The sequence below is a fragment of the Neophocaena asiaeorientalis genome, unplaced genomic scaffold, assembly GCF_003031525.2.
Source record: "Neophocaena asiaeorientalis asiaeorientalis breed wild unplaced genomic scaffold, Neophocaena_asiaeorientalis_V1.1 scaffold723, whole genome shotgun sequence".
NCBI classification, from domain to species: domain Eukaryota; kingdom Metazoa; phylum Chordata; class Mammalia; order Artiodactyla; family Phocoenidae; genus Neophocaena; species Neophocaena asiaeorientalis.
In genome coordinates, this window is record NW_020171826.1 from 78,966 (window position 1) to 223,144 (window position 144,179).

Sequence of the window (144,179 nt, forward strand, 5' to 3'; positions counted from 1 at the left end):
GAATCACATGATTGGTCTCCTTCTATCATAAGGGTTTCCACTCTTGGGCTCCATTTTGGGCTTTATCAATTTTAGTTAGTTTTATCTCTGTAAATCAGTTTAGCTTAGCAGAATTTAGTTGGTCCCAGGTTAAAAAAACAAAACCAAAACCAACTCTTTACTCTTCTGTTTTAATGACTTCTTAGATATGCAAGTAAATTATAGTTACTAGTGTGTATTCTATGTGTGTAATTAATAATCATGATATGCTGTAATATCTCAGTATGTTCTAATTAATGATCTCTGATCACAAAAAATTACAATGAATTGAATTCTTAAGCACTTGCTATAAACAAGATATCTGTGCAATACTGCAGGTGATAAGAGGACGAGGAGGTGCCCTCCATGGCCTTATGAATCTCGCAGACACTATGTAAAGTGTGAAGTGGAGGGGTTTTGGGTCTAATCAATCTCAGTAACTACTGAGTCACCTAGGATAAGATATTTTACTGGAGCCTCAGTTTCCTCATCTGTTAATCCAAGGTAGCTTTCCAATTTTAACCATGGGTTTCCAATGACCTAGTAGAAAAAGGTATGGTGACAATGCAATGTGGAAGTCTATAGTGCATAGCGATATCAGGACCACCTTCCCTGTAGTCAGTCAGACCTGGGTTTGGATCCTGGCTCCATTATTTGCTAGTTGTGAAAACTGGGATAATTTACAATATCACCCTAATCATCTGTTTCCTTATCCATAAAGTATATGTTTATAATAGAACTACCTCTTATGATTGTTGGGAGAATGTAAAAAGATAACACTCAAAAATCAATTGGCTTAGTCCATAGCATGTAATAAGCCCTCAATAAATGTTATACAAGCTAAGAGTTAATATTGACTCAAAGGAGAGATTACATAAAAATAGGAGCCTTGCAATGCACTGAAACAATGATAACATTTGAGAAGATCCTGGAAGATGGAAGAGCATCTCAGCAGGTAGGTTTGGGAGACAAGAGTGAGAAGAGAAAAGAGTGGGAGGAGAAAGTTTTCCTGAAGGGGATTAGAACTTCACAGTGTTTATACACGTGCATAAAACAGGACATGAAGTACAATGGAGCTTTCCACCCTTCATGAGTGATGTCACTGCCTCCCTGAGGGCAGATTGGTTGAAACTATTTCACTGATAAATTCAAGCAAGTAAAATGACATGCTTCATAGTTTCAGCAGAGAGCTTTCGTCCTACCAGGATGGTAATGCAAATATCACGAGAGCCAGGTCCTGATTCTTTCCTATTCAGTGGTGGTTAGGACGGATCTTACATCTGACTCCTGCTTTAGGATTAAGGAGTCAGAATGTTGGACAGGTAACAGGTGGAGTGAAACTGTCCCTGAACACTTGCCAGGTTTAAGTGGGTCTGCTGTCCTCCGGAGGACTTCCATTTCCCTGACTTACCTCCATTGTCTTTTATAGTTTCCATTGGATGCTTGCCTCTGCTCCACTTAGGTTGCCTTGGATCCAAACCCTGATTTTGCCACCTTCCAGCTCCATCAGGTTGGGTAAGTAATTAAACAAATGATCCTTATTTTCCTCTTCTGTATATGTGATATGATGCCTCTCCAATTGTGTCTTTAATACAAAATGAAATAATACAAATGAAAATGCCTATAAACTCCAATTAAATATGATTAAAATTAGGAATGTTGATACAGAGTTTTTTCATAAATTCTTTAAACACTTGTATTTAGACCTTTTTGCTCATTTGATGCATAAATAGAGAAATATACTTGATTTTTTTGTTTTAAGCCTCAGTTCTATAGATTGGCTATGTAAAATGATCAAATTACTGGACAGTTGTTAAAGGACCTTTTTAACATTTATTTCATTATTTTATTTATTTTGTTTTACAATATTGTGTTAATTTCTGCTGTATAGCAAAGTGATTCTGTTTTACATATGTATACATTCTTTTTCATATTCTTTTCCATTATGGTTTATCACAGGATATTGAATATAGTTCCCTGTGCTATACAGTAGGATTAAAGGTCCTTTATTTTCATGTAATACAAGCTAAGAAAATCTAAAATGTAGCTTGGACTGAAACCAAGTATATGGAATTCCAGCCCAATGTTTTCTATTAAAATACCCTGCATCTAGAACATAAGATACATTCCAAATAAGCTATATTATAACTGGGCCACCTTTGAAGGACCTCTTTAGAATACTCACGCTAAATTTATAGCTTTATCTCACAGAAAAACATCAACTATCTATTAAGAGCATAAATACTATTGAATATCTTTCCTCCTCTAGAATATTTTGTTCTTTGATGTATTTCTAGTGCCTAGCATGATGCCTGGCACATGGAACTTATTCATTCATTTATTCATTCACTCAACATGTGTTTATTGAAACCTAGCATTCAATAAAGCTATTCACAGAGTTCCTATTTCTATGGGGCTTAAAATTTTAAACAAACAAATAAACATCCCCAGCACGTGAGCTCCTACAGTGATGCCATCACTGTACTCGATATTGTGGAGCATTTAAAGTACAGGCAAAAAATGAAATAAAATAAGAAAGGATCCCTGCTTGCTTATTGGTACTTGTCACAAACTCATTTCTCAATAATGTGATGCACATCCACACACCTCTCTCTTTGCTCAAGATGTTCCCCTTGTCTGTTCCCTTCCTTTATGTTTAACGAATTATTATCACTTAAGAACCAAATCAGCCATTTTCTTTTCCACAAAGCTTTTTGTAATGATTGCCTAGAGATATCAATCACTCCATCATTTATGCTCCTAAAACATTTTTCAAAAATATATATTTCAACATATATTTCAATACAAGATCTACCTGTCTATCTATCTATCTATCTATCTATCATCTATCTATCTATCTCTTCATCTCTTCTCCCAGTCAACTGCAAACTTCTTGAATGGTGTTTTATTAATATTTGGATATGAAGTAACTAACCCTGTGCCTGACACATACTTTCTACTTGGTGAATTTTGTTTGTTTGTTTCTTAAACATCATCTGGAGACATCAAAATAGTGTATAGAAAACTTGAAATGATGGCATGCTAAACTATGTGGTTATTGATTACATGTCAGACAGAGAGGTGAGTGAGCTAGAGATATCATATAAGGCTTTGTAAAGTTAATATTCATCCCTTGGTTGATGATTAGGATTATAATAAATGGTGAGAAAAATAAAAAGCATTCCATCCAGAAGAGATAGCATAAACATATGTTAAGAGACAGAAGTAACCAGAGGTTAAGAAAGAAACTTCATAATGTCTAGAAAGGAAACTCTGTTGAGAAGGACTGAATGAGCAAAGAGAGGTGATACATAATCTTCTTATTAGATGTGTATTAGGGTTCTCCAGAGAAATGAACACACACACACACACACACACACACACACACACACACACACACACACTAGATTATGGAGGTGGGCAAACCAAATCCCAAGATCTGCATGGTGAGTAGGCAAGACCCAGGTGACCCAGAAGAACTAGATACAAAGTGCACAGGTCTGAAAACCAGGAAGGCCAATTGTGTAGCTCTCATTTTAAGGTTGGCAGGCTCTAGACCCAAGTTCAGTTTCAATTCAAGGCTGAAGGGAGGAAAAAAGCCAAATGCCAGTTCTAAGGCAGTCCAGCAGGAAGAATTCTCTCTTAATCAGGGAAAGGTCAGAACTTTTGTTCTACTCAGGCCTTCAGTGGATTGGACGAGGCCCACTCACATTAGGGAGGGCAATCTGCTTAACTTAGAGTACTGATTTACATGTTAATCTCACCCAAAACACCCTCACAGAAATACCTGGTCATCTTGACCAAATATCTGGTCATGCTCCAGCTCAATCAGTTTGACACAGAAAGTTAACTATCACAAGATGTATAGAGGAAACATTAGAAAGATAATTTTCATCCAGCATTATTAGTAAGAGGTTTTATGAAAAAGACATCTTTAAGGATATATAGGTTTGGGATAAGTGGACTTTGGGTTTTATTGGGGGTCATTCCTGATGACAAAGCAGCATGAACAAAGGTATAATTCAGGAAAGGACAGGGTATTCGTGGTTCAGGCAATGGTCACCTATGTGGGGCATCAGTGAGGATACAGGGAGGGAGTGGCAAAATGACCCATCCTTGCCTCCTCTCCCCTCAATAGTCAAGACCTTTGAGTTTCTGTTCTCTTCTCATTCCCTCCTGCTTTTCCAGCTCAAAGTTGACTGTGAAAATATTGCTGGAAAAAATTATGAAGATTTACAAAAATTAGGCTGGTGGATTTTTTATAAATTAGTAAAATTTTAGCTCACCTGCCAAGGAATCAGAGGGACAATCAAGGCTTGGAGTTGCTTCCCCTTCGTGGGCAGAAGGAAATAGATCTTGCAAATTAGCTGATACAAAGTAGGGTCCCCAGGACCAGAGCTACAGAGGATGCAATGGAGGTTATTCAGATTGGCCAGGAGGGTGAGCATGAGCTATGCCCTAGGGAGCACCAAAGGTAAAAGCTAGGGAATACGTCAACTTCCCAAGTCCAAGGGGTCAGTGCTGGGATTTAAATGACAGATAAACTACAAAGGCTCTGGATTCAGGAAGACAGGGCAGTGGTACAGGGTGATGTGCAGCAAAGTGCACGGGACAGAGTGAAGAGGGAGGACCGGAAATAGTTTCCTAAAATATAATTAGTTGACTAGAACTTGTTTTTATTAGCTTCCCCACACCTGGTTGGTAGCAGATCTTCTGGTTTAAAGGCTAAGGATTAGGGCAGTTAGGAATTAATTTTATAAGTAGTAGTAAAAAGGGAGGCTACCTGACCTGTCTTCTACTTGACCACTCTCACTCTCTTGTCTAAAACTTTCAGTGGCTCTCAACAAATAGCACGTTAATCCACGCTCCTTAATCTAGGGTTGAGGATCTTCTGCAATGTGACTGTAACTTGCCACTCCAGCTTTCTTTTCCTCTACCATCCTAAACATATACTTAACTCTCTGCACAGCAGAGCACTCAGGGCTTATTCATCATATACTTTGTCCTTCTGCCTCTAGTCCCTTTATACCATTATTTTTATTACTGATGTCATCTAGCACCAGTGTATTGAATGAAACCCCAAATTAGTCATCTATTGTCTTAGATAGGGACTTTGTGCAATATTCATTCCAAAAAAGCTGAGTTAATAATACATCAATTAAGCCAACTGGATTGTAAAGGTGAGCACAAGGGCAATGATAAGGACACAACCTGATAGTTTATAAGAACATCTCCTACAATTTCCTGACAATTTCAATATTTTCCTGCTCAACATGGACTAAGTATACACTGAACATTCACCATTCATATAGCCTTCATAATTTACAAAGAAGAACTGAAACTGACTCCTTAAGTGAATGCTTAAATATGCAGAGAGAAAACAAGAAGGAAATGCAAAATGGTGAGGAAAAAAATCACAACTGTCAAGTGAATGAGCTTGAGTCAAATGAAGAAAGTTCAACTTGTGAAATAAACCCTGATTCTGATAGATTTAATTAACACCAATTTAACAATGAACATAAGGATATATGTGAAACGGTGCAGGCCATTGAAGAGAAAAGTTTCATGTTAGAATGGTTTCATGAGTTACCTGTTACCTCAAAGAGAATAAAATGCTAACCTTCGATACCAGGTTTATTACATTGCAGTTCCCCTAGAGCACCCTTGATAGCTTAATCATACTGTACCATGATGAAAATCTTGTTTTTCAAGGTGAAGTAAGTTACAGAATGAGTAATGATACATGCATTACTGCTGAAGTTGAGGTGTGATTTTTGACGAATGATTCACTGAGTCATCGTTAAGGTTTGCTTAAGAAAGACTCAAATTCTGTGTAAGGTAAGAGATAACTTAAGTGCACAAGTTTTCCTGGACCCCATGCCCTCCAAGCATTCTCCAAATCAGAGTACAATTATCCCATCATGAACTGATTCATGAACCCTCTGCCAATGATAATCCTTTCTCTGTTTGAATGTCTCCAGTATCAAGAAACCCATCAGACCAGATCACTTCCCTTTCAGTCAGTTCTGATTTTTGGAAATTCTTCCTGAATTGAACACAACTTTGCCTTTCTGCGCTTTTACAATATTTTCTAGTTATGTTTTCTGAAGCCTCCTAGCAAGATTATTATTAAGGATTATTATTCCTTTCCCATTTGACAACCCTTCCATTATTTAAAATCCACTGTTGTGTTTACTATCTCCTTTATTTAGATTTAAAATACCCTCTTCTTCCCAACTTCCTTCAGTTATACTTAATATGAGATAGCTGCCAATCTCCTCGCTGACTTCACTAACTGGAACCTTCTCCTCTAGGTGGGCTCCAGTCTTTCTTAAATGATGTACTCAGGAGTCAACTCAGTGACTCTAGGTGTGGTCTAGCCAGGATGAGCACTAGAGTTTCAGTCTAACACTAAATGAGTATGTGTAGAGGTTTTTCCATTGAAACCACTTTAGTCCCAGGTTTTTGGTTTTTTATTTTTATTTTATTTATTTTTATTTTTTTGTGCGGGCCTCTCACTGTTGTGGCCTCTCCCATTGCAGAGCACAGGCTCCGGAAGCACAGGCTCAACGGCCATGGCTCACGGGCCCAGCCGCTCTGCGGCATGTGGGATCTTCCCGGACCGGGGCACGAATCCGTGTCCCCTGCATCGGCAGGTGGACTCTCAACAACTGCGCCACCAGGGAAGCCCTATTTTTTATTTTTATTTTTTTTTAGTCCCAGTTTTGACTGAAGTCACTAGACAGTAAATACCACACTCCAAAATGAGATGAGGGATCCCAAGCTGGAGTTGCAAAAGAGGTGTCTTAGAACCAGTTTTGCAACTCTTAGTGGGCCAGCTATCTCCACTCTGCCCACTCTTCCCCATCGTTGACAGAAAAAGACAAAGTTATCTCCAAGAAAAGAGATGAGTATTAGGAGAGGCTTTTGGAGACCGACATGTATTGAGTCCCGCTTCCCTGGCACCATAGAGGAGAATCATAGTTCTAATACCTTACTTTAAGCCCAGAGAAAGGAGTTCCAACTCGTCTACACTGAAAGCCTGGTATTTGTTCCCTGGACCTGGAGAGACATAATGGACTGCTGTCTGTCTCGGGCCCAAGAAATCTAAAGGGCAGAGACCGTGGCAGGCACGTTGCTATGAGGGAGGCCTGCAAGAAGGAGGATTGGCTGCAAAGGGCTTCGCCTCTGTGCAGGAGTACAGATGTTTACATAACTGGAATGAGGCTGTGTCTTTGTGCCTTGAAATGACCAAAATAATTTATATTACCTAAGAATGACAGAAATGTCATGGGACCTACCCTAGATTTCATCCTAGAGGCAGGGGAAGAAATGGCCCAAAACGAATGGATTGAAAGGATCATGGGAGAGAAAAATGAAATTTCTTCACGGTTACACCTTTTGTTTCCTCTGTGTTCAGTTAAGTTGTTTTACTAAGTATCTATGATGTCTATGTGTACGTACATATATGCATACACCACGTATACATACCTGTACACACATGTATATATATATATTGATATAGATATATATATGGCACATATGTAGAAGAGCAAGATTGTAACATAAAAATAATAATAGCTATAATTTATTGATTGCTTATTATGTTCCAGGCACTGTATTAAGACCTCTACAAATGTTATTTGTTTTTCACAGCCATCTTAGACAGAATTTGTCATTTTCATTGTATTGAGCCAGCTATTAATTAAGTAGCAAGTAGTGTTCCCAAGAGCTCACGTATATTAAGTGGCTTAGTCTGAACTTGGGTCTGCCTGACTCTGAGGTCCAAACATTTTAACCACTGGTCTATTTTGCCCTTAGTTATAGGCAGTATGGCCTTTGACAACAACAAATGATTTTATTATGTTCTTTTTTCCAGTGAGCACTGGGCAATTAAAAAGGAGTGAGAAGATTATTCGTAAGATGTGGTATAAATCAGCTTATTCCTCCTAAGGACGTATAATGGACATAGAAGGAACAGTGTGTGACCCTAACAGAAACAACAGTTAGCACAAAAACAACTTGCTGTTTTTCTCAACTGAAAATGCAGAGCTACTTCCACCTGCAGGCCAAAGGGACAACTGCAGTATTTCCAGCTGAGCAGAGACTGACGCTTAGGGCGCTGGACCAAGGGCACCACTCACTTCATCACCAGGTGGCTCTAAATCTTCAGCCAGGAGTAATGCACATACTGGGTGAGTGGGAACACAGTGCTAATGAATCGACCACGATGTCTTAGGGATCCTGCAGAACGAAAAGCTCTGGAGCTGCAAAGATGATTGAGCCACTTCTGCCAGCACAGTATTTATCCTGGGGGACCCTGGATGATTCAGAAAGAGCAAGTTCACCTTTACTATCCCTTCTGTCGAACATGGGGGCTTTGAGGATTAAATGAAATTCATCACCTAGTTGTTGAGAGCCTACTATAGGCCAGGCAGAATTTTAAGCTTTTGGGGTGCATTGATGAATAAAATAAAGCTGTCTGTCTTCATGGAGCTTAGATGAGATAATGTATGTGAAAGTATTTTATAAACACTACTGGGTCACACGCAGAGGGATGATTGTCCTTTGTGTTTATACTATAATGGGAATCCCTGCATGTTTTTAGCCAATGTGCCTGTGTACTACTATTGGAAGTCGTACTATCACTTAAGACTGTACTCAGCGTTGCCTGAACGGAACTCTCACTTCCTTTCATGTGCCGGGCTCTGGTCCACTCACTGTAGCTTCTCAAGGACAGGGACCAGGTCTTCCATATTCTATTTTCTCCGTGTCTCCAGGACCTAGCATAGTGCCGGTCAGAGTAGGTTATATGTATATGTGTACTGAGTGGAATGGAACTAAACTAGGATTGAGTAGATAAAGCTAAGTATTGGAATCTAGAGCATGGGCAGAAAGAAGAATTGATTTAATTACATAGGCTCATGAATGTTTTTTTGTTTTTGTTTTATTGAAGTATAGTTAATTTACAATGTTTAGTTTCAAGTGTACAGCAAAGTGATTCAGTTTTATATATATATATATATACACATATATAATTTCTTTTTTCAGATTCTTTTCCATCATAGTTATTATAAGATACTGAGTATAGTTCCCTGTGCTATATAGTTGGTCCTTGTTGTTTACCTATTTTATATATAATAGTGTGTATTTTTTAATCCCAAATGCCTATTTGACCCATCCCCCATCCCACTCTCCCCTTTGGTAACCATAAGTTTGTTTCCTAGACTCGTGAATGGTTTACTCTGCATGTGCACCTCCGTGCTCACAGCTCCCAACACGTTTGTCTCCTCCTTTGAAGTGCACTCACACTCCACCCATGGAGTCCTTCTTACTCATCGGTTAGTCTGCATGTCTCTCCTTGATCCATGTCTCTTGGATCTCCTATCATATTATGACCTCACCCACAGAAATTGACCCTTAAGCATGCTTGTCTTACGTGATTCTCTAAAAGTACTATACTTTGATTCAGGAACAGCTCTATAGTCACATTAATGGTCTCCCAATCCTTAACCACATAAGACGTCCAGTACAATTTGGGGAATGAAATAAATTAAGGTACAGCCTATATATTTCCTGTGAAGGAATCTCTGATTTCCAGAGATATATGTGTACTGGTGTGTGTTCCCATGCATAGTGCCTGCATGGAGCCCAGTGTTTTTTTCCTTTACTTCACCTTTTTCATTAAGTCCTGATATTTGGATTTGGGACCTGTTATGGTACTAATTAGGGAAGACTTTGGTACCAAAGATGTAATTCTGGTGTCCCCCTCCCACAGCTTTGTCTATGAGCCATAGTGTATGAGTCTGTAAAGTAATATGCTGGTTTTAATGCTGATTTTTCTTCTCTTCTTCTTAGTCTCTCAAAGCATGGTCATCTGGTTCAGAATCAGAATTTTATACAAGACATTTACAAAATGTGAACTCTTGACTTCCGTTCCCAATTTCCCGAATCCAGATCTCTGAGGGTGGAGCTCCCAAGTCTGCATTTATAACAAGTGGCTTTGGAGATTCCATTGTGCACTCAAGTTTAAGAACCATTGCCCTGGGGTGCACTGTTAGCAGGAAAAGTACATTGTGGAAGGTCCCTGGGTGGCAAGCCAGCAGCCAAGTCCAGGACTTTTCCTGTAATGGGCATGTGCTTTTGGAATTGGTTTCCCTCCCAGATCAACAGAGCATGAGCATTTTAGATTTTAGGGCACGGGGACAGATTCACTTGTGACTCATCGAAGCAGCCTGTGTGCGTTGTAGCTGCCTTACACCATAGGTAATTCCGTTCTTTGAATGGGTACTTTAAAAACTAAGTGTTCTTTTCCCCAATTGTTAGGTGAAATAAGTCAAAAAATAAATAAATAAAACTAAAAGCAATTGTAATGCCGCTCACAAACTAATGATAACTACTGATAACATATATACTTTATTGATGGCAGTAAATAGACATATTCCACATATGGTTTTACAAATGATTTTATATTTACAGTTTATACTTTTGAACACAAATCAATTAGAAAATAGCAAATTTTAGTCACAAAAGTTTATTATGTTAATATAGACTTGAAGGATGTTTTATCAATACTGATTTTAGTCTTTTACCCTAAATATTATGACTGAATCATTATTAAGTGGAAAAAAGTAAACCCTTCCTGAGCTGTCACTAAAATAACTTTCTTAGGAGATGATTCTTCCCAGAGTAATGACCTATTTCTAATCCTTTTCCCTTGTTCCTCTGTCTCTTTCTCTCTCAATCTCTCTCTCCCCCCCACCTTTCTCATTCCCTCTCTTGCATTAAGAACCATGTAAAATATTTTTTATTATCACTTAAAAATCTGTATTTTAGTGTAGAGAGGTCTATCTGATAATGATTAAATGAGGGTATGTATGCTCTTTTAAGTATTTTTTTTAAATTCTACTGGTTATGGAATATTTATACTCAATAAGTCTACCCATTCGGGTGTAGGTAAAATTCTAGTTGCCCCTGCTATATCACAGACTTAAAAAAATCTTTCAAAAAAATTTTCAAGCATATTTTCAAACATTGGTTCATGGGGGAAAAGTAATCATATAGGGAATTCTTGGTCATGTTAATATTTACTATTTAGCTACTTTTGTCAGACACTGTCTAAGTGATTTACAGACACAGTATCGTTTAATTTTCCCAAACATTTCATGATGTCTGTTTGTATTAATATCCCCATTTTACAGAAACCACAGCCCAAGTGCCTTCAGCCTGTAAGCTTCAGAGCAAGGATTTATACCCAGAGCTCTTTGGGTTAAAATGCGCAACTCTTTCCCACTGAATGATGTCGAAAGGTTAGGAGCCATGGCTCTACCTGGGGCCCAGGTGCTTGGAAACCATTTATGGGCTGTTCTGTCCAGCACTTTGGAATGCAAACTCCCTTGAGCAAGCCCTTGTTAGCATAGTTTCACCAGTGGCCTGTCTGTCTAAGGTAGTCAGCGAATATTAAAATAGTCCTAATAATAAAAGCACTCAGTCAACCATATAGCCCCCTTACTGAGGGGAGGAGGAGAATAGCTCACTTTCTCTGGAGGGCCTGAGAAGGATCAGTTTACAGGCGTCAGCATGGGGTGTGACCCTTCTTCCTTCTCTCCATCTTGGCGCTGACACGTGCCTCTGGTGACCATCATCTCACATTAGCCCACGGTCTGGGCAGGAAACATTACCGGGGCTCCTTTTCTCCCCCACCCAAAACATTCTCAGTCCTTTCACTGACCTGGCTTCTGATTGGAGGCTCGTTGCTTCAGATAATGACCTCCAGGACCCCTCTGTGGGTTACAGCCTGTTTGTATTACTCTTACCGCAGCTTAAGACGCCTGCAGTGGGGAGTAAGGAAAAGGAAAAGACCAGCATTTTCAACATCCCCAGGTACCAGAAGCACAGAAGACTGACAGCATTCCAGCTACCTGCATGGGTCCAGGGCTGGCAGCTGCCCATGTGTCCCTTGCAGACAGGCTGTTCGTTAAGATGAGGGATCTTTTTCAGTATGTCGCCTGCTTCTTTGCATTTTTCTCTACTGGGTTCTTGGTTGTGGCCACCTGGACAGACTGTTGGATGGTGAATGCAGATGACTCCCTGGAGGTAAGAAGTCAGCAGCTTCTTTTACTGACCCAAGCCTGTCCGACTTTTCTCTAAGCCCCACTGGCCCATTACATTCACTAGGACTAAGATAGTAATAATAGCCAACATGGTTGGACTTGCTTCTTTCTTACTACTTACTGAGTCTTTACATTATTAGCTTATTTAATTCTCACAGCTCATCTATGAGGTAGGTATTGTTGTTATCCCATTTTACAGATGAGGTAACTGAATAAGCCCTTTTTCATAAAGGTAAATTTACACAAGCGTAATTATATAAGCTTTCTAGAAATTCACCTCTTCCATTGCTGCATATACCAAATTGAATGACATTCCATTAACATCCTTTCTCACAAGCAGAAATTTGTTAATCTTGAAGACAGCATTAAAAGTAGTATGATAGACTTTCTTAAGGAGTGATCATCTAAATGTTGATCAAGTGATCAAACTCAAGTCATATAAAACCTACCCAATTACTGTGCAATGGAAAAAATGTCATTGTAAGGAGTTTCCTAGTAGGAGAAAACATTCTCTGGGAAACCAAGTTTTTCTAGTGTGTCCCGAAGTACAGGAGACAGATATGGGTTTAAGAAACCCTCTTTTAAGACATATGGGAACATATGTATATGTATAGCTGATTCACTTTGTTATAAAGCAGAAACTAACACACCATTGTAAAGCAATTATACCCCAATAAAGATGTTTAAAAAAAAAAAAAAAAAGAAACCCTCTTTTAAAAATGAGTTGCTCTTGGGAACCTACTCTTCATGTACAAGATGAGTGAGTGGTTCATATTTGAAAATTTTATTTTTCTCACTGGAGAAGCTCTGAAAGAAGTAGTTTTCAAATTTAGAATTATTTTCTGTGGCTATAGGAATCTGAGAGAGGTCAAACTAAGTAAAAATCAATTCTTCAGACTCAGCAACTATTCATTTGTAAGGTTTCAAAAAGCATAGGTGAGAAAAAGAAACAATATATCAGGAACTCACTGAGAATATATAGCAACTCACTATGTTTTCCTATGTACATCCTGAATGGAACAATTTACTCTAGCAAATGCTATACGTTTATGAAGTTTAAGAAAGATACCTGAGGGCAAGTTTTTATATTTTTTCTTCTAATTTTATTTATTAAACTTCCAAGTTGGAGTTTCGAATGGAAAGTAATAATCTTTTGTTTCTCTGTGTATTATTTTTGCGTTTTATTTTTCCTTGCTTTTAAATTTCCTCTGACTCTTACATGGTATTTCAAAACCAAGAGAGTTTTAAGTGTTTCTTTAGCACTAGAAAATTATTTTTCTGAAAATTATGATAGAACTGAAATACTATAAAGGATGTCTGCTATATGTTAATCCAGTGGTGCATTATCTGGCCATGCACATAAGTGGTGAATGAAAAAAACAAACCAAAACTGTCCTTTGAACAGTACTCAGAAAAGTGCAGATAGAAATGTTCTTCTGCCATTAGCTTGCTAGAGTATGGGCTGCCAATAGTAGGTGATGAATACAGAAATATGTTGGACTTGAGCTCACTTAAAATTATGTTTTTAGAAACATGCAAAATCTCATCTAAAAGCATTCTTAAAATATTTTCCAAAACAATTTGAAAATCTTTCCCCTTAAGCTGATGAAACTGCTAACTTCACTTGATAAGAAATGAAAGTTTAGAAAGGGTCAGACCTTGCTGAGACGGATTAGGAGTTCTGGCATTTAAAGTGCCTTCTTGCTTTCATCTCAGTACATACAACCAATCTTCCCTCTGTTCTGTGCAAGAACACTTCTGGGTAAAGTGAGAGGAATGAGTAGTCTAGTTTATTCACCTTGAGTAAATCCTTGCTAACCTCGGACTATAGTTTAGTAGTTCTTAGCTTCTTTCATATTTCCCATACTTGAGATGTATTGCAATAAATCTTCCCCAATAATCCTCCCCATTAAAAGAAGAACCCTTTAGTCATTTGTAGAGACACGGATGGATCTAGAGACTGTCATACAGAGTGAAGTAAGTCAGAAAGAGAAAAACAAATATTGTATATTAATGCATATATGTGGAACCTAGAAAAATGGTACAGATGAACCGGTTTGCAGGGCAGAAATAGAGACACAGATGTAGAGAACAAATGTATGGACACCAAGGGGGGAAAGCGGCGGGGAGTGGGGGTGGGATGAATTGGGAGATTGGCATTGACATGTATACACTAATATGTATAAAATGGATAACTAATAAGAACCTGCTGTATAAAAAAATAAATAATGTTCTAAAATTAAAAAAAAAAGAAGAACCCTTTAACAAATGAGGCCCCCTTCTCTCCAACAGTCTTTTTATTTGTCAGTATTTTTAAAGGGACATGGAACTCGCATAACAATTACTCCTTCAGTTGGCTAGCATATAAAGTCATAATATTATCCATAAATGTCAAGGTTCTGATATTAACTGACTCAATTTTACTGTTTTGTCTCTTTGCTTCCTTCCTTGTGCATATATCGTTGTTGGTCCATGTTAACAACTCACTTTAAACAACTACTGGACAAAAATTGACACAATAAAAGGGCTTTTAAAAAAAAGCATACCCATAGAAAATTTAAACAAAAAGGAATATAATGAATTTTTTGCTTTGTTAATCTTTGACAGTGATGTAGGCATCAGTGTTGGAAAATAGATTCTGTAGTTCAGTTCAACATAACAAACATGAAATGTATGTCATTTCAAAGGTGCCGTGCAAATCCTCCAAGGGGAGTCAAAACTAAAGCAAGAACCATTCCTGCCTTTCATGAGCGCACGTTTAGGGAGGAACAAAGATGCACATGAAACTCTAATAAAGGGTGTAGGCCAATTCATATTTGAGAAAGAAATGAACAAAGCAAAGAAGAGAGACTGATTATTTCCTGTCAGGAGCATTGAGACAGGCCTCAGGGAGGAAAAGACATTTGAACAAAGCGTCAAAAAAGATGCCAAGGATTTCAAAAGTTAGAAATGGCAGCAGAGGTCTTCCAAGAGAGAGGACAAATAGCAAAACTACAGGCTAAAGGTGAGTAACAGGGAGCAAGAAGCAGAGCTCAGGTATCCTTTTGACTTACTAGAGGATACTCAAAATACTACAAAATAGTATGGGGCCTCATTTATACCTGTCCTGAAGAGGTTAAGTAAAGTTAAAACATTAGGAAAAAGAAATAGCACACGGAATCGTTCACAGCCCCAAGTCAGGGACCAGGGGTCCTGAGCTACCATGCTTCTCCTGTCATTCTTGATTCATGTGTGTCTTGGGGAAGACTGGTGTGTGAAGAGAACCTGGGTTTTGAAATTATTCCAGCCTGTGTTCGCATCTTAACTGTCTTCTGTGGAGCAGTCACAGCTTGTGTCTTCAGCTCAGTTTCCTCAATTATAAAATGAAGTTGAACTCAGTTGTTTTAAGGTCCTTTTTAGTCCTACATTCTTTATGAACTCCGTGACTATGACTTTCAGAACTCCTTGACTATGACTATGTCTAGAGACTTGACTATGTCTTCCAGAGGGATGGCCAGCCGCTGGAGGACTGATGGCATCTAGAACCTCCCTAGAAATTTCCACTAGGAAATCTACTGTGAATAGTCTTCATTTTTCTGTTAACTTTATATGCTCTTTCTTCCTATTTCCCACTCTACTTCTCTCCTTACTTTTTTTCTCCCTTCCTCCCTGCCTCCTTCCTCTTTCTTCTTCTTCCTCTTCTCCCTTCCTTCTCCCCCCCACTCCTTTTTCCTCCTTTTTAAAAAACCTTTCATGCCCTACTTCTCTTTTATTCTTCTTTTTCTACTCCCACCCTTCTCCTTCATCTCCTTTATCTCCTTTTTGTGCTCCCCCTTTTTTTCTTTTCTTTCTATAATCTTTCATTCCACAAATGCTCTTTGATACCTACTGTCTACTTGGTACTGTGGTGGGTACAGGTTATGAAGGAGGATGAAACTTGGATCTTCCTTAGGTTTCTCCCAGCATATTGGCAGAGACAGACAGGTAAACTGATAGACAGTATGATATGACCAGTGCTATGATTACAGATAACTGTGAGTGGCCAGCTCACTTAGTCGTGTATAATGAGTGAAGGCTACCCAGAAGAAATATCTAAACTAGGCTTTAAGAACAAGTTAAGGGGGAAGAAAAAGTAGAGAGTATTGCATGCACAGGACATGATATAGGCAGAGATCTAGGTATGAGAGTGCTGTATGTTTATCACTTTGGACATATTGGAAAAAGTTTCCAACATAAGGAGGAGAATATAAGGGCTGGATCATCGAGGGCTTGTGTTCATGTAAAATATAGATCTTATACCATAGACAAGGGTGGTTCACTGTAAGAAAACATATATGTGTGTTTTAGAACGAACAATCATTCTGGCTAATGTGGGGAATGATTAGAAAGGGTAAAATGAATTATAGGGAGATCAACTAGGCAGCTTTCCCCATAAAACAGGAGGAAAACATTGATGGTCTGAACTAGTGTGGCAGCAAGCATAAAAAGGGTACAAATGAACTTGTTTACAAACAGAAGTAGAGTCACAGATGTAGAGAACAAACTTATGGTTACCAGGGGATAAGCAGGAAGGGATAAATTGGGAGACTGGGATTGACATATACACACTACTATATATAAAATAAATAACTAATAGGAACCTACTGTATAGCACAGGGAACTCTATCTACTCAATACTCTGTAATGGTCTATATGGGAAAACCATCTGAAAAGAGTAGATATATGTATATGTATAACTGATTCACTTTGCTGTACATCTGAAACTAACACAACATTGTAAATCAACTATAATTCAATAAAAAATTTTTAAAAAGACATGAAGATATGGGAAACTAAAGAACTCACATTGATGGGATTAATAATTGATTGCATGTGGGGAAAGAAGGCTGATGGAGAAGGAGAAGTAAAATTTGAAATCCACTTTACTGTTTTGGGGTAATTGGAGGAAGGATGGAACCACTCACCTAGAGCTGAAATGGAGGAAAGTTAGTCTCTATACAGAAGTCATTAAGCAGCAACATCCCTGGACCATGACACTATTTTTTTCTTACTTAGATGGTTGCACAGCACCTTGAGGGGGCCAGGAAGGGAATGCTTTTCAGTGTGGATGTTTACAGGTTGGACTTGATGTTACAGGGACCTAAGATTAAATCCCACCCTGCCAGGCAGTAGCTGTGTGAATTTAGACAGATGTTTAAGTTGTGTAAAACTGCATTTCCTCTTCTATAATGGGAGAGTAACAATATGCACATGGTGTCTTGTAAGGGTTAAATGAGCCTGTGGATCTAGTTGACCGCAGTACCAGGCAAATACAAATCAGTCAATAAATGTTAGATATATTACCATCTATTTGCAGTTTATTGTTTTGTTTTTGTTCTGGAGGAGGAGATGACATTTTGTACAATGTTCACTGAAGGGAGAAATATGCGATTTAAGTTTTGTTCCTATTTTCTCTATTGATTCTCTTGGACACATTTTGTTTACTTCTCTGAGCTGTGGTTTTTTCCATTTTTACACTTATGACTGTTCCCTTTTTGTCTAACCAGGGGAATAAGGCAGAGAATAGAGACAAAATAGCATAAGTTATATACTAAATATATTTTAAAAGAAAATAAATTATGAATTAATAACAAAAATATGTTAATTACATCATAAAATGTGTAATTCTTCATTATCCACAGTAAAATAGGAAAGTAGCTTCTTCACAGAGTTACTGGTCTCTCAATTGTCAGAAAGAAAAAATGTTTTCACAAGTTTATTTCATTTTTCAGTTCAACTTTTGTTAATTATTTACTGAGAATTTGTCATGGACCAAGCACTGTTATGATTAAAATTTTATGACCCCAAATGAAAGGTAATCCACATTTGGATTTATTTTATCTTCATTACCAGGTTCTCCCCTGGGATTTCTATTTTAATTAATGATGCTACAATTCTTTCATACATAAATATTGAAATTATTAGAGCTAGCATGTACTCTGATTATATATACTTGTTTTGCTTTCCAACTGATTTTAAACTCCTTTAGCAGACATTTGAGCCTAGGAATATTCTTTAATTTGCCTCATGTTCTCCTACAGCTCCTAGCACCCCCTTCCACATAATGGGAACTCAGGATGCATTTGTTAATATGAAGTGAATGGGTACCTATTATGATACTTGACATACTTACTAAAAGAGTGAATAAATGAGTGAAATATAATGTGAAGTGATATTTGGAAATCTCATGTTGAACACTAAATAAGAAGTATCTCTGTAGAAATACCATCACTTTTTCTTAGGTAAGAGATTCTCTCTGGAGAGAATCTGGACGATGCTCCATGGTTGGGTAGAGCAATTAAAGTTGATAGCGATCAAATCGAGACATTAATTGAGAACAATCAACGTTGTATCACATGGGAGATAGCAAATGTACTCAAAATATCCAAATCAAGCACTGAAAACCATTTGCACCAACCTGGTTATGTGAATCGCTTTGATGTTTGGTTTTCACATAAGGTAAGCGAGAAAAACCTTCTTGACCATATTTCCGCATGCGATTCTCTACTTAAACATAATGAAAACGTTCCGTTTTTAAAACAAATTGTGACGGGTGATGAAAAGCGGATACTGTACAATAATGTGGAACAGAAGACATCATGGGGCACGCGAAATTAACCACCACCAACCACACCAAAGGCCGGTCTTTATCCGAAGAAGGTGATGTTGTGTATATGGTGGGATTGGAAGGGAGTCCTCTATTATGAGCTGCTTCTGGAAAACCAAATGATTAATTCCAACAAGTACTGCTCCCAATTAGACCAAATGAAAGCAGCACTCGATGAAAAGCATCCGGAATTCGTCAACAGAAAACGCATCATCTTCCATCAGGATAACACAAGACCGCATGTTTGTTTGATGACCAGGCAAAAACTGTTATAGGTTGGCTGGGAAGTTCTTCATTCATCCACCGTATTCAACAGACATTGCAACTTCGGATTTCCATTTATTTTGGTCTTTACAGAATTCTCTTAATGAAAAAATTTCAACTGCCTGGAAGATTGTAAAAGGCATTTGGAACAGTTCTTTGCTCAGAAAGATAAAAAGTTTGGGGAAGATTGAATTAAATTAAAGTATTTTTAAGTTTCTCTCTTCTCAAAAGATATATAAAATATATGGAGGCATGACAGGCACACTCAAAACTGCAGAAGATAAGACAATGCAGGCAAAATTGTGTGTTGCCACTTGTAAATATTTTCAGAGGGATAAGAAAAGGGAAACTGGCAAAGGCTAGGATATAGAAAAGAGAAACCTTAATTGGAAACTGCTAAAGAGGTTAGAATAAGAAATTCCAGGATTAAGGAATTAATTTATGCCATTATAAACTCAACTAGGAAGAGGGACCATCAGTCCCTCTTCCGAAAAGTTTCCTGAAACTATTTTTCTATGTGGTATCCTGCTCATCCTTAGTATTGTGGTAAACACTTTCCAGAGCCAGTTGAGTAGATAGGGTCCAGGCTGACACCAAATCAGCATAAACTCTCTGGTCTCAATAATATTTCTTTAACTCCTGGATTTAGACATTCTAGCCTGTTCAGTCAAGTCAAAAGGACATATTAAGCCTCAACTGTGTGTACAGTATATCAGTAACCATTTTCTATGCCAAGTGAGAAATGAGAGTTAATGTGTATGAATTAGAAAAATTGACAAATATTTTCCCTCAGTAAACATCTTTTGAGCATCTATTATATACTGAGAAGGTGGATTTGTAAGCTCCTTGAAGCAAGGTGCCATACCTTTCTTGATCATTGCTGTATCCCCAGCACTTAGCCGGTTGACTGACACGTGACAGACATTTAGTGAACATAGTTTGAAAGGCAGACTTGGGAGACAGATGCACATAAATGCACATAAAAAGATAATGCAATATTATAAATGCTATAGAAATATGGACTAGTTACTGTGGGATCCAAGAAGAGATTAACTCCAGCTGGAGAGACTGGGAGAATCTCATGGAAGAAGGGATATCTTTGAGGTGAGATTTAAATGACAGGGAGAAATTTGAAGATCCACTCAGCTCCTGCTAATTGCTGCTATGTGCAGCCAGGGAGTCCAGGTGGCCAGACTGACCAAGTTTCCAAGGGAAGCCAGAAATCTGTACTCTTCTGTAAAATCTCACTGTTTCACTGTTGGCAGGTAATTAATATTAAGACATTTAGGTTGGCCTCATGTTTGTGACTTGCACTTTTATTGCCACACATTGGATAAACTGACTTCTTCCCACTTCAGCACCAACAGATATTTATTGAAATGATATAAAAATTCCCTGAGTATTATTTTATATGTTATTTATTAATATATGAATCACATGTTAAGAGCACAAAGATTGAATTTGTAATCGTCTATTTTGGACAACGCTGTGAGATGAAATTATTAGTTAATATTGTTTTTACCCGTTAAGTAAGGTTAACCGTAAGATTTTAAGCGTGAGTCTGCTTTGTAAGAACCTTGTCTTAAAACTTTAAAGAATGTAGATTTGTTTGTTTTAGAGAGTTCTTAATAAACCATTGTATAACAGGAGGATAAGTGAAGATTCTAAATTATAGGCAAGGAGGGCTTTCCTAAATGTGATAAATAACGAACAGTCTTTTAACCTTGTATTTTGTGCACAAAGGCACCTTTAAGGGTGTCTCCAGTAAGTGCTATATTAACACAGAAGTTTAGTTAATTACAGCCGCTATTCTCACGTACCTTAACTGAGTGTGAATACCAAGCAATCTAATATTGTGCCCCTAAGCATTAATACCTAATGAAATTGGATTCCTTGTTTCCTTTAATGAGCTCATTGCTTTTCTAAATATGGTCATTGCAGGTAAATGATCAATAGCCTTGAAAATGACACCATTACTGGATTATTTTGGCAAGAAAAAAATACTCTTTTTAGTTTAAATATCCTCACATATATAGCTCAGCTCATTTCCTAAATAACCTCACATATAATGAGAATGACTATAGTAGGATTTGTTTGTTTCAGTGGCTGAGTTAGACAGCAGGAAATTGGGGACAGTTACTCTCTGATTATAGAATAGGACTTCAGGTCCATATAACCTAGCTCAAATTGGAATGAACTGGATCCAGTGTGTTCCTGTTAATTGACAGACTGAAGGGTAATAGGCTATGAGAAGGCTTGTCTTCTGTTGTGGTAAAATAGTTCAGTACAAATTGTCTCTACTATCCATTTCTTAGGGCTGCCATAACACATTGCCACAATTTGGTGGCTTAACACAAGTGACATTTTTCTCTTACAGTTCTGAAGGCCAGGATTTTGAAATCAAAGTTTTGGCAGGGCTACACCGCCTCTGAAGGCTCTAAAGGAGAATGCATTCCTCGCCTCTTCCAGCTTCTGGTGACATAAGCATTCCTTGACGTGGGCCCACGTCACTCCAGTGTCTGTGTCTGTGGGCACATTGCCTCCTTCTCTTCTGTCTGTCTCTCCTCTCTGTGTCTCTTCTTATAAGGACACTTGTCATTGGATTTAGGGCCCACCCTGGTAATCCAAGAGGATCTACTTTTCTCAAAACCCTTAATTTAACTACATATGCAAAGTCCCTTTTTCCAAATAAGGTCACATTCACAGGTTCTGGGGATTAGAACATGGGTACATCTTTTGGGGGGCTGCCATTCTACCCATTACATCTACCTTTCTCCACTTTCATATGGTTAGTTAGTAATGCTGAACTCAGTCACTACTCAGGTTACTATGCTGTTGAAGTATTTTACTAGTATTATCATTTATTGAGCAAATCATCTATGTTGTGTGTGTTTGTAATTTTTAATTCTTATAGTCACCCTAGCATTAGCTCCTTTATAAAGATAAGGAGATTGAGGCTCAAGAAAGGTAAGGCCTTGCCAGGGATGCAACACAGCTGATAAGAGTGTCAATTTAAAGTCTGTGTTTCTTCAGTTATAGCTTAAATTTCATGTGCACGTAAGTTTAGATAGTCACATCCTTCTTTAGAAATTGATATATTAGTTTTCGCAAGATGGATTTTCTTTATCAATATTTTGGTCTCTGTGGTGCCTCAGGTCAGATGATATTCCAACATTCTAAAACATCACTACTAGATTTAATCTTAGGAAGAGCAAGCCAAAGTGAGGTTTCATAGAATGATCGCCATAGGATGAGATTAAAGTTAGGGCTTACTACTTCATCCAAAACTATCTTCCAGTTTCCAATTCTGGAGTACTTTCACCTGAAGTAAAATTGGAATTAAAAAAAATAGGTTTTAAGTATACTGCAGTGCTTAAGAGCGTACACACAGACTGCTGTGTTTGAATCCTATCTCCTCTATTTAACTACACTTTCTGGGGTTATCACTTAACTTTCCTGTGCCTCCTTTTCCTTATTTGTAAAATGGACAGTAATAATGATAGATCACAGGATCCTCTAATTAATAAGTGAGGTGATAATACACTTAAACAGTAACTGCTTCAGAGTATAGATTCGATATAGAGTTATTAATTATTACCAATTATAAGCATTTTACATACAAAGTGAAAACAGAAGTACAACATTCAAAATTGTGATGGAGTAGCCAGCAGTAGAGTTTTATTTGGTGCAAAACACAACTTCAACGCAGAACATGGGTCAGAGTTTCATAGCGCAAATATTCTCTGATATAATTTTCTTTTGCAAATCAAATGTTTCATGTTCCTTCCTTTCTTCTCCGCACCCATTATAATCTCCCTGCCTTTGCATTTCTCTTCCTACTCTGCTCTGTCGTTTCTTCTTTCTTTAAGGAAAACTTTAAGCTTTCTTTTTCCAAGATAATTTGTGGTTAAATCTTACTAAACTATTCCCAGATTGCCAAGGTAATGGGAATCTGTAATCAAATCAGAATAAACAATCATATTAGTTCTGATCCACATGTATGAGCTCTGTCAAGAATACTTGAACACATTTTCTGTTGGCATGTTTACAATTCTAGGAAATCTATTTTGACTTGCAGCTTATAAGTAAAATATGAGAAGGCTCAGGACACTTGGACCTTTTAGCTCTAAGTGGATACTTAGAATCATCTGTACAGCATTTCTAAGTAAAAGTGATTTATGACTGCAAGGTTGTATGAAATTAATGTTCAGTTTGTTTACATCCATCTCATAGCTTAAACATTGGTAGTCCGTCAGTGGAGCGAGGAAGAAGTAGTATGGTCTTTATGTATAACTTTCTTTGACCATTATTTTAAATTTATGAACTTCATATATAATAACATGTTTCTTCATGGGACTCATTGTTCATGATGAAGAAAAATTAATGTACATTCCTAATAGACTCAAGATGTGAGCAGTTATCACCTATTGTTATATTGATTTTTTTTTTTGGATAAGTAAATGTCAGCATATGGTAGTGAAATGAATTGTCGCCCTATTAAACTGACTCGATGATAGAACCAGCCATAGGCATTTGCATATGTTTAATTCTGATTTTATCCATTTTAGGCATGACTTCTTACCGCCCCCACCCCCAAATCAGGAAGTGATTTTACTTCCTGGTGGGGAAAGCCTTGAATTGTTAGTGCTTAAGGGAAAATACTGTAAAATGCATTGTGTTTGTTGTAAATGAAATTCTGATCATGCTTGTAACCACTGTACTTTGCTATCAAACTCACAACAGCCAAGTTCTTCCTTTGATCAAGGTGAATTGAAGTGTGTCTGCCTGAGTTGTTTCACATGGTGTCTTCTCCAACATCTAGGTGAGCACAAAATGCCGAGGCCTCTGGTGGGAGTGTGTCACAAATGCTTTTGATGGGATTCGCACCTGTGATGAGTACGATTCTATACTTGCTGAACACCCCTGTACGTATGCCTTAGACCTCACCCTTGTCAGGGAGGGAAGACCAAAGGAAATTGAACTCAGGTTTCCATTATGTGTTTTTGTTTTTTACGATTCAATATTAAGGTTCTGTCCAGTTTTAAATGTTTCAATTAGAAATTTAGTTTATTTCTAAAATGTGAATTGAAACATTTTTAGCATATTTTATCTTTTCCCATGTATTTATAAATTCCTTTAGGGTAAAAATATTATCTTGTTCAGTTCTGCTATCCCACAAAGGGTCTGGTATAGTGTCTTATACACAGCAGGCTTATAGTAAACACTTTTTAAATTGAAATGAAATCTTCAGGGTGCAGTGATTTTATGATTAGAATTGACCGGTTAGATGAAAAGCATTTCGGAGATGTCTTTTAGCTATGACTTAGGTCAGATAGAAAGTTTACAGTATTTCAATAGATGACTTGCTAAGAAAGAGAGATAGTGGATATAGAGGGGCAGAGACAGAGACAGAAAAACAGATAGGGAGACAGATAGGCAAAGAGAGACACAGACTGTGGGATCAGGGAATGAAAACATTAAAATATGTGACACATTCTTAGCAGAAATAAAAAGCCATCTCCTAGATCTTCCCTACCTTTAGCTTTAAATTATAATTAGGTGTTAACAAGGCCCATGTTTCTATGAATAAAAGATTTCATAGATCGAAAAACCTTATTACTGATTCTCTCAACTCTTCTCCATACCATTTATTTATTTATTTGTGTGTTTGTTTGTTTATTTACTTATTAGAACATCCAATCGTGCCAAGAAATACTGGTGCTGTTATTAAAGCAAATTGGTTTTAGTCTCTTTCAAATCAAATGATGGGTGGTGGTACAATATCACAACTTCTTTTCTTAAGATAAATGAAAAGTAAACCCTTAGAATGTGACTTTTCCCCTGAACAGCTATTTCGGTGCAGGGAAAAGCACTTAAAAGGAGCTGTGCTCTACAAATATCTTTCTCTGCCATTTAGGATTTGAGTGCCTGAAGCATTTTTTAATTCATAAAGCTTTTATTTCATTTTTTAGAAAAAGGCCTTTTATGTTTTCCTCTTTTTTTCCCTTCTTGCACTAACCTAGTTCTATCTACAAAGAAGCACGATTTGGTCAATAGGAATGGGCATTCATGTTCATGTGAACCCTAGGCTATTCCAGAAATGCAGTGCTATGGCTAGAGTTGAGAAGAAAATAGAAAGATGAAATATTTCAAACTTTTAAATATTTGTTATATACATTTATGTAAGAAGAAAATAAAATTATTCACAAGCCTACTACACAGAGAAAACCACTGTTTATATTTTTAAATGGTCCTTTATCTTTTGCCTATACTATCTCACATTTGTCTTTTGATATATTTTTACCTATTACTTTCAAATAATATGCTAAAAATCCATTAATTTTCTTTAAAAAATTCTATCATATGCTTAAAGACTAGAGAGATGAAAATGTGTTCTAAGAAAATAACATAACTATACCCTCTAAGTTAGGATGTTACCTGTAAGAAAGTAGATTTTATTTTTGGTCTTTGTTATCTTTTATACAATCACAATTAGATCACCTTTCTCATTACCTTGTATACTTAGAGTATTTAGACCCAGATGCATTTTTATTTATTTATTTATTTATTTTTTGTGGTACTCGGGCCTTTCACTGTTGTGGCCTCTCCCGTTGCGGAGCACAGGCTCCGGACGCGCAGGCTCAGCGACCATGGCTCACGGGCCCAGCTGCTCCGTGGCATGTGGGATCTTCCCAGACCGGGACATGAACCCGTGTCCCCTGCATTGGCAGGCGGACTCTCAACCACTGTGCCACCAGGGAAGCCCCGAGATGCATTTTTTTAGGGCTCCTGTTGATACTGTTAATTTGAGCCCTTCTCCACCCCCCAAATCAGAATATTTAACATTATTCTGGCAGCCAAATCTCAGATAATCTCCAAAAGGAAATTACTGGCTGGCCAGCATTAGCAATCTCTTGCAGAGCTGCCCTCTCAGAACTGGGCTAGCCATGTGGCCCCTGGATGACACCATAGGCATGAGTCCTGTAGTTCCACAGAGCATCTGAGACACACTTATGGGAGCAAGGGTCAGAGAGGGGAAAACCAGGGCCAACAATAATTTCAGGGCACCCCATCCAGATAGCAACCCTGGCCCTGTTGATCCCAGGTTCCAGAAGAGGACTTAGAAAATTTCAAGGGAGGCACTCCAAAATGTGGGACCACTTAGTTTGGGGTGCTGAATAGGAAGCCCACACTTATATATAACATTTGAGGATCAAGGAGATCTGCTAAAATATAAAAACTCATATCACCTAATGAGTTACATAGTTTTCTCTTTCCTTAATTTTGAAGAAAACAAAATGAACTTTAGATTTGGCCTAAATTTTAAAAAATAATGTCACATTTTGAGATCTTAAATATTCACCTATTAATAAGGTAGGAACGGATTTTATGTATTGATTTCCTCTCTTTGATGGATTATAAAAAGATTTTATATTTGAAATGAGGAAAATTGGCCACATTTTCACAAGCCATCTATAACTAAATAGCCCCTAAAGTTGTCTCATCATTGAGGAAAAATTATTTCAATACAAGGAAACTCTAGGCCACTATGAAAATAAAACATAATTATGATACCATCAAAGGAATAAATTTTATTACTCCTCTCCAGTAGCCAGCTAAAGTAACAATAGTTCTGACTTCAGATAATTAACCCTCCATTTGTGACAACATTATTCTAGTTTTAATTTAGTGTCACTGAGACTCACAGGTGAGGAGGCTTTCACAGTTGATGATGCTCCCATTGCAGATGACTGCTACTATTCTACTTCTATTTACCTGATCTTCTCTTTCCTGGACTTTCTACCACATCTTCTCATTGGCCATAGCTTTAAAATATGCTTCGTTGACAATGCAAGGTTGAAGGGTTAATGCAGAGTGTTGGCCAAGAAGGGTCACCACCTGAAGGAATAAAAGAAAATAAATAGTCTTCTGTTTAATAATGGAAGCTCCTTCTCCTTCTAAAGATCTGCTGATGGCTCCTACCTGAACTGGCAAGAGAGGTCTTGAAGTATTTTATTCTGCTCCCCTATTTTAACCAATTTGTTACATTTTTTCAATGAAACTTCAAACAAATGTAGTGATTATTTATTTATTGAATACTGATTGGTTGTCTTCAGAAGAAGAGATACTCTACTTTCAATTCAGCATTAAGCTAATACTTGTGAATGAGACTCATTCCAAAACAGGAGGCAAAAAGGAAATAGTTACCTAGTCCCCACCATATGCCAGGCATTTTACTAGATGGCCAAAAAGACTATAATAAGCAGTCCTTAACCAAATAATACTGTTGATAGTCTCGTACTATTTCTGCATTTTATGAAAAATTAAGGGTATTTATTTTCAAGTTCATGCATCTTTAAAGTCTGCTTTTACCGGTGGGCATGTGTTAATGTGCGTGGTTGTCTGTTCTTTGGTGTACCTCTGTGTATTAACATGTCTCCTTCCTCTGACTATGCTGAAACCGTATGCTCCGATCTTCTAGTGAAGCTGGTGGTAACTCGGGCGCTGATGATTACTGCAGATGTTTTAGCTGGATTTGGATTTATTATCCTGCTCCTTGGTCTTGACTGTGTGAAATTCCTCCCTGACGAGCCATACATCAAAGTCCGCATCTGCTTTGTTGCTGGAGCCACATTACTTATAGCAGGTATTGGTCTGGACTAGTGATGGGGATAAAGATACCCAACTAAGGTCTTGGGATGAAGAAGGGTGCTGTTCTGAAGTAGTTCATTTCAGGATAATATCTGACTTGCTTTTCTAGATTGAAGGAATAAGGAGCACATCCACCAACACTGCTTTCCTTAGTTTTGGAATCAGATAATTAATCTTTTGTTAATATCCCTGGTCAGGGTTTATTGAAGTCCTCAAACTATTTTCTAACTATTTAAAAAGTTATATAAAGCTTTAAATTAAAAAAAAATTGTGATTATTCCTGAAGTTAAATCCTAAAATAAGCCTCCAGTCGCCACCTTCTTGCCTGTACACGCACTTACCAGTTCTTCTTGGCAATGAACTAAACTGTACCAAGTCCTGTGTTAGGCTTTTCTCATGTGCCAACTCATATGATCATAACTGTAACAATAAACAGATTATGCTATTATCTCTACTTAAGAAGCTGGTGAATAAATGGAGTTCTGAAGACATAAATCAAGCATCACTTTATATGGTGTTTATTAGTGAAACAGCAAAATTGATATTTTACTGAGGTCTGTCATCAAATTCAATTTAGTCTTCCTTTATCATCATGTCTTTTTTGGATTGTAACATAAGTTGGGAGGAAGTACACTGTGAAAGAAATCAAAGTGTAGGAAGATTGAAAACCAATGAGTCCACTCTCCAGAGAGAAAACCATCTTCTTTTATGGTAGCAGCAAAAAGTTAGCAAATGCTTGCAGGTATATATATATATACATATATAAAATGTGTGACCTTAGGTCAGTTAATCCATCTCCTTTTCTTGGTCTACAAATTAGCATGAAGCCTCAGCAATAATATCTACTCCTAATTGTTGTTGTAAAGATCCCAATGTGGGCAGAGTAAGCCCATAGCTGAAAGTCTCACCCATCACATAGTCAAGAGTGGGGCCTCCCTGATATTTTCACACAAGGCCCTAAGGATCCTTAGGTTGTACTAAAAAATCACAAGAATTTAGCACTTTGTTTTCCTTTTAAAGATATTCATTCCCATGTCCAGCCTAGTTTTAACATAAAGCTTTTGTATGTAACAACGTGTTCATGTAACAAATTTAAACATCATTTAATGCTTTGCAGTTTTATTCTAGAATGCTTTTTGAGATATCACTAATCTACTCCATTTTTTATAAAATAGCAAAATGAACTAAATTTAAAGAAAAATAAGTCACTGAAGAAAATCCCTGCAGGAACGGCTAAAGAGATACTAAATTAAATCGCCAGAGATGGCCAAAGCCTTGGAATCCTCATTTGAAATTAGTATGCCATGTATATATTTATATATATATACACACACACACACACATATATACATGCACACACATAGATATATACACATAACTAAAAGTGGGGTCTTTTTGCTCGCCGCTCAAAAGCCAATAAAGAGGTAAAGATGGTGGAAAGGAAAGTTTGCTTTATTTTGGATGCAGGCAACCAGTGGGGAGGGCAGACACCTGTCCAAAGGCTGACCCCCGCCCCCCACGCCCCGACAATCAGGGAGCAAGAGCTTTCATAGGTGGAGGGAAGGGGCTACATGTAGAAACAATACAGTCAGCTCTGACAGCCATCTTGAAATCGGTCATCGGTGGTCTGACCAGCGTCACCTTGATTGTTTTAAGTACAGTTAATCTTCAGTTCCATGGTCAGTTTGTTCCCATTTCTTTAAGGCCAGTTCTCAGAATTGTGGCAGCTTATGTCATGGCTACAGTCTGCTCATCATATAGTTAACTTCTTCCACCTGGTAGGGGTTTCAGTATCTATAAAACAGCCCACAGGATATGGCTCAGAGTACTATCCATAGCCCTTGAGAAGGAACTAAAGGTCCTTGACTTTGCTTACTGACTAAACTATCATTGTTTTGTCCTGACTGCTTTTTTTTCTTCTGCATTTTCTCACATCTCTGATTAAACTTATTCTTTGGCTAAAGTTTTTCCACAGACAAAAGGCAGGCGGAGGACGTGGGGGAGAAAAGACCATAAGGTCCTGCTCCGTTTCACACACACACACATATATGTGTGTATATATATACGTGTGTGTGTGTATATATATATATGCGCATATGTATATATATGCACACATATATATGTATATGTATATATACCAAAATCTGTTTCTAAGTTTCGAAAAAAAGTTTTCATCCTAAACCTATGAGTTACAGTATTATGGGAAAGGTGTGGTAATTTACACCCTGTATTTTAATGGTTACTATGTGTTCATGATCTGGTCCTTCTTAAACTTCTTGCATTAAACAATTGGGAAAAGAATGCAATTAAATTGTGACTTCAATAGATATCACAGACAGACTTACTAGAGAAAAAATGTGAGAGTTTCTTGGGGGTTACAGATTCCAGAAGCACCATTTTCATATAGCCTTTTGTCTGACAACTCGCCACTCTTTTTTCTTACCTCTGAGCCCTGGCATGCAATTTATACCTTAAAAGCAAGAGGACTCTAGTGGCATTGTTTCAAGACAATCAATTTTCAGAAAGACTAATCTGTGAGAATTAAATTTTATTTAAGATGGACAAAATTTCTTAGTCTATCCTAATATAGTGTGGGAGTGTTAGATAAATTTTCAATTTCTACTTTAGTTATTTGTTTTTAACCTCAAAGTACTAAAATGAAGGACTTTAAAAACATAGTTTCCATATGGGTGCTGATTATGTAGCTGACATAACTTCAGTCATGGGGCTGGGGAGCCATAGAATACTCTTAAATACAATACAGTAGAATACTCTTAAATCTCCTTGGATTTAAATTTTTAAAAGGCCTGCATTATTTTTAGCAATTTTCATCTCCTTCAGGTGCCCCGGGAATCATTGGCTCTGTGTGGTATGCTGTTGATGTTTATGTGGAACGTTCTTCTCTGGTTTTGCACAATATATTTCTTGGCATCCAATATAAATTTGGTTGGTCCTGTTGGCTTGGAATGGCTGGGTCTCTGGGTTGCTTCTTGGCTGGTGCTGTCCTCACATGCTGCTTATACCTCTTCAAAGGTAAGAACAAAATAAAATAGCACACTTCCTTGCCTCCAGTATCATTCCTCCCAACCCAATGGAAACACAACTCACCAGCTCAAACTAATGTTGATAACTTGATCCCTACCTATTACCATTAGAAATTTCAGTTGTTCAAGGACAACTGATTTGCAGTACTAAAACCTTTCTATCCTGTTAGTGGTATAGTTGTTGAAAAGAAAAAAAAGAATACTACAGCTACAACTGTATCTAACATTCAAATATATAATGGTTATTTTGATGTGTCATAATCTTATATATCTCACTTCACCCAATCAACTAAATTTACATCTACAATTTATATCTACAGAGAAGTAAACAGAGAGCCAAGTCAAATGCATACTTGTTGTTGAAAAGTGTGATGTGTTACTATTGGGTTTCTCAAAATGTCACTGAAAAAAAATAAGGAAATCCCTCTTCTCATAAGAAAGAAAAGAAAAGGAAATTACTTGATTGAATTTTAAATCTAAAAATAACTTTCAAGTTGAAAATCTTAGAGTTTCTTCTAGGTTCTTAGATGATTCCTTCTTATAATATTTATATTATTGCCTCTTTTGGGTAAGAGTATATAAAATTACATTTTCCCCCAAACTTTACTGAGCCATAATTATTTTTATATCGCCATGTTTATCTCTTCCAAACAGATGTTGGACCTGAGAGGAACTATCCTTATTCCAGGAGGAAAGGCTATTCAACTACAGCTGTTTCCACGGCCCAGTCATATGCAGCCCCTCGGACACAGACTGCCAAAATGTATGCTGTAGACACTAGGGTGTGAAGTGACACATATCAGTCAGTGTGTATATGTTGTTTAACTAACCAATCAATATGTTCAAGTTAATAAAATAGCTGGCCAATCCAGGAACAGTTATCTAGACTTCCTGTTCAACTAAATTAATTGCTTAGCTTAATCAAAAAGTTTGATTCTCCTATCACTTCTCCTTCTCAATTATTCTTATATTCTTCCACATTCTTTTACCATCTCTCTCTCACACATATACACACGTACACTTTCCCTGTATTTTAAGATAAGGTTGCTGGGATATAAAACTGTTTGTTGTGATATGGCTGCTAGAGATAGTGACATGGTGATGTTAAAATTAAATGACGCTTTAAGAATAGAAAACAACTTTCAAAAGAGGTCAGAGATTCTAATCTTTGAAAGGATTGACAAATTCTTAGCTCTCTCCCTGGTTTTTGGCTCACTTTTTGTATTCTCAATTGAGTGAGTTATTTGATAACTTTGAAGAAGATGATTCTTCCGAATTCAAACGAGTATATCAAGACTTACCATTGCTCTGATTCTGTTAAAATAGAAAAAGAAAATAACAGCTTCATGTACCAGTCACTGGTGGGAGTTAAAGATAAAAAGGTCCCCCTCCAAACTCTAAATGTGAAAAGCAAATGCTAAATTAATACCAGAGTCAGTGCTGACCTTCTTCCTCATTAACCACATTAAAGATCTGTGTATTTTTTAATCACTACTCCAAGTTTGCCTATAGATTGTCAAATATTAAACTACAGCAGTTAATAGCTAAACTGGGGAGTTCACTTAGCATTGATTGGGCATCCAAATGTATCTCAAGAATGTAACATATTAGAATTCACCAATTCAGGTGTCCTCTCACCACTGGATCCTCAGCACCCAGCAAAATAGCTGACATATGATAAAATGTAAAAACTATTTGTTGCTTGAAAGCAATAAAGGCTCAACAATTCTCTTTGAAAAAAAACAATTTTCCTCACAAAATATGTGCTTTTTGAAAAAATAGAATTATATACACACTTAAAGAAATCAATGAATAATTGCTAAAGGGATTTTGTTCATATCCATAATATAACCATATTTCAATTTTTTTAATTGTAGAGTTTTTTTAAAGTTATAAAATTTAACCTCAGGTTTTCTGGTTCCTTGAAACTCACATGAATAGCATTAATAGCCATACAGTACCTTAACAGACTATCAACTGAACTACAGATTAGTTCTTTGGAAAATGGAAATTTAGTTGTGAACATCTGAAGCTCCCAAAAGAAGTGTTTCCAATTTAAAAAGCTAAAAATAATGTGAAAACGAGATGATGGAAACTGGTACATACATTGTTGAGAATGATGTCTATGACTTCATACGACATCTCTTTACTAGTATCTCAGGAGAATTTATAATATAATCTTAGAATTAAGAGCAACTGATTCACTTTTATTTCATGGATGTTATTAACTGTAACTGACATTTAACAAAAGTAATTGTAGATTATGTTTACTAGTTATATGGGTATTATTCTAAGCATTTTAAAGCTTATTTTGCGTTGTTCTTTTTTCTCAACCTTAACTTTTAAATTTTTTATTCCCATATTTATTTTATGATATATTGTCTGTCATGTTTTATATATTCTAATAAGTCTCTTGAAATACTTCTGGGGAAACGCAGGGTAAAATTAATTAAATAATTAATGAGATTTTAGAGATACAAATTTTTCCCTCCTTAAAGGTTTCATTTCATTTAATTATGGTGATAATCGAAATCTGTTAATGTTTTGAATATTTTTCTCAATAAAAACATTTTGCATATCCTGGGAAGAATATTAGTATTTTTTAAAAAAATCCCCTTGGGAATGTTCATTCCTAATCCACTGTAATCTAATGAAGCTTTCCAAAATAAAGCATAACAAAGAATATATTTTGTATAGCAACTACAAAATATATTTGTTGTACAGTGAACAGCAAAATAAATATCAAATTGTGAAGAAGCAATAATTGACATAGAGGTAGCTCAACATGCTCAGAAAGAAAAAAATAACATAAGCCCAAAGTATACTCATATCTGGTTATTAGGTTGAATCGTTAAAATAACCCACAAAATTCTGAGTACTATAATTTAGTCATGTCCTGTTAATTGCAATAGGAAAAACTAAAAATGTATAAAATGGAATAATCTTATTTACCTATCCCTTGATTAATCATGACTTTCTAATATCAAATCTTGAACTGAAATTAGCCTTTTGTTATTATAAAAGTTATATATGTGCATTGTAGAAAGTTGGAAAGCAAAAACAACCAAAAATGTATCTTGTTTAAATACCATGGGACCATATTCTCTCCACCTATACCACTACTTCTAAAACCCTATTGAACATCTGCACATCCTTCCAGATATTCTGTTTATACACATACACGCAAAGACTATATATTCTTCTTTAAGAGACCATTCCATATCTGTGGCTTTGTAACCTAATTTCCCTCCATTAATTATCATTGTCTTTTCATAGCAATAAATTTTCATCTTATTGATAACCAATCCATGTTTAAATTTACCCATTTCTCAAAATGCACCATACTACTGGTTTGTTTAAACCAGTATTTTCATTTCCTCTGATTATTATGCTCCTTAAGTCTCTTTTAATCAAGCTACATTTTTTTCAACATCCCTGATTTATTAAAAAAAAAAAGACAAAACAAAACCGAACCAGTTTTCCTACAGCTTATTCCACCTTCTGGATTTGTCTGGTGATGTCACTTAGCTTGTTTCTCTATACCTTGTATTTTCAGTAAATTGAAATTTAAATCAAAAGTCTATGATGGAATCAAGTTAAGTAGCATCTAAAATAAACCGTAGGTGATGTGAAGCATATCTGGAGACCTAATATCTTGTTGATTTAGCCTTAATTATGATAAAGTTGTTTGCTGGATTAGGGTGATGCTAATCTGATCTCTCCACTCTTCAGTTGTACATACTTTTCCTTTAGTGACAAAAACAAGTGATTATTGTGGTGTTATTTTGGAAACCATAGGAATATCCTATTCTCCATCAACCATAATAATAGTTTTAAAATAATACTTTTAACAATTGATAATCTTTATTGGAGTCAGTACATTTGTTATAGTTTGTAGAAAGATGGTTTTCTAATTCTATTTTATCTTCATCTGTAGCAAAAACCCTTCTGTAAAATAAGCCTTGGTCTCTTCATTTGAGTCTATTTAGTTACCCTGAAAAGGCAGGATAAATGCTTAAAGTTCTTCCCTTTCATTTATCAATCCACAATACAAAATAAGGAGCTGACTTATTAGTGAGATAATATGTAATTTATCAGCCAAACAGGGACAATTTGAGAGTAAAAGTGTGGCCCAGTAATAATTAAATCCTGGGAAAGTAAAGAGGTACTGTCTTTCTTTTAGCTCAAAGAGTGATGCATATTATTTTTCAATATTTCCTTATATTTGAGTGTCATTATGAACCTACAGATTACCATTGATTCAATGTGCTTTAATCCATAATAACTATTATTATTATGATACTTAAATTGTTCATCTTTGGTCTGCCTGGACTTTTTTAAACCGGCTGCTGTGTTTTCTTGATACAGTATTTTAAAAAACTTTTCTTCCGTAATCATAATTTTGAGGTACATCCAGAAAAGTACATGTTTACAGCTAGATGAATTTTCACAGAGTGAATATACCTGCATAATCTGTATTCATGTCAATAAATAGATTATCCGTTCCCAGAAGCTCCCTCTGCCCCACCTTCTTGTCCTTACCCTCACCGTTCTGTGGGTAACCACTATCCTGACTTCCAAAACTATAGATGAGTTTTGTCTGTTTTCAAACTACTGTACATTTAATTCTTTGAATCTAACTTCTTACCCAACATTATGTCCTAAGATTCAGAATTCATCTATATGGTTTCATGTAGTTTAGTTCACTTATTTTCATTGCAGTACAGTATTCTATTGCAGAATATACCACAACAAAATGTTTAATCCATTTTACTGGTAATGGACATTTGGTACATTTCCAGTTTTTAGCTATTACAAAGAGTGCTGCTGTGAACTTCCTTTGTTTCTGTTTTTTATTGAAGTGTAGTTGATTTACAATATCATGTTAGTTTAAGGTATACAGCATAGTGATTCAGTATTTTTGCAGATTATATTCCATTATAGGTTATTACAAGATATTGGGTATAATTTCCTGTGCTATACAGTAAATCATTACGCTTAAACATTCTTGTATATGATTTGGGGAGAGCTATACCTTCCCTTCTCTGATACCTCGGAGTGGAATTGCTCCATCACAGGTGCGCTTGGGTTCAGGGGTAGTGGATGTTGCCAAAACATGTTCCAAAGTGCTTGTACCAATTTACACACTCACAGCAGTACATGATGTTCCACATCCTTGTCAATGCCTAATATTATCTATCTTCTTTCATTTTAGCCATTCTAGTAGGTATGTAGGGGGTCAAAAAATAAAAATTTGTAGTTTTTAACTCATCTTCCTAATAACTAATGAAGCCATACACATTTTACTATGGTTATTATCTATTTGAATATTCGATTTAGTGAATTATATGTTCAATTTCTTTGCCAATCATTCTATTTTCTTTAAGGAGTTCTTTATATATTCTTGATCTGAGTCCTTTATCAGATATATGTGTTACGAATATCTTCTCCTAGCCTGTGGGTTGCTTTCCCACTTTATTAATGAAATTTTCTAATGACAAGTTATTTTTAATGTAGTCCAGTTCATCATTTTTTCCCTATATAATGATAATTTCTTTGTATCCTGGTTAAGAAATTTTTGTATGCCCCAAATCGTGACGATATTCTTTTCTGTTTTCTTCTAAACTATTTTAGTGATCCCTTGTATATTCTTTTATGTATTTTCTTTCTTGTATTTAAGTATAACATATATACAGAAAAGTACACAGAGAATAAGTGTATAATTTGATAAAGTTTTACAAAGTGAACATACTATGTAATCATCACCCAGATCAAAAATAATACTATGCTGGAATTTCAGATTTATTTTTACTATACTTCCTAGATGATTCCTCTGCAGCTTGCATCATCCCACTTAACCGACCCAAGGGTGAAAACCAGTTTTAGAAAAATATCTGGGTAAAGATAATTTCCATAAAAGGAGATAGGATAATACAACTGTACAGATTTCCAATTATGCCCTTCACCATATAATTTCCTTGTTCATAGTACCATAAACTTTACAGTTTTCAGATATACTGATATCAGAATGATCAATATATAATTCACAATTGATTGTGCATGCACACGTGCACGCACACGCACACACACACACACACACACCCCTACATACACAATACTTACCAGGAGTAAAATCAAGTAGAGCAATTGAAGTACAATGTTGAAGAGTTTTTCTTTGGTCTCCAGAGTTTAAGTCCTCTAAACGTAGTTATATTTCATGGGTGCCTGGGATTCATAAAGATTCAATCTCCCATTTTGTTTGAAAGCATGAACAACTGTTTCTTTTTTAGTACAATAGGAATCTCTGTCACTTATTCACCTTGGGGATCAAGTTTGCTACTTAATTTAAACATGAATCCAAGTGTTTCTGAATAAATTTAAAGAACAAGATAAATAGTATCCATAGCCAACATTTTATTGGAAGATTAAAGAGTCCAGGAAAAACATCTTATACAAAACTCCAATGAGAAGGTCAATTGGCTTTAACAAATTACTTATAAAAATATTAATACATTTGGTTAGAATTTGTTTCCAGACAACTGAAATGAGGTCCTGAAAATATAGTTCTAAGATTTATTTTTAATTTGACAATTACTCAAACTAATAATTTTAAAATCACTGATTCTTTTCAGTTTTTCTTCATAAAAATGTATATAAAAATATAAAATATAAAAAAATAAGGAAAAGGTGAGGGTATTCCAGAAAACTTTACAATAATGCAAAATATGTAAAAAATAATAGGATGTCATCTAGATTATTATTCTATTTGAAAATTAGCCTTCCATAGTGACACCTATCGGTTTAATTATTCATATCACCCTACCCTCATTTAACTCTCATGTTAGAGAGAAGTAATCATAGGAATGGAAATTAAGTATTACAGGGTATCTTAACTAATTTTCTGCATAGAACTAGAAATTCACACACACACACACACACACACATGCACAGAGTGATCATTGGGACTATGGCTATTTTCCTTCAAATTGTTTTTTAAAACATAAAAGAAAAAGTTTAATGTTAGAAAGGAATCACTACAATAATGATTTAGAAGTAGAGATTTAGTCCTAGAATGAATTTTTGAGGTCATCTTGTTTAACCCCCTCATTCTATAAATGTGCTTACTGTTTCAATTACTTTTGAGAATAACATGATAGAAGTAAAATAGAGAAGTGGCATGGTGGTGGTGGGTTGAATTGGGAGATTGGGATTGGCATATATACACTAATATGTATAAAATGGATAACTAATAAGAACCTGCTGTATAAAAAAATAAAATAAAATTCAAAAATTCAGAAAAAAAAGAAGAAAAATGGTCTCATTTTTTAATGTAAGTGGTGTCATACAACACTAGACACAGTATTATTCATTAAACACTGTGTTACTATTACTATATAATATTCTGTAAAAATATTCTTAATATTCTATGAGAATCTGTTGTTAATTCATTCAAAAACATTTATGTTGTCCTGTGGGCTAGATACCAGGTAATTTATGCTTAATAGAAAAATAAGAAAGTTGTCTTTGTCTCTCTTATTACCTTCATTTCTACAGCCAGATGAACATTAAATGTCCTTAAAAGCCCTGTAAATCATTGTTTTGGTTCAGGTCATTATCTCCATCCTAGTCCAAATTGTTATCTTTTCTCTCTTTGATGATGGTGGCAGCTTCTTCTTTTCCTTCTTCCAATCCATGTTTACACTACAGCCAGATAGAGCTTTTAAAAATACATATCCAGTTATGTTACCCCTTTGCTTAAATGTCTTCCTATTGTTTCTAGGATAAAGTAACAAAAATTTTAACATGATTTTTTATTTTTTTATTTTTTATTTTTTTTGCGGTACGCGGGCCTCTCGCTGCTGTGGCCTCTCCCATTGCGGAGCACAGGCTCCGGACGCGCAGGCTCAGCGGCCATGGCTCACGGGCCCAGCCACTCCGCGGCATGTGGGATCTTCCCGGACCGGGGCACGAACCCGTGTCCCCTGCATCGGCGGGAGGACTCTCAACCACTGCGCCACCAGGGAAGCCCTTTAACATCATTTTTTTTTTTTTAAACATGATTTTTAAAGGTCAATCATGACTTGGTCCTTGGGTACCTCTCCTACTTTTTTTAGCACTCTCTCCTTTGTTCCACCCTCCAACCAGACTGCATTTCTTTCTCTGCCTCAGAAGCCCCATGCTTCTCTTGCCTCTGGCTCTGGAACAGCTTCTTCCTTTTCCAGTTCTTATCCCTATCATCCTTCCTATCTCTAGTAACACATCACTTCTTCAAGGGAGGCCTCCCTGACTTCCACTAGACTAGGTTCCCTAACACCTGAGGGCTCTGCTTTCATTACCCCCATTGCACTTCACTTACGAGTGCGTGATCTCCTGCAAGTTTGCAAGCTCTAAAAGGGTAAAACATTTTATACTTTGTGTACTGCTCTGTTCCCAGCAACTGGCACAGTGCCTGATGCATAGTAGACCTTAAATACATATTTTTGAATAAATGAGTGAGTGAATGATGATAATACCTTAGCCTGGAGAAACTAAGCATTTTATTTGTATCCATTGTATGCAGTTATTTGTTCATTGGATTATTCCTTCCATTATTAATGCATACATTTGTGCAGTTTAATTGAAAGACCATCTCTATGTTTTCAAGCAACCAAAGATGCAGAGAGGACAGAGGCATAAAAAAAGAAGAAACTTAGAGTACAATAAAATAATTGCTATAATGTGGGTATGTATGGAATGTCATGGGAAAAGCAATCTCTGCATCTGCCTGTGGAGTCAGGGAAGGCTTCATAGAGGAGGGAAATTTCAGTTGCATGAAGAAAGATGACAGGCATTTTCAAAGAAAACAAATTAAGGGAAAGAATTCTGTGTAAAGAGGAAAACATGCACAAAGAAATAGAATCAAGAGAGGGCAAGTAATGTGCTGAAAATTACATGTAGTTCAATGTCCTCAGAGCATAATTGGGATAAGGAGGTTTCGATACATTCACAAGTTTAACTTTAAAATGAAAACCCTAGGAAGATAGTATTTCCTTCTTTCCAAGTAGGAAAATGGAGATGAAGATGTTTGCTAAAAAGCCCTCAATGCCACCATTAGAAATGCAAGCCAAGGTCATAAGGTGCTAGTTTTATTCTGTAGGATAACTATCCTGGTTTCCCTCCTACAGTCAGCCACTTTGAGGCATCACCCAAGGAACAAAGTCTTATTGAAGACAGGCTTCACTATCACAGAGATAAGTTTCATTCCCAAATTAATATTCCTACCATATCTTCTCCTTTACACTTTCATCTTCTTTCAAATCAATTCTTTTACCTTTTTGGTTTTGTTTCTTTATGTCAACATCCTCATGCTGAAGAGAATAGTTCCACTTTCATTTTAAGGAGATAAACTGGGGATTATGTGGAAAAAGCATTCCCAGAGCAGGTTCTGCAGCTTTTGAGCTACGAAGTAGTTGCTCTCCAGTGAATAATGTTGGCCCTTGATATGCTGTAATTAATTGGAAAACAATATAATACACAGTCCTGTATTGGTTACTCTATGTTTCCATTCAAAAAAGCTGGTGATTTGTCATTTAAAATTTTATTGAAGTAATCTTTACTTTTTTAAAACAGAAAAGAATAAAGAATAAAACAAACAAACAAAAACACCATTTATCCCTGCACCCAGAGAATGTTTGTTAACATAGAGGAAAATTATACGTGCATAAGATTTTTCACAAATTAACAGTACAGAAATGTAAATAGTAAACAATGTCTTTCTTACCCACCTCCATGGTTTCCCCCACCACCTCTCTCCCAAGAGATGTACCTATCACGTATTTCTTATGTCTTTACAAAGAAAATAAATTTTGTGGCATATATGGATCCTTTGAAAATGTACACACCATACTCTTTATCTTCCCTTTAAAAATAAAATGAATAGTTAACTATACTTATCGGCATTTTCCATATCACCTTATTCTTTTTAATGGCTGCATAGCTCTTTGTTCATATGTACCATTACTTGTCTAATTTGTCCCCTTACACATCTCCATTGCTTCCTCCGTTTTTTGTATCATAAGCGCTGTGGCAATGAATATTCTTTTAAAAGCATCTTTGCCTTCTTATAGGATTACAACCATAGAATTACTTTCCAACTGTGTCTAAAAGTAGAAATGCTATATCTATGAGAATATGTATTAACATTTTTGATACACATAGCCAAATTGGGTTCCAAAAAATGTTATGCTAATTCACACTTCTCCCAGTGGTATAGAAAAAGGCTTGTTTCTTCATATCCTTGCCAACATAAGATATTAGCAACATTTAATATTGTTACCACTTTTACGGGTTAAAAAAATGATATCATATTATTGTTTTGATTTGCATTTATTTAACTAAATTGAGTACAGTTGATAAACTTTAAAAAATAATCACTAATTGTTTGAATATTTATTTCTGCAGATGGAATTTATTTTTTATTGTTTTTACTACCCTGCTATGATCTATTCCCAATTTCAAAACATGTATTTATTTTCTCAAAGTGTGTTATACTTCCTACCCATGACATTTGAAATATTTTTAGGTGGTACATTGAATATTTTTACTTTACAGCCGTCTATTCATTTTTATGTAGATATGAAAAAACATGCTTTCCACTTAGAATACAATAAGAACTTTTCATTTAAATGCATTTAAGTTTGAAACTGAGTTGATTTTAAAATACATTAAATAAAAATAAGTAAAAATGCTTTTTGGGTTATCAAAAACAGGTAAGTCCATATTTGGCTGACTGAATTTTGGTATACAAGGGGCTAATCAATGTAATATCCTTAAAATAAAATATATGTTAAGCAAAAGGTTCAGTAGTTTATTAAGTTTCATTGCTCAGGCAGAGTAGAGCCACAGGCTAGAATTAGAGTTAGCAAGTGAAAAATGGGTACATGCTCAAATTCAACCTATAGGCTTTCTCCAGAGCCAAAAACTAAGAAAATAAGAGTATTTATTTATTTGGTTATTTAAAATAGATCTCAGAAATCAAATCATTTCACTCATAAATACCTTATTTTATATATATATATATATAAAACAGATAAAGACTTTTTAACAATGTAACTACAATACCATTATCACAGTCAACAACATAAACAACAAATCCTTAATATCATTCTTCCCAATGTCTATTTTGTTCCAATTGTCTGAAAAATGTCTTTTCCTTTTACTAAATTTAAACTATATTATACAGTGCCTTTGTTTTCTAAAACTATGGAGCAAGAAGTATTGATTAGAGGAGGAAATCAGAGGGAGGCTTTATTTTACTGGTGAAGGGAAAAGCTTCAAGTTTAGTAAATGAAAACAAAATAAGCTAATTTGGTTAATGTAGCAGCAACTGAAGCAGTTAGCAAACCTTGTCTAAAACAGAGAAAATAAAGGTGAAGGAAACTAAGAATAAAATGCATTATTGGAAAATAAAAATTGGAGGCTAAAAACACAGTGGAGGCTTAATCACATGGAGTTAATGTTCCAGTACTGGTTGTTCTGAGCATATGTCAATTCTTGTTTTCTTCTTAGTGGAATCCTCTCCTTATGCTAATAAATTTATAGTAAAACTGTATTTATAAAGTAGAAAAACTCTCCTCTGAAGCCTTACACAGTTTAGTTTTGGTCCCAAACACTTAAACCTTAAACAGCAAAGCAGAGTTCCTGGGGTTACACAGACTTACCCTTTTTAGTGACCATCTATTGTTACTTGAGTGTGTCCTTTGACTGGCTTACACAGCTTATCAAAGCATTCCTTTCAACCACAAACTCTCCTTAAAAAAAACCCTTATCTCCAGAAAGACCTTAGAACCTCAGTAATGATTTGGTATCCTTGAGAGATTGGCCTCCCAACCCTTCATCCAACTCTCCTCATATAACATCAATCTATTTTGTTGGCCATGTCACAGGTGACAAACATTCCACATGGTATCAGGTAAGCATGCAATCGTCCACTGATTGTTTAAAATCAGTCCCTAGGCTTTCTTATTTTGTGTCTCTCAATACTCTTCATGAAAAAATAATAGCTCCAGACCTTCTAAATCTAAAAGGCAATTAGTCAGTGGTACCTAAGGCTCTTTAACAGTATAAATGTATCCAGATTTAGGTACATAAATGAGAGAATAATCTGAATTGACAGATGAATTCAGGTTTCATATTCGATGAAAAAAGTTAAAGTTGACAATTTATTAAATATAAAGAGATACAAAATTATATTAATTACTAGTGAAAGGGAAATCCTCTAAGTTTTGCTTACTGCATTCCATAAACAGATTTTCCAAAGAGGAAACTTTTCCTCAATAAACATGAAAATGAAACTAAGACACCTGAATTCTTTGATAATTTCAGTGCTTCTGAGCAATACCATTTTTCATCGTACTAATATAAAAATCTGACATCTTGATTGATATACATTACTTGCTTCATGAATCAGATAGATCTAGGCTGACATAATTTTAGAAGGGGAAAAATAACTATTTCCAAATGCACAAATATAAATTACATTTTGTTTATCACCAAATTATATCATTTTGTAAAAGGACATTACTTTCATTTCATTTTCCCAGAACTACATTTAGTAATATAACAAAAAAATATATACTATTTTTCCAAGACCTAGTATTAAGCAGGAAGAAAAAAGCTTGTATTGTTATTTTGTACAAAATCACAAAGCAAAATGGATTTAAAAGTGAAAGATTCCTTTGGAATGTATACTCTATTTCCTTTCTTTGTTCTGATTTAAAAAATCTTTCTCTATTGAAAGTGGAGCCTTATAGCCAACACAGTTTCATGGTGTCATTTTCTCTTATTCAAACCTGAAGTATTTCACATTTTGCCTTAAATATAATATTCTGGTTGAGTTTCATTTCATTGTCCAGCTGAATGCTATTCAGTCTTATCCTAGCTCTACTTCATTTCCATGAAAGATACTGAATTTTATAGTTGTCTTTTATAAAAGTTGTGCTCCTAACACAAATGAAACAAATTGGAACTACAAAACTGAAAATTAAAGGCGAACTCATGGTCAGGTAGAAAAATAATAGACTAGACCTATAGGGTCAGTGCTGTAGGTGTCACAGACCACATAAGGAGCATATACACAAATTACCTTGCCTTTTTAGGCAACTCAAACTTACAAGTGTCACCCTCAGAAGTACAAGTATATTTCAAATTTTCTAGACTCTCTGATGGCAGGCGTCTCACCTGGCGCTCAGCTTCATTGTGAGCAACAAGAGCTAAAGTACTAAATGGCTCTTTGCAAATGTGAACCTCATTATTATTCCATTCTGCTAGAGTGTGTCAAAAACCTAGCTTCATGGTTTCCCTTTAGCCATTAAATCAAATCTAGCCATTGGGCTAGAATCATGGACAGGCTTTCATGCCCTCTGCTGGACATTCAAAGAAAAAGCTACACCCTTCAGCAGTAAGACAAACCTCCTTTTAAAAAATGAATGCTCTTTAACATGGGAAGAAAAAGAAAATCTAGTCCTATCAAAATTAAAATCTGAGATGCCAGGTTAAATTGAATTTTAATGACTTACTGATGAACTAAGATGCAGGTAAAGATTTTCAGAAATGAGATGACAGAAAGGAACACAGTTTTCTTTTTTTTTTAATTTCTATTTTAAATATCATGATAATCTTATAACCCAAATTAGTTTTATCATTTTGTTATTTGCAGTAGTTTTCAGTGGACCATAAGGGCACTTGCTATGGAACTTTCAAGTCTCTGTCTGGAGGTCAGATTAAAGTAGTGGAAACTCTAGTATCATGAAAAATAATACTAACAAAGTTTATCAGAGAAATACATCCAGAACCTTGTACAATATTTGACACACAGCAGTCATTCAGTAAGTATTTCTAAGACATTAAATTAAAATGTGACCTGTGATATTCGACAAAAAATCTTTGTCAGAAAATTTATCTGAAAACAAACTATTTTCTGTCAACCCTACCCACCTGCTTACAGCCTATTCTCCACACTTCTTCCCCAGCCCCCAAAGGTAAACCAACCAACCACACACCAAGCATGAACTTTGGTTAGACTTGCACTGGCACATAAAATGCAAGTCACTTAAAAATGAATTCTGACGGCTTCAACCCTGACTTTCACTAATGTCTTCATCAAACTCCAGCTGCTGAATCACTAACCCTGTTTCCAGATGTGCTTATACTTTTCTATGTGTTAATTATAACCGCTGCCTGTTCTGTAACTGGAATGGATTTTAACATACGTAGCTTATAGGATATGACCAAAATCTCTTTCGTTAGAGTTACTTATTTGAAATAAATGTAATTATAACCCACATTCTCTGATGTTTATTTCTATAACCATTTTTGAAGATAAAAGATCATAGTGAAAAAATACTTGCGACAGGAATTAAAAGATCAAATAGTCTCTAATTTTGTCTCACACTACTTAGCTATGTACCTTGCGTGGTCAGTTATGTTTCCAAAGCCCATTTTTCTCATCTATTAAAGGAAGGCAGTGTTTTGTGCTTTTTTAAAACAGAATTTTGCTGAGATTTTCAATTATAAAAGTAATGTACACGTTACTGAGCAATTAGAAAAATCTAAAAAAGTGAATCAAAAATAAAATCACCTGTAGCCCCACCACCTAAAGACATTTATGTTTAACAGTTTTCCTTGTGATATGATTTCCTCTGTTTGTTTGCAACTGCAAAGTATAAATCTGCCAAACCTTTATTTGTTTAACCTCATTTTTATTAAAGTAACACTTGCATTTAGTTTTAAAAGTCAAATAGTACTATAGGTTCATGATGAAAATCCACACATCTCTGCTCTACCTGTTCCCACACAGCATTATCTCCAAATACTATTTCTTGAGGAAATAATTTTCAACTCTTGGGCATTTTGTTTCAGATATTTATGATCTTTCCACATGATGTACTTTATTACTATTTCTTGATTTTTAAAAAAAATTTAGATATTATTCATTGATTCCACACAATCTGAGATTAGGATTTACTTTCTAACCCTAACCCTCATCCAAACTTTCCTCCTCTGCCTACACTGTCAATATGAATAACCCTCATTTTATAATTCAACATCAATTATTTACATTATTCACAACTTAACCATTTGGGCGGTTAATCCAACTTTTGTTTTTCATAGATTTATAATCACCTTGTTTTTTCAGTTTCTTCACTTTCCATTTACCAATCGTTAGTTTATCACCACATTTTCATTACAGATTTTTTCCTTAATCTTACCTCTTACTCTCTTACAGCTATTCACTGTCATGTTCTGATTGGAACTGGCTTTTCTCTGGGCTGCTTCAATGCTATCTTCCTGTAGATGAAGTTCATCATCATTCCCAAAATTCTCTTCACCTCTCTTGCCTCTAACTCTTGGGCATTTCTGCATTGGTTCAGCAGGAATTTGCTTGATTATTCTCAGTTTCTTTCCATAGGTCCTTTAGCATAGCGGAGAAACTTGAAACCCCAGTCAGTTATGATTTATCTATCTTTATCTATCTTAGACATCTTTCCATGTACTAAAACTTGTTGCTAATTTTCTTCATCATCTTCTTGCCACTCTCTTTGTTCTTGTGAATTAAAAAGCCCTTTTACTCCTTTACTATAATCTTCGTGGGTTTAAGAAGAGAATGGACATGTTCAATCTACCATGTATAACTTAAAGTTATACAGCACTGTCAGCTGTCCCTGGCTCTTAGTCACAGTCACTTTTGTAAGGCTTCATTCTCATCAAATTCCCATCCAGTTATTTTTGGAACTTTTGAGAACTAGTGAGCTTTACTTATAAAATTGTTTGAATACATAATAAGCGCCAGGCTGTTTTAGGGGCTTGGGATATAAATTAGTGTATAATACAAAGATCCCTCCTTCATGGATTTATGTTCTAGCAAGGGAAGGCTGACAGCAGATTATAAATCGAATTTTACTATGCAGTATAGTAGAAGATGATAAGTAGAAGACAATAGATGTTATGCGAAAAGGAGTAGTGTACCTGAGACAAGGAGGTGAAAGTGCTAGGGTTGGGAGAAATTGCAATTTAAAGTAGGGTAATCAGGGCAGACCTCACTGAAAAAGTGACTTTCAAACAAAGACTTACAGGAGGTGAAGGCGTGAAGCAATGTTGATATCCGGGAGAAGAGTTTTGCAGGCAAAAGGAACAGAAAGCGCTAAGGCTGGAAAGGTCAAATGGGGGTTGGGTACAGCCTGGCAGGTTTGAGGGCAGGGTTCCTGGAGCAAATGAGTAAGGGTGAGAGTCACTAGAAAGGAGAACTGAGAGGCATATGGATCCTCTAGGGCCATGTGTCAAGGACTTTTGTCATTTTCTGAGTGAGATATGTTGTCATTGGAGTTTAGTTAAGGAACATGATCCTCCTTATGCTATAAGAATCCTACTCTAGTTACTGTGTTGGAAATAGAATATAGGAGGGCAAAGCTGAGAGTAAACAGACCCATTTAGATGCTATTACAGTAATTCAGGGAAGAACTGACAGTACATGGCTCACACCAGAGATGGCATAAGAAATGTTTAGAATCTAGAACTATTCTGAAGGTAGAGCCAAGCTAAGGCATTTCCTGATGTAGGAAGTCACATAAACGGAAAACTCAAGGCTCAGGTTATTTGGTCTGAGCACCTGGAAGCTTGCTATTACCATCAATTAAGATAGGAAAGGTTTGGATAAACATGTTTGCGAAGATATTAGGAGATAAGCTTGGTCAAAGTTAAATTTGAAAGGTATATTAGACTAACAAGTGAAGATGTCAACCATTCTGTTCAACAAAGACCATATGGCGTCTGCCACGGATGTCTTTTCCTGGACCCCTTGCTCGTGGCCACTGCAAAAATGTCACTTGATGATATCTCACTGCTACTTCTGTAGTTAGAGTCCTCAATGGGAATACTGATATCTATGCCAAGGGTTCTTACCATGGTTTGCTAAGAAATGCCAAGTCTTGAGGCACCGGTCTTGGGCTCTGGAGTCTGCACTCACTCATATAAAATGGGAGCCTCTGCTTCTCCACACTGTGGGATTACATGTGCCTCACAGCTTAAGTAGTCTCCTTCAGCTTCAATCAACACTTTCTCCCTTCTCAGGCTGTGACATACAACTCCTTGAACTTTTAATCTTCCTCTTCATTCATCCTTCACCCTTCAACTCCAAATGGTCCTTCTTCCTACTCTCTCCCCTCACCCTAATTCAAATATTCTCTTTCTGGTTCTGGGTCTGGACATGTATGCATCTCTATTTGGGTCACTGTTAAATTATGATAATTTTATTGACTCCATACTAGGGAAGAGGTCAAATTAAAATAGAGATTGAGGCAGAAAAATTTGTGATGTGTACGACAGCAAAATCCTAAACTTAATGGAAGCCACTCCTTGAGTTAAGTACTGCCTATTTGAGTACATGGAGAAACTTGATTAGGAGCATAAAAGTATAAAGCAGCAGTGACATACCAAGAGTCCACTAATTTACTACGGTGACATCTCCATGCTCCAAATTCTTTTCCTACATTTATGCTTTTGTCTATTTGTCCTTTTTTAGACTACATTAATTGATCTCTAGGAATTCCCACTAAATGAAAGAACTGTTCTTAAATTTTATGTTTTGGAATTAAAAATATTTCTAAGAGTTTCAATTAATCATCCAGATCTAAAATCAGCTTGATTTTAGAATTTTTTTCATATGGAGGTGGGGGGCCTAAAGCACCAAAACATGGAACATGATACAATTCAGGATTTTGAGTTTGAAGGTGCATTCCAATTCCAGTTGGATTCACAGCTGCTTCTGTCCCTGGAAAGAGAAAGGTGGAGGCATAATCTTTCTAGTCAGCATAAAACAGAAGCACATGAACGGCCTAATAAAATCTGGCATTTCTTGGATCACTGGAGCAACAGAAAATTGTTTGTTCCCTTGAGAAAAAATTTACAACCATATCACTCTCTGCCACGGTAGTTTAGTCATTACAGCAAGAAAATTTGCTCTCATGAACCGATTAGACCATCATTGACTAAGCCATAAAGAAGCACCTACAACTTAACAGCTGAAACTAGAAGAAATATCCCTTTTGGAAGATCAGAAGACAAGATTCCTGTAAACACTAATGGCATTTTAGCTAATGCTTCCATCATGAGATATGCAAATATCACTAGAAACGTTCAAGTATTACCTCTGAACTTCATTATTTTATATGTATGCTCTGTAAACTGCAACTCACGCAATTAATTAATTTCAACATCTCTATGATGAATAGTAAAAATATCAAGCTGTGAAAAGTTTTCAATTTTTAAATTCTCAAATTGAAAATTTTGAAATCAAAGCTCTTGACTTTAGATTATGCATACTACAAGCCATTATATATCAAAAAGCAAACATTTTCTTCCTGAAACTGATCACCTTGAGAGATCATGCACTTATTCCAACAGTTCTTTGGGAAGTCTTCTATTAGTATTGGCTTGAAAGACTGTTTTTGAATCACACAGGAAATTAACAGTAATATTTTATAACCATTTCTCTCTTTATACTTTTTCTTTTATTCACAAGGGTCTTTACCTTTCTGGGAATGATTTGGCTTCTTCTTCCCAAAACAATAATAACAGCCATAAATTCACCTTTAAAAAAAAACTACACCCTTAAACTAAATCTGGCTCTTTGACTGTTTTTGTATATTAAATTGAAATAGCACAGACATGTCCATTCATTTGCATATTGTCTCTGGCTGCTTTTTCTACTATAATTGCAGAAGTGAGTCATCCCCACACACTTGCAAAGTCAAACATTTTGGCCTTTAATATAAAAAATGTGCTGATCTCTTTCTTAAAGGATTAAGATTCAATACCATTGAGAAGATTCCAAAGAACATGGCACAATTATCAAAATGATTCCAAGAGTAGTTACATATCAGGCAATAGCTGCTTCACTGGAATCCATATGTAGATTACTCAAAATTATTACTTTGGAGTGCATTCTATTTATTTAGAATCATGAATTTCCATAATATAATAATTCAAATATTATTATAATATGTGAAGGGTGGGACCATATTTAGAATATAAATCTCACCTCCTGGTTCAACACTTTTCTTAAGGGGTTATTTATTTAATTGAATAATCTACTCCTAGGTTATTACACAATTTTTTTACACCTCAGTTTGCTGTTGTGCCATAAAAATCTAGTGATGGTATCTACATTTATAAAAACAAGGCTAAATGAATGTAAAGTGCTTAAAACAAAGCCTGACGCACATTAAAATTGATTGTCACTATTATTAGTAGCGATAATAGTATTAGCATTATTACTATATAGCAAGAGCTGTATTATGCTAATAGTATGATGCATTTTCTTTTATTTACAATAGTATTTCCCAAACTATCCTATCTTAATGGTTAAGTAATGATTTAATCATTATCCTTACTAATGTTACAACACAGATGGGCTTCCCTGGTGGCGCAGTGGTTGAGAGTCCGCCTGCCCATGCAGGGGACACGGGTTCGTGCCCCGGTCTGGGAAGATCCCACATGCCGCGGAGCGGCTGGGCCCGTGAGCCATGGCTGCTGAGCCTGCGCGTCCGGAGCCTGTGCTCCTCAATGGGAGAGGCCACAGCAGTGAGAGGCCCGTGTACCGTAAAAAAAAAAAAAAAAAAAAAAAAAGTACTGAATTTTGATATTAAAACATTTTAGTTTATTTTTACCCCACTTCCTATTTAGCTGTTAGTTTGTCCAGGACATCTCCTGCTCTGTTGAAAATCTTATGCTGATCCAAGTTTCTGAAGGGCAGCTGTTAATCTCTACCAAGCACTCTTGAGGCAACTGTAGTATACAATGCAGTGCCTTAACAGGAAAGTTTCATAACAGACGGTCTCTGGATGAGGACACTGCTTAACATGAAGAAATAAACTAGCAATTGTCACTTCCCAGAAATCAGAAAATTGTCATTTTTCTATTTACAGCAGAGGCTAGCAATTACACATAACTCAAGACCATACTTTCCTCCATTTCATACCTCTTAACGGAGAGTGGAAAATAATAGGAAAGGCATGGTTTGGGGGGTGGGGTTTGGGAGCAGACAAGATCAGGATGCTGCCAATATGTCTGGGGAGAAAGGACATGAGTATTGACACTCGCCTGTCCAATTCCAGTATTTCAGGCTCTGCAGTGGCAGCAGACAATCTGTAAATTGTTGTTCAATATTACTGCAGGTAAGTGAGACATGGAGAGCTTTGTAAATGAGACTATGAACACGGGGTAGGATAGATGGATATTAAAATCCCGGAGATGCTCTTCTGTACCCTAAGCCTTACCATTTACTTGGAGTGTCCAGCCCTGTGTATCTTTTCCCTTCTGCTTGTTGACTGAATGACATGTTTAGGTTCTATCCCCATACTCAACTCTGAGTCACTTCCCCAGGACACTTTTTTTTTTTTCTTTTGGGGTCTTTTTCTTCAGAAGTTTTCTCATTTAGACTCTCTCCCCAGTGCATGCCTTTGAGTCTTCAATAAACCATGTCTTGTTCTATGTTTATAAATCTGCTTTTCATAGATTAGATTTTCAACCCACACAAAACTATAAGGTTTCTAAAGAGGAAGTCTAGAAGTGTGTAGACAGCTTACCATAAACAGGGTCCAAGTCTCCAACAGCAAAAACAGCCATGGTGCATCTTCGGGGACCATTTTGGAGTTTCCTCAGCCAGCACTGGAGGCAGGAGAGCACTGCTCCACAGAGAAGAGCCACCAGGAAAATCAGCAGCAAGAACCTTATGCCAGAAGAAGAAAGGGAGGAGTGAGGTAGAGCATTCTGGGAAGTTAAAGAGCTCCTGCTACTTCCCGGAAAGGGGCAAAAATGCAACAAGACCGGTTACAAGCAATCTGGGAGGCCAAATTCCTTAAGCAATCTCCCACCACCACTCATACATTTTTACTGACTCTGGAATGTTCTCTGAGCTTAGAGGGGGTCAGTCTTGCAAGGTAATCTTAACTGTTTTCTCTTTAGAAATTGGAGAGCTGTTCAAAAGAGCAGCATCTTGATTCCTTAACTCATTCATCCATTATTCCTTCCATTCAGCCATCCATTCATTCATTCAACTAGTACGTAAGTGACCAAATAGATTTTAGATGTTGGAGCTGGGGATTCACAGGTTGACAAGACAGGGTCTCTGTCTTTGAGGAGCTAACCATCTAATTGAGAGAACTGGTAATGTTTAGTTTTGAAAATACAGAAGCCAAGGTTTAGGAAGTTATAACAATCCTTTTTTGTCATATTCTGAATGGCTTTTAGGGTCAGAACTGAAATCAGTGGAGGAGTCATTTTGGGAGATTTCAAGATAAAGAACAATGATTTTACCTTTAAAAATATCCAACTTGGGAATAAACTATTATTCTTAAAAATAGTAAGTTCCCGGGCTTCCCTGGTGGCACAGTGGTTGAGAGTCCGCCTGCCGATGCAGGGGACACGGGTTCGTGCCCCGGTCCGGGGAGATCCCACATGCTGCGAAGCGGCTGGGCCCGTGAGCCATGGCCGCTGAGCCTGCGCGTCCAGAGCCTGTGCTCCGCAACGGGAGAGGCCACAACAGTGCGAGGCCCGCTTACCGCAAAAAAAAAAAAAAAAAAAAGTAAGTTCCCTGTCATAGGAAGTGTTTAAGTAAACACTGGCCAACAACCTGAAAGTGATGTTTCTGTTGATCCACATGGTCCCTAAAGTTTTCTTATGCTCTATGATTTCATATTCCATCTCAATTATTTAGGAAAAGGAGTGTCATATACCACTAAAGGTTTTATAACACAAATTGAGGGTGTCCTTACCAGATATACCAGCCATTTGTGTACTGATCTTTATAGTTTGTGCACCTGGTAATAAAGGAAGAGCAGTTAGTGCTGGACCTCTAGAGGGACAAGGATTATTCTTCTGGACTGTAGTATTTGTTCTGACCACACTTATTTCCTCAACAATCACCTACCCACTGCACCCCCCATAATTACACAAATGTTTACTGAATGTCCACTTCATTTAAGGCACTGAGAATACAGGTAAATGTGAGACTGTCGTATATGTAAGCAGATAATTGCACTGTAATAGGCTTGATTCTAGAGTTACGAATACTGTTGTGCATTGAGAAGGTAGTGACTAACTTTTCGGGGCTAACATGTCATGGGTGTTAGGCATTAGGCAGATAACCATTGCAGTATTCTGTTTATTCAGAGACCTAGAGTTTTTCAAAATGTAAATTCTCCAGGGAAATTTCATAATCTCTATTATCCTTTAATATCTTGGTAAGGAAGATATTACTAAACCAGGCCTGTAGACTGGTTGGAGAAAAAAATTAGAATAAAAGTAAAATGGGTGTGTGTGGTCACACATACCATTTACCAAGGAGTTAGAAGTTGATCTTCCATTAGGATGGTTAAACCATATTTGTATCTAGGCACAACTCAGTCATTCCTGGGTTTAGGTTAAAAAGATGATGCAAAAACAAAGTTCACAGTGTAATTTTCAGGAGGTTTAACTCCCCAGGGATAGACACTCAAGTGTTATTCATTCCAGAGTCCCTCACTATATCAGACACGGGCACTAAATGTACGCTTGCTGATGGACTTTTTTCACACCTTAGTGTATGGGCCGCTGTTCAAGTATTCTAGCATTAAATAGTGGAAAACCGTTCATCACAGCCTGATAAACTTCTGAGATAGAGCTGTACTTAATCATGTTTTCTTCGGTCATTGTTAAAATAATACTTAGCACTTTTCAGCTTGAAAGCATTTTTAAATGTCAGCTAATTTATTGCTCTCAGCATCTCTAAGGAAGCAGTGTGTCATGTTTATTACTATACTAGTCAGAAATGACTTTTTAACATATGTGAAGTATCAACTTAAAAATTTTACCACAAACATTTAAGACAAACGTCAGTCACCCAGATGACAAGATTTTTTTGTGTGTGTGCACCTAGAGGGTTTAGCCAAGTATATAGGTATAAACGGCAGGGGGGAAAATGGCAACTGAAGTATAAATTTCAAAAACATCCTAAAACAAGTGATCATCAATAAAGGATTATAAAGATAATTAATGGAACATCCTTATAAAGGAATATTATCCATTCATCAAAGAGAACATAGATTGATATTTATAATTAAACAAAATAATACAGAGAGCTCAATTCTACTTTGTATATTTTCTTTTATGTAAATACAATGATTTCACTACATAGGTATTATACAGTTAGTATGTATACATATATACCAAATTACTAACAATGCTTGCTTCTTTTGAAGGTGGTATTGTGAGGCACTTTATATTTTCAGTATTTCTATATTCTTTGAATTTTTATAATGTACATACATCACTTTTGTAGTCATACAATTTTTACATAGTATATTATAAATACAAAAAATCTTTAAAATGTATTATCCCACTTTAAAGATGTATGTAGAGAAATACTCCTGGTGTCCTGGCTCAATAAAACAGCTCAAGGTTCTTGGTTTTGAGTCTTGAAATCTAAGCTTATGATCAGAAAAAAGTATGGATTGCTTTATCTTCCTCCATATATAAATCTCTGCTTCTCTCCTTTACATTTCAAAATAGACCATATACTTATTAAAATGTCAATTCTAAATATTAACTACCTTATGTCATTTCTTTTTGACACTCAATAAGTGTCAATTATTGAGTGGCTCTTATTGAGCCACTCAATATTTTTTTCAAGTGCTAACAATTATCCAAACTTATTTACTTTACTTCCTTTTTCTGACCCTGTGGCTGGAAGTGGCAGAGGCAGGCTTTAAACCCAAATGGTCTGGCTGTGGAGTTCATGTCTCTTACCACCATGCAGCATTGTAACTGGGGAGAGTAAAATTCATCTCTAGCCTCATATTACTATGTGGACTACTGCCTGAATGGATTAAATATTCTGTGTTCCAAAATGCTTTAAGAAAATATTAAAAATACAAAAAAAATTAGAAATGAGAGCACAGAGCGTAGCAGACAAAGAGAATAAGCCAAAAGTGAGATCAGTTTGTAAACTGAATGTAGTAAATCTAAGCTTTCTAGCAATTAATAGGATGAAAGAGAGAATTGGTTATATAGTATCCTCTAAAATGAATAAAAACAGGCAGCATTATTCACCAAATGCACAACTATTCCAGCTATAGAAATGAGAGACAAATTCAAACTATGGGGCTTCATAAAGAGGTTGTCTTTAACAACAGGAACAATGTTTCTCACAGTACTCTTAGAATAAATGCAATAATAAATTTCATGGGTCCTTTCTGTAAAAATTACTCTTAACAGAAGCCGGAATGCAATTTAGCTACAATAATTTGGGAAAGGGACAGGTGTCAAATCATATCATCCAGAGACCAGTGGCCTGACCTAATTAATCTGGGGTGGGTAAATTGTACAGTACCCAAAAGGATGGTTGGATTGTGTACCCCTAGGTATTTCACCAGGTGTGTAATTTTATCTAAATATTGGACGTGCAGTGTGGATTTGTAGTGAAAATCCCCGGCTCAGGAATCAGTCATAGGCCCAGATGAAAGCTCTGCCTTTTACTTGTTTAATCTTGAACAAAATACTTAACTTCCCCAAGCCAGGTAATATGGTAGACTATCATCAGCAATGTATTAATGCAATTCATTTACAGAATCCCATATGCTTATGATTTTATTTATGTTTTGTAAAATATCCTATTTATGTACATACATGTACATCAGTGTACGTGGTTATTTCTGGGAAAGGGAAAAGATTAAAGGTGTAATTTTTCAGAGGGACTCTGACGTGTTTGATTTCATACACTAAATTACTTATAGTATCTAAATTATACACAAAAAGTCTAGCAATGCATTGTTTATACTAAACATGCAGTTATAAAAATAAATTGATTGGCAGCCGCATAGCACAGGGAGATCAGCTCGGTGCTTTGTGACCACTTAGAGGGGTGGGATAGGGAGGGTGGGAGGGAGACGCAAGAGGGAGGAGATATGGGGATATATGTATATGAATAGCTGATTCACTTTGTTATACAGCAGAAACACACACACCATTGTAAAGCAATTATACTCCAATAAAGATGTTAAAATAAATAAATAAATAAATTGATCGGGTTAGAGCAGAAAAAAATTAGTCTTGTGCTGGGAAAAAAATGTAAATAGAACTAATAATAGATCCCACAAACACCTTCCTGTGTTGGCAAAATATTTGAAATATTGTGTCTACCTTCAATACATTTCCTTACCTTATATGACCTCTCCACAAAATCAGCCACTTTCTTGCCTTCTCTGTCTTAATTTTCTGTTAATTTGCATTATATTTGAGGTGGTTTCTTGTTTTTATTCAAAAGCAATGATATTAAATAATGACTAATATAACAGACATTTTACATGCAAAATGATGTAGCCAAAAAGTTTGTACCTAAGTACTAATTTAAGTCCTGCAGTTAATTTGTTCCTCTCTTTGGGCCTCAATTTCTTCACCCAAAAAAAAGGCCAGTAGCCTCAGTGACTCTAAAGTTAGCTTATAAAGTTCCTCAATACCATGTTCTCCTGTCATGTTGATTAGGGAATTAGATTCAACATTTCTGATCCTTTCCAATTATGAATTTCTTTATTCTATTATTCTGGGTCAAAGGCAGAAGATGAAAGGGCAAGATGAGACAGCCATGAGGTCCAAAGTTAGGTAAGCACACCAATAGTCAAAAGTCCATTATGTCACCAACACCAGAAGACAGAGAAAAAAGCAAGTCCAAAATCAAGGTAAAGAAACAGCAATGGAGAGCCATGCAGTAGCTGAAAGAGTGGCACACATTTAATAAGCAGATGATCAATAATGGGATGATCCATCAGAAATTGGTGAAGGATTCCAGGGCCAAGGAAAGCACCCCACCCAGCATGGCCTCATAATCTGGAGACAATGCCCAGAGACCCCGGCCTTGAGGGTAACAGTCAATGATAAAAACAGCTAGCTGGCAGTGAGGGCTGCTCCCAGGAGAAGATAGGGCTTGGCAGAAGTGCTTTCTGACACTTGCACGAAGTCTCAGTACATTACAGTTATCGTTAATCATCAGCAGCTTTATTAATGGCACCTTCTCCCCATCTCCCGAATAGAATTCTGAGAAGAATTAAGCCTACAGTACGAAAAGTGAGAAAATAGTGTCAATTATTCACATAACATATCAAAAGCACTTTGAAAGGTACACATAATACAGGTTAGATCTTTGGTAGTTTGCTTATATTTGAAACCAAATTACCCAGAAAACTGTCTCCCATCATCCCTGTGAGTTATACATGTGGATGGAGTCATAGAGGAAGTCATGATTCTTTCATGAACTTAAAGGACACCTAAAACTTCAAGTGTGGAGAATTCAGTGAGCAAAAATACCTAGAAATCAACTAGGCCCCTTATTTATTTAACAAAGCTGATCACAATGAAAGTGCATATTTTCTGCTTTTAGAAAAATTGAGCCATTTGCATTTAAAAGCAATTTACTTTTTATTTTTCTTGCATGATTATAATGATCATTTGAAACTCAGTTGGGGCTTCTCAAATGACTTGAGACATTTTTATCCTTTGAATTTTGAAAATGCTGAATAGAACCATGGAGCCTCTTGCTATTTACTTACATTTCATTTTCTTCACATGGTGAGTCCGATAGCACCAACTGAAACACATGTTTAGAACAATGAAATCAAAACATTTCATGTCTAACCCTTTAATACAGTGCCTAGAGACAATGTGTGTTTATATCATTTTGCTTGTTTTTCTGTTTTAATTAAAAGCTCCGCAGCAGAGTCTATTGGTGCAAAGAACTGTAATTGAAAAAAGTCTCTGGGTAGATTCTCCAGCTCAGCAGTGACAGGAGATATATACTGGGAGCCAGATTCCTATCCTACACACCGCCATAGGTGGGTGTGAAAACATTTTGTTTTTTCTATAGGCAGATTTTGCTTTATCTAAAGAGCTTTTGTGCACCTTGCATTTTTCTTTGTTTTCACATTTTAGCTAGAGGAACGAGTTTCATTACTTGTGAATATTATTTTCACGCAAAGGAATCAAGTTCCCTACATGAAAACTGAAGTCCATTCCCTTAGCATTAGTGGATATTAAATACATGAACGAAGGAGGGAGTGATTTTAACCTGCTCTAAGGCTAAGGTCAACCTAAAATCCATTGACATTCCTGTTGAGATTTACATTTTTCTCTTTATCAAAGAAGAGGGGAAAACTAATAACCTTGATTGCTTTGTTTTAAAAGACCCAAACCATAAGTATTCTAACACAATTTTCTTATCCTCTGTGTCGAGCCTTATAGGTTACAATAACTCACGTCACAGAGGAAAGAAAGTACTCCTATCTAGAGTACTTGCTTATAGGTTTGTCTTTCTCTTGAACTAAGACCATTTTCATGTACAATGAGAAAACTTGTTGAATATTATTTATATGTAGCCCTAAACATTGTGTTGATGAGGTCTGTGAAGTATTTATTTTCCTGGACCCTACATACAAATATCAATACAAGTAAGAAGTTACAAAATTTAAAATCATAGACTTGGAAATTTTGCGTGAGATACGTTTTTTCCCCCCTTAATCCCAAACTCATCTTCTTCAGCACCTCATATTTATTCCACCAAGTTTGTCTGGGTAAAGAGATTTGTGGAGTTACAGATGGAGTCATGAATTGGCCATCAGAGAGCGTGGTAATGAACAATTTATAAGCACAGAAAATGAGTTGCACTCTCTTTTGCTAGAATGCTGCAAATAGACTTGCATACTAACTGAGAGGAAAATGAACGTTCAAATTTTGTCCATAAAGAAAGTTTATTTATGAGCAGATGAAATCATTTAGGATCCAGCTTCACAGATAAACAAATAAAGCCAGCATTTCACTTTCAAGTCACTTCCTTGAAACCCTAGCAAGAAGTACACAGTGTTACATTATTACTACCTCACTTCCAATGTCACAGTTTGCAGTTATCAAGAAATGGGGAGTGAAGTCTTAATATATTTCATACCTAAATATTTCAGATACGTTGCATTCAAGAAACACAGACACAGAAATGCAGGGATTAGTCAGAATGAGATACTAGAGCAGAGGAATCAAAATAGACTCTAAGATGGTTCTGTCTGCACTGTTCAGCACTGAAAAACTGTTGAGCCTCAAGTATGGCTTTGGGCAACAGTAAACATACCTTAAATTAATCCTGCCACAGCATTTTATGTCAATAACACTTCTGATTTTTAAAAATTTTACAGCATAACAAAGTTAAAAAAATATTGATCACATCATATTTCAATAGCAATAGAACTAAATAAAGAAGACATAGGACTAAGGTCATAAACCATTTTGTTATCTGTATGCTTAACCAATATATATAATGCCCTAAGATTCTGGTAACACATTCTTAAACGAAATCTTCTAACTGTCAGAGTCATTGTTGCCCAAACCACAAATCTATAACAAATCAGATCCTTAGAGTAGTAGCTTTGAAAATCTTTTCCCAGAAAGAGAGATGGTTACCTGGAATAGTGGCAAACACAAGATTCCTGTTTTTGAGACCATCGAAGTGACACTTAGAAGTCTGGATCTCGACATAACTTAAAGGACAAGAGGTTCAAGGATAGTGGTTTGCTGTCTGTGTTTATCTCCGTCTTTCTCAGAACGTGTTAGCTTCTCTATAAGTTCTGCTTCATGCCAGGGAACTCATTAATGCTGGCTCCTTGTGACTGGTAAAGTGCCTGCCAGGAGCTGGAATTTTAGGTGCAAGCTCACAGGTACTGAAAGTTCAAGGATTTCAGTTTAAGCTCAGAACACTGATAATGTTTCTCAAACCCTTAAAAGCCAGGGTAATACATGCTGACCTGCAAAACTAGCTGGCTGCTGAAATAACTTACAACATTCAAGTGCATGCTTTTATTCCAGGGTACTTCTGGGTTGTTTGTTTGTTTGTTTTGTAGATTTTTTTTTGGAAAATTTATGTTTCCTTCCTTTTGTTGGTCCTCTTTGCTCTTCTTTTCCAAAACATCATTTTCAGTCCCAGGTGTAACCCAACCTTGGACATAAAGTTTTCCCCTGTCTCATAATAATTGCAGCTTACTTTTAAACAGAGTATATTTCAATATATATATAAATGAAAGAACTCCAACACAACTGCCAACAAAAAAGCTACCAAAAATGTCAAAGGAAGTTCTGAAAAAGAACAACTAAAGAGGCACGAAACTACTATATATTAAGACAATATAAAAGCATAAAAATTGGTACTGACACATGTAAACAAAAAGATAGATGGAACAGAATAGAGTTCAGAAATAAATTAAAATACACATAGAGATTTATTTCAACTACCATTTTATTTTATTTTTTTTTTAACATCTTTATTGGAGTATAATTGCTTTACAATGGTGTGTTAGTTTCTGCTGTAAAACAAAATGAATCAGCTATATGTATACATATATCCTCATATCCCCTCCCTCTTGTGTTTCCATCCCACCCTTACTATCCCACCCCTCTAGGTGGTCACAAAGCACTAAGCTGATTTCCCTGTGCTATGTGCTGCTTCCCACTAGCTATCTACTTTACATTTGGTACGGTATATATGTCAATTCCACTCTCTTACTTCATCCCAGCTTACCCTTCCCCCTCCCCACGTCCTCAAGTCCATTCTCTACATCTGTGTCTTTATTCCTGTCCTACCCCTAGGTTCTTCAGACCATTTTTGTTTTTTTAGATTCCATGTATATGTGTTCGCATATGGTATTTGTTTTTCTCTTTCTGACTTGCTTCACTCTGAATGACAGTCTCTAGGTCCATCCACCTCAATACAGATAAATCAACTTCATTTCTTTTTATGGCTGAGTAATATTCCATTTTATATATGTGCCATGTCTTCTTTATCCATTCATCTGTTGATGGATACTTATGTTGCTTCCATGTCCTGGCTATTTTATATAGAGCTGCAATTAACATTGTGGTACATGTATTTTTTGAATTATGGTTTTCTCAGGTACATATACCCAGTAGTGGGATTGCTGGGTCATATGGTAGTTCTATTTTTAGTTTTTAAGGAACCTCCATACTGTTCTCCATAGTGGCTCTATCAATTTACATTCCCACCAACAGTGCAAGAGGGTTCCCTTTTCTCCACACCTTCTCCAGCATCTACTGTTTGTAGATTTTTTGATGATGGGCATTCCGATGGTGTGAGGTGATATCTCATTGTAGTTTTGATTTGCATTTCTCTAATGATTAACGATGTTGAGCATCCTTTCATTTGTTTGCTGGAAATCTGCATAGCTTCTTTGGAGAAATGTCTATTTAGGTCTTCTGCCCATTTTTGGATTGGGTTGTTTGCTTTCTGATTTTGAGCTGCATTAGCTGATTGTATATTTTGGAGATTAATCCTTTGTCAGTTGCTTCATTTGCAAATATTTTCTCCCATTCTGAGAGTTGCCTTTTTGTCTTATTTATGGTTTCCTTTGCTGTGCAAAAGCTTTTAAGTTTCATTAGGTCCCATTTGTTTATTTTTGTTTTTATTTCTATTGCTCTGTGAGGTGGGTAAAAAGGATCTTGTGATTTATGTCACAGAGTGTTCTGCCTATGTTTTCCTGTAAGAGTTTCATAGTGTCTGGTCTTACATTTAGGTCTTTAATCCATTTTGAGTTTATTTTTGTGTATGGTGCTAGGGAGTGTTCTAATTTCATTCTTTTACATGCAGCTGTCCAGTTTTCCCAGCAACACTTATTGAAGAGCGTGTCTTTTCTCCATTGTACATTGTTGCCTCCTTTATCAAAGATAAGGTGACCATATGTGTGTGGGTTTGTCTCTGGGCTTTCCATCCTCTTCCATTGATCTATATTTCTGTTTTTGTGCCAGTACCATACTGTCTTGATTACTATAGCTTTGTAGTATATTCTAAAGCCAGGGCGCCTGATTCCTCCAGCTCTGTTTTTCTTTCTCAAGATTGCTTTGGCTATTTGAGGTCTTTTGTTTTCCATACAAATTGTGAAATTTTTTGTTCTAGTTCTGTGAAAAATGCCATTGGTAGTTTGATAGGGATTGAGTTGAATCTGTAGATTGCTTTGGGTAGTAGAGTCATTTTCACAATGTTGATTCTTCCAATCTGAGAACATGGTATATCTCTCCATCTGTTTGTGTCATCTATAATATCTTTCATCAGTGTCATAGTTTTCTGTATACAGGTCTTTTGCCTCCTTAGGTAGGTTTATTCCTAAGTATTTTATTCTTTTTGTTGCAGTGGTAAATGGGAGTGTTTCCTTAATTTCTCTTTTAGATTTGTCATCATTAGTGTATAGGAATGCAAGTGATTTCTGTGCATTAATTTTGTATACTGCTACTGTACCAAATTCATGGACTAGCTCTACTAGTTTTCTCATACATTCTTTAGGATTCTCTATGTATAGTATCATGTCATCTGCAGACAGTCACAGTTTTACTTCTTCTTTTCCAATTTGGATTCCTTTTATTTCTTTTTCTTCTCTGATTCCTATGGCTAAAACTTCCAAAACTATGTTGAATAATAGTGGTGAGAGTGGACAACCTTGTCTCTTTCCTGATCTTAGTGGAAATGGTTTCAGTTTGTCACCATTGAGAATGATGTTGGCTGTGGGTTTTTCATATATGGCCTTTACTATGTTGAGGTAGATTCCCTCTATAACTACTTTCTGGAGGGTTTTTATCATAAATGTGTGCTGAATTTTGTCGAAAGCTTTTTCTGCATCTATTGAGATTATCATATGTTTTTTATCCTTCGATTTGTTAATATGGTTTATCACATTGATTGATTTGCATATATTGAAGAACCCTTGCATTCCTGGGATAAACCTCACTTGATCACGGTGTATGATCCTTTCAATGTGCTGTTGTATTCTGTTTGCTAGTATTTTGTTGAGGATTTTTGCATCTATGTTCATCAGTGATATTGACCTGTAGTTTTCTTTTTTTGTGACATCTTTGTCCGGTTTTGATATCAGGGTGATGGTGGCCTTGTAGAGTGAGTTTGGGAGGGTTCCTTCCTCTGTAATTTTTGGAAGAGTTTGAGAAGGATAGGTGTTAGCTCTTCTCTAAATGCTTGCTAGAATTCACCTGTGAAGCTATCTGGTCCTGGGTTTTGTTTGTTGGAAGATTTTTAATCACAGTTTCAATTTCATTGCTTGTGATTGGTCTGTTTATATTTTCTATTTCCTCCTGGTTCAGTCTCAGAAGGTTGTGCTTTTCTAAGAATTTGTCCATTTCTTCCAGGTTGTCCATTTTATTGGCATATAGTTGCTTATAGTAATCTCTCATGACCCTTTATATTTCTGCAGTGTCAGTTGTTACTTCCCCTTTTTCATTTCTAATTCTATTGCTTTGAGTGTTCTCCCTTTTTTCCTTGATGAGTCTGGCTAATGGTTTATCGATTTTGTTATCTTCTCAAAGAACCAGCTTTTAGTTTTACTGATGTTTACTATTGTTTCCTTAAGTTATTTTTCATTTATTTCTGATATGATCTTTAAGATTTGTTTCTTTCTGCTAACTTTGGGTTTTTTCTGTTCTTCTTTCTCTAATTGCTTTCGGTGTAAAGTTAGGTTGTTTATTTGAGATTTTTCTTGTTTCTTGAGGTAGGATTGTATTGCTATAAACTTCTCTCTTGGAACTGCTTTTGCTGCATCCCCTATGTTTTGGGTCTTCATGTTTTCATGGTCATTTGTTTCTAGGTATTTTTTAATTTCCTTTTTGATTTCTTCAGTGATCTCTTGGTTATGTAGTAGCATATTGTTTAACCTCCATGTGTTTGTATTTTTTACATATTTTTTCCTGTAATTGATATCTAGTCTCATAGTGGTGTGGTTGGAAAAAATACTTGCTACTATTTCAATTTTCTTAAATTTACCAGGGCTTGATTTGTGACACATGATATGATCTATCCTGGACAATATTCCATGAGCACTTGAGAAGAAGTGCATTCTGTTGTTTTTGGATGGAATGTCCTATAAATATCAATTAAGTCAATCTTGTTTAATGTGTCATTTAAAGCTTGTGTTTCCTTATTTATTTTCATTTTGGATGATCTGTCCATTGGTGAAAGTGGGATGTTAAAGTCCCCTACTATGATTGTGTTACTGTCAATTTCCCCTTTTTTGGCTGTTAGCATTTGTCTTTTGTACTGAGGTGGTCCTATGTTGTGTGCATAAATGGTAACAATTTTTATATCTTCTTCTTGGATTGATCCCTTGATCATTATGTAGTGTCCTTCTTTGTCTCTTGTAATACTCTGTTTAAAAGTCTATTTTGTCTGATATGAGAATTGCTACTTCAGCTTCCTTTTGATTTCCATTTGCATGGAATATCTGTTTTCCATCCCCTCACTTTCAGTCTGTATGTGTCCCTAGGTCTTGTTTTTTGTTTTTTGTTTTTGTTTTTTCAGGTCAAACAAAACAGGTCTTGTTTTTTGTTTTTTTTTTTGTTTTTTCAGGTCAAACAAAACAGGTCTTGTTTTTTGTTTTTTGTTTTTGTTTTTTCAGGTCAAACAAAACAGGTCTTGTTTTTTGTTTTTTGTTTTTGTTTTTTCAGGTCAAACAAAACAGGTCTTGTTTTTTGTTTTTTGTTTTTGTTTTTTCAGGTCAAACAAAACAGGTCTTGTTTTTTGTTTTTTGTTTTTGTTTTTTCAGGTCAAACAAAACAGGTCTTGTTTTTTGTTTTTTGTTTTTGTTTTTTCAGGTCAAACAAAACAGGTCTTGTTTTTTGTTTTTTGTTTTTGTTTTTTCAGGTCAAACAAAACAGGTCTTGTTTTTTGTTTTTTGTTTTTGTTTTTTCAGGTCAAACAAAACAGGTCTTGTTTTTTGTTTTTTGTTTTTGTTTTTTCAGGTCAAACAAAACAGGTCTTGTTTTTTGTTTTTTGTTTTTGTTTTTTCAGGTCAAACAAAACAGGTCTTGTTTTTTGTTTTTTGTTTTTGTTTTTTCAGGTCAAACAAAACAGGTCTTGTTTTTTGTTTTTTTTTTGTTTTTTCATTAGCCAGTCTATGTCTTTTGGTTGGAGCATTTAATCCATTTACATTTAAGGTAGTTATCAATATGTATGTTCTTATTTCCATTTTCTTAATTGTTTTGAGTTTGTTATTGTGGATCTTTTCCTTCTCTTGTGTTTCTGCCTAGAGAAGTTCCTTTAACATCTGTTTTAAAGCTGGTTTCATGGTGCTGAATTCTCTTAGCTTTTACTTGTCGGCAAAGATTTTAATTTCTCCATCGAATCTGCATGAGATCCTTGGTGGGTAGAGTAATCTTGGTTGTAGGTTTTTCCCTTTCATCACTTTAAATATGTCCTGCCACACCCTTCTGGCCTGCAGAGTTTCTGCTGAAAGATCAGCTGTTAACCTTATGGGGATTCCCTTGTATGTTATTTGTTGCTTTTCCCTTGATGCTTTTAATATTTTTTCTTTGTATTTAATTTCTGTTAGTTTGATTAATACATGTCCTGGTGTGTTTCTCCTTGGATTTATCCTGTATGGGACTCTCTGTGCTTCCTGGACTTGATTGACTATTTCCTTTCCCATATTAGGGAAGTTTACAACTATAATCTCTCCAAATATTTTCTCAGTTCCTTTCTTTTTCTCTTCTTCTTCTGGGACCCCTATAATTTGAATGCTGGTGTGTTTAATGTTGTCCCAGAGGTTCTTAGACTGTGCTCAGTTCTTTTCATTCTTTTTTCTTTATTCGGTTCTGCAGTAGTTGTTTCCACTATTTTATCTTCCAGGTCACTTATCCGTTCTTCTCCCTCAGTTATTCTGCTATTAATTCCTTCTAGAGAATTTTTCTTTTCTCTTATTGTGTTGTTCATCATTGTTTGTTTGCTCTTTAGTTCTTCTCGGTCCTTGTTAAATATTTCTTGTATTTTCTCCATTATATCTCCAAGATTTTGGATCATCTTTACTATCATTACTCTGAATTCTTTTTCAAGTAGACTGCCTATTTCCTCTTCATTTGTCTGGTCTGGTGGGTTTTTACCTTGCTCCTTCATCTGCTGTGTGTTTCTCTGTCTTCTCATTTTGTTTAACTTACTCTATTTGGGGTGTCCTTTTTGCAGGCTGCATGTTCATTGTTCCCGTTGTTTTTGTTGTCTGCCCCCAGTGGTTAAGGTTGGTTCTGTGGGTTGTGTAGGCTTCCTGTTGGAGGGGACTAGTGCCTGTGTTATGGTGGATGAGGCTGGATCTTGTCTTTCTTGTGAGCAGGACCATGTCTTGTGGTGTGTTTTGGGGTGTCTGTGAACTTATTATGATTTTAGGCATCCTCTCTTATAATGGGTGGGGTTGTGTTCCTGTCTTGCTAGTTGTTTGGCTTGGGGTGTGCAGCACTGGAGCTTGCTGTTGATTGAGTGGAGCTGGGTCTTAGCATTGAGACAGAGGTTCCTGGGAGAGCTCTTGCTGATTGATATTATGTGGAGCCAGGAGGTCTCTGGTAGTCCAGTGTCCTGAACTTGGCTCTCCCATCTCCAAGGCTCAGGCCTGACACCTGGCTGGAACACTAAGACCCTGTCAGCGACACGGCTCAGAAGAAAAGGGAGAAAAAGTAAAAAGAAAGAGTGAAAAAAAAATATAATAAAATGCAGTTATTAAAATAAAAAATATTAATTATTAAAGTTAAAGAAAAAAGAGAGCAACCAACCAATAAACAAATCCAGCAATGGTAACAAGCACTAAAAACTCTACTAAAAAAAAAAAAAATGGACAGACAGAATCCTAGGACAAATGTTAAAAGCAAAGCTATACAGACAAAATTACACAAAGAAGCATACATATACGCACTCACAAAAAGAGAAAAAGGAAAAAATATATATACAAAAAATAAAGCAAGAAAGCAAACCCCAAGTGTACAGTTGCTCCCAAAGTCCACCACCTTAATTTTGGGATGATTTATTTTCTATTCAGGTATTCCACAGATGCAAGGTACATGAGATTAATTGTGGAGATTTAATCAACTGCTCCTGAGGCTGCTGGGAGAAATTTCCATTTCTCTTCTTTGTTTGCACAACTCCTGGGGTTCAGCTTTGGATTTGGCCCCATCTCTGCATGTAGGTCATCCTCTGGCGTCTGTTCTTCACCCAGACAGGAGTGGGTTAAAGGACTGGCTGATTAGGGGCTGTGGCTCACTCAGGCACAGGGGAGGGAGGGGTACGTTAGTCATAATTGGAACGTGGGATGAGTCAATGGCAGCAGAGGCCAGTGTGATGTTGCACCAGCCTGAGGCACGCCATGTGTTCTCCTAGGGAAGTTGTCCCTGGTTCACAGGACCCTGGCAGTGGCAGGCTGCACAGGCTCCCAGGAGTGGAGGTGTGGATAGTGACCTGTGCTTGCACACAGGTTTCTTGGTGGCTGCAGCAGCAGCCTTAGTGTTTCATGCCCATATCTGGTGTCCGTGCTGATAGCTGCGGCTTGCGCCCGCCTCTGGAGCTCGTTTAGGCAGTGCTCTGAATCCCCTCTCCTCGCACACTGTGAAACAATGTTCTCTTGACTCTTAGGCAGGTCCAGACCTTTTCCCGAACTACCTCCAGGCTAGCTGTGGCGCAGTAGCCCCCTTCAGGCTGTGTTCACGCTGCCAACCCCAGTCCTCTCCCTGCGCTCCACCAAAGCCCGAGCCTCAGCTCCCAGCCCCCGCCCACTCCGGTGGGTGAGCAGACAAGCCTCTCGGGCTGGTGAGTGCTTGGCGGCACCGATCCTCCGTGCGGGAATCTCTGCACTTTGCCCTCCGCACCTCTGTTGCTGGGCTCTCCTCCATGGCTCCAAAGCTCCCCCCTGCTGCACACCTCCTGTCTCCACCAGTGAAGGGTTTTCCTAATGTGTGGAAACTTTTCCTTCTTCACAGATTTCTCACTGAGGTGCTGGTCCCGTCCCTATTCTTTTGCCTCTGTTTTTTCTTTTGCCCTACCCAGGGACATGGGTAGTTTCTTGCCTTTTGGGAAGTCTGAGGTCTTCTGCCAGCGTTCCGTAGGTGTTCTGTAGGAGTTGTTCCACATGTAGATGTATTTTTGATATATTTGTGGGGAGGAAGGTGATCTCCACGTCTTACTCCTCAGCCATCTTGAAGGTCCCCCCTCAGCTGCCATTTTAAACCAGTAAGGAATAGATACTCTTCAGGGAATAATGAAGAGCTGAGTGCTTAGGTGGAAAAAATGCAACAAATGACTTTTAAGATGCTTAAACATGTTCATAATTAGATAAATACAACTTACTATTATAATCAGATCTGCAAGTTCAAAAAATCAATAGTACATTAAGGAGAGATAGATATGGGAAGTCAAATCCTCTCTTATATGGTTGGGAAAACTGCTGAGCCTCTTTGGAAAATACTTAGGCAATATCTATTAACCTAAATACTGAGTATACCCTTTGGCCAAGAATTTGCCTTTCAGGAAAGTATCTTACAGATACTACTTACACATGGCACAAATCATTACATGCAGTGATGTTCACCGAAGCGTTGCTGGTAATAACAAAATATTGCAAACAGCAAATGTCCATCAAAATGTGACTGATTAAATACAAAATGATTACATCTACTCAACAGAATACTGTGCAGTTTAAAAACTTGTTTAAAAAGGTGGAGGCAGATCACAGATGTTGAGGTATTGTAGAAAAGCTTCTAAGATTTATCATTAAGTAAAAGGAACCAGTTTAGAGCACCGTGTATATCTCCTATCTTCTATGAAACAAATAGGGAAGTATAGCTTACAGTGTTTTCTCTCTATATAAAATCTGCATATATATGCTTGTACATGGATAGAATGTCTTTGCCTAAAACTGTTAACAGTAATATATCTGTATGAAGGAAATGAGAATCTGAGGAAACAAGAGTATGAGGGATTTACTTTTCACTGTTAGTGTCTAGTATGTTTGATTTTAGTTTTATTTCTTTCATCTAAACATTTTGTACACACAATGCATTTCTAAGGGCCAATTTTGAAGCCAATCATCTAGAATTCAGAACAAGATATTGTAGTTCAAGCCCCAGCCAGCATAATTCATGAAATCCAATTCAAAGGATAATACATGGATTCATTTATGATCACATACATACACTGGAAACAAACGAGCCATGTTAGTTATCTAACCTACTGTTCTGAATTGGCCATTAAGGTATATGGATTAGTTGAGCTGCATCTGGACGGGCTGAGGAGGCTGTGTGCGGACCTCAGTCTGTTTAGTATGCTGCCACAGACACAGCCATGAATTTCAAAGCAGAGGAAGGGCTTGGTGCCACTGCCAATGAGGGATAAGTAAACCAAGACTACAGTATTATTTGTCTCTAAGACACCCTCCATTTTGAGTGTCTCTGAAGCCTGTAATTAAACAGAATGAAAAATAGGCTTTTCACTGGTGAACTTATTTATTAGGCGGTCAGAAGCCTGACTTCCGTCAGTGGAGTCAGTGATCTTAAGAATTCCTGGGAAAGGAAGGGAAAGCCAGATAACTAGAAAAGAGGTGAAATAGAAACACGGGCAGGATATTTGGTTTAGCCTTAGAAACTGGAACTATGACTAACCAGATACATAGATTAAATAATTCTCATGAAACACACACACACACACACACACACACACACACACGATCCCACAGCAGGTGGCTGACTGGGAGTATGACAGCTAATTGGAGGTGGAGTCTATCTTCACAATAATGCCACAAGTGCTATTACTATATCTGATGCTAAAATAAGGTTCATACTCATCACTACCTTTCTCTTCACAGATTGCTAATTATCTGTTTAATTCTGGACTTTCTCATAGCACTCTCAAAGGCCAGCATGGTAGATTTTCCTAAGACAGTAGTTTTCCTAGAGCATTCCCTTCCCAGCTTCATGCCAGTTTGACGGTCTTGGAAAAGGAAGTCTGCCCGTGAATGTCTTTTTACATGCATATTTAAGCTTTTTATTTTGAATTAATTGTAGATTCACATGCAGTTTTAAGAAATAATACAAGACCTACTAGAGAACGGACTTGAGGATGTGGGGAGGGGGATGGATGAGCTGTGACAAAGCGAGAGCGAGGCATGGACATATATACACTACCAAACGTAAGGTAGATAGCTAGTGGGAAGCAGCCGCATAGCACAGGGAGATCAGCTCGGTGCTTTGTGACCTCTTGGAGGGGTGAAGAATACAGAGGTCTCATGTAACATTTACCCAGTTTTCCCAATGGTAACATCTTGCTTAACTACTGTACAATATCACAAGCAGGAAATTGATACAATCTACCATCTGCATGATCTTTGTACTTTATGTTTTAACATTTAAAAGTTGTGATTAATCTAATGATTTTGTTCAACTATGTGCTTATGTGCATGGACTTGTGGTAGTGAGTGAACATCCCTAGGAATTCAAGCTGAAGATGGATGACTGCTATCCATAACAATACGATCTCTTATGTTGCTAAGATTCTATGGACTCCTTATGTTTGGATGTAAGGGTGGAAAGAAGCAAAACTCTTGGAAAGAATCAAGAAGAAAAAGAAGAAGAAGAAAGAGAATATATGAGATTACACTTGCAAGATTTATTGAATATTTAGATATTAGACCTATAATTCTTATCTTTGTAACAAGAGAATGGGCAGATATATGTTCAATAATACAGTACTGGTCATTTACCCAGCCTTTTGCCCATGCTAAAAGGAAGTAAATCCTACAGGGAAGGAGGGACATGAGAGCAAGAGCATATGAAACTATTCTCTGGATTCGGAGCCTGGCAGAAGTTCAAATTCCCTGAAGCTCTAAAGTCATATTGCTGTTTGTCCTTAAAGGTCATGGAATGCACCTGTTCAAAAAAAAAAAAAATCTAAGGACCAAAATTCAAGGGATTAATAAGAATAAATAGAAGGTATGAATAGAAGTGGGCAATGCATAAAGGAAGGTCCAAAGAATAAGCAAGACAGCATCAGTCACTCTCTTTATGGAAGTTAAAGGAGCAGGATCAGAAGGCCTGGGCTGAGTCATCACTTTGCCACTAACCAGAAGAGTGACAATGAAATGTTTATCTTCTCTAAAAACTGTGTTTTCTGCAAAACTGTGAGAGTAATATTGACTTATCTCCTTCACATAATTTTTTTTTTAAAGAATATGTTGGGGGTAGGAGTTTATTAATTAATTAATTAATTTTTGCTGTGTTGGGTCTTCGTTTCTGTGTGAGGGCTTTCTCTAGTTGCGGCAAGGGGGGGCCACTCTTCATCGCAGTGCGCGGGCCTCTCACTATCGTGGCCTCTCTTGTTGCGGAGCACAGGCTCCAGACGTGGAGGCTCAGTAGTTGTGGCTCACGGGCCTAGTTGCTCCGCGACATGTGAGATCCTCCCAGACCAGGGCTCGAACCCGTGTCCCCTGCACTGGCAGGCAGATTCTCAACCACTGCCCCATCAGGGAAGCCCCAGTTCATGTAATTTTTTTAAAAAGATCAACTTGAAAATATCAACATGGAATCAGATAAGGCACAGAGATAAGGAACTAATTACTGGAGCATAATAAAATAAAATAAAGAATTCCAAAATTAGTTCAGTTCATGGAAGCTATGGGAGTCAGGGTTATACAAGGAGGACATTAAATGAGGAAGCATATCTGGTTGACCAGTTTCATCATTTGCTTCTTCTTCCCAGTGAAGAGAAATAGATCACATTGCTAAATCAATGGTTGATTTTCAGTCTTCATCCTACTTGACCTAATTGGTAGCATTTCACTTAGGTAATCAATTCTTCCTCCTTTAAACACTTCTTCACCTTGCTTCCAAAACAATACATTTCCTGATTTGCCTCGCACTCCAGTGACTGCTTCTCTCTGTCTTATTTGCTGATTTCCCCTCATTTCCCCAGACTTGACATGTTAGGGGTGTCCTAAGGCTGAACCTCAGACCTTTTACTTTTCTATACACATTCACACATTTGAAAATCTCATTCAATCTCATACACTATCATTCATAAACTGACAACTCCAAAACTCACATGTCCAATCCAGATCTCTTCCCTGAACCCATAACCAACTGCCTACTCGATGTCACCATTTGGTGTTTACTAGACTTCTGCAAATAAACTTGCTACAAATCTATCTTCTCATTTCCCCCATCTCCCCTTACCCTTATTCCCACAGATCTTCCCTGGATCAGTGCATTGTAACTCTTTCCTTTTGGTTGTTCAGTCCAAAGAGGCTGGTAAATATTTTTGAGTTCTCTCTTTCATATACAATCTCCAATCAATCAGCAAATATTGTAGTCTCTACTCTCAAGGTACATACAGAACACAACACTTTTCATTACCCCCACCAGCAACTTTTTTTTTCGGTACGCGGGCCTCTTACTGTTGTGGCCTCTTCCGTTGCGGAGCACAGGCTCCGGACGCGCAGGCTCAGCGGCCATGGCCCACAGGCCCACCGCTCCGCTGCACGTGGAATCTTTCCAGACCAGGGCACGAACCTGCGTCCCCTGCATCGGCAGGCAGACTCTCAACCCCTGAGCCACCAGGGGAGCCCCCACCAGCAACTTTTCATCTGAATTAATTGCCAATCCTCATCATTTGTTGCCTAAATTATTTCAATAGCTTCCCGTCAGTCCTTCTGTTTTTACACTTGCCTGCCCACAGTCAACTCTCAATACAGGAACCACAGGTTGTTCTTAACTATAAGTTAGATCCTATCACTCCTACTCACAAAACTCTCAAGTGGCTTCTAATTTCCCTCAGAGTGAAGAAAGGAAGTCCTTACAAAGGGTTACAAAGCCTCGCAAGGTCTGTTCTCTCTTCCCTTTCTGGCCTCACGTTCTACTGGTCTCCTTTGACTCACTCTGTTCCCAGCACTCTGAAGCCCGTGCTTTTCCTTGAAATTCCCAAGCATTCTCCTACCTCTGGGCCTTTGCATTTACTCTTCCGTCAGCCTGTGTGGCACCTCCCTCATTTATCCATGTGACTTACTCCTTCACCTCCTTAAGCTCTTTGCTCAAATGCCACACTCTCAGTGAGGTTTTTTTCTGACCTCTATATTTGGTATTACAACCTCCTTCCTGGCCAACACTCCCTATTCTCTTTGTGTGATTTATGTTTTCAAAAATTTTTGTGAAATGCTTATTTGTCATACTACATTTATGACATTTATTTATTATTTTCTCCCTTTTCTGGAATAAAAACATTATGAGGAAAGGAAGTTTTGTCTATTTGGTTCACTGTGTATCTCCAGTACCTAAAACAGTGCCTTTCACATACTAAGTACTCAATAAAGATTTGTTGAATAGAAGAACTAATTGATTAGTTGAGGTATGAGTGAATGAGCTAGCTTAGAGTCTGGCTAAAGAACATCTCAGACAGCTGGCTGACTCTATAGAGAACAAGTTCCTTGTGGGAGCAGGGGTCCAGGATTCTTCTACAGTGAAGGTATCTTCCAGATTGTATGAGAGGGAAAAAATAAGCACAAATTTAAGGTCACTTTTGCTCGGATTTTACTGACCACGCTACTCTTACATGAGTATAAGAAGGTGTCGACCAGGAAAAAAAATGCAGCGGGAGGAAGAGAATCAGAATTGATAAAAAGGCACAGTAGTCGGATGAATCTAGGATCACCTTGGAGAGATAGAGTCTCTACAGCTCTTTGAATGGAAAAACTTGACATTGGTTTGTTCTACACTCATTACTAGATTGTACCAACAACTAAGAGGCCATGTCTGAAATGGACCATTAAGTGTAGTCCTTTGCAGATTTAACACAAGTTATATCACTCTGAAGAGTGCTTTGACATAACTTAGAGTTAAACATTTGCCGTAAATGCCACTGTTTATGGTAATAATTGACAAACCTTGCTTAGGTTAGATGTGAGTAAGAGTAAGAGTTGTTTTGTTAACTGGTAACATTACTGAATTCCTGAAAATTGCAAATTCTGTTTGTGTTTTAAAAAACCATTGGATTAACATTGCAGTTGCTAAATAGCTGAGTTTATTGCTCTGTTAAATATAATGTGACATATTAAACTCTACCTCTTGGTGCCTTTCACAAATTTCAGTGGAATTTTTTTTGTCAAATATTAAAAATTTAGGATTCTAACTTCCAAGTTTGATTTTATAAAACATTCCTCAAACCTTTGTGAATGTGAGGGATAAATATTCTTAACTTTTTTTTCTATCTCACATTCCTTCCCTCCCTACTTTCATTTTGGAGTGCCTGATTTTCTTCCTTTCACATAAAAATAGAGTCAATGTTTCTTTCAAAAGAATAATCAAAAAAGACTTTTGAACTTTTTATTGTCTTAAACCCAGAATAGGTAGTGGGAGAATTCAGAGTTTACCAATTTTGCTAACTGTGTTGTCATGACAGTAAAAGGCAAATGTGTCTTGCTTGGACCAACTATCTATATGGAAATTGGTTCAATTTGGTTTGTAGAAGGAATACATGCTGCAGGAGGTTTAGTTTATTTCCATACTTTGTACTGACAAAATAGCCATGACTTTCTGTTCCAAAGGGATTGTACTAACTGTAGCTACTAATTATCAAGTGTCTGTCGCTGTGCTAAGCAATTTTAAACATTGATTCACTTAAGACTAGCCATGCTTTATTTTCACGTAAAGTCATTCCATTTACAGTTGGAAAAACTAAAGCTATGGAACTTCCTTTACTTGCCAAAGTTCACACAGCTAGGAAGTAACAGAGGTGGAATTTAAATAGACGACTGTGACTGCCCTATGTATATACAAATGCTCTTCTTCTCCCTTTAACTTCCACTTATTGCCTTGTAGACATGAGTACAGAGTCACCATTCTGTTATTGTAAGATAGCAGTGATGGTCACTCAATGAGCTTTGCTTCCACAGGACTTTCTTGGTACCCAATGTGAGCCAGATACTGGGATAAATAGGTGGAATCTCAAGGATGTTCCTCATGTCTATTAAAGACTGACTGGAATAGGTTTTCTCTGATAACTGTGTAAAGAAAATTCAATTGGAATTTACAGAGATAGCAATTATTTTTGCATTGGAAAGAGCTGAAAACAATGATGACTATCCAAAATCTACTCTACCTTCCTTATAATACTGATTTTACTGAACCATTTTTTCTTCTCTCAACCCCATGCATGGCTCAAACATTTGTGTTGTCCATTCATTCACCTTGTTAATAATTAGTGTAGGCATGGTATGTGACCCAGTTATAGACAATGAGATATGAGAGGAAATATGCTGTAAGAGACATGGATTATAGGAAACGTTCCTCCACACTAATGAAATATTAACCAGAGAATGATTAAAAAAAACTTTCTGACTTTGGATATTTTGTGTTTAAAATATTATGTCTATTTCATAGCAGGTTTCATGGGAGATGATACTGAAGATAGATCCAAGGTGCATTGTAAAAGATGCATAGAGGTAAACTGAAGTGCGAGGGCATCTCAGGTAGAAATAACAGAGTTAGCTAAGGTACAGAGAGTCAAAATTGTGTAAGATACAGTTGGGAATGGCAACCAGGGACTCCAATGGAGCTAGGACCAGGAATGTAGGCCCAGATCATAGAGGATTTTCAATATCAGAATAAAGAGACCAGAAAAGTCTTTCCCTTCAGGAAATGAAAATGGTTAGAAGATTTTGGTGTAAGATGACACAATAATCAGTATCTAATCTAAAGATGACTCTGGCTGGAGAAAACGGCAGGTGAAGTATTTGCAGTGATTAACATCTAAATTTGTAAAAATTACTACATGTACTTCAGCGTATTATTAATAATTAATCATGTGTTTACTTACTTTTTATTCAGATGTTAGACATACTAATAATTAACCAGATTTCTAACAGAATGATGAAAATAATTGACTATAAATGTACCAAAATGTCAAAGAAGCAAAATATTTATTTTCCTTTCACATAAATTTGCCAGAAATTCTCTTCAATGAGGAATGTGAAAGAAAATAAAAGATTGACTACTGCATGCCCTGGGGAAAAATTTATGCTCCATGGAGTCTGCATTCCACTGTGGCTGAGGAAAGGAGCACTTTGTATTTGTAATTTAGACTATAATTTGGGTTGTGATAGGGTGACACTAAGTGGCTGAAAAGGGAAAGGCTTAGTCAATAGAAATCAAAATAAGAACAAAAAATTGCACTTGTGGTGACATTTATGACTCCCAGGTGACAGCATTAGGAAATTATACTCATAGTAGTTCGGAATCATTAAAAAAAATCAACATTAACAATTTCTCTCCTTCTGAGTAGCTCAGCTCTCATCCATTCTTATAAATGGATGATAAAAGCCAATGGAAATTGAATCAGATAAGATAAATCAGTAAATAAGAGTTTTCCCTTTTAAATTAAAAAGTATATACATTTTTCTATTGTATTTCCTGACTCAAATGTATATTTATTAGATAACATTTTTTTCCTTTTGTGGTGTTATTAATACCAATAGTAAAATAATAATAATTTTACTTTTCAGCTTATAAAACTTACAGTGTTTTTTCAACTCAATATCTCTGAGTAAATTTATTCAAATAAATAAATATATACATAATATTTAGCTGAGATATTGCTTTTGGACCCCTTCAAAAATTTCTACCTGAAGGTGGAAGAAAACATGACATTCTGGCAAAATTTATAATCAATTTGTGTTGTTATTTCCCTTAATGCTTTGAGAACTCTCTTTTTAAAAGCAACTATATTTTTATTCACTGAAAATCAAAAGAACTTCCTAGTCCAATATTAAATCGTTCATTATTTATTTATTCATTTCTTTTTTCATTCAATAAATATTAGATTGAACCATATAAAATGATTATTTTTTATTGGTTAAAAATAGCTAGGACTTCCCTGGTGGTCCAGTGGTTAAGATTCCACACTTCCCCTGAAGGGGACATGGGTTGGATCCCTGGTTGAGGAAGTTCTGCATGCTGCACGATGCGGCCAAAAAAAAAAAAAAGGCTAAATATTGGCAATTACATATTATTCAACCTGCTATTTATTAAGTTCTTTTGATGATGGTGGTAGATATATGGTATCTCTAATCATGGACCTCTGACCTCTGACATGTGACCCATCAGTCTAGTAGGAACAACCTCCACTGGGACAGCCCATTTTATCTTTTAGATAATTCTCATAAAATGTAGAAATTTTCTTCCTTCAGTTGAGCTAAAATCTTGCTTTCTGCACCTTCTAATATTGGTTCTAGTTCTGGCTTTTGAAGCCACAAAAAAGAAATCTACTCCATTTAATAAATGATTAGTCTCTGAATATCAGAAAATCAACTGCACTTATTTCTGCTTCTATTTTGTGGTTTTACCTCTCTCGATTAAACATTTTAGTTGCCTCATCTGAAACGTGGTAATCCCAAATGGGTATTTGAAAATGTTGGCCACTGCATCTTCCAGATATTTTACCTCTCTGAGCTTCTGTTACATCTCTTTTCTGGCTTTCTTCCTGCCTCTCAGATTCTCCTTCATTTTCTCTGGATTATTTTTCTTTTACTCACTCCTTCAATATTATTGTTCCCATGCTTAGCCCTTTACCTTGTTCACTAAAGGGACCCTAGATGACTTCATCCTGTCCCTTGGCTTCAACTGTCATCCACTTGCTAAATGTTTCCAGCTCTAGCTGAAAACTCTCTTAACCACAGACCTGTATATTCAACTGCCCCATAGATATCTCTACTTGGAAGTTTCATCTGTATCTGTACTAAACATATCCACTACTCATGTATCCACAATACATCATCTTATATTCATCAGTTAATCTGTATTCTCTGTGTGTTATTTTTCCACTCACCCTGTCACTCAAGGCAGAAGCATAGATGTTGTCTGATACCATCAATCTTATCCCCTGCTCACCCCTCACTCCACACATATAAAAAGTAATTAATCAGTAATAAGCACAAATTCTATTTCCTTAATTGCTCTCACAACAATCTCTTCCTATTTTCACTGGTTCAGGAATGAATCTCTGTAATATGTTTGGTTTTGTATTGTTGTGCTGTCTTTAATATTTTTATCTCTGTCTTACCTCTCTCACCCTCTCCCAATATAATTTCTCAGGTAGACTGATTTTTCAAAGCTGTAAAGTTGATCAAGTAATTCTGTTTCTTAAAAAATATACATTGGTTTCTAACAGCTTTTAGGATAAAATTCAAACTCCCTAATTTAGTACAAAAAAGGAGAGAAATAAGAGAAGGAGATGAAGCATTTCAATGTCTTAATGGATCAGTTTAATTATTCTTCAATGAAGATGAGAAGAGAATGTGTTAGAAAAAGAGGAAGACAGGGAGAGAGGAAAAGAGGGAAAAAGAGAAGGAAAGAAGAAGGAGGAAGAGGGAGGGAGAGGGATGGGGGAGGGAGAAGGGGAGAGAAGAAAAGATGGGCCAAAGTTAGGAAGATAACCAAGTGAACTTATTTCCTGAGCTGCCTGAAAGTGGGAGGTAAAAGAGAGAGTTCAACACAACTACGTCTATACAGAAGTGGCAGCCTGAGTCAACTCACCTGTCTAAATACTTAGAAAAAAATTATAGTAACAGGGGTAAATGGATATTTTTACCCTTAACCTGTCCAGTGATCTCCTTCCCATAGAACCATTATTGCCTTGAAATCTGACCAATCTGAATAAATTTCCATTTTGCCTGGGTAAGGGTAAAGGGACAAAGTATTTGCTAGATAGAGGGAGTATGCTTTTTCCTCCTATTAATTCTTTCACTTTCCCATTCATCATAATCTTATAAAATTAAGCAAGTGATATATTACACACCCTCTATTTAATGAATCCACTAACTATATGTTTTACATTTTCCTATCTTATCTAAAAGATTATGAGAAATTTGTGTCAAAATTCACTAATACTGTAGTATTGCCAGATCTAACAGTCATACAAAGTTGTCTGAAAAATTAAATGAGATAATTTGGAAGGAACTTGTTCTTTAATGAACAATTTACCTCATTTCACTTTTTAGTTTTTGTTTTATTTTACAGAATTATTGCAATATAATAAATGTGACATAAACTACAAATTATTTAAAGTCTATACTTCAGTGAATTTGACATATGTATACACCCATGAACCTGTTACCGTAATCAAGATGTTGAACAATTCCACCAACCCTAAAATTTCCTCAAGCCTCTTTGTGTACCATCCCTTCCTCCAACCAGTCCCCAAGCAATCACTATCTGATTTCTGATTCTACAGATTACTAGCAGGCTTTAGAATTTTATATAAATAGAATCATACAGTATGAGCTCTTCTATGTCTGGCTTCTTCCACTCAAATTCAACCGTGTTGCTGCCTGTTCACTTATTGGTATTGCTGCATAATATCCCATTGGTCACAATTTATTTAATTAACCTATTGATGAATATTTGATTGTTTGCAGGTTTTATCAATTACAAATAAAACTTCTATGAACATTCATGTACAAGTTTTTATTGGGGCACAGGTTTTCCTTCCTCTCGGAAGTGTCTAGGAATGGAATGGCTACGTCACCTGGAAGATGTATGTTTAACTATTTAGGAAAATTTCAAACTGTTTTCCAACGCAGTTGTAACACGTCACTTTCCCATCAGCAGTGTATGATAGTTACAGTTGCTCCACATTTTTTGTCAACATCCGATACAGTCATTTTAAGGTATGTAGTGATATATCATGGCGTTTTTTAGTTGAATCCTCTGATGACCAAAGATGTTTAAGCATATTTTCATTTGTTATTGACATTTGTACACCTTTTATGAAATGTGTGTTCAAATCTTGCCAATGTTTTTAACTGAGTTGTATTGTGATTGACTTGTAAGAGTTTTTTTATTTTTAATGGTTCAAGTGTTTTTCTTTTTTAAAAAAGTTTTTTAAAAATTTTATTTAGTTTTTTTATACAGCAGGCTCTTATTAGTTATCTATTTTATACATATTAGTGTATATACATCAATCCCAATCTCTCAGTTCATCCCACCACCATCCCCCGCCCCCATTTTCCCCCCTTGGTGTTCATACGTTTAAGAGTTTTTAATATATTCTGGATACAAGTCCCTTTGTCTCATATATGTGTTGCAAATATTTCCTCTCAATCAGTCATTTGTATATTTATGTTATTACAAGTAAAAGTCTTTATTTTGATGAAGTCCAATGTATAATTTTTAAAAATTTTATATCTCACATTATGCAAGATAAATAATGTGGGGATCTACCATAAAGTGTCTACAGCTAACAATGCTGTATGATATACTTAAAATTTGCTAAGAGGGTAGATCTTATGTTAAGTGTTCTTACCACACTTAAGTAATAATAATAATAATAATAATAATGGAGGTGGAGGGAAACCTTATGAGGTAATGGATGTGTCTTTGGCTTTGATGGTGGTAGTGGTTTCACAGGTGTATATGTATCCTCAAACTCATTGAGTTGTATCCATTAAATATGTACAGCTTTTTACATGTCAATCTCGCCTCAATAAAGTGGTTTAAAAAACAAACATAATTTACTCTATAGCAGAATAAAGGAGAAAAACCGTATGAGCATTTCAGTAGTTAGATGTAGAAAAAGCTTTTGACAAAATTTAACATTGATCTTCAACAAAAGTACTAACGTTACAACTAAAAGTACTAAAAGTACAACTCAATGGGGAAAGGAAAATCCTTTCAACAGATTGTACTGAAAAACCAAATATCTCTATAGAAAAAAACAAACATCAATTTCTACCTTGCCACATACCCAGAAATTATTCAAAGTGGATTATGGACCTAAATAAAAGAACCCAAAGTATAAATTACCTAGAATAAAAAATAAGAATACGGGCTTCCCTGGCGGCGCAGTGGTTGAGAGTCTGCCTGCTGATGCAGGGGACACAGGTTCGTGCCCCGGTCCGGGAAGATCCCACATGCCGCGGAGCAGCTGGGCCCGTGAGCCATGGCCGCTGAGCCTGCGCGTCCGTAGCCTGTGCTCCGCAACGGGAGAGGCCACAGCAGTGAGAGGAACACGTACTGCAAAAAAATAAATAAATAAAAATTAAAAAATAAGAATATGTCTTTGTGAAATTGAGGCAAAGATTGATTACAAACACATAAAACATCTGTGTGTGCCATCTGTCGGGGCTCATGTATTTTGTCTGTGGGGTGTGTGCAGCACCAGCCAGAAGGGAGAAGCCAAAAGCAGTCTGTTGGGAGCACGTGTCAGCTAGCTGTGTGGGTCTGCAGATGAGCTGTTCCTCAGGGTTGGTGGTCTGGGCTCTTGGTGGAGTCCACGAGCAGTCGATAGGATCTTTGGCCAGTTGTTGAGATCAGCATGCTATTTGCGGTGAGTCCCTGCCCCTTTTTTTTCTGCTCTTACCTATCCCCAGACTACAGCCATGGCAGTCCTCTCAGCGTTCAGGTGGGGTGAGCCAGACGTGGGCCTCCTGGGCAGTGTCCTGCAAAGCTGGGGAAGCATAGTGTAATAGCTTCTTTAAAGTACTATCTGATCATTTAAACAACATATATCATCTTGGTTTGGCATCTTCTGACTGTCTTTACTCTTAGAATGGATTACCTTTCCTGATTCCTTGTATGTCAATTAATTTTGGATTATGTCAGTGAAATTGTGAATTCTTTTTTTGTTTATACTATGTATATATTATTCTGCTATAATTCTATGGAAAACATTCTTATTTTTCTTTCAGCAGTCAATCAATTTGGTTCTATTTAGAGTGTAATTTCCAGCTCACTTTCTGAGGATGGTGTCTCAAGTCTCAGTTTCGTTTCTTAAAACTTCACGCCATTGTTTGAGTCAGTCCTGTCCATGCAGTTAGGCTAAGACTTGTGTGAGATTCATTCCCAGAATTAAGGCTTCTTTCCCTAGCTCTTTTCCATCTTCCTACACCTCCCAGTCCACTTATGATCCTTTCCTTGTTTCCTATGGCCAGAAAAAATGTTGAGATGTTGGTATTTCTGTTGCCCACACTGCATCACTCTGCAGCTGAGGTTCACTTTCAAATATGGCCAAAGGTGGGAAAAGTTCTGAAAATCCACTCCCATACTTTTCCATATTTTGACTCCTCTTCATAGCTACTTACATTTGTTAACTCTCCTTAGCAAACAAAATGTAGTTGTCTTTTTTGTATTTTGTAGAGTTTGTAGCTCTTGTCAGCAGGAGGGTTGGGTTATTGGGGCTTCACACAACCAAACAAGAACTGGAACTCACACTGTTTCCTTTGTAAAGTGTTCTCTTCCATTATTTTATCATATATTCCAGAGGGAATTATACTTTAGATTATAGGGGAGGAGAAGGGGTTTGACAAAAGGAGTCGTATTCAATTACTTATCCTACACCTTCAGTGTATGATGTAGCTCATGCTAGAGAGGAAAGAAAACCTGTGTTTTTTCCTATTTGAAATTAATTGGCTGTTCCTGCTTGAGAAAGTAGCTTTGCTTCTTAGAGCCTCAGTTTACTTAGGAACATATTACCAGACCTTGGTGTAGAAATTCTTTAAAAACTCCATATTTCTACAGAAAATAGGAGTTGTTATAATCAAAATTCTGACACAGCTATTTTAGTAGATAACTTTGTTTATTATTTTTGGTTATTAAGAAGCATTTTAGCATTAATGCACCTATTTTGTCAAAGTAAAAGAGAAATCTAAGAAGCCTGCAGAGATTGGGTTTTGATCTGTGACTTAATCTACATTATTGCTGCCCTTGTTAGTTGAGGCTGAAATAATCATAATCTGCTGATCCTAAGCATATTTTTCTTTGCCTAGTTTTCAGGCAGTCTTGGAATTAGGGACCTAAATTAGAAATTATCCTATCTGCTTACTAACACATATTGGTTTCATTTTTTAGAGAAAGCAATTAAGAATATGATGAGGGCTTCCCTGGTGGCGCAGTGGTTGAGAGTCCGCCTGCCGATGCAGGGGACGCGGGTTCGTGCCCTGGTCTGGGAAGATCCCACATGCCACGGAGCGGCTGGGCCCGTGAGCCAGGGCCACTGAGCCTGCGCGTCCGGAGCCTGAGCTCCGCAACGGGAGAGGCCACAACAGTGAGAGGCCCGCGTACTGCAAAAAAAATAAAAAATAAAAGAATATGATGAGCCCACAGTAAGAGAGGCTATCTGAAAGCTCTTTACAGTCCTCATCACTTAGAAGAATAGCTATGCAATAAAATACATCTGAAATTTATGGATTTAAGACTTAAACCACTGTGACTATAATTTTTTATTTTAATAAGCTTTTTACTCTTCAGGAAATGAATGAGGAGTAATTTTTAAATTACATTTGGTCCTTCATGCAGTTACTTTTATTTCTGCCTCCTCACAACATACCCATTTGTTCATTAGAATTTGTATCCAGATATTACTTATAACTGGCATATAGGTAAAAAGCTATGACAAAAATAATTTCTTTGTGATTTCAAGTCTTAAATTTTACTTAATCCTGGGAAGGAAATGACAGAATGGAAATAATGATTTTTTAAAATATAAAAGTTATATTTTTTATTCCACTTTTGAAATACTGACACTATTTGAGGCTGGACTTTGAAATTACATGATAATAGCTGACACTTTTCATGAAGCATTATCAAGTCAATTTCCTTGGCAAAATCATTTAGCCATGAATACTGAAATATATTCTGCTTTAAGGTATTTTATCAGCTAATTCATGCATACCATATTTGAAATTTCATATTTGGGTGGCATATATGAATGCAGCATGAGAAATACCAAAAATAATTGCTGAGAACCTTTGAATTCCAATGGCTGTGAATAATTTATTTTATTATTTATTTCAGATTTTAAAAGAACTTGTTCAAAATTCTCACTTTAATATAATTCCACCACTTTATTTTTCACTCATAATTCTTGTCCTAGTAACATCTCTAGATCTACAATGCATGATTTTTGTATTATTATGACCTCGATAATCATTTCTGCTCTTTGAAATTGTGTGACATATAAGAAGATCCTATAAGTGAAATCAGAAGAAGTTTCTGGGTGGTTCTGAATTTTGCTAAATGATTTTTGATAAACCGAGTAACCTTCTGGCTTCCTACCACTTGTAAATGGAGAAATCCTGTTACCATCACCACAGAGGTTTGAATTAAAAGCTCTTTGTAAAGTGTTGTTTTATTCTCCTAAGATGTCCTGTGCCTGGGAAACTTTCAATACATAAAGTATTGAAATTGACAGTGCTAACCCATCTGATTCTGGTAAAATGGTATATTAAAATGGTATAAAATTCCTCCCATTATGAACAACTTGAGATGCTAGATATAATCAAACAATATATAAAATGTGTAGTTGAATTAACAAAATGAAATGAGAATACCCAGGTGATAGAAATTAAAGCTGAAAAGTTCATGTGATAAAAACCATAGGTTACAGTAGATAGAAATATTGAGTATAAGACTTAGTATGTCTAGTGCTTGGATTTTTTTTTTCTTCCATTTTTAAAGTCTTTATTGAATTTGTTACAATATTGCTTCTGTTTCATGTTTTGGTTTTTTGGCCACGAGGCATGTGGTATCTTAGCTCCCCAACCAGGGATTGAACCGGCACCCCCTGCATTTGTCTTAACCACTGGACCACCAGGCAAGTCTCCTAGTGCTTGGATTTTAATAATCTTACTTTGGTAAGAAGTTGGAAAGAGACTGATGCATGTTGCTGGGGCCCTAAAAGAATTGAAACCTCAGTCAAAGGATAAACTAGAATAAAATCTATTTGCTGGCATAGGAAGCAGAGAGACAACAATGAATCTTCTCATCTTCTCTCTGCCTGGCGTTTGAATGGAAAAAAAAAAAAAGGCAGGGGGGAACTTGTAAACTTGGACCCAAGTCTTTGAAAATTGGAATCTAAATTACCAATGACTGCAAGATGTAGGAGCCTCCATTTCAATAATTAAGATAAATGTTAGTCTCAAACCAGTGTGTTCCTAACAAAGGCAAATATAAAACCAACCTAAAGAGATATTCCACAGTCCCAGTCACAAGAAAATCTCACAGAGGAAGGCCTCTTGAAATGATATCACAATAAAAGTAGTTTACAGGAAGTTATAAGAACTGAAAAGTGAATTAGAGAGTTGAAAGATAAATTGGAGAATATTGTTTGTAATGCAGCACAAAGACAATGAGATAGAAACATGGAAGACACGTTTAGAGACAAGGAAAATAGAATAAGAATGTCCAATTATGTTTGATAGGTGTTCCAGAAAAAGAAAATACAGAAAAGAAGGACATCTATATTTGAAGAAAGCACAGTTGAAGAGTTTTTGAATTAAAATTCTTCATTTTCAAGAAGCATAAGTTCTATAAAAAACAAATAATTCCACAGTTAGACATATTTTAGTGAAACTTCAGAACATGAAATCAAAGAGAATATGTAAAATCCAACTAAATAGAAAAGACAAATTACACACAAAAGAACTATAATTAGAATGACTATAGATAGCTCAACAAAAACAATAGCAATCACGATTATGGTGTAACATCTTCATAACATGGAACAAAAATAACTGTCAACCTATAATACGCTGCCCAGATAATCTATCAAGAATGAGTGTTATATGAATCAAATTTCAAATAAACAAAGACTGAGAGCCCCTGACAGACTCCTCCTTCAGGAAGAAGAATTTTAAATCCTGGAAGAATTGGGATACAAGAGCAATGGTGAGCAAAATATTGGGAAATATGTTAAAGTATTCTTATAGACTTTGCATTGTTTGTGTGGAAGGTAAAGATTTTAATTAAACTTTAAGTCAAATCTGAAGTTAAAAGTAACCACAAAAAGAATACAAATGAAAATGTAAAACCTTGAAGCTAGTAGTGACCAAAAAAAAGGAAATAAATTATATAACACTAAGATTAATCCAGTAGAAGAATAGAAAAGAGAAAAAGAGCAAAGAAGAAAGCGTGATATGGAAAGCCTAAATTGTATACACAAATAAAATTTTGAGTGCATATGGTAAAATTAGGTAGCATTATAAGTGTGTCAGATGTGTTTTCTCATTTAATCCTTACACTGATGTCAGGCAATAAGTGTATGAAGCATGTCATTTTAAAGATTATGAAGTTGGCATGCACATGATTTAAATAGTTTTTTCAAACTTGCATAGCTAATAAATAGTAGAACTTAGAGAGTCGGGCTCTGGAGTCCATTCTCTCACCACTATAATTATTTTATATACAAAAATTAAGATGGTGAAATAATTCTAAATTTATCAATAATGATAGTAAATGTAAAAGATCTATACTTTCCAGTTAAATATAAATGGTATAATATTGCCTATTAAAAGACTCCCAGAATGGATTAAAAGAACAGTGACAACAAAGAGCTTGACATAATAAATAATAAAATGATTAATAATGAAAGTATCAGAGTGAGAAAAATACCAAAAAATGTCTAATGAAAGGAATATTTAGATTATCTATATTAATGACAGAAAAAATAGACACGAATGCAAAAATGTCTCATTAGGAATTAAGAGGCTCATTATATGAGTAAACAGGAATAATTCATCAAGAAAATAGATAATACTATTAAATTGCATTTTCAAGATGAAAGCAAAACAATGTGCAATTCTAAAGATTTTTTGGAAAATATACAAAAAATCAGCTAAAGAATAGTAATCTCTCCTTGATATTTACATATTAGAAAATATTCACAGTATAATTTTTCTCTAGTTTCACAAATGCCCTTTACTGACACTCAACAAATCAAACTTGTTGAGAGCTCAAGAGATGAATATTTTAGCCAAAATTTCAAACATGTTTTGGACATAGTGTTAATAATTGCTCATCTTAACTTTTCCATGAAAACTTTCCTGATTTTCCCCACTAGGTATTTCTCTCCCTATTTTGAATCTCCAAAGGACTGTGTTTATATTGCTTTATGGTACCTGTCTTAATTTAACTCGGTGGTCCTCACCAGGGGCAACTTTGCCCACCGGGGACATTTGACAGTGTCTGGAGACATTTTTGGTTGTCACAACTCAGAGAGTATTATTGTGGGTAAAGGCCAGAAATGAGGCTAAACATCCTACAGTGCACAGAACAGTTCCCCACGATAGGAATTATTTGGCCCAAACTATCAACAGTGCTGAGGTTGACAATAAGAAACCTGGTTTTAATTTGTAGTATATTCATTTGATTTTCCACCTTCTCTGCTTTCAGTTACATTATAAGCATGATGGGTGGTGTATTACTCACTTGGATTCCATATAACATGTAGTTTTTGTGTCTGTTACATGGTAAGTGGACATTTGTTAAATGGAATTTTCATTCAACAACAATCCCTAGTGTCCCTTATGTCTCAGGCTCTCCTCAGAGTTTGTTTAAAAGAGTCTTAAGTAGGTAGTCTTTATCATCTAGGAATTCTGAACTTAATACTGAAAGAGAAATAGAAATCGATAATTTATAATACAATACAGTATGTACTTCAACAAAAAATATGAGGGAAAATATGCAGTGGGAAACGATAATAAGCTGAGGGTAACTCTGCTTAGAGGAGAAAACTTTAGCTATAAAACCGCAGCGAGTTGGAGTTTGATTAAGGGAAAGAATTTGAAAAAAAATAGAGAAGTGAATGAGACAACTTGTGATGGGTAGATGAGCAAATGATTCTATTCTAGCACTTCTATAACCAATCTACGGAGAAAAACAATGGATGATTGGGAGATTGGGATCTACATATACACACTACTATACATAAAATAGATAACTAATAAGGACCTACTCTAAAGCACTGGGAACTCTACTCAGTACTCTGTAATGACCTATATGGGGAAAGAAGCTAAAAAAAGAGTTGACATATGTATATCTATAATTGACTCATTTTTCTGTACAGCAGAAACTAATACAACATTCTAAATCAAGTATACACCAATAAAAATTAAAATAAAAAAAACAATGGATGGAGTAATTGTTTAAAAAAGTCATAGAATTGCAAAGCTGGAAATGATCGTAGAGTTCATCTACTCAAACCCCCAATTTTATAGATATTGGAAACTGAATTCTAGATAGGTGAAGTGATTAATAGTGTCTCAGAGAGTTTCTAGCAGAGACTGACCCAGGCCTCAGGTCTCCTGATTTCTATCTGTTCATTCTTTCTATTATAACCCATTGCTATCCTTCACCTAATGTCCAAGGAACAGCATATTTTCACCAAATTATGGAGATGTGAGATGGCTATTTTGCCATGGTAATTTAGCCAGTGTATTAGTCAGGGTTCTACACAGAAACAGAAACAGAGCAAATAAGGTTCTGTTACACACACACACACACACACACACACACACACACACACACACACAGTAAAGTATTTGACTCACACAATTATGGAGGTTAGACAAGGTCTGAGCTCTGCAGTTGGCAGGCTGGAGATCCAGAAAGAGCAGATGTGTTATTTCTGAGTCTGAAGGAAGGAAAAGAACCAAAAAACTGATGCCCCAGCTAAGCAGTCAGGTAGAGGAAGTCCTTCTTATTCAGAATTTTGTTCTATTCAGGTTCAATTGACTGGAGGGCCATTTTCATTAAGGAGGGCAATTTGCTTTACTCAGTCTCTGAATTCAAATGTTAATTTCATCCAGAAACATCCGCACAGAGACACCCAGAATAATGTTTAATCCAATGTCTGGATACCATGTGGCCCAGTCAGGTTATCATATAAAATTAAATATCACAGTGAGTAACAAAACCAAATAACTGATACCCTCTGTTTACATACTGCACAGTGCTTTAGAGGACTATTTTTATTTGGCTTGGAAGAACTAAGGAGATTTCATACAGTAAATCAAAACAAACTAGAGCCTATTTGGTCTATAACAATACTGGACAGTTGTGTGGACTATTTTGGTTAGGTAAACTAGAATTAGAAAACAAAAGGCAAGATTTAAAAACGTAACATTGGGGCTTCCCTGGTGGCGCAGTGGTTGGGAGTCCGCCTGCCGAGGCAGCGGACGCGGGTTCGTGCCCCGGTCCGGGAGGATCCCACATGCCGTGGATAGGCTGGGCCCGTGGGCCCGTGGGCCGTGGCCGCTGAACCTGCGTGTCCAGAGCCTGTGCTCCGCGGCAGCAGAGGCCATAGCAGTGAAAGGCCCGCGTACCGAAAAAAAAAAAAGAAAGTAACATTAACAGGATTATTTTCTACCAAAATAGAGAATTTTATTAGGTTTGCATAAAAGTGAGAGATTTCCTTGAACTCATCTTTCAGCATTTCTCTTGAATTGTTTACCTGAGTAATTATTCTAAATTCCAAGAACTGTTCCTTGTATTCACTTTTACCTTTTCCATGGCAATATATTTTTGCTTTATTTATGAAATATTTTCTATAATCTCTCTGAAGCCTGATTGGAGTGTTGTTTTTGTTGGAAGATGGAGGGAATGAAAGTTGCCCACCAAACAGAGAAGACATCTTTTTTTAAAAAAAAATAAACATTTATTTTGGCTGCGTTGGGTCTTTGTTGCTGTGCGCGGGCTTTTCTCTAGTTGTGGAGAGCGGGGGCTACTCTTTGTTGCGGCGCGAGGGCTTCTCATTCAGGTGGCTTCCCTTGTTGCGGAGCACGGGCTCTAGGAGCGCGGGCTTCAGTGGTTGCAGCACGTGGGCTCAGTAGTTGTGGCTCACGGGCTCTAGAGCACAGGTTCGGTAGTTGTGGCACACGGGCTTAGTGGCTCCACGGCATGTGGGATCTTCCTGGACCAGGACCCGAACCCGTGTCCCCTGTGTTGGCAGGCGGATTCTTAACCACTGTGCCACCAGGAAGCCCCAGAAAAGACATCTTGAGACTGAAAAACGAGGTGGACAGCTCCATATAATAAATGGATCAGTTTATAATTAATGGATCAGTTTATTACTGGGTAATTTACTCAAAGGGTGAGATCATGATTGGGCAGACAACAATCTGGAAGCATTTGCAGCCACACTTCTCACCACCAAGGGGTCACTGGGACAATTTTACAGTTAACCTAGGGTCTGAGGGTAGAGGCTTGGAAATGGAACCTGCATTCCTAAGTCAAAATTCATGAATGGGTAACTGGCCTCCTGGGCACCTGGAATAAGTCAGGGAAGGTTTTCATCATTGTTTGGGGACTAACGGAGCATAGACTCCACCTGATCCTAACAATTATTAAACAATATCCATTAACTACAAAGCCCTTGATGACAAAGAAGTGATTCGCTGCATAGTACAGTCGTGGGTAGGGTCAGCAAAAGGACAGGAGAACCTGTAAATGTCCAAAATGGAGTCAGTTATGCTAACAGTTATACATTTTTATATGGAGCTTAGTTTTTTTGAATTCTCTGTATTAGCCTCAGTGGTATATTTTCTCTGCTTATTTATTTTGTTCTATTCTTTCATTTTGAAAGATTTATTTTATGTCTGATCACTATTTGTGTATTTATATTTAAGGTTGTGACACTAGAATTCAGTAAGTTTCCTTTGTACAAAATTATATATAAAAATAAATATTTCCTATATTCAAACAAGTTCCATGTGAATACAAGTTTAAAACTATCCAACAACTCAAATAAGACTTGAAAGAGTGACAAAAAATGTCAGTTTTTCAAGGGAACTATTATAAAAAAATTATATCTATATAAATTACAATAATATAGAAATTAATAATATGAATGGAATTTTGGTTTTATAATTATATTAACTGTTTCTAATATTCACATGGAAAACTAGACAAGCAAAATACCCAGGATATTTTTGAAAGAGTAGAGAAATGAGAGGTAACACTACCATACATGAAGTGTATTATGACAATATAATCATTCAAAATGTATATTAAAATGTAAAAATAAAGGTGACATCTTACCTCACCTTCTATACTAAAATAAATGACATAAATGTAATTCATGGAGTAAAATGTGAAAATTAAGCCATAAAAGAACCAAGAAGAGATTCTGAGAGTTAAACACACATGTAAAAAAACACACCCATAAATGGCATGAAGCTGTCCTTTCTTAGTATGAAAGAAAATTCAAAAGCCATGAAAAAAATAAAAGATTATTGAATTAATTTTAAAATAGGTTTTAATCTGCATTGCAAAGTAGTATAAACATAGTGAAAAGAAGAGGAAAGCTATTTGGAACATATATGATGGATAATTGATCCAATTTCCTTAATACAGGGCTCCCATAAATCAGTAAGCAAAAATCGAACAGTGCAACTGAAAAGGGGCAACAATTATAAACAGAAGTGCAAGTACATATGCATTAGTCAAAGTTCTCCAGAGAAACAGAATCAGTTGGAGATAGATAGATGGTAGGTAGATGATAGATAGATGATAGATAGATAGATAGATAGGTAGATAGATAGGTGATAGAGATTAGAGGAGACTTATAGGAAATGGCTCACATAGTTTTGGGGGCCAAAAAGGCCCACGGTTGGCTGTCTGCAAACCGGGGACCAAGAAAGCTGTTGGTGTAATTCAGTCTGAGTGTGAAGCCCTGAGAATCATTGGGCCAGTGGTGTAAGTTCTGGCCTGAATTTCAAAGCCTGAGAATCAGGAACACTGCTATCTGAGGGCAGAAGATGAATGTGTCAGCTTAAGCAGAGAGCGAATTCACCCTTCCTCCTCCTTTTGTCCTATTCAGGCCCTCTGTGGATTGGATGGTGATCTCTGCTGACTCAAATGGTAATCACTTCAAGAGATACTCTCACAGACACACCCAAGAATAATGTTTTACCAACTATCTGGGCATCCCTCAGCCCAGTCAATTCGACACATAAAGTTAACTATCACTACATACGACTCAAACACCTGAAAATATTCTTAACTACCATCAGAAGAGGAGCAATAGAAATACGTTGAAATACAATTTTTCACCTGTCAGAATGGCAATTATTTCCTTGAAAAAGATTGATAGTATTCAGCATGGGTAAGAATATAGGGGAATAGATAATCTGATGCATTTTCGGTTAGAGAATATTGGTTCAACTGTATAAATAGGTATTTGGCAATATCTATCAACATAACAATTCACATACATTTTACTTGCAATTATAATTCTAGGAATTTATCCTTTAGTAATCTTCCACATCTCTCAAAGAGAGATGTTATATGCAATGATTAAGAGCACAGATGCTGGAGCCACACTGTTTGGGTTTGAATCCTGATTTTGCATTTACTAATTGTGTGGCCTTGGGCAAATTATTTAATACCTCTTATGTCAGAGTTCTCTGATTTGTAGAATGGGGATAATAATAGCAGGTACCTCATAGGGTTTCCATGATTGTTAAACATGGTAATATATGTAAAATGCTCAGCACATAACAGGCGCAATATAAGTGGAGTGATCACGCATCTCAGTTTGCCTGGCATATAGTCCTGGTTTACACCTGTCCTGTCCTAGTATAAACAGAAATACCCCTGCCCTTGTAGTCTCAAAGATGCCCTGATTTGGATGTTATATAGGCACCTTATAGTTACGTGTGAAAGTAATTATACATAAGGATATTAACTGTGGGTCTGTTTATAATAACAAAGATTGGAAATAATGTCCATCAATTGATTACTTGTTAAATATGTATGTATACATAATATTATATATTAAATATCTAGTCCATCTTTTCAGAGGAATACTCTGCATCTACAAAAAAGAAAATTAAACCCAGCAATTATTAAGAACAGTGGTTTTCAGACTTTTTGGTCTCAGGGTTCTGTAAACAATTAAGATTCATTGAAGATCTCAACCTTTATTTTTTATTTTTCTGGGTTATATCTAGTGATATTTACCATATTAGAATTTAGAATGGGAACAATTTTAAATATGCATTTAAGGCTCATTTAAAAATGATAAACATATTCCATGTTATTCCATTTTTCATAAAAAAAAACTACACTAAAATTAACATGAAAGTACATTGTTTTACGTTTTAGCTAATGTAAAACACTCCTATTTGCTTCAGCATCCAATGTGCTGTACTATCACATTACGGCTTCGGGAAACATCATTGCACACTCGAAAGAATACGAGAGAAAAAGAACAAGTAAACTTTTAGTTTTATTATGAAAATAGTTTTGACCTCATGGCCTCCCTGAAAGGATCTCTAGTATTCCCAGAGGTTTATACTTTGAGAACCACTGGTTTAGAACTTGGACCAAAAAAGAATTTTTTCAAGGAGGATTATTTTATTATTGACATTTCTTAGAAGTGCCTGCATATGCTGATAATAAAAATAAGACTGACTTTTTGTCAGTTTTATTATGGTTTATAAATTCTCTATCAACAATGCACCCTCTTATTGCCTATGCCTGGGGTAGACCCCTCTCATCACCCCATCATTTGTATACCACCGTGTGACTGAGACCAAATTAGACCCAAATCCATCTGATGGACAAAAGCTGACATGTCACAGCATGTTAAAGAATTATGTTGGTACTAAGGTCTAAAACTTGGTATACTCACTCATGGTTATTTAAATTGGAGAAAAACCAAAAAACAAAAAACTGGTTACACAAAGGAAATTCCCATCATAGACTATGAGACCAAGTGGGGAATGAGGTCAAAAATCCTAGGAAAAAAAGTAAACAACGGTTTTCCATCATTCTATGGAATCTAAACAGAAGATCCAAACACACTCATACTAAAACAGACACAGTTACAGCAAAGTAGAAGGCATTTACATCTCCAAAAACTTGAAGATAGTTAATTATCATTCTGAGACAACTACTGCTGTAAATTCAGTCATTCAGCCTCTGTTTTTACAACCTGGCATTTTCCACCAAGAATAATCTGCCCTCCTCAAGAATTTTATTTTCTGGATCTTTCAAGGGTTCTGCCTGCTCAGCCCTGACTCACCAGCTGAGGCTCCCTAAGGAGGGGCAGGAGGGGAGAGAATTCCCAGTGCATGTGCTCCAACAAACTTCCTGGAAGTCCTTGCACATTTTGTTGTGACAGTTAGTCTGTGTACCCGCACAAAATAGTCTCATTATCTTAATTAAGTTAGTCTGAAGGAAACTAAACTAAAAAGGATCTGAGGTATGGAGCATTTCTTCCAATGCAGCTTGAAATGAGAGAGAAGAGGGTCCATGTGAAAGACTCGTTATAAACCTAAGGAAGGTGGAGAGCAAGTAGCATTTGACTAATGAAAATGCAATGAATTTGGAAGCATAAATTATATCTTTAGTGATGAGGAAGAAGAAATGGTGCAAAAAAAAAAATAAACCCACAATTCAATGGCTGAAGAAATAAAAGGAATGATGGGGAATGTGAGTGGTATTGGTAATGACACATGAAGTGCCTTAGATTATCGGATGTCAGAACTAGATTACTGGATGTCAGAACTGGAAGGTATTTTACAGACTATCCAGACCACTCAAACCAATGACTTTATTTTTTATATGGAGGAAATAATGCCCAGAGTAGATAAAATAAAAGGACTTGATGTTTATAATGTTATTAATTTATTTATCATCAAACTACAAGATACATAATACCTCTCAGAATCTCCACTTTTTTTAAAGGAGGACATATTATAGTTATTGCTTTGTTATACTTTCTTTTTCACATAACAGTGTTTAAATATTTTAACATTTTATAAACTGATAGAACAATAGTAAGTGAATGCAACACCACCCTAAGTCAAAACCAAAGCCTAACATAATGATTCGAACTTATAATTTTGCATTAGCCACATAATTAAATAAAATTCAAAAACACTGTTTTGACGTTTAATGCTTACAGGTACTATTCTTCACTCTGCAGAGAAACCATAAATTAATTCAACAAGGTTCCTGACCTCCAGTGGTTTACAGTTATCCAAATGAGATTAATTATAGGCAAAAAATACAAAATTTATAGGCCAAAAAATTTTTTTAAAGGAGTTTTGAGAGAATAGGTCATGGAGAGTTTAATTCTATTTAGAATTTGGGAAGCCTTTGTGAAATTAAATTGAGAACAAACCTTGAAGGAATAATAAGACTTCAGTGAACATAGATTGAGAAAGAAGGTCATTTCAGATCAAAAGGAATATACCCACAAAGGCAGAGAGGTAAGAATGTCTAGTGTGCTTTTTAGCAAAGACAAGTATACTGGCTGTGTGTATTTAGGGTAGGGGAAAGAGAGTACTGTTGGCTTACTGACTGCAATGATTGCCCATACACAGCCTGTTCTTTGAGGCCACCCGTGTATCCAAACATCACTCAGGACTTTCTCTTAGGTGGCCATGAACTTTACCATGTGACCTTGTCTCCAAATGCCCCTCATTGGATTAGAGGTAAGATACTCCATCCACAGGCTCATCAAAAATATATATGTTGACCTGACCAAAAAGATGAATGAGGCCAATCACGTGCCATATTTGATTATTTGAATTTAAAAACACAAAGTTTCAATGGAAGATAAAGATAGAGAAGATATTCTGGATATCTTCTGGAAGAAAAGATACAGAAAGAAAAACTGTAAGATAGAATCAGGGCTATGACGAATTGTAATTGTGAGGGGTTAGAAGCTCCGTGAAGAGAACCCATGGGGTTCTTGAGAGTCAGAAAGCAGTTTGTCCCCAGAGTTCCCTCTTTTTGATAAGTCCTTCTTATAAACCGAAACTGGAAGGAGTCTGTTTCTCAAACCAAAAGAACCTGGCTAATCCAGAGACAAAGAACACCAGTGAGGAATTGGGCCACATTTTAGAGTACTTCTTGTGGCAAGCTGAGTATTTTAGACTGTACTTTGTATATTAATAGCTGCTGGTTTAAGAATTACCAAAAAGTTTCATTAGAAAAGTACACAAGTTCTGACTCACTAGATTGAGGATGATACTAGGAATCTACCTTTTTCCCTAAATTCCCCTGGGGATTCTGAATCAGTGTTTATGGACCATACCTTGAAAAACTCTGATGTAGATTTTTTTTTAAAGTAGGGAACTCCCATAATAATTTATATTTTATTTTGTGGGACTCAGGCCAAGGAGTGAGACCAGGAAGTAAGCTACTGAATATTCTAGATGGGAGATAAGCAGTTGTGGGGAAAAGTGGCTGTTGATACAATAAATAATCTTTCATAAGTTTTCTCTATACTATCTCAGTCTCTCATATGCTCCTTTTATCTCACTCCATTATTTTCTATCTGTGACTTATCTATTCCAGGGGTATTGAGCATAATTCTATAGACGGATGTGAGGATTAGTACATCTGATTCCCAGGATCTAGTGATCTAACCAAAACTAGCTCAGCCTCATAGTATAAAAGGCTAAATCTTAATGCTGAGAAAACATTTATACAATTAAGGGATTCAAGTTTTTTAAGGTAGGGAATGGAAAAAAAGAGGTGAAAATTTATGTGGTTAAAAAAATATTTTTTAAAGTAGGAAACATAAAATCTAGGCACAGGTAATTGCATAGTACAGATTTACTTAGAGTAGAGAGAGATCCTTTCAGTTTTATGTAACAGTAAACTAAAGCATGATTTTGGTGATTGACCGATAAGAGGGAGTTGAAAATGGTCATCCACGAAATGCAAAGCTCAGACTCCAGTATTTATGCTATATCCCTACTTATTAAATGGACTTTCAAATTGGGGTCTTTAATACAAGAAATTGATTTTACTGATGAGTCACTGACAGAAAGTGATCTTTGAATTATCATTATGATTTACTTTGGGGATTCAATTTTTAAGAACTAGAGTAGTTCTTCTGTATCTCTGAATGTGCCCAAAGTCACATAAACTACCAGGTTGTGAATCATTTCTAATCCAAAAGGGCAGAAAGGGAACTAGAGAAGTAGGAAGACCTGATAAATTTGAAAAGACTTTTAGTTCTGCAATTAGGACTTTAATGATAAAATAGAAGACAATGATAAAATAGAAGACACAGAGGAATCCCCCAAAGCATTTTTGGCTCAAATTAGCAACATAATTTCCTGAGTTCCTCACTCTTCTTTACATCCTTCTACATTATCTGTGTTGCATATAAGAAGCTGAGTAACTAGGCTCAGATGTGCTTTTGAAGGTTCCATGTAATAGCCAATCTACACAGACTTCTAATTGCCTTAACTTAAAAAGGAAATATACTTTTTTTTAAACATCTTTATTGGAGTGTAATTGCTTTACAATGGTGTGTGAGTTTCTGCTGTATAACAAAGTGAATCAGCTCTACGTATACATATATCTCCATATCTCCTCCCTCTTGTGTCTCCCTCCCACCCTCCCTATCTCACCCCTCTAGGTGGACACAAAACACTGAGCCGATCTCCCCGTGCTATGCGGCTGCTTCCCACTAGCTAGCTATTTTATATTTGGTAGTGTATATATGTCCATGCCACTCTTTCATTTTGTCCCAGTTTACCCTTTCCCCTCCCATGTCCTCAAGTCCATTCTCTACGTCTGCATCTTTATTCCTGTCTTGCCCCTAGGTTCATCAGAACTATTTTTTTTTTTTTTTAGATTTCATATATATGTGTTAGCATACGGTATTTATTTTTCTCTTTTAAAAAGACAGTATACTTTTTTAAAGAACATAACTCCCTGCAAAACCAAATTGACAGCAATGCAGAATAATTACAGCTTCTTCTGGTTGCTATAACACCTCTTATACCTACGTCATCCTTTATCACAAGTGTTTTTGAGTGTTAGTAGAAGAGAGGATAGTGACATAAGATGAAAGGAATAAGAGAAAAAAGATCTACTCACTAAAGAAGTAATTTAATGTCAGTATTCTATCTAATGGAAACCTAATTATCTTCATAGCAAATAATAGCACATATGTCTTATGATGCGATGACTTTAAGAGCTGGTACTTGAGGAACTGATCATGAAAGAGTTTAAAAGTTTCTCACAAATGTAAAAAGTAAAATACAATAAATCTATCTATAATAAAACTGGGGAATGTTTGAGCTTTTCTTTATCCCCTAAGTGGTCTGGAACAACTTAATGATCATATAAAACAGCCGTGCTTTAGGAGAAAGACTCAATAGCAGAGTTCTTAGCGATGAAGATTTTTTATCCTCTGGCAACCACCTTTGTGTGGTTGTGTGGCTTCACCCATTTGGTGGGAAAAGGCAGGATGACTCTTGAGTAGGGAAAGAGAAAGGAAGAGATCCGGAAGAGGAAGGCAGTAGACTGAATGAATGGTAATGAGTTCAGAGGAGCCCCTTAATCGTTTTTCTACCATGGGCTTCTATCTGGATAGGATCAAAAGGGCTTCATTTAATGAGAAGATTTATCTTTGGTGTCTATGAAGCAAGAGTTGATCTGACATTGTTTAAACAGACAACATCAGAATGGAAGGGTTTAAAGCTAGTGTATTACTAAAATGTTCAAATAATCTCATAACAAATACATTCAAAATACACAATCTAAATCCTTTTCAAAGGGCAACTCACATTAATCCCTCAGCTGGGGTTCCTCATTTTTATAGCATCATTTATCACTTTAATGTAACATTAGTTTAGTGACTAAAAGCCATGGCAGAAAACCTGCACTGAATGTTGGAACATTAATGACTTAAGCAAAAAGGAAACACTTGAAAGACCAGCCAGTGCTCTAGTTCTTTCCCCTAAGGTTATAATCACAGATGCAGGAAGCAATTGCTGCTATATAAATAATACTGCAGTGTGGTTCATGTTGGCAAGACCAGACTTATTTGTGACCCTAAAGGGTAAATAACAAAAGGCTTGACAAACTGACTCAAGGGAGAAATGTGTGTTTATGCGTGTAGGGGAGGAGTGGTAAGGGGGAGAGGAATGAGCTCAAACAGTTCTTTGCTTCTGGTACAGATTTTCCTAAAGAAGAAATACAGGGTGGAGATGAGACATAGGGGTGGAGCGTGGAAATACCAGGGCATCCTAGCAGCGCAGATGGCATGGGGAGTCACTGCCTCCTGCTACTCCTGAGGCTACAGATGCTGCAGAAAAGCGGGTATGGGTGTGGCTGGGGAGAGGGTTGGGAAGGCATTGCAAACTCCATTTAGGAGGGAAAATCCCACTCTTTGTGTAATTAAATTCCCCTCATTGCTTCAGCAACTTCCTTTCTTGCTTTCCCAAAACATGTATCTGACATATATCAGATTCTTTCCCTAACTTTTCCTAACATGATCTTAAGAAAGACAGTTACCTTTTCTTGAATTATTTTGTGCACATTTATGAAATGGATCTGAGATGGGGATGGTAAAGATGGGGCTGTCTAGATGAACTCTTTAAGCCCTTCTTGAACTTATCTTTTATAGAGTTCCTTTGTTATTCAACACTATTAATATAGCTGGTAATTTTTTAAATGATTGCCTTAGTGCTGTGATTGCATCATATCAAAAGCCTGAATCCATGGGCACAGTTTTCAGCCTCCAGAATTTCCTAAAGGTGAAGCAACCTGGGAAATTCCAAGCACCTTCAATGTCACACTTCATCACTGAGTGACAAAGACTTCCTTCTCTGTGCTTCTTCTGGACTAGACCTTACCCTTGGCCTATAAAGACCTGAACAGAACACTAACTTTATTTCTAACAGCTTAAGGCTGCATCCCTAGGATGACTCTGAAAACACATGCCTGAGAAAACTCAGGGCCGCCAAAAGAATTTTTTGTTTGTTCCAGTCCACACCTAAGGATAGGGCCCCTGTCTCCCAGCCTCTGTGGGAGACCAGGAGCCTGACTTTGATAAGTGCCAGTTAACAAACACAGATGGGACCCCCCTTTCCTGCTTTTTGTAATTTTTCACTTCCCTGACTCTACTGAGCCCTCGTTCTCTCCCTTCCTTATTTCCCCATTCTCCCTTTAAATGCCCAGTCACCTCTGTACAAATCTAAGCTGAATTCAGTTCATGCTGGACTCTTTTCCCTATTGCGATAATATACTACTGATTAAAATCCGTCCTGACCACTTTAACTAGTGTCCAGTTTTATCTTTGACATTAGACAGCTGCCCTCCATACTTCCCTAACATCCTTTAGGTTCAAAAGAGTAAAATACAAGCAAGTTTCTCATCCTGTGTTTTATATAGCCCGTGGTGGGCATTTTCCAACTGCCCCACCTCTTCCGCTGTCTTTGGGGCCCATCTGGCTTTTGTTTTAATCTCAAACACAGCAGATGACATTCTCTGCCAATGAGTCCTATTTTCAGCTCCCTTGAGCAAGCTACGGAAGCTGAGCCATGCTCCCAATTTACTGCCAGTTTTAAAACAATAAAAATCTAGTACTGGGCTTCCCTGGTGGCTCAGTGGTTGAGAGTCCGCCTGCCGATGCAGGGGACGCGGGTTCGTGCCCCGGTCCGGGAAGATACCACATGCCGCAGAGCGGCTGGACCCGTGAGCCATGGCCGCTGAGCCTGCGCGTCCGGAGCCTGTGTTCCGCAACGGGAGAGGCCACAACAGTGAGAGGCCCGTGTACCACAAACAAACAAACAAAACAAACAAACAAACAAAATCTAGTACTTATTATTTCCCACTGACTGAAGGCAGGGTCTAAAAGCACTGACTCTGATTCTTCTGCAAAGATTTGAAAGCCCATTTTTTAAAAGTATTTATATATCATTTGATTGCTTCACATGGCCCTCTATGGCTTGTGGGTCTTGGAGGATTTCTTACTTGCTGAATTGAGAGTCTTCTCCATCCCACCTGTCATCAACCAGTGCCTGGAGAAGTAGGTCAAGCTTAGCTTGTATTGAGCTCTTTCACCCTCTCATTCTACACTGTAAATGTTGAGTGATCCCCACCTGCTAGTTCAGACTTGTTGTCTTCAGGATGGCTCCTTACCTAAGGTAGCTCTGTGGCCCCTGGCAGCTAATTTGTCCTGACTCATTGCTTTGCTGTAGAGCTTTGCTCCTCAGGAGAGGACCACCAGCATCCACACACCTGAGAGCTTGTTAGAGATGTAGAATCTAAGGTCCTACCCCAGACCTACTCAATCAGAATCTGCATTTTTGAGAAGACCCCCAGGTGATTCAAATGCACCTGAAAGCTTGAGAAGCATTGCCATTTATAATGCTCTGACTCTGGCTTTCTCCTGGAAGCCTCATTATAATTCCAGAATCCTGTCTTCCTAACAGGCCTAGGAGGCTGTGGATGAAGACTTTTCCTTATCCTTTACACACTCTTCCTACATAGACTGTAGTTCCACTCCTTAACCTGGAACCCACCACAGAGTTACCTCTCTGCCTGCCTGCCGGCACTCAAGCATCTCATGCATGTTCCATTTTCCCCTCCTAAAATACAGGGTTTACACCTGCAGACTGGTCACTCTTTAGCTTCGCTACCCTGCTCACCACCTGCTTCATCTTGGTTAACATACCTGGCTCTAGGTCAGCCTGTCCTCATCAGCCCCATACTGTAAAGTATATCCTTTTGTGCCCATAGGGTCCAGAGCACCAAGACCAAGTGAACTGTAGTGATAGTTGGGGGATATTGTACATAGCAGGGACCTGAGGACACAAAACATGGGATTTAGCTTCATGTAGTAGAAAATATAATTTCATCTGTCTCAGAGATTGTTGTAAGGTTTGAATAATGATATGTACAGAAGCACTTGGTAAAGTCAAGCACTAAAATGCTATTTGACTGAGCAGTAATTATGGAACCAAATTACTTATCTACGCTGAATCCCTCTTACAGATATATTTTAGAAAATATTCAGGGACTACGATAAATGATGGATAAGAATTTCAGGAGAAAATGGGGGAAAAAGAAGCCATTCTCATTGAATGGCATTATGATTGAATATTTTCTCTCCAAAAAGAGAATAAGGAGGGGAAAAGAGCTTAATGGATACCCCTTAGTATGACATTCATTCAAGAACTTCTATGATGGGACACAACATACCCACCTTTCCACATCTCTCACTTTATTCCTCCCTTCACCATCACCTTAACCCACCCCACATAATTATTCCTTCTCCTATTTATTTCCCCTGAACACACTTGAGTTGCCTTTTCTGTCAACTTAGATGCTCCCTTCTAATTACACCTATCCTTGTGAAAAGATAAATTTTTGTTCATATGCCAAAAACCTCCCATATATTTATTATCCTAAATCAAATATATCTGGATTTGCCTCTACGCAGAAGGACTGGCAGGAAATTTATCACAGTCATTATTTTTCGAAGGGTGGAAGGGTTTTCTTCCCTCCCTCAGAATCATGTACGAATCCGGAAGACTTATGGAGTCCAGAAAACGTGGAAAATAGTTTTTGGACCTTAGGCATTCATGGCTATTTCTACCAGGGATAAATATACAGAAAATCCCATTTTTATGTGAATTTTCTTGATTTTTAAAAGTTGACAGATAATTTTACATGTCTAAAAATCCCTCACGGACCAGTCAAAAGTTATCTCCGGCCAAATTCAGCCCGCAGGCTACAAGTTGGTGACCTTTGTCTTAGACTGTAGAATACAAATTCTTAGCCATCTACTTACAACAGTGAAAACAGAGGAATTTTAAATTGGGTTTTCATCTTTATACATTTCTTACAACTCTGAGCATAACACAGAATTTGAAGTTGAATAGATTACTTTGTTACACATACTGAAACCCCATGAAGTCTTCTAAACTTAGGTCAGATACCTTCCATGACTTTCCTGAAGACAGCACAGACTACTTTATGCAATGAAATTGATTGGTATCTCCTCTATACCCTAGAGTTTTGCATCCTCCATCCCTCCCATCTCCTCCCTTCCCTGCCTTCTCCCTTCTTCCTTCCTGCTTTCCTCTGACTAGTTTGATATCTATGATTCAAACTCAGAGGGCAGTATAATCCAATGACTGAGCTTTTAAACACTATGCCATGGAACTTACAATACAGTGAAGACACTAGTAAATTATGCAAGCCAATACTCTTCAAAAAAAAAAAAACTGCTATGAACTTAAACAGGGCTGCTTTTTATTAGATTAGTTTATAGACACATACTTTACTATAATTCTTTTGAATGGAAGATTTATATCTGATTGATTTATTGCTCTCCTATAGCACCTGGTACACTTACTGTCCCATAGTAAGCATCAAAAAATATGTATTGAACTGACTATCCATATCTGAACATTACCACTCCATACAGTCTGATTTAAATGCATTCAACTGTTGCCTCACCCTCTCCCCACCCCGCCTTCACCATACTCTACCTTCTTTACAAAGACACTCAGAAACACACTCTACATCACCAGAGAGAATCTAATATCCTTTACAAACTTTGTGTGACGGAAAACATAACAGACAAGGAAGCAGGAGGCAAAGGTTTGAGGTCTGATTCTGTGAGTCCATACTATATACATTTCTCAGGCCTCTTTCTCTTACAAAACAGTGTGCGCTAAATGATCTCCAGGCTCCTTTCATCTCTGGCAGTGCAAAAAACTGGCTTTGGAGTCATCACAGCAGGATTCAAATCTGACATCTCTAATTTTCCAGCATGAATTTATCAAGTTACTTACTATCTAAGACAAATAAAGTGCTTACCACGGTACCCGGAAAATAGGATGCTCTCAATAATTATTAGATATTTTTATTATTATAGTATTGTTGATTATTATAAATCCTTTAGGATGACTTTATCTAAGGCATAATATATGGCAGCTCATTTTTGGTTATGGGCTGATTTTGTCTGCTTATAGCTACCATAAATCCACCTCACATTATCAGTGGTTACGTATACTGCATAAGATCCTCATAGGGACGTGGAAACTGAAAAACTGAGTCATGTAAGGAGCTGTTTTGCAGCTGACATCTCCTTGATTTATTTCTCACTCATTTGCCTCTCTTTTCTTTTCAACCTGAAATGACCAGATTTATGGTTTTGTGTAGGCATAGCCCGTGTCTGATCCTTAGCCACTGTTAAGAAAAAACAAGATCAAATAAGTGACTTCTTTATATTTATGAATCTTTCTGAAAATTCATCAGGGCTTCCACTTTTACCAAGAGGAATCAGCAGAGGCAGGCAATGCACGTAATTTCTGATTGAGGAAATAGTAAACTTTCTCTCCTTTGGGGAGAGCTGTAAAATTTTAGGAACTGCCTTAAAATATAAATCTACTGAAGACTCAGCTTTGTTAAATTATAGAGTGTTTAGCCTCAACTCTCTATGGATCTTTGTGGTTCTTTATCCTATACCTATATACTTGTTATTCCTCCTAGCATCTGTTATTTGAAAGTTTAATGAATCTCCCTACTTTGTTTTTATCCAGTAGCAGAAGCATTGAACCAAATTAGACACAAGATGGATTCCTGTGTCACTCCATTAGAATGTTTCCTCCAAGTTGGGATGGATACCCTACAAGCTCCTAAAGGATAGAACTGTCCAGACAAAAACCTCCTAGGTATTGTGAGAGGTCAATTTCACTCCCAATTATATTGCTGTTTCCTGCTGTTCAAAATGGTTTCGCAATATTAAGAATAGGGGAGGAAAGGATAGATATTTGGAACCAAAATTGAATATGCAGTTTTTTCAATGACCCAAATTTCTCCTCAGTCCTCCCTTAGGTGTGGTTGCTAGACCTCTCTTTGACAATCCTTCCTCCCTCCTTGCTCCATTAAGTCAATCAGGATGAACCTGAGATCAATGTCTATTGAAAGTTATTTCTCCAAAACACAATATCCTCTAAAATGTTATTCTTTTTAATGATTGAGAGCTTCACCTTCCCTCTAATAAATATAATACTCTGTTGAAATATGTCACAAATTTAATTCTATTGATGTATCAGTCTGGGCCCAGTTAAAAGATAAATAGAAAACACTTAGATAAACTGGGGAAGTTAAATATAAAGAACTATTAGCCATGATGAAAGAATAACTGTAAGATATAAGGAAACTCTATATGGTACCCTAGAGCTGATGGAGTGCCCAAGAAAGCACAAACTTGGAAGTGGTTCAGACTTCACTGGAGAAGGTGTGGTTCAGCCACACTATAGCAGAGATGGCTGGAGTTGGTCTGGAGTTGCAGGACAAACAGTAGGTAGCCCTCTGATTGCAGATGAGCTGCAGGGGGTCAGCAAACTGTGGTGTAGGAGTGCAGTGAGAGACCTGGCATTGACAGGGCAGAAGGGTTTCTGCCCTTCTGGGGGTTGGGGGTGGAAGATGGGTGTTGGAGAGGCTTGCATATGAAGCCAACTGCAGATGTATGACCCTTTGAGCCACAGGGGGTTTGGGCTCACCCAAAAAGTCTAGGTGACTGCAGGAAGATATCACCTGACAAGAGGCTGAAAGATCCTAGAGAGACTGCGTTCTGAGCCCATGGCTGAGGCAGGCTCCACCAGATGTTCTCACACCCACATTGTTGACACCTAGTCCGCAGAGGAAACCTCTTCCTTCTGCAATGTCCCTCTAGTGCCCTCTCATGAGAAAGCTTGGTGCTTACTTTTAAGGAAAAATGATTGTAGGAATTCCATTGTTGATCACCGAGTATGTATTGAAGGATGCATTTGGAGCAGAAAGACAATATTTTGTTAATTTACTTGTGTAATTTTACCATAGCTTGGCTCTGATATATTGGGAAATTCTCTATACTTAAGAATCAGACAATCAGGATTAAAATATTAATGTTACTTACTAATATTACTTAGTTGCCTGTATGTGATTTGGGGCTATATATTTTGCTTTCCTGAGCTTTAGTTTTCTTGTCCATAAAATATTCATATGACCTTCCTCAGAAGATTTTGGGGAGAATTAAATGAGATATATAAATGAGAATTCTTGGTACTGAAAATCTAAGTGTATTTTATTTAGTCTCTGTCTCTTGAAATCATTACATTGTTTATAAATTGCATGCTAACAGTTGCATCTGGAAGCTAGATTGTTGACAAAAATAAGACAATCCCATCACTTACTTTTAGGTCTAAAAGAGGCTTTGGAGTTCACTGAATCACCTTCTTTGACAGTTGAGAAAATTGAGACTTGTATATACTAGCTGACAGCTTGGAGTTAAAAATCAAAACCAAAACTCCAAACTAACAAACAAAACCCAGTTTCTAATTTGGTTTTCACTTTATTTCCATGGTCAGTGAGTGTGGTAATAAGAGCAATGAATCCAGCTAAACAGGAGGGGTAGGGAAGATTTGTGTAGTCTATTGTGTGAGTCTATTCTGGTGTATGTGAAGAACCTTCTGTAATCTGACCAGAGTGTTCTCCCTAATTTAGGAGATGTGAAGGTTTCCTATGAAAATGGGTCCTTTCATCATTAGCATGTCACATTCATGTTCTTTCTGGAGCAATTGTTTGGAGGCTTTTCTCAAAAGCATTTCTCACTGATTATTTAATATACTTACCAGTTCCTAATCCCCTCACTGTTTTAGCCCTAGCATCACTCTGCCTTCCTTGGAGGAGAGAGCTCAATACAAATCGCTGGTTGCTAAGCAGTGCCTATTTTTACTCCACTTGAACAGAATAGAGGCCCACTCAATGAGATCCTATCACTGAGGCTAGCTACCAAGCTGCTTTTGTAGGTTAAGCATTTTTGCTGTTTTTCTATGAAACTATGAACTCCATAATTTGGTATCCAGGATGAGAGTGTAAAACTGAGGCCAAGGACCTGCTCCAGGATTGTATTAATAAAATAATTGGAAAACCCTCAAAATATCTCAATACTTCAAGAATTTATTGAGCTCCTAATACAGTTTATGGTTCTGTATTAGGCACTGGGGAAAAATTATGGAATTAAATAGATTTGGCCCCTGATTAGAGTTTATAGATTAAATGGAAAGAGAGGTAAACAAACAAAAGCACCAAATGACAAATTGTGATAAGAAATAAACATGCTGCTGAGACAGAATAACAAGGAGAAGGGGAGTTTGTTTAAACAGAGAACAAAGAAGAGGGCTTTCTGAGGCTGTGATGCAAAGACTAAGAAGGCACCATTCATGTGAAATGTATTCCAGGCAGAAGGAACAGCTTGTGCAAATGTCCTGGGAGAGGCAGTGTCAGGGTGGGAGGTGGGATGAGAAGTGGAGAGTGGGGTAGGCAAGGAAAGAGCTAGCCATGAGGAACTGAGAAAAGACCAGGGCAACTAGACGTTAGTAAGGAGATGAGGTTGATATTACAGACAGGGATTTGGATTTTAGCTTCACCAAGTGAATGGAAATCATTGGGAGGACTTTATGCAGTGAATGCTTTGATCCATTTACATTTTTACAGGATTATATTTATTTTCTGGAGAGGAACTGGTAGTAGGAGGAAGGGAATGAAACAGTCCATTTAGGAGACTATGGCAGAGGTCCAGGAGAAAGAATGATAGATGATTGGTGAGAGGCAGTGGAGATAGCAAAAAGGCAAATCTGAAATACATTTGGGAAGTAGAAGAAAAGAAACTTAGTGATAAGCTTCTGGACTTCTACCATAAACCTGCTCCATTTACAATCTTCCCAAATTTAGTTGATGGCCACTCCATCCTTTTTGCTGCTCTTTGAAATTTATTCCTCACATCCTTCATGCAAATACTAAGCAATCTTTTGGCTCTACATTAAAAATGTATCCAGAATCAACCACCCGCACCAATTCTACCTCTAAATGTCTATCCAAAGCGACCATGATCTCTCACTTAGATTATTGCAATAACCTTGCCTGCTTTTTTGCCTTTCCTCCTGCAGTCTATGGTCCTACAACATTCAGAAATTCCATTAAAAATTAGATCAGATCATGTTAATCCTCTGCTCAAAACCTACCACAGCTTCACATCTCACTTTGAATAAGAGATAAATACCTTGCAATGGTTAAAAGGCCCTACATGATCTGGCCAAACATTATATCTCTTACTTTACCTTTCACTCCATTACAGCCACACTCGTATCTTTGCTATTCCTCAAACATGTCAAGTTTGCTCCCACCTCAGGGCCTTTGCACTTGCTATTCCATCTTCTTGGAATCTCTTTCTCCAGTTAGCCATGTGATTCACTATCTTACCTTTTAAGTCTTTGTTCAAATGCCACTTTCTCAAGTAAACCTTCTCTAACCACTCCAGGTAAAATTATATTATAAACAACATTCTCTTTTTTTGTTTTATTGTTTTTCATAGGATTTATTTCATCTGACATACTATGCATTTTATAATTTATTTTACATAAATGATTAAGCTCCATTAAGTGGTGAAATTTTTTAAATAGACTTTAATTTTTAGAACAGCTTTATATTTTCAGAAAAAATTAAGAAGATAGTACAGAGAGTTCCTGTATACCTGGTACCCAGTTTCTCTTGTTATCAACATCTTACTTTCGTATGGTACATTTGTCACAATTAATGAACTGATATTGAAACATTATTAACTAAAGTCCATAGTTTATTCAGATTTTCTTAGTTTTTCTTTAATGTCCTTTTTCTAATCCAGAATCCCATCCTGTATACTGTATTACAGTATTAAGTTGTCAAGTCTCCTTAGCCTCTTCTTGGCTAGGACAGTTATTCAGACTTTCCTTGTTTTTGATGTTTTTGACAGTTTTGAAAAGTAATGGTCTGATATACTGTAGGGTGCCCCTATATTGGAAAATTTCTGATGTTTTTCTCGTGATTAGACTGAGGTTATGGTTTTGGAAAGGAAGATCATAGAGGTAAACTGCCATTTTCATCACATCATATCAAGAGTGCATAATATCAACATGACTTATGACTGATGGCGTTGACCTTGATCACCTGGCTGACGTAGAGTTTGTCAGGTTTCTCTATCATACTGCGACTCTCCTTCACCCAATTTCCATATTGTAATTTTTGGAAGGAAGTCACTGTGCACAGTCCACACTTAGTGAGTCCACACAGTCCAACTCCTTGAGGGCAGAGCATCTATGTAAATTATTGGAATTTTTCTGCATGGGAGATTTGTCTCTTCTCACCCACTTATTTATTTATTTATATTTATTTTTCTTGCAGTAAGCGGGCTTCTCACTGTTGTGGCCTCTCCCGTTGCGGAGCACAGGCTCCGGACGCGCAGGCTCAGCGGCCATGGCTCACGGGTCCAGCCGCTCCGCAGCATGTGGAATCTTCCCGGACCGGGGCACGAACCCATGTCCCCTGCATCGGCAGGCGGACTCTCAACCACTGCACCACCAGGGAAGCCCCCACCCATTTATTAATTTATTCCATCATTTAGCTTTATTGGTATAAACGTACACTGATTTTATTTTATGTTTTGCGTTACAGTCCAATACTACTTTATTTTGTCGCTCAAGTTGTTATATCTCTGTCCATTCGGAGTGCTTTCTGTTGCTCCTGTACCCATTTGACATATTGCCATCAATCGTTTTTAGCACTTTCTTCATTGCTGGCATTACAAGATGGTCCAGGATTACCTTGTGTATTTTCTGTTCCTGTCTCAGAATTAGCCATTCTTCCAAGGAACCAAGGTGAATCTTTGTCAGTTCAGTTATTTCTATATCCCCAGCACCCAGAACAGTACCTAGCACAGAGGAGTTGCTCCATATTTGTTGAGTGAATGAATGAATGAATTGAAAGCAGCATTAAGGGATAGGGCAGTTATGGTCAGAATCCCCTCCTCACATCAGACTCTTATCTCATCAAGGCCAGTGGGATCCAGCACTTTGGCATGAAACCTTCTATTGGCAGAATTGCAGAATCTAGATTTGCTCTCTTCTCAAACGTTATTATTTTTTAAGGAAATGGTCATCCTACGAAAAGTGTCTAGAAATGTACAATTCATTTACTTTAAATTACTAAGCATTTCTTCCTTCAGTCAGAATTAAGTACTCTCCCCTCAGTACTCCCCACCTTCTCATGCCCTGATTAGAGAACTGATTTTATTCTCCCTCAGTTGTCTTGTCTCTCTTGCAGTCCCTCTCTAGGTTGTGAACAGCTCGATGAAGGGGACTGTGTCTTATTCTGTGCAGTGTACATAGAACCAAGGCAGCCGACACGCAGGAAACTCTCAGCAAGTGGTTAGAATGGATGGGCTACACAAAGAGAGAATATGAGAATAAGATTAACTGTCATTGCTGGCGTCAATAATGATTCAAATTACAAAGCAAGCATAATCAAAGATCTAAGATTTTAGCTGTGGGACAATTGTCGGAAAAAGGGTGCACTTCAGTTTTGAACACTTACGGGACAGAGGAAGTTCAAAAAAATGTAGCCATTTTCAGTAGGCTAAATAACTGTCTTTTTCCCCTTCTATCTGTCATTTCCCATAAATTCCAATAAGCAAGAGTCTTTTTGCGCATGCAGAATCACAAAATTCTTAGTATAACCCTCAGATATGGTATAACTTCCTCATTTTCAAGCTGGAGAAACTAAGGCCCAGAGAACGGAGAAATGATTTTTCCATGGTCACATAGGCTTGACGTATGGATCTCGGTCTCCAAAATGCCATGCCAGCCTTATGACTGCTCTACCAGGAGGTCTCCACCAAAACTGACATCATTGCGATATAAGCGTATATTTTAGATACTTATTACACTGGAAAACACACATCTGCTGAATAAAACAACAGATAGTATAACTGAACTAATTTAAAGGTCTAATATTTTTAAGCATTTAATAATCTTGAAAGAGGGAGAGAGAGTACACATTTAAAATCCACAAAAGACAAAGTTATTATTTCCAAATATTAAACAGCTAAAATTTGGTCAGAATAGAAAAGGGGAAAGAAAGCAACATATACTGAGTACTTACCATGTACTAGTTGCCTGTACAGATTATGTGGCTTGATGTTTCAAACAACAAGGTAAGTACTGTTATGAGATGTTAAACAAATCACCCCCAGTCACACAGCTATTAATGACAGAGCTGAAATTCACACCTGGGTTCTGTGACTTCTACATCTGGATATGCCCTTTGTCTATATCATAGTACTTAAAATGCCAGGACTTGAACTATTCTGATTACAGATTTAAACCAAGTCTCATTATGCCTATGTTACACATCATATCAAAGTTGTATTGATTTAGTTGATTATTTGTAGTATTCACCATTCAACCCAATTTAGTTCAAACAATATTTACTAAGTGCCTCCTGTGTTTTGGGCACTCTATACCACGTTCAGGGCAAATAAAAAGGACGGATTCACCTGATCCTAAATAGGAAACACATGCTCACACTTAACTGGAATTGAAGGGAATATATGGAAACTTCTTAAACAGATGGACAAAGTGCTAAATAAAGTGTTGCACATGTGTGTTTTTGTGTACACGTACATATATAGCAAGGGTACTTCCTGCTGTGTGTGGGATGTGTGTGTGTGCGCACTCGTGTATATATGCATATGAAAAATCAATTCCGTAAATTTATACTTGCCCTATATACATATTGTATATGTGTAAGTAGATGCATATGAACGCTGCTGTTTTGTTTCAGTAGGTTCTTTATTTTACGCCCCGGGGCTTAAAGCTTAAAGTGCAGCTTAAGGTGCTTATTTGCTAGTTTATACATAACACAGAAAAAAATTTACACCTGCATTTTATGTGTTTTTTTCATGGTGATGATCTGATCGTGGCTCAAGATTTTGGAAACACGATAAAAACAGGAATAATAACATAAAAGAAAAAAAATAGAAAAAAGCCTGACTGGCACAAAGTGTTAAGAAAAGGAACTTCTTCACAAGGACTTGGGATTTTCTAATAAGTTCATTTTTTTAATTTCAGACTTGGCACATTGTATAAGCATGCCTTATTTGTCAAATTCCAAATTTATAACTCACTGTCCTTTTGTATTCTCCAGTCTCAAATTAATTTTCTGTCATAACTCAAAGAAATTCAGAAAAAAAATGTTCTTGTGATGCTCCATTTGTCCTGACATACATAAATGGTGAGTTTATAATAGTCATTTTATCCAGCTAATCTCTTCAGAACATTTTTTCTTTAGTCATTGTGAAATTCACATATAAGAGCAGGTCACTTGCAGTCTGACCTTTAAAACTCTCAGTAATGGGCTGCACGTTTTGCTTGTCAGATGTTGTCTCTTCTCCATTGTCATTTGCAAGATATGGTCCTAAGTAAGAAGTCATGAGCTGGAATCCAGACAATTGGGCAAATCCCTTTTTCCGGCTCCTTTGAAATTTTAACTCTATCAATGCCAAGACTTCCGTCAGCAGAAAGTAAAACATAATATTTAAAACCAATTAATGAGCAGAACCAACCTTAAAGTCAGGAGTGGGAATAGGATAGGCAAAAAGAGATCTTTAAATTTTTAATGGTGGTTAATTCATGAAGAGCCAACATAGGATATAAAGTAAGAGTGTGAGATGTTAGGTCATAACAGAATTGTTTAAAACAAAGGAATATACACAAAGGAGACAATTTGCCAGATGGAAACAATTGGAGGGATTTATCTTTAATTTCTCTGAACTCCTTTGTACTTTATAACTGTCTATTGCTCTCATCTCATCTTCCTGGTGTGATATCTATTTGTGTATTCTTACCTCCTCTGAGATGCCAAGGTTTTGTTGAGTGGAGAGAATGGATGTGATTCAGAACATCCTTCTCCAAAATGCCTTGCACAGTACTTTGTACATAGTAGGTGCACGGTAAACAATGATTGATCGGCTGCAGGCGTGAGAAGGAATGCAAGGATGATATTAAGGGCATGTGGATTACAGTGTGTGGTTTCTGTATCCCTGCATTGTGCCATCAATCAGTTCTACAGAATCATTTTTGCTCCCTATACCTTAGAGTAAAAGATGTCAATGGGATGAGAAAGACAGCCACGTGGTTTAACATTGGCTAATACATCAGGGCTTCTTAGATGGCAAGGCATTGTCTTGTTATATCAGCCAGGCTGACTTGATGAAGCCAAACCACATGGCATTTGTGTTCATGTCAGGCAGCTGCCGTCAAACGCCTGGGAAAGAGGCTGGCGATCTCCCTCTTGAGATGCCGATTTCATTTAAATAGTTTGCAGACTATGTAATTTCACCCGGTCGTTTTACACTGAGGTTCTTTTCAAAACCTCAGCTCTGAGTTATGGGTTTTTAAAGGTAAGGAACTCCAAACAGTGATGATTATTGTATGTGAATGGAGTATGAAAAGCATTGAGTAGTCCATATGAAATAATAATGATGGTTACAGTAATTTTAATAAAATTGTCTTCTTGTGTCTTTCTCATGGGGAAGTCAACTGTCTCATGAAACCACAATGCAATACTAGGTGGAGCCTCAGAGTTAACACTGAATCCTAGTGATGAAGAGACTGACTCACCCTGTGTTCCTTGGGCATAGACAAATAATAAAGCCAGGACTGCAGGCTGAGTGGGGGCTTGTGACTGAACAAGACCACACCAAACAGCACCATGAAGAGGACACGGTGGCAGACCTGGATTCAGGACCCTTTGCTGATATTTACTACGTATTACAATCACATCAACCAATTTGAGCCTCATGTTAAAATGGGAGTAACAATTCCTGCTTCTTAGCTTTCTTACATAATTGTTTTGTGGATCAAGTTATAGATGATAATGACTTGTAAGGTACATAAAGTACATAAACATAAAGAATGATAATTATTACAACAATTCCAGGGAAGGACCTCTCCCTCTTCTTAAATTATGTAGGAGCTGACTCTCCAGCTACTCCCCATTTGGTACCTCTGCTTCTCACAATAAATCAGGAAAGCATTTTAAAAACATAAAACATCCTTTCTGCATTGTCAATCGAGAAAAACTGTTTATTGAATGCTTCTATTAATCAATAAATGTATATTAAATATCTATCACCCGTAAGGAATTGTGTTAGACTTTGGGGAGAATAAGAATTAGTATCAGCTATGGTTCCCTTAGGGTACCTGTGGTTTCTAGGTAACAGGAGACAAATTATTAATTCATTTTAAGTCAAGCCCTGGTGCAGGAACTTCCATTTTCTGTACACACATAATGCACTAGCCACTGTGGTAGGCACTTTAAAAGCATTACCCCATTTAATCCTTGTAGTAATTTACCTTTGGAGATAGAGGGGTTTTTAATCCTCATTTTTCATGTATAAACACTGAGGCTTTCTGACTTTATGTCAGACAACTTATTCAAGAATATGCCACCAATCAGTCAGAAAGTTGGAAATTCAACCCAAACTGGGGCCTTGGCAAATAATAGGAAATCCTGGCCAAGTATGGTGGGGCCTGATGGGAGTGTCCTTACCTCTCTTGTTTTCTATCTCTCTCTTTCTCTCCAGGATTCGGCTTCACAATGAACTCTTCATTTAAGTGTTAATTGTTTCATATATGATGGTATCATATGATTTCATTTATCTCCACAAAATGCTTGATTATCACAAAGGAGATGAGGGCTTTACCTCATTTTTACAGGTAGAAATTGTGACATGTTAAATAACATCTGACATGTTTTGTGAATATATGATTTAAATATCAGTTATCACAAATTATTTAGTGAAGAAAAACAAATGTACATTTTTTGAATGAATAAACACATAAAGCTAGCATTGTTACCTCTAAAAATTATTTATTACAAAGAATATCAAATCATATCAAATATGATATCAAATATCAAATCAAATCATACTTTTCTGTTGATGTCCATTATAAAATTGGAGACATATTCCAATAGAGAACTGTTTTTTACAGCATTAGGTATGAACAAATACAAAGGAATATTACTAAACTCTTAAAACCATATATCTAAAACAAAAAAACTTTTCAGTAAAACAACAATAAGAATTTTAAAAATGAATCACAAATTAGATATGCTAAAACATAAAATGTTAAATAATATTCTCAGTTTATTTGTATCTTTGGAATTTTCTGTAGTTCATGATTTAAATTTCAGGTTTCTTTCCTTGTTTTTGTTTTTTGGGTTTTTTTGTTTCTTTTAAAATTTTTTTTTTTTTAAATTTTTGACTGCGTTGGGTCTTCTTTGCTGGGTGTGGGCTGTTTCTAGTTGTGGCAAGCGGGGGCTACTCTTTGTTGCGGTGCGCAGGCTTCTCACTGCGGTGGCTTCTCTTGTAGTGGAGCATGGGCTCTAGGGACATGGGCTTCAGTAGTTGCAGCACGTGGGCTCAGTAGTTGTGGCATGCGGGCTCTAGGACACACAGACTTCAGTAGTTGTGGTGCAGGGGCTCAGTAGTTGTGGCGCACGGGCTTAGTTGCTCAGCAACATGTGGTTTCTTCAGGGATCGAACCCATATCCCCTACATTGGCAGGCAGATTCTTAACCCCTGCACCCCCAAGAAAGTTCCCCCCCATTTTTTTTTTTTTGCTTTTATCCCAAACTAAATATTTTGCTTTGATTTTTCTTTCAAAAGGGGTCTCTCTGTGTCCAAATTACTTATTTGTTCACTTCTCCATGGGGAGAAAGAACATTTATTTTTAGTTATTTGCCATAGAGGAAAATATATTGACACCCCCTTTTAGAGGAGTAGTACCAATTTTATTTCTTTCACAAATAACACTGTTGTAGAATAATTTAAATAAACCATCATGAAGTTTAAATACAGTCCTATCATCTTAACACTTCAATTGTTTTAATTTTCATATTAGGCTGCAAGCCTATAAATATGTTTTGAATTCTGTGTTTTAAAATTTAAATATCATAAAAAATTTATACTGTGTATAATTATAATGACAATGGCTATATAATACTCTATCACATGACATTTCAAAATTGACAAAATCATTTTCCAATTTTTTTAACAGAACTAGGTTATCATTTTTTAAATTGTGGTAAAAATACATATAGCATAAAATTTATCATCTTAAGCATTTTTAACTTTACAGTTTGGAAATGTTAATTATATTTGTTTTTTTGTTTGTTTTGGTTTTTTTTTTTTGCGATACGCGGGCCTCTCACTGTTGTGGTCTCTCCCGTTGCGGAGCACAGGCTCCGGACGTGCAGGCTCAGCGGCCATGGCTCACAGGCCTAGCTGCTCCGCGACATGTGGGATCCTCCCGGATCGGGGCACGAACCCGTGTCCCCTGCATCGGCAGGCGGACTCTCAACCACTGTGCCACCAGGGAAGCCCTATATTTGTATTCTTATGCAACCAATATCCAGAACTGTTTTATCTCTTGCAAAACTGAAATCCTGTACCCACTAAACAAAAACTAATCTTTCCCACATGCCACCAGCCCCTGGTAACCACCTTTCTACTTTCTGCCTCTATGAATTTGACTACCCTAAGTATGACACGTAAATGGAATTACAGTATTTAGCTTTTTGTGACTAGCTTATTTCACTTAGCATTCTATCTGGAAGGTTCATCCACATTGTAGCTTGTTCCATAATGTTCTTAATGTTTAAGGCTGGAAACATTCCACTGTTATGTCTATACCACATTTTGTTTATCCATTCGTCAGTCAATGAACACTTGGGTTGCTTCTACCTTTTGACTGCTGTGAATAATGCTGCTATGAATATGGTGTACAAATATCTGTTCAAGATCCTGCTTTCAATTCTTTTGGGTATATACCCCAAAGTGGAATTGATGCATCATATGGAATTCTATGTTCAATTTTTTTGAGGAATCATCATACCACTTTCCACGGAGGCTGCACCATTTTACATTCTACCAGCAGTGCACAAGCATTCCAAATTCTCCATATCCTAGCCAACACCTGTTAATTTCTGGGGCTTGAGGGAGCTTTTTGTTTTGTTTGTTTTTAGAGTAGCCGTCCTAATGGATATGGGTGGTATATCGTAGTGGGTTTTGTTTTGTGTTTTAAGATAGGAAACTTATATTTATTGGAATAGAAGTTGGTACAGCTACATTTTTTTAATCTGTTGATCCTCAAACATTTAAATTATACTTTTAGCCCTCCTTTGAAGGATTCTCAATGAACTGTTAGTACTCAGCCTTTTACCCACAGCATCCCAGGACTTGAATATATTTTGAGTCTTATCCAATAAAACCCTTCAATTATGCTATTTAAAAGGGAGGGTTAACATCAACTGTTTTGCAAAACACTAGACCTAATAATTGTCAGATTAGCCAGAGCATTTCACATTGTTTTATTTAAAATCTCCTGGTAAAAGCAAAATGTCTGTATTGTATCTGCTCCATCATCTTTTATCTATTTATTTATTTTTTAACATCTTTATTGGAGTATAATTGCTTTACAATGGTGTGTTAGTTTCTGCTTTATAACAAAGTGAATCAGTTATACATATACATATGTTCCCATATCTCTTCCCTCTTGCGTCTCCCTCCCTCCCACCCTCCCTATCCCACCCCTCTAGGTGGTCACAAAGCACCGAGCTGATCTTCCTGTGCTATCCAGCTGCTTCCCTATCCTAGTGGTTTTGATTGGCATTTCTCTGATGATTAGTGATGCTTACCATCTTTTCACATGCTTATTGGCCATTTGTATACCCTCTTTGGACAAATGACTATTCAAGGTTTTTGCCTGTTTCCTAGTTAGGATATTTGCTTTTGTTCCTGAGTCGTAGGAGTTCTTTATATATTTCTGGATATTAACCTCAGGTTACCATTCAATCTTGCAATGAATACTTATGTGGATATATTTTTCTCTTTGCTTGAATTATTTCTTTAGGTAAATTTTCAGGATTGAAATTTTGTCTTGAAGAATATAACATTTTTAAGGTGTTGACTTTAATTGCCAAATTGCTTCTTGTAAGAGTTGTGCTTATTAAGCTTAGAATCATGGAAATTCAGCACCGTACCAGTAATGCCAAAATTTCACTAGCAAAATTAGGTTTAAGTTTTTTTCCAACAGTAAGCATAAAAATGTTCCTCATTTTCTACATCTGCATTTCTTTGATTACTAGTAAAGTTGAATACTGTTCCATATTTTACCATTCCCTTTTTTATTAATAGTTAGATCACGTATTTGCTTATTTGACTATTGTAATTTAGGTGTTTGTCTCATGACTTTTCAAATATTTTGCAATTTTGTCCCTATACATATTTTTTATTTTAGTCATGCTTTAGTTTTCATTGTAAAAAAGTTACGTGTGTGTATGCATAACAGTTAACTAAATCTTTCTGACATTTGAAATGTGATACTAGATTCCACTTCCTGCTATGTTTTTTATTGTATGTTTTCTATGATTCTTTCTTAAAGCAAGGTCAACCTGTACAAATTTTTTCAAGGTACCTCACAGCTGATTTGCTGGAGCTGTGGAATTTACACAATCTGCTGGCTTTCCTGAGTTGTGACCAAAATGTCAGCCTATGCTATTATGTGGACAGCTGAACATATTTGTGGAAGGAAACGCATCTTTTGGAAACATAGCACCAATAAATAAAAGGGCCTTCAGGGCCAAAGAAAGTGTCTTGGTGTCAGTAGCAGCAATCAAAGCCATATTGGAAGCACTGTGGCCAAGAAAAGAAAGTGAAGAGTCCTGGTTTTGGGGGGGAAAGGCTGAGACATGCTGTCCCATGAATTTTACAGGAACAATAAAATTAAGGTCTCTGACCACAGAGGGTCTTTACAAGGATGTAGGATAAGTAGTGGTATTAAATCTTGAGACCTTGGCCGAATTCCAACTTGGATAATTGCATTCGGTCAATTTTAAATTCCCTCCACAGTTTCTAATGTAATGCCCCTTCTGTGCTTCCTGATGCCAACACACTGCATGTTGCTGCTCTGCATCAATAAGTAACTGGTAACCTCTACCCTGGAGAAGGCCTTGAAGCCACCAGAGGAACAGTCATTATACATGTCATTGTGGTCTTTCATTTCTGAAGAATCTCACTTCCAAACGTTTAGGCTGTTATAGAAAATTCTGGAGGTCTTGAAGTGTAGTGCATTTGGCATGGTTATTCTCCCATGACCCTACCGACCCCATTTCAGTAGATTGGGGTCCGTCAAAAAGATCTTTAGACTTCATATCTGGTAGTCTGAATTCCAGTCTAACGCCTCTGACTCTTATTACATGTGTGACCTTAGGCAACTCACTCCCTTACTCTTCAACTTTCCCAAGGTTGCAGAAAACAATGCCTTAATGTGACCAGGCCTGCCATGACTAGTCTCTCTAACTAACCTTTCCCACCTTATTCCTACATCCTCCTAAGGATAGAGATTATAGACAGGAAAACTGGACCATTTCTTTTCTTCTTGCTGTGCACGTTCAGACCACTATGCCTCTGTCCCTGCTGTTACCTAAATTTCTCTTGCCTGAATGCCTCCTGCCTCCCGCTCTTTTTGACAAATCCTATCCATCTTTCAAGATGAATCTCAAATACCATCTCCATAAAACCTTGCCTGATTTCTCAGCCAGAAGCCATCTTGTTATTCCATAGTATGCATGTGAGTGTACATAGCTGTCATAGCTTTCATACTAGAAATTTATCTTCTTAAGTTTATTGTGCACTTCCTGTGGAACATAATACTGGATTTTACGTTTACTAATTGTTTAAAATCTCTGTTTTAATCTTCATTTTCATGTGATAACTTTCTAAATAACAAAGCAGATCTCAAATAAGCAAATTATATTATAGTTCATTCGAGGTTAATAAGTATACACAACCAAATCATCTCTTCCTTCTTGTGGACTTTATGTGATTTCAATCACTAGCAATGTGTAAATTTTACCAAATGTATTTTAAATGTAATTACCTCATGATAAAAACTGTGCGGTCATACTCTCAGATGAATACAGTTTAAATATATAGTTTTTTAATGCAGTTTCTTTTGGAGTCTGGTTAAGTGACCATTTAGGAACTTTTCCAAATTTATATTGGAACTAATATGTAATCTTAGAAATTTAGCCCTGGAAGGTAACTGAGAAATCAGCAAATCCAGTTGTCTATATCAAATTTCAGTTTTTAGAATCACTTCTGGAGTGAGGTGATTCATCTCACACAAAGCCCATAACCCACAGGTTAGTAAAAGAACTGGGCGTCTCTAATTATTTGCAAAATCATTCAGAAAATAATAAAACAAAATTAAAAAGCCATGGGTGATTTACCTGCTTAGTTATAAGGGCTAATGATGACTATTCCAATATAATATTGCCAAGTCCATAACCATCTTAAAGGAAAGGAACCAGAAGCTCAGAAAACAGAAGTTACTGTGTCCAGATCACACAGAAAATGAGAAGCCAAACCTAGACTGGAGCTCAGGTCACCTGGTATCTGCCAAGTGCATTATTTTGCCTCTTTACTCTCCAACATCTTCACTCTTCCTTATCTTTTGCAAGATTTTTCTGTATCCAGGATAACTCTCGGACAATGTTAAATTTTACAGGTTACAACTGTAGAAATACAACATAGCAGCATGTTAATCATTGATCATTTTCAAAATTAGATGCAGAAGTCTCACCGTCTCCTCTCTTTCTGCTGCTTGGGATTCAGAGCCATCCAGGTCTATCCAGGTGCGATAATGGCTCTGGGGCTATTGTTTAATGGAGATAACCTCTGATGTAATGGAACAAACATGCTCCCTAAAGGGAGCTATCATGTGCCAACTAATTCATTCTTCAGGTAGGTTATAACTCTGTAGTGCTTCAGTTCTCATGAAGAGTGTGTGTGTGAATAAAACTACAAAGGGAGTATTTTACCCCAACAGAAATGAAGATATTGACACCATAGTAAGTCAAACTCTGTCACCTGTGATAATGTGTTTTCCTTGGTTGTGTTTACTTTGTGAAAATTGATCATGCTCTACACATATGATTAGTGCAATTTTATGCATTGATGTTATGCTTCATAAAATGTTTATTGTAAATAATAAAAACAATACTAACAAAACAACACTGCCCTAGCCTTGCATTTAGAGCAAGGCAAAGAATGAGAAAAAACTACAAGTTCTAGAGTAAAACTTTAAAACGTAGCTTTATATCTTCCTAGCTCTGTGATGTTGGGCAACTCTTTACCTCCCTGAGCCTTGGAATTTTTCATATCTCTTAAATAAGAGAAATAAATATGTACTGACAATCCTGCAGCCTGTGGAATGAAAACCACATTCACAGAAAGATAGACAAAATGAAAAGACAGAGGACTATGTACCAGATGAAGCAACAAGATAAAACCCCAGAAAAACAACTAAATGAGTGGAGATAGGCAACCTTCCAGAAAAAAAATTCAGAATAATGATAGTGAAGATGATCCAGAGCCTCAGAAAAAGAATGGAGGCAAAAATCAAGAAGATCTAAGAAATGTTTAACAAAGACCTAGGAGAATTAAAGAACAAACAAACAGAGATGAACAATACAATAACTGAAATGAAAACTACACTAGAAGGAATCAATAGCAGAATAACTGAGGCAGAAGAACGGATAAGTGACCTGGAAGACAGAATGGTGGAATTCACTGCTGCATAACAGAATGAAGAAAAAAGAATGAAAAGAAATGAAGACAGCATAAGAGACCTCTGGGACAACATGAAACACAACAACATTTGCATTATAGGGGTCCCAGAAGGAGAAGAGAGAACCCAAGAAAATATTTGAAGAGATTATAGTTGAAAACTTCCCTAACATGGGAAAGGAAATGGCCACCCAAGGCCAGGAAGCACAGAGAGTCCCATACAGGATAAACCCAAGGAGAAACACGTCAAGACACATAGTAATCAAGTTGGCAAAAATTAAAGACAAAGGAAAATTATTGAAAGCAGCAAGGGAAAAACGACAAATAACATACAAGGAAACTCCCATAAGGTTAACAGCTGATTTCTCAGCAGAAACTCTACAAGCCAGAAGGGAGTGGCATGACATATTTAAAGTGATGAAAGGGAAGAACCTACAACCAAGATTTCTCTACCTGGCAAGGATCACATTCACATTCAATGGAGAAATCAAAAGCTTTACAGACAAGCAAAAGCTAAGAGAATTCAGCACCACCAGACCAGCTCCACAAATGCTAAAGGAGCGTCTCTAAGTGAGAGACACAAAAGAAGAAAAGGACCTACAAAAACAAACCAAAAACAGTTAAGAAAGTGGCAAAAGGACATACATATCGATAATTACCTAAAACGTGAATGGATTAAATGCTCCAACAAAAAGATACAGGCCCGCTGAATGGATACAAAAACAAGACCCATATATATGCTGTCTACAAGAGACCCACTTCAGACCTAGGGATGCATACAGACTGAAAGTGAGGGCATGGAAAAAGATATTCCATGCTAATGGAAATCAAAAGAAAGCTGGAGTAACAATACTCATATCAGATAAAATGACTTTAAAATAAAGAATGTTACAAGAGACAATGAAGGACACTACATAATGATCAAGGGATCAATCCAAGAAGAAGATATAACAATTATAAACATATATGCACCCAACATAGGAGTACCTCAATACATAAGGCAAATGCTAATAGCTATAAAAGAGGAAATCAACAGTAACATAATAATAGTGGGGGACTTTAACACCTCACTTACACCAATGGATAGATCATCCAGACAGAAAATTAATAAGGAAACACAAGCTTTAAATGACACAATAGACCAGATCAATTTAGTTGATATTTATAGGACATTCCATCCAAAAACAGCAGATTACACTTTCTTCTCAAGTGCACATGGAACATTCTCCAGGATAGATCACATCTTGGGTCACAAATCACAAATCAAGCCTTGGTAAATTTAAGAAAACTGTAATCATATCAAGCATCTTTTCCGACCACAATGCTATTAGATTAGAAATCAATTACAGGGGAAAAATGTAAAAAACACAAACACATGGAGGCTAAACAATACACTACTAAAGAACCAAGAGATCACTGAAGAAATCAAAAAGGAAATAAAAAAATACCTAGAGACAAATTACAATGAAAACATGATGATCCAAAACCTATGGAATGCAGTAAAAGCAGGGTTTTTTGTGGGATTTTTTGTAATTTATTTTTCTGTTTACCCATTTTTATTTTTTTCACACACACACACTGTATTTTATTTTTACAAGAGATAAATAAACTGTCACCAAGCATTGTAAATGGATGACCACAAGAAAAGTAACAATGATTGCAATTACCAAACATGAAACACACTCATACAATGTCATAATATTGACATTCAGTCCAGTTATCCTCCACTGTAACAACTCCTTTACTTTGCAGTGAAAATTATTTTGTATATTTTTGCATCTGAGTCTTTGTGGACAGTCTTACTTCTTCTTTTCCAATTTGTATTCCTTTTATTTCTTTTTCTTCTCTGATTGCCGTGGCTAGGACTTCCAAAACTATGTTGAAAATAGTGGTGAGAGTGGACATCCTTGTCTCGTTCCTGATCTTAGAGGAAATGATTTCAGTTTTTCACCATTGAGAATGATGTTTGCCATGGGTTTGTCATATATGGTCTTTATTATGTTGAGGTAGTTTCCCTCTATACCCACTTTCTGGAGAGTTTTTATCATAAATGGGTGTTGAATTTTGTCAAAAGCTTTTCCCCCATATATTGAGATGATCATATGGTTTTTATTCTTCAATTTGTTAATATGATGTATCATATTGATTGATTTGCTCATATTGAAGAATCCTTGCATCCCTGAGATAAATCCCACTTGATCATGGTATATGATCATTTTAATGTGTTGTTGGATTCTGTTTGCTAGTATTTTGTTGAGGGTTTTTGCATCTATATTCATCAGTGATATTTGTCTGTAATTTTCTTTTTTTGTAGTATCTTTGTCTGGTTTTGGTATCAGGGTGATGGTGGCCTCATAGAATGAGCTTTGGAATGTTCCTTCCTCTGCAATTTTTTGGAAGAGTTTGAGAAGGATGGGTGTTATCTCTTCTCTAAATGTTTGATAGAATTCACCTGTGAAGCCATCTGGTCCTGGACTTTTGTTTGTTGGAAGATTTTTAATCACAGTTTCAATTTCATTACTTGTGATTGGTCTGTTCATATTTTCTGTTTCTTCCTGGTTCAGTCTTGGAAGGTTATACCTTTCTAAGAATTGGTTCATTTCTTCCAGATTGTCCATTTTTTTGGCATAGATTTGCTTGTAGTAGTCTCTTAGGATGTTTTGTATTTCTGCGGTGTCTGTTGTAACTTCTCCTTTTCATTTCTAATTTTATTGATTTGAGTCCTCTCCCTCTTTTTCTTGATGAGTCTGGCTAATGGTTTATCAATTTTGTTTATCTTCTCAAAGAACCAGCTTTTAGTTTTATTGATCTTTGCTATTTTTTTCTTTGTTTCTATTTCATTTATTTCTGCTCTGATCTTTATGATTTCTTTCATTCTATTAGCTTTGGGTTTTTTTGTTCTTCTTTCTCTGGTTCCTTTAGGTGTAAGGTTAGATTGTCTGTTTGAGATGTTTCTTGTTTCTTAAGGTAGGGTTGTATTGCTATAAACTTCCCTCTTAGAACTGCTTTTGCTGCATCCCACAGGTTTTGGATCGTCGTGTTAATAAAAGCAGTTTTAAGAGGGAAGTTTATAGCAATACAACCCTACCTTAAGAAACAAGAAACATCTCAAACAGACAATCTAACCTTACACCTAAAGGAACCAGAGAAAGAAGAACAAAAAAACCCAAAGCTAGTAGAATGAAAGAAATCATAAAGATCAGAGCAGAAATAAATGAAATAGAAACAAAGAAAATGATAGCAGAGATCAATAAAAGTAAAAGCTGGTTCTTTGAGAAGAAAAACAAAATTGATAAACCTTTAGCCATACTCATCAAGAAAGAGAGAGAGAGGACTCAAATCAATAAAATTAGAAATGAAAAAGGAGACATTACAATGGACACTGCAGAAATACAAAGCATCCTAAGAGACTACTACAAATGACTCTATGCCAATAATATGGACAACCTGGAAGAAATGGAAAAATTCTTAGAGAGGTATAACCTTCCAAGATTGAACCAGGAAGAAATAGAAAATATGAACAGACCAGTCACAAGCACTGAAATTGGAAGTGTGATTAAAAATCTTCCAACAAGCAAAAGTCCAGGGTCAGACGACTTCACAGGTGATTCCCATCAAACATTTAGAGAAGAGCCAACACCCATCCTTCTCAAACTCTTCCAAAAAAGTTCAGAGGAAGGAACACTCCCAAATTCAGTCTACAAGGCCGCCATCACCCTGATACCAAAACCAGACAGAGATACTACAAAAAAAGAAAATTACGTACCAATAACACTGTTGAATATAGATGCAAAATCCTCAACAAAATACTAGCAATCAGAATCCAACAACACATTAAAATGATCATACAACATGATCAAGTGGGATTTATCCCAGGGATTCAAGGATTCTTCAATATATGCAAATCAATCAATATGATACATCATATTAACAAATTGAAGAATAAAAACCATATGATCATCTCAATATATGGAGGAAAAGCTTTTGACAAAATTCAACACCAACTTATGATAAAAAACTCTCCAGAAAGTGGGCATAGAGGGAACCTACCTCAACATAATAAAGGCCATGTATGACAAACCCACAGCAAGCATTATTCTTAATGGCGAAAAACTGAAAACATTTCCTCTAAGATCAGGAACGAGACAAGGATGTCCACTCTTGCCACTCTTATTCAACATAGTTTTGGAAGTCCTAGTCATGGCAATCAGAGATGAAAAATAAATAAAAGGAATACAGATTGGAAAAGAAAAATTAAAATTGTTACTGTTTGAAGATGAGATGATATTTTACATAGATAATCCTAGAGATGCCACCAGAAAACTACTAGAGCTGATCAATGAATTTGGTAAAGTTGCAGGAGACAAAATTAATGCACAGAAATCTCTTGCATTCTTTTACACTAACAACGAAAAGTCAGAAAGAGAAATTAAGGAAACTATCCCATTCACCATTGCAACAAAAAGAATAAAATACCTAGGAATAAACCTACCTTAGGAGGTAAAAGACCTGTACTTAGAAAACTTTAAGACACTGATGAAAGAAATCAAAGATGACACAAACAGATGGAGAGATATACCATGTTCTTGGATTGGAAGAATCAATATTGTGAAAATGAGTATACTACCAAAGCAATCTACAGATTCAATGCAATCCCTATCAAATGACCAATGACAATTTTTACAGAACTAGAACAAAAATTAAATTTTGTATGGAGACAGAAAAGACGTCAAATAGCCAAAGTAATCTTGATGGAAAAAAACGGAGCTGGAGGAATCAGACTTGCTGACTTCAGGCTATATTACAAAGCTACAGTAATTAAGACAATATGATACTGGCACAGAAACAGAGATATAGTTCAACTGAACAAGATAGAAAGCCCAAAGATAAACCCAAGCCTGTATAGTCAACTAATCTATGACATAGGAGGCAAGGATATACAATGGAGAAAAGACAGTCTCTTCAATAAGTGGTGCTGGGAAAACTAGACAGCTACATGTAAAATAATGACATTAGAACACTCCATAACACCACACACAAAAATAAGCTCAAAATGGATTAAAGACCTAAATGTAAGACCAGACACTATAAAACTCTTAGAGGAAAACATAGGAAGAACACTCTTTGACATAAATCACAACAAGATCCTTTCTGACCCACCTCCTAGAGTATTGGAAATAAAAAACAAAAATAAACAAATGGGACCTAATGAAACTTCAAAGCTTTTGCACAGCAAAGGAAACTATAAACAAGATGAAAAGACAGCCTTCAGAATGGGAGAAAATATTTGCAAATGAATCAACGGAAAAAAGATCAATTTCCAAAATATATAAACAGCCCATGCAGCTCAATATTAAAAAAAATGAACAACCCAATCAAAAAAATGGGCAGACTTAAATAGACATTTCTCCAAAGAATACATACAGATGGCCAAGAGGCACATGAAAAGCTGGTCAACATCACTAATTATTAGAGAAATGCAAATCAAAACTACAATGAGGCATCTCACACTGGTTAGAATGGGCATCAACAGAAAATGTACAGACAACAAATGCTGGAGAGGGTGTGGAGAAAAGGGAACCCTCTTGCACTGTTGGTGGGAATGTAAATTGATACAGCCACTATGCAGAACAGTATGGAGGCTCCTTAAAAATCTAAAAGTAGAATTACCATATGACTCAGCAATCTCACTACTGGGCATATATACCCTATGAAAACCATAATTCAAAAAGACACATGCACCTCAATGTTCATTGTAGCACTATTTACAATAGCCAGGTCATGGAAGCAACCTAAATGCCCATTGACAGACGAATGGATAAAGAAGATGTGGTGCATATATACAATGGAATATTACTCAGCCATAAAATGAACAAATTTGGGTGATTTGCAGAGACGTGGATGGACTTAGAGACTGTCATACAAAGTGAAGTAATTCAGAAAGAGAAAAACAAATATCGTATATTAACACACATATGTGGAATCTAGAAAAATGGTACAGGTGAACTGGTTTGCAAGGCAGAAATAGAGACACAGATATAGAGAACAAACACATGGACACCAAGGCGGGAAAGTGGGTGGGATGAATTGGGAGACTGGGATTGACATGTATACACTAATATGTGTAAAACAGATAACTAATAAGAACCTGCTGTATAAAAAGTAAATAAATAAAATTAAATAAAAAAAATACCTACCTCATGGAGATGCTGTGATGATAATATAATATTTGTAAGAAGCACCAGGCTTAGAGAGCACCTGGCCCTCAAGAGATGTCAGTAACTGATTCATTTGTTCACTTTTTGTGTCAAGCACCATTCTGTGATATAAAAGCCAATAAGTCACAGTTCTTGCTCTGTAATGAGCAATTTCAATAATATTTCCCCCATTTTTATTCCAATATCCAATTAAAGTACATTTTTCCACTTTTTTTTCCCCATTACCTCCCACGTGTTTTCTAGCTAGCGTCAGGGGAGTCTGACTCTTCCCCTTTCCCACCTCTTGGGGCCACGTGCAAACACCTTCCTCTGGGTTCATACGGAGGACTGCACTCTGTTTCCAAAAGCATTTACCACGTCACGTTGAATTTATTTATACGTCAAGCAATAGTTGGATGGATGAATGAATGCTTTTCCTTTGTCCTGTAGTGTCTTACTGCTTCCTCCTTTGTCACCATACATCTTTATTTCACCTCTTCTTCCAGTCCCTGCTATGACACCTTCTCTGTTTCTTTCCTTGATCCCCTCCAAACAGAAGAAATTTTTGTTCCTCAATACTCCAAGAATACTTTATTTGAACTTTTTGGGGGACCTCAGGGTAGTATGGGAAAATGCGACCTTGAGAATTTGTTAAACCTGGAGTTTGCTATTGGGTTCAACCTTAACTAGCTGTGTGTTCTTAGGTAAGTAAGCTTCTCTCACTCTCTTATCTCACCAGTAAAAGAAGGGAAAACTATGTCTATTTCTGAAGGCTATTGTAAAGTTTAGAAATAATGCATGTTCAAAGGACATGCCACATAACAGTTGTTCTTTGGAGGGGAGATATTATTTCAACCTTGTTTTGTATAATCTATGTAGACATTGTGTCTTTTTCTATTATGAAAGATCCACGTCGACCCTATTTCAGCATTGCTCACAGTGCTCATGTAGAGCAAATATTCAACACATGTTTGAATAAATGAATGAAAGAAAGATAAAACAAATTACCCAATGCTGGTGGCAGAGAAAGAATCCTATACACAGTCTCTGAATCTCAGATGACTAGTTGAAAATCCCTCTCTGGAGATGAGTAATATAACAAGTGCCTGACTGTTAGGGGATCATTCAAGCTTCCTATTGCTGCACAGAAAAAAAAATAGGGCTGAATGGCACAACCCTCTCATATTGCTGTAAGAACAAGCAAATATTAGCATGATTTTAACTGAAATGGACTGGCTGTTATTCACCAGATGGTGACCAATTTAGATTGAGTCTGCCCAAAAGAATATTGCAGGGGTTTGGCTTACGGGATAATACAGGTTATGGTATCTATGTGAAGAGTATGCCTTCCATTTTGATTAGATTTTTGGAGGCTGGAAGCTGGTAAAGTGTTGTTAACTACTTACAAGGCTAAGTTAGAAACATAAAGATAAGTTTCTCCTGTTTACGTGCAAAGTTCTTGTCTTGAAATTTCCTGCTGTAGTGAAGTGTCAACATTGCATAATAACCATCCTCCAAGACTTTATTAAAATCCTGACCTTTGCTTCAAAGCTTCTGTTTGGAAGGAGAAAAGTAAGGAGAGAAAATTAGGTCTTTTCTAACAGTCTCCAGGAGCTTTGGGCCATAGGCCAAGAAGACTCAGGCTGTCGTTTGGAAAACATGTCTTTGTCCCTCACCCTGTCACTCAACTATATCCGGTCCCCTGGAGGTGCTGGAGGAGCATCATTGTGAAGACAAGCATTCTAAGGGAGGGGAAGCCAGTCTTAAAGGAGAAGCAACTGGGAAGTTGGGGCGCTTTATGTAAACATAAAGAGTTTGTTTTGAACAAGTGAAATTTGAAATATGTATGAAACATCTAAGAAGAGATAGTAAGGAAACAATAGTAGTGGTTTCCTACTGTAGATTTAAGTTCGCAAGCTTTTATCACATAGATGTTTGAGATGAGATCCCCTAGGGAGGGACTAAGTACACCAAGGATTGAGCTCTGGGACATTCTAACTCTCAGAGGTCACCAAGAGGTAAAGGATCCAATGAAAGAGGAGCAGCAGAAAAAATTGATAGAAAACAAGGAGTCAAATAAAAAGGAGTTTGAAGGAGAAACTGAATAACTGTGTCTGGTGCTGTTAAATAGGTCAAGTAAGATGAAGACCACAAATTGACCACTGAATTTGGCAAAGTGAAAGTCATTAGATACCTTAACTATGGAGTATTAGGGACAAAAGTCTGACTGGACTGGGTTCAAGGGAAAAGCAAAATTCTGAGGCCCCCTTACAACTACTGCAAAATGATTAGAGATAACCTGAAAAAAGAAGTAGAGGTTAGTAGCCGAGGCAAGAAGAGAGTAATGATGCTTTTCCAAATACTGAGTCACTTTCAAAATGTTTTTCTGAGCATTTCTTACGCACCCAATACTGTTAGGCACTGACACCAATGAGCTTGCAGCCTCATTCATTCATTCGCTCAGGCCACAACTGTTCATTGAATGCCTAGTATGTGAGTTTTCAAACATTCATTAACTGTTACAATAAAATTTTGCCATCAAGCAAATTTAAAAAAGAAAAATACTCCCATAATTCTGACACATTAACACTTTCCACATTTCTTTCAATTACTGTCCATGATTTCATACCTTTTATACAACCTGACTAACTATACTGTAAGCCTTTTCCTTTGTAGACACAGTTTCATAATCTGTTAATTATGACAGCAAATACTTTATTGTGTGAATATACAGCATTGGTTTTCTAACCATTTTCATTCCCAGTCACTTATGTTGTCTTAAAATTACAATATTTAATACTGTGATGATCTGTCTATATGACATCATCCTCATTAAACTATGAGTAGCTCCTCAAAGTGAAAGACTATATCTGGTTCAATTCTGAATCACCAACGTGTGCCTGGCACAGAGTAAGGACTTCTAGAAAGCACATGAGACTGTCTAGTTGGGTAGTTAAGAGCAAGGAGACTGCCTCAGTTCTCATTTTGCATTCTCTTCTTGTAGGCTTGTGGCTTTGGACAAGATACAACTTCTCTATAACTCATCTATAAATTGTAGATAATAATAGTACCTTATAAATTATCGTGAGAATTAGCTGATACACACAAAGTGCCTGCTACTTTGTAAGCACATGTTATAAGAGTGTTCAATGAGTGTATTATATAAGAAAAAAAATTGGATGCCCTGAAATATATTTAATGAGTGAATAATACATCAAAGAGTAGTTTTTTGTTTTTTTTTTTGTATTATGCGGGCCTCTCACTGTTGTGGCCTCTCCCATTGTGGAGCACGGGCTCTGGACGCGGCTCACAGGCCCAGCCGCTCTGCGGCATGTGGGATCTTCCCGGACCGGGGCACGAACCCGTGTCCCCTGCATCGGCAGGCGGACTCTCAACCACTGCGCCACCAGGGAAGCCCTAAAGAGCAGTTTTACTTCTGCTTCATACAATAAACTTTTAAAATTTTATATTGTTTCCTTTTTGGCTTAATAACAATGTTGTGAGCATGTATTGTGTGCCAGATAACCAGAGACAAATAATTTCTCAGGATTAATTTCCATAAGCGATATCAATAAATGAAACAACATGAACATTGCTACAGCTTCAATTATACTGCGATTTTCCCTTGGGGAGTTAAACCCTTTGAAGGCAGGGGCAGTGTGTTAAGTTTTGCACTGCTGTCCATCTTTAGCTGGTACCTAGAGACTGGCACCTCCTACTTGCACCTACTAGTTCATGAGGACCTTTTCTTCTTTCCTTCCCTCCCCCCCTCCCCCGTCTCTTTAATTGCTTTCTTTGGATCTCAATTTCTTGGATAAATAAATAAATACGATTCAGTTAGGTAACTCTAAGAGCAGAAGAAAAGTCATGGAGGTGGTGGAGTAAAGCCTGTGTGAAGAGACAAGTCTACTTGGTAGATAGCTTTTGTTAGGGAGTCCCAGAAATGGGGAAAAGTGATGAAGGGCCTTGCCAGTCAGGAAGAAATCGTGATGGACTAGCGATAGAGAACAAGAGAAGGTTCTTGAGCAAAGGAGTTGACAGTCACTGTAAAGCTTCTCAGGATGACTATACAGACTACCATCTAGAGTGTTAGAGGGTGGCTGAGGGCTCTCTCAGAAATCTGGAGAAACGGGAGTGCATGAAAGGGAGTAATTCTTTTGAGATTGTTTGCTTCTATAATGATTATTTCATTCATTCAGTGCACATGTACTGAGTGCCTACTTCGTGCCAGGCACCTTCCTAGGCACCCTGGGTATACCCAGTGGAAAATACAGGTTCCGTTTGGCTGTCCTGAGCAGTAGTTTGTTCCCATGACTGTCACTTTTGTAGCGGAGCGGAGCGCCAGACCACCGAGATTGAGTCTGTTTCTTCCCGTCGCGCTCTGGGCTTGGCACACGATGGGGGCTCAAATCCTGCGGCCTGAATTGATTTATGGCCTTGGTGCAGCACGAGAGCTAAACACACAGAGCAGGAAAGAAAAGGCGATCTCGATTGTGAGACCAGGATGTTGCAATGAGCGCAAGTGTGAGTCTATGTGTATAGCCGGGGACGCATCTCCCCAGAGCGCCTGGCATGGTGCCAAGCTGCAGGACCCACGTTGTCCCTTCCTGCGCGCTCCAGCCGGCACAGGCGGTGGCCGAAGGGCCTAGCGCAGCCTCTTGCCGTCCGCGGGCCTGGCGCCGCTCCTCCTCGCCGCGGGCGGGGCCGCTCTCGGTGCCGCCCCGCGGCCTCCGCTCTGGGAAGCGCTGGTGGCTGGCGCGGCGCCGGGTGGAGCGGGAGCCGCGCAGCGCCGGCCAATCGCGCAGCGGCAGGGGAGGAGCCCCAAAGGGGGAAAAAAGAAAGTGCGGCGGAAAGTAAGAGGCTCGTTGCTGGAAGACTGGCCGGATCCGGGTCCCCGGGACTCTGCTTTGGCCAAGCGCACCGAAAGACGCGGTGCTGGGCGATCCTGCACCCATCCCCGCCGCCTTCGCTGCTCCCGCTCTGCCTCCCAGGAAAGGTGAGTCTCGCGCGGTGATGAGGGCTCGGGGGATCACCGATCTAGAGAATCTCAAGGTGGAAGGATTCTTACGCATCGTCTCCTTCAACCCTATTTTACAGAAGGGCAAACTGAGGCACAGAGCAAGGCAGCGGCTGGGATAGATCACACCTAAGTTAGTGCCGTGGGCAGGACTCGAACCCACTGTCCAGAGTCCCGTCTTCGCTTTGTAGGCATTTAAGTAACGCAGTTGTGTGAGTGCTGCGCGTCACTGCAGCCCTCTCCCAGCTCTTTAAGGGATGTACCCCGGTATACCCCCGGCCTTGGTTTCTCTGGAGTGCTGCTGTGAACAGTGAGGATAGAAGGGGGCAGTGTGTCCCAGCGTTGCCACTGGGTATCACGTCGTTTCCAGCCTGGACCTGTGACAGCCTGGGTAAAGGCTGCTTGCAGCCTCTCTTTCTCTTCCGCTGACCTGTTTTCTCAGAAAGATGCCCCGCCGAGGGTGTCCGTCAGACTCCTGGTAGAGTCCGTGGAGAGGTGAGGGACGTCTGGGCGTCTGTCACCTCCTTTGGTACGGTGCTCTCTCCAGCCCCAGGGGAAGCGGGGCCGATCGTCCTGTGGGAAATAGGATGCTTCTCTTACAGGAATAGCTGACCTCACGGAGCCATAGCCCCTGTCACTTCTAAGTCCTGGGAGGGAACAAGGAAGCTGAGTTAAAGAGAAAAATCACAAACACAAAAGCAAACTTCTGCCGTTTCCTTTAAGAACCAGTTCCCAGTCTGTCTTGCCTCCGCTCGCTGGTTGTGAAATTGTGAAACACCGCTAAGGTTAGCTACCAGCTGAGGAGAAGGATTTACCTGGCCTTCACTCCAGCTCTGCCACCTATTAGCCGTGTGAACTTGGGCAAGTTATCCAATCTTTCAGATACTCAGTTTTGTTTTTGTTTTTGTTTTTTTTCCAGCCATAAAATGGAGATTTTCACGGTCACAATGAGCCCTTCGGGCACTTGGGAGGATGAAACGGGATAATTCAAATAACATGCTTAGCACAGTGCCTGGCTTGGCACCTGTTCAGTTTGACATTGATGGCAACAATTATAAATGTTACTGCATAGTAACCTTGGAGACAGTGGGTTTTTAGGAAGCTGAATTTTCAGATAGAGTGACTTTTTTTTTTTTAATCTAGTTGTGTTTTTTTTCTTCTTTGGAGTTTGAACAGCTCTTTTATAGTGTTTTCTGAATGCCCTCTACATGTGACTTTGATCGTAGATGCTTGACTTGGTGTATAAAAGGTTTCCCAGTGATGCCAGTGCCCTGCTAGTTTTTAGGCCAAGCTTCAGGTCTGTGAAACTTTGATCTGAGGCATCCTTTACCGGCAAAGAGGGTCTTGAATTTGATGAGAGGTAGAAAGACAAGAGGAGAAGTTGCAAGTTTCATCTATGTCACAGACTGTTCTAAGCCTTTTATTCCCCCCATGTCAGGTCAGACAAGCAGCTTTATATTTCTCAGCTGATATAGGCAAACAACAAGATCCCCGTGTATTTCTTTTGGATTATACAGTGATGCTGCTAAATTCTGTCCCTTTTGGACACAAACTTACCTCATATAAACACAAACATCCACATGTGCCCTCACCAGGCTTCCTTTATTATTGGCATTATTGGTATTTTAAAGTGAAATAGTGTCCTTTACATACCCCCCACCTGGCTCATAACAATTGATTTTATTCTGATTGACTTCATATAGTTTTTACTATCATCTCCTGGCTATGCCATAAGTCCCTGAACTGAGCATCCAGTATTTATAGTTGGCTACCTGCTCCACAGTCCATCACATATGCCTGTGTTATTGATGTATGCAGAGCAGGGGTGTGATACACCTTGAGGAAAGGAAAGAGTTTGGTGGTACCCTCTTAGGTAGCTCCCGCACCAGACATTTGCAGAGGATTGGATTGCTTGCTTCCGTCAGCCTGTTCCGTGTGCATGCATTGTGATGAGCTGGCCAGGATACATCTGAACGCGTGCCTGAGAGACTGGGGACTTGTAGGGAAAAGGAGAATGTTCAAAATAAGGTCATAACAAGGGGATGGGAGATTGAAAGCTAATTCCTTTTAGTTCTGGTTTTTTAAAGAAAGGATACTCAGTTATACCCTTTCTCCTTATAGAGATTATTTGTTACCAAATATATATATATAAAACTTTAAAATTTCCACAGTGTATTCCATATATATTATCTTCCTTGTTACTTGCAGTAGCCTTGAGAGAAGGACATGGCAGACATATTAATAGTGGAAGGATAATATAATGATATGATAAAGTATGAAAAAAGCTGGTTTTGTCATCAAATTCAGATTTCAGCTCTAATTCCTATGTAGCTGGGTAACACTAAACAATTTATTTCACCATTTAGAGTTTCTGTTTTATCCAATTCTAAAGTGAAAAAAAAAATGCTTACCCCAAGGATGCGTGTGAGGATTAAATTAAGTAGAATAATGTAAAGTACATGTAGTGAGTAAGTGCTCATTAAATGATATTTCTTCTTAGTTGATCTCAGTTTCTTAGTTGTTTCTCAGTTGAGAAAACAATTGAATAAGAGTCAGAGAAATGAGAAGTTGCCCAGGGTCACATGGTTCATAAGTTTCAGCCTTGGGAATACAGATCACAGCTTTTGACTTCTAGTTAAGGGCTTTTCCATCACACCCTGTCGTCGCTCCAATGAGATCTTTAACAATTTACTTCAGTTGTTGGGTTGACCTTATTTGTTTGGTGATTTCAGGGTATCCTTTTTGTCCCAAAGAGGATATGTCCTTGCCAAGAGAACTATAGTGGGGCCAGCTCTCAGGAGAGGAAGTTTCAGGGTGATGCTCTGTAAGGCAGCCTGCCTACTCACATGTGTTTGAAGTAATGTACCTTCAATTCCTAGAAGTAAGCGTACTATGAAGACACAAAGCTTAGAATTGTGTCATGTTTTTCTTCCTGTTCTGAGTGGTTTCTTGTTTCTGCCATCCTCGTGCTAATACACAGGCTGTTAAGAAGACTGAGGAACGAGTACCATGAGTGACCATACCGTTTTTCTCTTCTTTTGCCAATTCCGAAGTCGGAAGGAAGGAATATAGTGAACAGTGTACAGAGGCAGCATTCGCAGGAAAGGCCACTGCTGGCTGGTGATGCTGATCATTGGTCTGGAGTTTCAGTCCTCCCTGTGGAAACTGACGGCTGCAGGCTTATGTAGGAAAATGAACAGATCTGTTTCTGGCCCAGGCAATGGGGCCATTTATCAGTTGAGACTTCCCACAGGCCTTTAGGTTTCTTTGCTTTGCAGCAAGCAGACAGGTTTGCAAAGGCAGTTTGGGGAGAAACGCTGTGCTCCTTGAGTTTGGCCTTTGGAAGCATATGTTTGCTTTTGCCAAAAGGTAGGCAGTCAGCGGCATCTTACCTGGCACAGTTAGAAAAGCAGAATGTAGCTGGAGAAAATCAGAGGATGAAGCAAAAGAAAAAAGTAAAGGTTATTTCCAATATACACACAGTTTCATTTGTTGCTCAACTTGGTCAGGCTTTTGCTGGTGACACAGATGTAGGATCTGTTGAGTCACTATTGTCTTGTCCGTGAAATATTAAAGAGAGCCACCTACTGTGCTCTTTGCTCATTTTGGAAATTGATTTGTGGGAGAAATAAAAACCCCAAAGAACAGGAAGGTTACAGAACATTTGGTATCTTATATTTTGGGGGATTAAATCAGGTTAGCTACTGATTTGCTCTTTTTTTTTTTTTTCTCCTTTTTGAAAGTGAGAATGCATGGTTTACACTGACGAGGTTGTTAGGAGACCTCCTTCTAGCCTGACCATGTTCTGCCTAGCTCTAGCAGCTGTGGCAGTGTGGAGTCTTAGCGTCTGGAGGGTACCTCAGGCAAGTTATTATGTTGAGATGTGCCTCGGTCTCCTCAGTTGGGAAATAGGAACACTGATGCCTACCTAGAAGCCTGAGTCTCTTTCTCAGTGCCTTTTCCATAGGAGGCGTTTAATGAACATGAATTCTTTCTTCTGCCATGAGTTCTTTCAGTTTATTAGTCTGTTCAGTTGTGAAAATCAAAATTTAATAGCCGCCCTTTAGTGAACTCCATCATGGCTTGTACTGAGTGTTTTATGTCTGTCATCTCATTCAGTCCTGGCAGTAATCCTGTGTATTTTTTGAGGCACCTGAGACTCAGAAAGGTTAAGTAGCAGGACCTTATCGCATAGCACAAAGCAAGCTCCAATGCTGAGACTCATCTCTGCATTTCATTTCAGAGCTAGGAAAGACCTGAAATTGTGCAGCCTCTGGACTAGAACTGAGGACCTGAATTAGGACCCGTGACCCACCCATCCCCATCCTGTCTTTCTGATCCTGGTATTATCTTGCCTGTGCCTGGGAAGTCGCTTTACCTTTGGGCCTAAAGTATGAGACAGCTGGTCTAGTTCATCTCTAAGGCTCTTCGGCTACAATACATTGTTTTTTTTTTTTTAAGATTCCTTTCAACTCTGAAATTCTATTGCCACATCTCGTTGTAAAAGTCAAGGCTAAAGATTGAAAGGGGAATAAAGAGAAAATACCCTGATTGTATTATGCCAAGAAATCTATTTTCTGGTTAAACAGAGAAGGGCAAGGGAAATCAGCATTCATTGGTGCATGTATTTCTGTCATTTCATTTAAGCATAAAAATAACTCTCAGGTCCATATTATTGTCTACCTTTTACAGATGAAAGAACTGAGGTTCTGAGAGACTTAGAGAATTGCCCACAGTTATCCAATTAGTGAGAATTAGAATGTGCGTGCCTGAGCACAAAGCTCTTCGGTCTACTATCCCATGTTTACTAGACACCACAACGTAAGAGCTGAGGACTCGTATAACTAGATCCATAAATGTCCCCTCCCTGTGTCCTCACGCCACCTCAGGTGCCATCTCCTTTCCCCTGCTTTCCTTCCCAAACCTACTACTCAAATCACTTCTTGATTCTTCCCAGTTTTGGAGAACCCTTTAAATGCTTGTAACATATTCTTTCTCTCTCTATTATAGTTAAAAAAATTTTTTTTAAGTTTCTTTTTTAACTGTGGGCCAGTAATTTGTCCCTTTGTATTCTTGTCCAAGTCCCTGATTAGCACCCAAGCAGCTGAGGGCATGGTTTATCCTGCCCCATGCCTAGCACAGTGCCCTGTACTCAAAAGGTTGAGTTAAATAGATGATGGATTCATGCTGTGTCAGGTACGCCCAGCATTGGCTTTCTAGTTTTCTCATACTTTATCATATCATTAATTATTTCAAAGGCCATGTCTACAGACTAATAAGGTAACTTTATTTTATTTTTTTTAAATTTTGTGGTCACAAAATCAGACAAATGATAAGGAGTCACAGACTCTAATAAGATTGAACATCACTGGCTCAATCATGGAAAAAGACATTTTTATCCCAATAATACAGGACATTTTGCAGCAAGCACAATGAAGGATGGCACTGAAGTTCATGCTTGCATATACTGACAGCAAGGCCAGTGTCAAGTGTCCTAAATAAATTACCTGAAAGAAAGTAGGAAGTTACCAGGGAAGTGGGCAGCTGCAGTGAGCTTTGATCTCACTTTCTAAAAGCAGTGAAGAATTCAAACCAGTCCAGCTATTATTTGATATAATTGGACATGAGGGCAGGTGACCTTTTATGTCTAGTTTATATGTAGGAGATGCCTGTAGTTTCTTCCTGTCTGACACATAAGTCCTTATGATTACACTGGCTTCCTGTTTTCCCGATCAGTGCTAAAGGCAACAGAAAAGAGAACCCGTCATTTCTGAAAATGTTCTTTTCATAGATAACATAGTTCCTTACGCCAGTTATGGTTAGATGCTATGGTGACCTAAAATTGTGGTTGTGTAACATCATGGGCTTTAGCATCAGACCACCTTCCCTGGATTTGACCTTAGACAAGTTATTTCGTCTATCCCTACTTTTCTGTAAAAAGGGGTTAATAGAACCCATTTCATCCAGCTTTTGGTAGGTGTCAGTCAGGTGCCAAAACATTTGTTAAGAGCCTGGCATATGGGGATTTCAACCTTCATTATGATTAACAACTACAGAGATATTCAACTGCATGCCCAAATCAATATTGGATTAGAAAGTAGAAGACCTAGATTCAAATTAACAGGTTTTTTTTTTTTATAGAATTTTAAGCCCTCAAAATGCTTGTTATTATATACGCACATGCACACAAGTATTTTTTTTTTTACAATAATCTGAGGTAATCAAAGTAATTGTTCTCAACACCATTCTACATCCCGAGTCTGAGAGGCTGAATATTTTCTAAGGTCACACAGCCAGCAAATAGTGGAGTTGGGACTTGCACCCTAGATTTCTAACTCCAAGGTTATGCTCTTTCCCCCTCAATCATTCAGTGCAACAGCCCTGATACTGGTTAGTGGCTTTTCCTTCTCTAAGAGTCCTTTTTCTAACCTCCAGAGTGAGGAACTTGGACAAGGTCCTGTCTAAGGCATGTTGTTCTATGAATCTGTGCCTGGAAGGTAATGACTTAGGAGACACCATGAAAAGCTAAGAGTAGATCCATACTCTTAGTTCCACAGAGGCATCCACATGTCAGGCATGTGGAGCATCATCAAATCCAGGTACCCGGCAGCCTCCTTGGCCTCAATGAGAATCACAAGTGACCACTGCGTTAGGAGTCACATCCATAAAGACACTTTCTGAGTCCTTAAGGATGTGATTCTGCTACATTCCCACAACCTGCAAACTGTTTTCTCCCTCTGGATCCAGGTTTGGGTGTGGGAGGAGTACACAGACACCTGACATTTTTTGTTTGGGAAATAAAAAGAGAGCTTTTTTAAAAAAATATAAAGCAAGCTCTCTATCACCATTAATTACCATAATCTTCTACAAAGCAGTAAAGGGATAAAATATTTAGCTTAAATTTGGACTGTAGCATTATGAGTGCATATTTTCTGCTTTCTTCTTTTGAGCTAATTTAGTGCCCATGGAAGAAGCTAGACTCTCATTGAAATAGATATAGGGGGTTTTTCCACTTAAAGAAATCATGGACACTTGAGAACGATAATACACACTCAATGGCTCTTTTCTGGAAGATTAGACTTCAGTTTGCCAATTACAGTGTGAGACAGTAGCAGGGTTTGGGGGTTGAATGGATAAAGTGGATGGTGAAAAGTTGGCTGGCTTTGAAGTCAGAGTTGGGTTTGAATCCTAAGTACTGCTTGCTTAGCCTGTCCAGACTTAGTTTCCTTTTCTGTAAAATGGTAATAAGCCTGCTCTAGCTATCTCCTGGTTAGATAGACCTCTATATCTATATCTATTCCCATCTCCACTCCTGCCATTCCTGATCTCACTTACCCTGCTCAGCTTTTTCTCTTGTGCATAGCGGTTGTCACCTTATCAGCTTCCACATACTATTTAATTAATATGTTTAGCCTGTCAACTGTTTAGTTTAGCCCCACTAGAATGTCAAATCTACAAGGGCAGGGACCTTTGTTTTTCTCACTGCTGTATCCTGGGTGCCTAAAATAGTGTCTTAGCAAATAGTATCTGCCTAAATGACGCAAATAGCATCATGAGTAAATGATGAATAAATAAAAGTATAGATGTTAGTATTATTTATCCTCAACGAGTAGAAAAAATAGATAAGGAAATGAATTATATAGATATATAATAATGAAATAAAAAATGTGTTATATATACACACATATATATGTATATACACTTTACACATATACATATATATGTGGGCATATATATTTAGAATATTGACCATATATTTAGAATATTGAAGTATAAATTTATGTGTATGCATATGTATGTGTATAGATGTAAGTGTGTACGTACATTTAGAAGTTATCCAAAATTGCCTTGGGAGGCAGAGGTGTTAAGGTAATTCCTTGCCGTTAGCATTACTAAGAATAGTTTGGGAGAGATACAAAAAAAAAAATATATATATATATGAACAGACAACAAACAAATAAACAGAAGACATACAAGTGATTTCAGGGTAAGAAATAAGGGGCTGAGATTAAAACAGTGACAACAGCAACAATGTTGGAGGGCTGTGGAGGAGAGGCAATTTTAAATAGGGTAGTCAGGGATGACACCTCTGAGAAGGTGATGTCTGAGCTAAGAAGAAAAAAGCCTGAGAAAGAGCCAGGGTCGATCTGTTCATGGTTGAGGTGGCAGGGCCTGGTAAGAGGGAGAGAAGGGCTGGAACTGAGGTTCTAAGACAAGCAGGGGCTAGATCAGGCTGACCTTACAAGCCAAGGTAAGGAGTTTGGATTTTATGCAAAATGCAGCAGGAAGTCACTGAAAGGACTGAAGTAGAATGATGACCAGGTCTGACATATTCGGAACCTCAAGCAGAGAGTGAAGGAGAATGGAAGAATTCATTTCTAAGATGAAGAGGTAAACTGTGCTGACCTCATGTAGGTTCCTAAGGACAAATGAGAAGACAGCTCAGTCTCATTGATCTGTCATTCGTGGCCTTTCTTTCCCATTAGAATGTCCAACAAAACAACAGAAAAAAGCAGCCTAAATAGGCAAAATCAGATTCCTTTTCTCAAATGGTGTCATGATTTTTTCCGAATGCACTAAGTAATAGATGGATATGTTGAGTGCTGTTGAGCAGTTCAATTCAGCTGGAAATTTTACAGTTTTTGTGTAGGTGTTTTATGTAATCAGTCCCTCAAAACACTGGACCTAGAGCTAGTTCTTTATGAGATTTTAGGTACCAGTTTCTGAAATCTGCCGTCCTGAAGAGTGAGTGTGTGAAAGGCAAATTTAATTCCATATTAGATCAATTTCTTCTTTCTGGCTCTAAAAGTCTAAAAGGCGCCTAACTCTTCTCTCAAGAGGTAGAACTCCTCTATGAAGTCTTTACTGACACACATGCATATGCAGGCTCATACATGCCTCGTAGTAATACAAGCTTTACAAATATTAGCTTATCAAAATCTCAGAATAAGTTTAAGAGAGGCAGGTACTATTATAATCACCATTTTACAGAAGAGAAAACTGAGCCCAAGCTCACAGACTTAGTTGACAGTAGAGTCAGTACTTGAACTTGGGCAAGCTTAACCACTATACCATACTGCCCTGTGATTGTAAGAAGTGACCCTGAATATTTTATTTCTCTCTACTAGTCCCACTTCACGGTGCCTCCTGTGAAGGAATAGTTCAATAAATGTATTGAATCAGTGAATGAATACGTGACCTTTTAAATTGCATTATTTCATTAGCATATAGTAGTAAACGTGTGGGTTTTAGACTGAGATAACCTGGGCAGGGTAATGCTACTTACTACCCCTGGGCTATAGTAAAATTACTTCACATCTCTAAACCTGTTTCCTTGTTTGTGTTATTGGCATAAGGCTATAGAACTGTTTTAGGATTAAAATACGTTTATAGAGTACTTAGCAGAGTGCCTGCAATTTAGTTAGTGAGTCCACTTAAGCTATTTTTATTTTTTGAACTAAAACAACCTCCCGAACATGCTTACACTTACATACTCCTTAGTTTTTCAGTTGTGCTAGTTTTATTCACTTCCTTTAAAAATCAAAGCCAAAAATCCAATCATATAATCAGTGATGTTAATTTTGTTCCAGGATCCATCCTGGTACCTTGCCCTCCGCATGGCACTCCTGGGGAACTGCATGGGGGCAAAGGTGCTGTAGGACCACCCTGTTTCTCTACTCCAAACATCCCTGCAGGCAGCACTGCCCATCCTTCTCCCCAGCCAAAGCTGGCTTGCTGAAAAATTATTTTATATTCTGGTGGTGGCCCCAGAGCATTCTGGGTGACAAAGAGAAAACGGCCGAAGACTCAAATTTTGTCCCAGATAACACTTAAGGCTAATTTACACAGTTTGCCGGACGTTTAGGACCCCTTCTAATCATGATCACTGATATTGATCCAGTGCTTCTTGTGTGCTAGGAGCTGTGCTGAGTGCTTTATTTTCATTATCTCATTCAATCCTATTTCCAACCTATGTGAATTAAACCAGGGGGAAAAATTAGAAAGTGCCACAGTTGCCTCCTTGTGTGTATTGGGGGCTGTGATGATGAAAACGAGTATTTCTTATGTGTGTTTTTCTCCAGATTTTTCTTCCAAAGCAAACTGTACAGGGTTGTAACACCTGTAGAGTCTCTGGGGACCTTCCCTGCCGGGAAGAGATGCTTGGCAGAGAAATGAGGCAAAGGCTGTGTGGGGAAGGCAAGCAGCTTCATTCTAGTTGACAGTTTATTTTGCCCTGGAAGAAGCTGGCAACTATGAACTCAGTCCTATTTTGCTGGCTGCATTTACTTGCTTTTTTGTAAGAAACCAATGTGGTGCTGATTTACAATGACTGCTATTTATTTATTTATTTTTTTGCTTTATGAGATATTTAAAAGTTGTAATTTTTATTGTCCCACTTGTCCCAAGTTTGATGATTTCCCTGGAGGAAAAGTACACACACACACACACGCACACACAGACACACACACACACACACACACACACTTCGAACAGTGCCTTAATCATAGTTGACTCTCACTACTTATTTGTTGAATAAATGCATAATAAAAAATAAAAATCCTCTTTTTTTCTGAGAATGGGAGCTACTATGGGATTTTTTAATGGTGAAATTTCAATATGTAACTTTCTTTTAAATTTTTTGTTTAAAAAATTAGTTTCAGAGGGAGATTATTCTAAAATATGTAGCATTACTAAATGTTGGTGACTCAGGACAGTTTATTGGAATGGGCTGTAATTCCTTTAGAATTTATTAAGATGAGATCATTTACCTATATACTAAATGGCCCCAAACTGGTATACTTTAAATTTGTGTAATCGGATTTTCATACATTTTCTGTCTGCTTTCTCTTTCATTGTCTGCTATTACTTCTTGCTTTCAGCATGTCTTGCTCTAGCAGTTATCTATTCTCCATACAATTAGCTGTTTCTGCTTTATTGTGGACTATGGAGCCAGCTAACGAGTTTTATTAGAACCATGTATAAGATAATAAAAAGCATTGGATTCGGATTGGAGAGGCTCTTCTCCAAGGGAAGAGAATGGAAAAGTAAAGTGGCTCTAGAAATAGTCTCCATATAAGTGAGGCTACACCATACACAGTAGCATTGGGTTTTCCTTACCTGTGTTATTAAAAAGGGAGTAGTTGCATGGAGAATTCATTTACTCTTTTGGACACTAAGCATTTTTTGAGATCCTTCTGTAATTAAGACACTGGTGAGATTTGGAGATTAAAATGCAATCACACTAACACGACTCCAGAAGAATAAGAATTTATAGATCATTGTGAAAGATAAGATGCATCAGAGGTTGTAATACAACTTATATAATATTTGGATTAGTCTAAGAGTATATGACAGAACTTTTAAAAGATATGTGGTAAAATATTTTGACGTTTCAAAGGAAGAGGCAACTGTGTCACTCAGGAAGGGGTTTATGAGGAAGTGGTATTTGAAGTGAATCTTGAAATGATGGACAGGCAGGTTTTGGACATAGATTGGTGGGGAGGAGTGACGTATGAGCTAGGGTCCGACCAGGGAAGCAGAAATGATATGGATGAATGATATGGAATGTGGAATTTATCATAGGGATTAGTCTTACAATTGTGGGAGAAGGTGGGCAAAGAAAACCCCAAAAGGGGCAGTTGGGAGTCACTAAGGACCCTGAGAAGGAGCCAGTGAGGAAGTCTGTTGCCCCTGCCTGTGTTAGGCAGGGAGTCAGGAAGAAATGCTGGAAGTGGTGGGGCTTCCCTGGTGGCGCAGTGGCTAAGAGTCCTCCTGTCAATGCAGGGGACACGGGTTCGTGCCCCGGTCTGGGAAGATCCCACATGCCGCGGAGCGGCTGGGCCCATGAGCCATGGCCACTGGGCCTGCGTGTCCGGAGCGTGTGCTCCGCAACGGGAGAGGCCGCAACAGTGAGAGGCCCACGTACCGAAAAAAAAAAAAAGAAAAGAAATGCTGGAAGTGAAATGCAAGAGATCAACCTGGGGACAAACTGCAGCCCTTAACTATCTCTGTCTGGATCTAACCATACTGTATGGGTGGCCTGCAGAAGGAGCCGGTGCTCTTAGCCATGGAGCTTCATACTTACCTGGCTTTGGGCATGAAGAAGTTGAAGGAGGGGATCTAGCAGGAGCTGAAGGAGCCGTGGGCCTGGCTGCTGCCCCCACCTAGGAGGTGAGCCATCAGATCAGCAATAAGGGGCATGAGCTGCAATAGCACCCAGGTGCCTAGACAGACCCTCCCAAAGCGATTGCTACCGCTTCACTTCTTCCCTCCAAATCTCATGCACATTTCCCTGTGGTCAACCCTAACAT

General features: G+C 37.3%; 3 protein-coding genes across 6 annotated transcripts in view; 2 read left to right on the forward strand and 1 right to left on the reverse strand.

The window, feature by feature from the left end:
- The first annotated feature begins 11,619 nt into the window (after window positions 1-11,619).
- CLDN16 (claudin 16) lies at window positions 11,620-34,581 on the forward strand. The gene is made up of 5 exons (XM_024740272.1): window positions 11,620-12,114; window positions 23,843-23,945; window positions 27,503-27,667; window positions 30,514-30,705; window positions 31,371-34,581. Exons 1-5 carry the CDS (start codon window positions 11,944-11,946, stop codon window positions 31,502-31,504), a joined length of 765 nt encoding a protein of 254 aa, XP_024596040.1. The 5' UTR covers window positions 11,620-11,943; the 3' UTR covers window positions 31,505-34,581.
- On the reverse strand, window positions 26,719-59,414 carry TMEM207 (transmembrane protein 207). Of its 3 annotated transcripts, none has more exons than XM_024740290.1 (6): window positions 59,226-59,414; window positions 57,332-57,369; window positions 56,794-56,835; window positions 52,526-52,570; window positions 51,338-51,480; window positions 26,719-26,919 (listed from the first exon to the last, which is right to left on the reverse strand). In XM_024740290.1, exons 1-6 carry the CDS (start codon window positions 59,298-59,300, stop codon window positions 26,849-26,851), a joined length of 414 nt encoding a protein of 137 aa, XP_024596058.1. In that variant the 5' UTR covers window positions 59,301-59,414; the 3' UTR covers window positions 26,719-26,848. The 3 variants fall into 3 exon arrangements, with proteins under 3 accessions (XP_024596058.1, XP_024596048.1, XP_024596050.1); XM_024740280.1 differs by lacking the exon at window positions 26,719-26,919 and adding an exon at window positions 45,265-48,522; XM_024740282.1 differs by lacking the exons at window positions 26,719-26,919; window positions 56,794-56,835 and adding an exon at window positions 45,265-48,522.
- A 72,278-nt stretch (window positions 59,415-131,692) lies between these two features.
- IL1RAP (interleukin 1 receptor accessory protein) overlaps window positions 131,693-144,179 on the forward strand; it is a 124,547-nt gene continuing 112,060 nt past the window's right edge. For both annotated transcript variants that reach the window (XM_024740299.1, XM_024740304.1), the window contains exon 1: window positions 131,693-131,847. The gene's annotated coding sequence lies outside the window, so the exon portion shown is untranslated. The remainder of the gene's footprint in view (window positions 131,848-144,179) is intronic.

What these genes read in the sequence shown, in the direction of transcription:
- CLDN16 (XM_024740272.1), top strand. Translation starts at nt 11,944, where the DNA reads ATGGGTCCAGGGCTGGCAGCTGCCCATGTGTCCCTTGCAGACAGGCTG. An exon ending in TATACTTGCTGAACACCCCT is followed by an intron (nt 23,946 to 27,502) that starts GTACGTATGCCT and finishes CCGATCTTCTAG; the next exon opens with TGAAGCTGGTGGTAACTCGG. An exon ending in AGCCACATTACTTATAGCAG is followed by an intron (nt 27,668 to 30,513) that starts GTATTGGTCTGG and finishes CATCTCCTTCAG; the next exon opens with GTGCCCCGGGAATCATTGGC.
- TMEM207 (XM_024740280.1), bottom strand. Translation starts at nt 59,300, where the DNA reads ATGTCGAGATCCAGACTTCTAAGTGTCACTTCGATGGTCTCAAAAACA. An exon ending in TGTGTTTGCCACTATTCCAG is followed by an intron (nt 57,370 to 59,225) that starts GTAACCATCTCT and finishes CATGTGTTTCAG; the next exon opens with TTGGTGCTATCGGACTCACC. An exon ending in AGACTTGGACCCTGTTTATG is followed by an intron (nt 48,523 to 51,337) that starts GTAAGCTGTCTA and finishes TTCTCTTTCCAG; the next exon opens with GGACAGAAGCAGCTGTGAAT.